Genomic DNA, 143,646 nt, shown 5'->3' with positions numbered 1-143,646 from the left:
AAAACTTACTGCAGTTTATAAATTCACATAAATACAGAAACAGATGCAATTAAACAACTTCAGGATCTTATTTTTAAAATTCTTGGATTATAATTTTTTCTGCAGGCTATAATTACCTGCTCCAGTCACCAATGGTTATTGTTCAATTTAACTACATCAATTATAAACCTCTTATATCCTTAAAGAAAATTTTAAGTGAAAATTACAATTTCTTACCAAAAGGTTTAGGGTTTTCCAAATTTCAAATATTTGCTTCCCCCTCCCCCCTTTCCAGTCGAACATTTCAAATAAACTAAAAATAACCACATCTCACCTGCAACATTCAATAATAGCAATCACTTGATGTATAAAATTTTAACTATGCCCCCAGTTATTTTAAGACACAAAAAAATGGCCGCCTACCAATCTGTCTTCACAAGTTAGAAATACTACATTTAAGATTTAACATGAGGGTTTCAAGTTTCCTCCAGTTTAGGCATTTATACCTTTGTGCTTGTTTTGTTTCAGGATGTTACTATAGCATTGATATTGGATAACCCATATTTATATACTTTAAAATGCAATCATTTAAAACACTAAGAATTACATTTATGGTGGAGCTTTGGAAATTTTAGAAAGCAACCAGTGTTCTTAGATGTGTTTATCAGCCTCATTTCTAGAGCTTTTTCTACTAAAGTGAAACTGAGAACTTCATACTTTAGCTGTATCTTGAAATCAAAAAATCCCTCTGCACCAACAGGAGCCTACATGAGAATACCCTTTTGCATCTGCTTTAAGTAAAATGTTTGTCAAGAGTTTTATTTTGAATAGTTCTTTTTTTATAGTCTTACACTTCTCATACATCTTTGGTAAAAGCTCCATTATACAATATGGCCAAAGCGTGAAGGACCAATACTGTCCAACTATACCATGATACCCCGCTCAATTTTAGTTTTCAGACACCCTCATAAACAAAACCCACTCCACCTTTTCCTGTATACTGCCTTTGCAGTCTACATTTCTGAAATTCCCTATTTAATTCCTTGAGGATCACTAAAATTAATCCTTAAGGCTATATAGGAACCAGATGCTGCTTTACAATTCTGCATCAAGCATTAACATTTGGTTCAAAATATTATCATAGTGGTCGCAATCCAGTTACTGGTCCTAACCAGCTAACCAAGTAATCTTGTTAGGATCTGGATATCACCAGCGAACACACTGCTTACACATGAAAAAAAATAAGTTTACATTCATTGTCATCTGTAGGTTCTTTCTCTTCATCCTACGTCCCCTTTAATAGTCATCCCTCAAGTCTACACATCATTCATTCATCACGCTTCCTTCCTTAAAGGAGACAGTGTACTATTGAACCAACAGGATATCTTTTTTATTATTTGCATGAGTTAATCCTACAAACAAAATTAAATACCTCTTTTATAAAACATCTTTTCCAGTGTTCTAATTGATGGAGATGCGGATCACTCATCTATAAAAAATGACTTATAGCTTCAGCTTAATCAGTTGCTATAATGTGAAAACAGGAATGTGTATTTTTTTCAACTAGGTAAAAGGTGCATATAATTTGAATTGTTAAATGCTTTATTAATGAACAAAGTAAACCTTTTAGTAATTTTTAAATTACTGGTCTTAGGCGTTTGAAACAAGGTAAAAGTATTCATTCCAGTTTTTCCCAAAAGTCACTTAAAATATCTACAAATTATTTAATCTGTGTGTGGTAACACCATTATTGCTCCAATTTCTGGAAAGAGTCTATTTTCAAAGTTTAAAAAAGAGGAAAAACAGCAAAGTGGCTAACTTTGCAGTGGAAAGAAAAAGTGTCCTTCATGGGTTACACTTTCGTATTTTTATGCAGCGTTAAATTAGCTACGTTATGGGGAACTTGGGTTTTATTCCTACTCATGCATGATGTATGTTTCAGAACTTACTTGCTGTCATTTCAGAGAACTTCTTACATTACCTGTTTAACATACTGAGGTGCAACTGGAACATATTACAATATTACTCATTATTTGCCACTGTGGGCTAAGTTTACTATACTGATCTTAGATATAAAAGGTCACATTTGAAATTACTAAGTTAGAACTCATAGGGAAGGAGGGGGGGAAGGCCTTAAATATAAAAGACAAACGGCAGTTTGATTAAGCAATAATTTTCAGTTTACTAGATGAAACAGACTTGCAACATAGTCTGCATGAATGCAAAATAAGCCATCTACAGCAAGTGATAAGGAAACTGGGCAAAAAAGCAAAAAAGCATACATAGGAAAATGAAAGATTCTCTCGAAATAAAAAAAATCAAACTATTATTACAAAGGACTTTACCAAGAACTGCTGTGTTTCCCCCATCCCATCTGCTGGAAGTCAACAAGAGCGTCTAGCAACTTTGTGTTCATGTCAAATCTCAGATCAGAGCATCCTAACGCAAAGCCAAAAAAAAAAAAAGGAAAAAGAAAGGGAAACAAACAAAAGAGAAAACCCCCAAGCCCCCTCCCCACCAAACTGTAGAACAGTAACTCCAGAGTTCAAATTCAAAAGAAGAGAAAGTGGCGATTGAAAGAGGTGATGGTGGCGATAATCCTATGAATGGGTTTTTGATTTCTCTCCTTCCAGGGGATGGGTGGAGAATGCTCATTAAGATTTGTAGTTAGAGGTTAACCATGTGAGCCCCTCATAGAGTCCGTCCCCTGAGGTGGCACAGGAGGGCTGCACATACCAGTTCCTGTCCCGAATCCGGGTCAGGCCCAGTTTCTCCTGGATCTCGTGGGGTTTCATGGCATCGGGCAGGTCCTGCTTGTTGGCGAAGATGAGGATTATGGCGTCCCTCATCTCCCGGTCATTGATAATGCGGTGCAGCTCCTGGCGAGCCTCATCGATGCGGTCGCGGTCGGCGCAGTCCACTACGAAGATGAGACCTTGCGTCCCAGTGTAGTAATGCCGCCAGAGCGGCCGGATCTTGTCCTGGCCGCCCACATCCCATACGTTGAACTTGACATTTTTGTAAGTCACCGTCTCCACGTTGAAACCCACAGTGGGAATGGTGGTCACCGACTGGCCCAGCTTCAACTTGTAAAGGATTGTTGTCTTGCCGGCCGCGTCCAGGCCCAACATGAGGATCCGCATTTCCTTGTTCCCGAAGATTTTGGATAGCACCTTCCCCATCGCGTCGGAGGAGCCGGGGCCGGGGGCATTCAGGTGTCCCGGGTCCCCTCAGCCAACAACGCCGCCGCCGCCGCGAAACCGAAAGGAAGCCTCCCGGCCGCGAGGGCGCCTTTGCGGCCTGCGTGGGAGTTGCCTCCTAAGGGCAGAAGCCCAGGCCCGCCGCTCACTCGGGCATCACCGACCGCACAACTTGATTCCTCCAGTCGCCGCCGCCACCCGGGCCCTGAGTCTGCGCCGGGAGCCGCCGCCCTGCTGAGGCGCGGCCCGGCCCGGAACTGCCCTTCCCCCCGCAGGCGCCGCGCGAGCGCCGCCGCGGTTCCCGCTCCTCCGCCTTCCTCTCACCGCGAGGGAGACTGCAGCTCTCCGGCCCGCCCGCCGGCCTGCGAGCACTGGGCTCACCACCGACCCAGGACACCCGAGAGGCAGCGCGGCTCCGGGGCCCCGTCAGGTCAGGGATCCTCGCGGGAACTCGGTGCGCTGCCTGCAGAGAAACACAGAGGGAGAAGGGAGTTACCGCCAGAGCTCCACAGAGGAGCGAAGACCGAGGTGGCCCGCCTTTCCAGCTCGGCCCAGGGGGTTACCTCCAGCCGCCGCCCCGAGCGCGGGCTCCCTCCGGCCTCCAACTCCTCCTCCCAGTTCTGCCGCCGCCGCTGCCGGAAAAGGCGCCGAGGAAACCGCCTCACTTCCCCTCCCGACCACGCAGGCGCAGTAGAGGCCGACCGTTCGGACAAGAGCGACCTCTGTAAGGAAAGCGGCCCGCGCGCCTAGCGTCATGGGCGCCACGCGCCGGAGGGGCGGGGCTACGGGGGCCTCGGAGGGCTCGCAGGTCCGGCCGGCCCAGAGCCTTCGAACCTCGGGCTCTGACCCGCGCCCACCTGTGGCTCTTCTAGAGTTTCCTTCCCTGCTTTTCTCTTCTGCGCTCTGCCCTCCCCTGCCCACCCGAACCAGGGGAGCAGATCTACTGGGGGGCTCCACAGGGTGGGGCCCACGGGCAGCCTGCTCTCTCCACGACCCGAGCTGCCTCCAGGCCTGTTGCCAGACCTCGGTGCCCGCCAGATGCTCTGCGAGTTCCCTCCGCCCGCCCCAGCCTTCCCGCACCCTCCGCGCACCCTGAACGTCCCCGGGAGGCTCTGTTCGTTTTTTTTGTTTGTTTGTTTGTTTTTCCTTTATCGCAGCCCCTTCTTGGCTTCCTTTATCCCTTGAATTTTGTATGTTTCCTGAAAGACACGTGGGAGGCCAGTGTCTCGTGTGGAATCTGCCAGTCAGTGCAGCGCTTTCCCGGAGTTGAGTTTACTCTGCAGCTCTTTTGAATGTTTGAGCCCTGTCTGCCTATAGGTCTCGTCAAGAGCAGCCCATGTTTCTTAAAAACTGCAGTATTATCAAGAGTTCCTGTGCCTTGCCGCGTTTTCACCTTTTTAGACTGCGACATCTGTTCATCTTTAAAATATAATTTTATCTTATATGGTTAGTAGTAGTTTCTCACCCACTACTCATTCTTAACTTTAAGAAGCCTAGATGGTAAAGCATGGAATTTAGAATATAGAACGACCGCTTGTATGGCCTGGATCTGGGCACTTAACCTTACTAAGTTTATCTCGTGTAAACTGACCTTGCTAACTCACGTGAGGCTTAAATAATACAACGTGGAAGACCTCAGGGCACATTTTTGGTTTTTTTGGTTTTTGTTTGTTTTTTGAGACGGAGTTTCACTCTATCGCCCAGGCTGGAGTCCAGTTGCACAATCTCGGCTCACTGCAGCCTCCTCATCCCGGGTTCAAGCAGTTCTCCTGCCTTAGCCTCCGGAGCAGCTGTAATTAGGGCGCCCACCACCACGCCCGGCTAATTTTTGTATTTTTAGTAGAGACGGGGCTTCACCATGTTGGCCAGGCTGGTCTCAAAGTCCTGACCTCAGGTGATCCACCCGCCTTGGCCTCCCAAAGTGCTGGGATTACAGGCGTGAGCCACTGCGCCCTGCCGAGGACACATTTTTGTATCAAATGGTTAATGATAAAATTAGACTTAAATAACGTGAAGCCTTCAAATATCAAGGGGAAAAAAACAGGAAATGGGTATCTTTGTTTAAAAAGCAAGATGCTATAAACAGCATATGGTAACATACTGTTTTTATTAAACAAATTTAAAAAATTAGATAATGGTAGATAAGTTATGATAACCTTATAAACGTCATTTCAGCCGGAAATAAACTTATTAAACATTAATATTCTAACAACTATTTCATTTACTTTCCATTTACCGTAAGATGAAGCACTGTCATAAAACTGAAAAGCTTAGGAGTCTGAAGATTGGGGTTCAAGCGTCATCCCCAACCCCACCTCTCTATTTTTGGGACAAGGTCTCGCTCTGTCACCAAGGCTGCAGTGCAGTGGTGCGATGTCAGCTCACTGCAGCTTCAGCCTCCTAGGCTCAAGAGATCCTCCCACCTCAGCCTCACGGGTATCTGGGACTAAAGGCGTGCACCACCACGCCTGACTAATTTCTCTATTTTTTGTAGAGACAGGTTTTGCCATGTTGGCCAGACTGGTCTGGAACTCCTGGCCCCAAGTGATCTGCCCGCCTTGGCCTCCCAAAGTGCTGGGATTACAGGCATGAGCCACCGCGCCCAGCCCTTTTTAAATTTTTATCTAGGCACCTGGGTTATGTTTCTGTGTTTTGTGTTTTTGTTTTTTGTTTTTGAGACAGAGCCTTGCTGTGTTGCCCAGGTTGAAGTGCAGTGGCTCGGTCTCGGTCTCGGCTCACTGCAACCTCTGCCTCCTGGTTCAAGCAATTCTCCTGCCTCAGCCTCCCGAGTACCTGGGACTACAGACATGCACCACCACACCCGGCCAATTTTTGTATTTTTAGTAGAGACAGGGTTTCACTGTATTGGCCAGGCTGGTCTCAAACTCAACGTCAAGCCTCAAGTGATCCGCAGGCCTCGGTCTCCCAAAGTGCTGGGATTAGAAGCGTGAGCCACCAGACCTGGCCTGGGTTATGTCTTAAATTTTAAACAGATGAATGCTCCAACAGCTAAGTATAGAAAAATCTTCCCTACTTTTCGACTCAAAGCCTGTAAATGAAGAGATTTCTGGAATTTACATGCAAACCAGGCTTCCCTAGAGAATGCCATTTCATAATTTTTTAATCTCTTCAACAACCACATATGTTTATGATATTCCTGACTAAAATAGTATAAATAAAATACTATAATTTTTATTCATTTATTTATCATTATTTTTTGTAGACACAAGACTTCACTATAACCCAGGCTGGTCTCAAACTCCTGGACTCAAGCAGTCCTCCTGCTTCAGCCTCCAAAAGTGCTGGAATTACAGGCCTAAGCCACTGTACCCAGCGAATACTATATCTCATAAGAAATACGTTTACTTGTAAAAAAATGGCTTAGACCTAATTTTTGTTGTTGTTGTTGTTTTTCTTTGAGATGGAGTCTTGCTTGGTCGCCCAGGCTGGAGTTCAGTGGCGCAATCTCGACCCACTGCAACCTCCATCTCCTGGGCTCACGTGATTCTCCTGCTTCAGCCTCCTGAGCAGCTGGGGCTACAGGCATGTGCCACCAAGCCCAGCTAATTTTTGTATTTTTAGCAGAGGGTTTCACCATATTGGCCACGCTGGTCTCGAACTCCTGACCTCGTGATCCACCCGCCTTGGCCTCCCAAAGTGCTGGGATCACAGGCGTGAGCCACCGCGCCTGGCCCTCTGTTTTTAAATTGGAATTAATGTATTCTCTAACAATAGTACCACACACTGTTTACCCTAATTTCTGAATTCTTATAGCTCTTAAAAATCACTCATTCCATAAGACCCTGTCAGGTATTTCTTTTTATCCCATCAAGTACCAAGGATGACTCTGACCACATGACAAAGGTGGTCTGACCATGCACTTGTTTGATGATGATTTTATCCCATTTATCATTTCAAACCCTTAGGTCAGACTTACCCAGAGTTGAACACTATTTTAAAGAAGGGATAAATCCTGGGAAATCTATTAGCAGTAGAAATAAAGTGTAAATAAAAAGTTATAAGAAAGTGTATCTTTAGAAAAATTGCTAACCCTGCCAGACATAGTGATTCATGTCTGTAATCCCAGCTATGCAGGAAGCTGAGGCAGGAGGATCCCTTGAGGCCAGTACTTCAAGGTCAGCCTGGGCAACATAGCGAGACCCAATCTCTACCAAAAAAAAAAATTTTAATTAGGTCTCAAAAATAAATAAATAAATATAAATAAATAAAAACAGAGCCGGGTGTGGTGGCTCACGCCTGTAATCCCAGCACTTTGGGAGGCCAAGGTGGGCGGATCACGAGGTCAGGAGATCGAGACCATCCTGGCTAACACGGTGAAACTCCATCTCTACTAAAAATACAAAAAAAAAAAGAAATTAGCCGGGCGTGGTTGCAGGCTCCTGTAATCCTAGCTACTCAGGAGGCTGAGGCAGGAGAATGGCGTGAACCCGGGAGGCGGAGCTTGCAGTGAGCCGAGATCGCGCCATTGTACTCCAGCCTGGGTGACAGACCAACACTCCATCTCAAAAAATAATAATAGGCCAGGCGTGGTGGCTCACTCCTCTAATCCCAGCACTTTGGGAGGCCGAGGTGGGCGGATCACCTGAGGTCAGGAGTTCGAGACCATCCTGACCAACATAGAGGAACCCCATCTCTCCTAAAAATACAAAATTAGCCGAGCGTCGTGGCACATGCCTGTAATCCCAGCTACTCGGGAAGCTGAGGCAGGAGAATCACTGGAACCCAGGAGGCGGAGGTTGCAGTGAGCCAAGATCACAACACTGCACTCCACCCTGGGCAACAAGAGCGAAACTCCGTCTCAAAAATAATAATAATAATAACTTTAGATGCTACATAGTGCTGTTTCAAAGAGAGAATAAATGAATTAATAAAAAATGAATGGGGAAGAGAAAGAAAAGAAACAAGAAGAAAGGAAAAGAAGGAAGGAAAAGAAGAGAGTTGTATTGAAAAGTAGAGCTTGGCAGTGTTGTAAACGATATCTTAATCCAAAACCCAGATTTAGGTTGGAAAGGTAAAATTCCTTAGAAAATTATAACCAGGTAGGTTCATGTGAAATTTCCTGCTCCATATCCTCTGTTTAAATTTTACTTTATAAACACACATTATATATATACCAAGAACAAACAATGGAGCAGCTTCTATGGTGTTCGGAACCTTTGAACCATCAGCATATAATTGTCTGTAGTAGCTCCTACTTTAAGATACAGTTCTGAGCATAATGACCAAGATTTATGAGTGTGGAAATGGTTGTAAAATCCTAAGTAAATGTTACAACAATTTTACAAGAACTAAGCCGGACACAATTTATGAGTTTGTTTCCATTTCAAGTAAGAAAGATTTATCTTCCAGTAGAGTTAGAAAGAGACTCTGTCTCAAAAATAAAAATAAAATCGATTATATGTCCACAAATAATAGTCAAATAGCATAACCTGCTGAGTTAAAGACTGGCTTCAGGCCTGGTGTGGTGGCTCACACCTGTAATCCCAGCACTTTGGGAGGCCATGGCAGGTGGATCACCTGAGGTCAGAAGTTCCAGACCAGCCTGGCCAACATGGTGAAACCCTGTCTCTACTAAAAATACAAAAATTAGCTGGGTGTGGTGGTGCGTGCCTGTAATCCTAGCTACACAGGAGGCTGAGGCAGGAGAATCACTTGAACCCAGGAGGTGGAGATTGCAGTGAGCTGAAATCACGCCGCTGCACTCCACTCCAGCCTGGGCGACAGAGTAAGACTCCTCTCAAAAAAAAAAAAGACTGGCTTCAGAGGTAACATTACAGTTTCTTAAACCTGGGTCATTGGGGGCTATGCCCCTCTCTGGTGAATTAGGGCAAGAGTTCCTCTGCTGTCTCACTATGGGATGAAGGTCAGCTACCCTGTGTACCGACTTTCCAAATTAACTGAATTAATGCCAGAAAAGGAAAGTCTAGAGCCTTTGAAGCAGTTTCATTTCCAAATGTAAAAATGGGTCTTTCTGCTGCTTATTATATCTTTTTAACATTACAGGAAAAACAAATCATGAATTCAATGTACTTACATAGTTACGTTAGAAGGCTGACCTGGAACATCATAACAATTTTGATGTGGATAAATCTTTAACAGTATATCAAAGATTCTAGGTGTAGAGCAAGTTACTCAATGTGTTTAACACTCTTAGGATGTCTTTAGAAACTGCCACCCCCACCCACAGGAATACAGGAGTAGACTCCTAGCAGTCCTGGATTTTCTGTGGGATTCCTCAGCATGTACATCTCTGGCCATACCAACTGGACCACAGGTAGACTCATTATCCTAATTGGCTAAATGGATTTTTTTTTTTTTTTGAGACAGGGTTTTACTCTGTTGCCCAGGCTGGAGTGCAGTGGCACAGTCTCGGCTCTCTGCAGCCTCCACCTCCCGGATTCGAGCAATTCTCATGCCTCAACCTCCCGAGTAAGTGGGATTACAGGCACGTGTCACCACACCTGGCTAATTTTTGTAATTTTAGTAAAGATGGGGTTTCACCATGTTAGCCAGGATGGTCTCGAACTCCTGGCCTCCAGTGATCCACCTGCGTTGGCCTCCCAAAGTGCTGGGATTACAGGTGTGAGCCACCATGCCCAGTCTGGATTTTTATTCCTAAGAATTTAGAATCAGATCTGAAGAAATACTGTGCCAGTCCGTCTTTTCCCAGTGGATGCATCTTACTAACTAGAGACTGTGTAACAGCCATATTTCTGTTTTGAGTACTGGCAGGCAGACAGAGGTTAGTTTTCAGGGAGAAAGAAAGAAGCAGATGTGTGGAGAAAGCAGAGATGAAGCAGAGACTATTCCTGACACTCCAGACCCTTACTAGGGTCTGTCTGCATACCAATCACTGAGTTTCATGAAACACCCTAGTTTTGGGGGGGTTTTTTGTTTTGTTTTGTTTTGTTTTTTGAGACAGTCTTACTTTGTGGCCCAATTGGAGTGCAGTGGAGCGATCTTGGTTCCACTGCAACCTCCGCCTCCCGTGGTTCAAGCAAATTCTCGTGGTTCAAGAGATTCTTGTGCCTCAGCCTCCCGAGTAGCTGGGACTACAGACGCGTGCCACCACACCCGGCTAATTTTTGTATTTTTAGCAGAGATGGATTTTTGTCATGTTGGCCAGGTTGGTCTTGAATTCCTGCCCTCAAGTGATCTACCCACCTCTGCCTCCCGAAGTGCTAGGATTACAGGCATGGACCACCGTGCCCGGCCACATTACTTTTCTTTTTGCTAAAGCAAGCTCTAATTGGCTTCTGTTACATATAAACAAAGGCAATAGTTTTACAAAACATGTCAAGAAGAAGCAATGTGCAAGCAAAACAAAATTTTAAAGTAAATGCATCAAAGTCATAGATGTTAATACTTCAAGAGAATTATATGTATATGACCACCATTAGAATTAAAGGGGTAGGGTGGGCTATTGATAAATCTAATTCAGTTTATAAAGAGCACTGAAGTCCTGGATTTTTTTTTTTTTTTTTTTTGAGACAGTGTCTGGCTTTGTCATCCCGGCTGGAGTGCAGTGGCACAGTCGGCTCACTGCAGCCTCTGCTTCCCAGGCTCAAAAGCTCAAGAGATCCTCCCACCTCAGCCTCCCAAGTAGCTTGGAGTACAGAAGTGAGCTGCCACATCTGGCTAATCTTTGTGTTTTTTGCAGAGACGGGGTTTCACCATGTTGCCCAGGCTGGTCTGGAACTCCTGAGCTCAAGCAATCCACCCACCTTGGCCTCCCAAATTGCTAGGATTACAGGGGGATTACAGGTGTGAGCCACTACTCCCAGCCTGACCTGGCCTTTTGACCTGTGCTTGAATTGCTTTATAGAGCGCTTAGAATAATTTAATGTATTCCTCATACCATAACAATAGTTGTCTTAATGTGGGAATAGAAAAAAAAATCACAGAGTCACTGGAGTTTTTCAGCCAGTATTATTTGCCCTAAACAAAAGGTAAGCATAAAAATTAATACAATAGAATTCACTTCTAGGGAGATAGAGTAGGCATACTTTTTCCAATTCTTTTTCTAAGTACAACTAAAAACCCGAGGCATTACAAATAAAAGAAGCATAAGAAGACTTTGACAGCTGGAGAGAAGGAGGCAGGCTGGCTAGCGACCTGGAGACCCAAGGAATGACTTAGTGGTAAGTTTCTTGCTGCTCTTTTGTCCTCATATCTTCCAAACCTGGAACTTAAGAAGTTGAAACCTTGAAATATGAAAGAAGCTCCAAGAAAGCCTTCTCTCTTTAGCCAAATGATGAGGAAAGGTCAGGAAGACAGACAGCCAAAGGACCAGAAGAAAGCCTAGAAAGGCAGAAAACTTTTAGAAAATAACCATGTCAGCCAAACACCAAAGAAAAATCTGTAGCCCCACTTCCACCAATGGTAATAAAAGGCCAGGTGGAGAGCTATCAACCTAAAGGGAAAAAACTGAGGCAATCTTAATATAAGTAGAGAGTTTACTTGGGCCAAGTCTGAGGACTGCAAACCAGGAGTATAGATCCAAGTTGCTCTGAATATACTCTAATTAGCGGTCATTACAAATGTGTTTCTTTTTCTTTCTTTCTTTTCTTTTTTTTTTTTTTTTCCTGAGACGGAGTCTCACTCTGTCGCTCAGGCTGGAGTGCAGTGGCTCGATCTCGGCCCACTGCAACCTCTGCCTCCTGCCTCAGCCTGCCGTGTAGCTGAGACTACAGGCATGCACCACCACACCTGGCGTCTTTTTTTGTATTTTTAGTTGAGATGGGGTTTCACTATGTTGGCCAGACTGGTATCAAACTCCTGATCTCCAGCGATCCACCTACCTAGGCCTCCCAAAGCGCTGGGATTACAGGTATGAGCCACCGTTCCCCGGCCACAAGTGTATTTCTAAAGGAAATAAAAGAGGCAGTTCCTAGATTGTTTACCAAGAATTTACATTAAAATAATTTAAACTATTGATTGGCTATACATTGTTCATTGTATCACAAGTTCCAGGAACATGAAGACAATGGGTGAGGCAGCTAGTCCGGAACAAAATACTAGTCAGGAACAATTGCCCCCAGCCTGGAGTGATGGCTCGCTTGAGCTCAGGAGTTCGAGACTTGGGCAACATGGTGAAACCCCGTCTCTACAAAATACAAAAATTTAGCTGGGTGTGGTGGCGCATGCCTGTAGTCCCAGCTCCTCAGGAGGCTAAAGTGGGAGGATTGCTTGAGCCCAGGAAGTTGAGGCTGCAGTGAACAGATATTGTGCCACTGCTCTCCAGCCTGAGCAACACTAAAAAAAGCCCCCAGACATGAGTGGGGAGGTGCCTGAAGGCCCATACTCCTGTCTCTGGGCCTGAGAAGTTTCACATACCTCACAGAACTTAGGCTGTTCGTAGCTGTCTTTCTTTTCTTAGAACCTAGGCATCCGTACTTGCCAGGCTCTTAATGAGGTGCCCCAATCTCTTGTCTCCTCACCAAGTTGAGTAGGGAACAGGGTTGTCCATCCCCACCAGGTGATAATGAGCCCCACCTAAATTCTTGGTGTCAATGGAGATGACTTGGGGAACCTGGATTTCCACCTTCCTTTGGCAGTAGGAGGCATCGTACCCCGCCCTGCTGGGGTGGATCAGAGGAGGCCTACTGGAAAGTCAGGATTTTCACTATAAGGAATCCAGTTCCCTCTCCCACCACTGCTTCCTTCTGATATTGTGATATATTAATAAGAGATCTATATTTGATTTTTAGTCCCAGTTTCTTGCACAAAACTTCTGAGACCCTTGGAATTTCCTGACTGATAGATGTGAGGGGAACATCTTTTGTTATTCATCACGTTAACTAAAAATGAAATCCTAAGCCCCGCAACTGACTGAATGAACCACCTCTTGGCCAAGAGGACTCCAAAGAAACCTTAAAAACTGAGTTCCCGGCTATAATGAGATAGGAGGTCAGACATGCCTCTTTGTACCCCCTCCCTGTTGCAATTTAGACACAACTGACCAGCATTGATGTTAAAATAGAGAGCGTAAGATTGACAAAAAAGGTTGGGCACAGAGCCTCGTGTCTGTAATCCCAACACTTTGAGAGCCTGAGGCGAAGGATTGCTTGAGCCCAGGAGTTAGAGACCACCCTGTGTAACTGCCCAATGGGTTCGTTCACCTTGCCCACTGTTTAGGCAGAGCCGATTTATCAAGACAGGGGAATGGCAATAGAGAAAGTTATTCATGCAGAGCCAGCTGTGCCGGAGACCAGAGTTTTATTGTTATTCAAATCAGTCTCCCGGAGCATTCAGGGATCAGAGTAGGATTTTTGTTGTTGTTTTGTTTTTCATTTATTTTGAGAGGTGGTCTCACTCTGTTGCCCAGGCTGGAGTGCAGTGGTGCGATCTCACTGCAACCTCCGCCTCCCAGCAAGGGAGGCAAGCGATTCTCCTGCCTTAGCCTCTCGAGTAACTGGGATTACAGGCGCGCCATCATGCCAGACTAATTTTTGTATTTTTAGTAGAGATGGGTTTTTGCCATGTTGGCCAGGCTGGTCTCAAACTCCTGACCTCAAGTGATCCGCCCGCCTCTGCCTCCCAAAGTGCTGGGATTACAGGCGTGAGCCACCCCACTGAGCCCAGGATCGGAGTTTTTAAGGACAACTTGGTGGGTGAGGGGGCAGCCAGTGAGGCAAGAGTGCTGATTGGTCAGGTAGGAGATGAAATGGAAGGGAGTTGAAGCTTTCCTCTTGGGCTGAGTCAGTTCCTGGGTGGGGGCAACAAGATCACATGAGTCAGTTTATCAGTCTGGGTGGTGCCAGTTGATCCATCAAGTTCAGAGTTTGCAAAATATCTCAAACACTGATCTGAATCTTTACAATAGTGATATTAGCCCCAGGAGCAATTTGGGAAGGGTCAGAATCTTATCGCCTCCAGCTGCATGACTCCTAAACCATAATTTTTAATCTTTTGGCTAGTTTGTTAGTCCCACAAAGGCAGCCTAGTCTCCAGGCAAGAAAGGGGTTTGTTTTGGGAAAGGGCTGTTATCATCTTTGCTTTAAACCATAAACTAAAAACTAAGTGCCTCCCAAAGTTACTTTGGCCTACGCCCAGGAATGAACAAGGACAGACAGGAGATTAGAAGCAAGTTGGAGTTGGTTAGGTTCAGATCTCTTCCCCTGTGTCAGTTCCAATTTTGCAATGGCGGTTTTACCTGAACACCACAGGGAGACCACCCTCCCACCCTCTGCATCTATAAAAGTAAAATAAAATGAAATTAGGTGGTCATGGTGGTGCACACCTGTGATACCAACTACTTGGAAGGGTGAGGTGGAGGATCGCATGAGCCTGGAGTTCGAGACTGCAGTGAGCCATGATTGTGCCCTGGCACTCCAGCCTGGGTGACAGAGCAAGACCCTGTCTCAAAAAGACTGACAGAAGGGCACAGTAGCTCACGGCTATAATCCCAACACTTTGGGAGGCCGAGGCGGGCAGATCACCTGAGGTCGGGAGTTCGAGACCAGCCTGACCAATATGGAGAAAGCCCGTCTCTACTAAAAATACAAAATTAGCCAGGTGTGGTGGCGCATGCCTGTAATCTCAGCTACACAGGTGGCTGAGGCAGGAGAATGACTTGAACCTGGGAGGCGGAGGTTGTGGTGAGCCGAGATCGCGCCATTGCACTCCAGCCTGGGCAAAAGAGCGAAGCTCCATCTCAAAAAAAAAAAAAGACTGACAGAACAGATTATGTTTATGGTAATAAGATACAAATTATAAACAGGATCTAAGGCCATGCCAGGCAAGTATTAAGCCATGCACTCCTACACTAAGAATAACCTATGTCCTAACCACCACAAGGTTTTTCTTTTTCTCTAGCAGCTAAATAAGCACTGGCCTTGAGATAAACAATGTTGAAGCAGTTGCAGCTTACAACCACCAGATGCTGACCAACTGACTTTGTTCCTTAAGCCATAACTACAGCTGTGATTGGACAAGAGATTGATTTCAGTAACTCTCCTGATAAGAAGACCACTGACCAAGGACTGGGTCTGGCCAGTTTACGTAGACTGCACGCTTAAAAGTCCTTTTGTGTCCTGAAAAGACCTTTGATGAATAGGGCCTAACCGTAATACATTTAAATGTTAAGTCTGCACCCCAAGGTGAACATAGTTCATATGTAACATGCATGTTTATTCAACATGCATGCACCAGGACCACCTTCATGAATATTCATAGCTCCTCCTCTAGCCTGTTAAATATGTATGTTTAGCCAACTCCTTCAGCATAAAGCTCCTACCCCAGCCCCTCCTCTTTTGAAATGCCTGTTTCCAGGTCTCTACTGGAGGCTGCGCTTCCCAGCCTCTGGGATGGCCACCTTACAGGCTGTAACACTTTACAAGAAATAAAGTCTCCACTTCTAAATTTATAAATCTTGTGATTTTTTTTTAAGTTAACAGTAATAAGCCCATTTAACCATTCCTGAATTTATGCTAATGAGGTAACTCTTAGAGGATAGGGGTTAGTTGCCAGAGGAACCAACCCTGGATAGAATGTTCAGTCCCACACCTTGAACTCCAGGGAAGGGAGAGGATCTTAGTCACCAATGGCCACTCAATTAATCATGCCTATGTAATAGAACCTCCATAAAATCCCTAACCGACAAGGTTTGGAGAGGTTCTGGGTTGGTGAACACACTGAGGTGCTAGAAGGGTGGCACCTCTAGCAAGGGCCTGGAACCCTCATACAACCCATCCATTCCTATACCTTGCCCAATGCATCTCTTTCTTTGTTTTTGTTTTTGTTTTTGAGACAGTCTCACTGTGTTGCCCAGGCTGGTCTCAAACTCCTGGACTCAAGCAATCCACCCACTACCACTTCTCAAAGTGCTGGAATTACAAACGTGAGCCACTGTGCCTGGCCCCAATCCATCTCTTTCATTTTGCTCTTCCTGAATTGTATTCTTTATAATAAATGGGTAATTGCAAGTAAAGTGCTTTCCCGAGTTCCTCGAGCCATCCAGCAAATTATCAAGCCCCAGGAGGGAGTCATGGGAGCCCCTGATTTATAGCCAGTGGGTCAGAAGTACAAGTCACAACTTGGAATTTGAGACTGACTTCTGAACTGGGATAGTCTTGTGAGACTGAACCCTTAACCTGTGTGGTCTGTGCTAATTCTGGGTAGTTACTGTCATAATTGTAGTACACCCGACTGGGATCTAGAGAGCTGGAGAATTGCTTACTGTGAGGGAAAACTCCACACATTTGGTGTCAGAAGTTTCATGAGTGTGCAGGAAAACAGTTTTTTTCTTCTTCTTTTCTTTTCTTTTTTTTGAGACAGAGTTTCATTCTTTTGCGCAGGCTGGAGTGAAGTGGTGCCACCTAGGTTTACTGCAACCTCCACTGCCCTCCAGGTTCAAGTGATTCTCCTGCCTCACCCTGCCTAGTAGCTGGGATTATAGGCGACTGCCACCACACCCGGCTAATTTTTTGTATTTTTTGTAGAGACAGAGGTTTCGCCATGTTGGCCAGGCTGGTCTCAAACTCCCGACCTCAGGTGATCCACCCACCTCGGCCTCCCAAAGTGCTAGTATTACAGGTGTGAGCCACCATGCCCCGCTGGAAAACAGGTTTTTTTCTTTTACTCCCTCACCCCCGATACCAGCCTCCCTTGTGGTATAGAGTCAGTGAAAACCCCATGGGAAGCATTAATGTATTCCTACGCTTTCCAGCCAGGGAGCTATCACTGGAGGCCTAGTGGGGAGCGAGTACTCCCACCCTCACCTTGTAGTAACAAGCAGCCACTCCTAGGTTGTCAACAGAGGCCAAATGAGGAACCTGGACATCTGCCCCCATCTGGCAGTAACAAGGTAGTGCTCCTCTTTCTTTGCTGGTGTTGAGAGGAGGCCAGCTAAAACAGAAGTTTAAGTAAGATCCAGCTGGGTGCAGAGGCCGGGTGGGGTGGGTCACACCTGTAATCGCAGCACTTTGGGAGGCTGAGGCCCTGCAGATCACCTGAGGTCAGGAGTTCAAGATCAACCTGGCCAACATGGTGAAACCCCATCTCTACAAAAAATACAAAAAATTAGCTGGGCATGGTGGCATGCACCTGTAGTCGTAGCTACTCCAGAGGCTGCGGCGGGAAAATCACATGAACCCAGGAGGCAGAGGTTGCACTGAGCCGAGATCATGCCACTGCACTCCAGACTGGGCAACAGAGCGAGACTCTGTCTCAAAAAAAAAAAAAAAAAGAGAAAAAGAAAAAAGCTGGGTATGGTAGTACAGGTTTGTGATCCCAGCTATTTGGGAGGCTGAGGCATGAGCATGAGGATCGCTTGACCCCAGGAGGCAGAGGTTGAAGTGAGCTGAGATGGCGACACAGTGAGACTCCATCTCAATAAATAAATAAATAAGATTCATTGCTTAACAATGGGGAATCTTAATTAAAAATTAAAATTAGGCCAGGCAGGATGGCTCACACCTATAATCCCAGCAGTTTGGGAGGCCAATTCGGGTGGATCCCTTGAGGTCAGGTGGTTGAGACCAGCCTGGCCAACATGGTGAAACCCTATCTCTGCTAAAAACATAAAAATTAGTTGGGCGTAGTGGCATGAACCTGTAATCCCAGCTATTTGGGAGGCTGAGGCAGGATAATAGCTTGAACCCGGGAGGCAGAGGTTGTAGTGAGCCGAGATCCTGCCACTGCACTCCAGCCTGGGCAACAGAGGGAGACTCCATCTCAAAATAAATAAATAAATAAATAATTAATTAAATAATTAAATAATTAAATTAAAAATAAATAAGATACAGAGTCTTATAACATAATACTCAAAATATTCAGGTCACCACCAAAAATCACTTGTCATAACAATATCTCAAATTGAATGAAAAAAGACAATAAATGTCAACATCAAGATGAAAAAGATGTTAGAATAATATGACAAAGTTTTTACTGCAGCCAGCATAAAAAATGCTTTAATTAGCAATTATGAACACACTTGAAACAATTAAAAAAATAGTCTCAGCAAAGAAATAGAAAGTCTCAGCAGAGATAAAGAAGATATAAAGAAGGGCTGGGCACAGTGACTCACACCTGTAATCCCAGCACTTTGGGAGGCCGAGGCAGGAGGATCATTTGAGGCAAGGAGTTTGAGACCAGCCCGGACAACATAGTGAGACCCCCATCTCCACAGTTTTTTTTAATTTTTAAATTCTTCTTGAGACAGAGTCTTGCTCTGTTGCCCAGGCTGGAGTGCAGTGGCATAATCTCGGCTCACTGCAGCCTCCACCTCCTGGGTTCAAGCGATTCTCCTGCCTTAGCCTCCTGAGTAACTGGAATTACAGGCATGCGCCACCAGGCCCGACTAATTTTTGTATTTTTAGTAGAGATGGGGTTTCACCATATTGGCCAGGCTGGTCTTGAACTCCTGACCTCAGGTAATCCACCCGTCTCGGCCTCCCAAAGTGCTGGGATTACAGGCGTGAGCCACTGCACCTGGCTCCATCTCTACAATTTTTAAAAAAATAGCTAAAAGAAGTCGGAATTTCTCTAAACAGAAAGGAAAGGATTTTTTTTAAAAAAAGGAACGTTGGTACATCAGGAAGCAAGAAAGAACATGGTAAGCAAAAATATGGGTAAATGCAATCGATTTTTCTTCTCTTGAGTTTTCTAAGTTATGTTTGATGATTGAAGCAAAAGTTATAACTCTCCAATGTAGTTCTAAATGTATGTAGAGGGCATAGTAAAGACAATTATTGCTCAAGTCCTTGCTCATAAAGAAAAAAGAAAAGGGCTGTGTGCGGTGACTCATGCCTATAACCCCAGCACTTCGGGAGGCCGAGGCGGGTGGATCACCTGAGGTCAGGAGTTCGAGACCAGCCAGACCAACATGGAGAAACCCCGTCTCTACTAAAAATACAAAATTAGCCAGTTGTGGTGGCGCGTGCCTGTAATCCCAGCTACTTGGGAGGCTGAGGCAGGAGAATTGCTTGAACCCAGGAGGCGGAGGTTGTGGTGAGCTGAGATTGCACCATTGCACTTCAGCCTGGGCAACAAGAGCGAAACTCTTGTAATAATAAATAAAATAAATAAAATAAAATAAATAAATAAGACAATTATAAGCAGAGAAGAATAAAAGAACATAAATATCAGCAAAAACTGAGGACTGAAAGACAACATATCACATATCTTATTATCAAGTGCCCATGGAACGTATACCAAAATAGACCATACCCTGGGCCATAAAACAAACCTCAACAAATATATAAAGAATTGAAGTGGAGCCGGGCACGGTGGCTCACACCTGTAATCTCAATGCTTTGGGAGGCTGAGGCGGGTGGATTTCCTGAGGTCAGGAATTCGAGACCAGCCTGGCCAACATAGTGAATCCCTGTCTCTACTAAAAATACAAGAAATTCGCTGGGCGTAGCGGCAGGTGCCTGCCTGTAATCCCAGCTACTAGGGAGGCTGAGGCAGGAGAATTGCTTGAACCCAGGAGGCAGATGTTGCAGTGAGCTGAGATTATGCCATTGCACTCCAGCCTGGGCAACAAGAGTGAAACTCCATCTCAAAAAAAAAAAAAAAAGAAAAAGAAATGATACAGAGTATGTTCTCCAGCTACAATGGACTCCAAGTAGAAATCAATAACAGAAAGGTAGGAGGGAAGTCTCTAAACAGTTGGAAAATAAACAACGTGCTTCTGAATAATCCATGGGCCAAAAAGTAAGTCTCAGGGAAATGAAAATACTTGAAATAAATGAAAACGAAAATGAAAATGCAGGCCAGGTGTGGTGGCTCATGCCTGTAATCCCAGCACTTTGGGAGGCCAAGGCAGGAGGATCTGTTGAGCCCAGGAGTTCAAGACCAGCCTGGGCAACATAGTAAGACCCCATCTCTTAAAAAAAAAAAAAAAAAAAAAGCCAGGCTTGGTGGTGCTTGCCTATAGTCCCAGCTACTCAGGAGGCTGAGGCAGGAGGGTCACTTCAGCCCTGGGGGTGACAGGTGGCAGCTAGCCTTGATCACATCACTAAACTTCAGCCTGGGCAACAGGTCAAGACCTTGTCTCAAAAAATAGAAGAAGAAAAAAAAAAAAAAGAAAAAGATGAAAATACAACATATCAGGCTGAGGCAGGAGGATTGCTTGAAGCTAGGAGTTTGAGACCAACCTGGGTGACAAGGTGAGACCCTACCTCTATGAAAAAAAAAAAAAGAAAAGAAAAAGAAAATACAGCACATCATAATTATAGGGACACAGCTAATGTACTGCTTAGAGAGAAATTTATAGCACTAAATGCACACATTAGAAGAGGAAAACTCATAAACGAATATTCTAAATTCCCATCTCAAGAACCTACTTTAAAAAGAGCAAAATAAATCCAAAGCAATAAAAGGAAAGAAATAATAAGAATAAGAGCAGAAATCAATAAAATTGAGAAGAGAAAAACAATAGAGAAAATCAATGAGACAAAGAGCTTGTTCTTTGGAAATATCAGTTAAAGCAACAACTGCTATCATGACTAACAAAGAAAAAAAGAAGGAAGACATAAATTACCAATAACAGAAATGAAACATAAGATATCACTATAGACCCTGCAGATATCAAAATAATAACAGAATGCTACAAACAACTGTGTACACATACACTTGACAACGCACATGAAAAGACCAATTTCTGAAAAGCGCAAAGTATCCCAACTCACCCAATATAAAATAGATAATTTTAGTAGCCTATTATTATTATTAATTTTTTTCTTTTTTTGAGACACAGTCTCACTCTGTGGCCCAGGCTGGAGTGCAGTGACGCGATCTCGGCTCACTGCAACCTTCGCCTCCCGAATTTAAGCGATTCTCGTGCCTCACCCTCCCAAGTAGCTGGGATTATAGTCACCCGTCACCACACCCGGCTAATTTTTGTATTTTTAGTAGAGACGGGGTTTTGTCATATTAGCCAGGCTGGTCTCAAATTCTTGACTTCACGTGATCCTCCTGCCTCGGCCTCCCAAATTGCTGGGATTACAGGCATTACGGGTGTGAGCCACTGCGCCCAACCTAGTAGCCTGTAATTATTAAGGAAACTGAATTTATAATTTTAAAACTGCCAAAAAAGAAATCTCATGACCCAGATGGTTATAGGATGCATCTTTATGTTCCAGGAGATTGCTACCCAACATTTTAATAGTTTCAGGAGATGTAAGAGGAAGGAATACTTCTCAGTTATTTTGTGAAGTTAATGCTAAAACCAGATAATTCAGTACAAATAAGTGCACACACACACAAAGAATATAAAACTACAGACCTATATTTCTTTTCTTTTCTTTTTTTTTTTTTTTTTCCAGACAGAGTCTCACTCTGTTGCGCAGAATGGAATGCAGTCATGGGATCTCGGCTCACTGCAAGCTCCGCCTCCCGGGTTCAAGCGATTCTCCTGCCTCAGCCCCCCTGAGTAGCTGGGACTACAGGAGTGTGCCACCACGCCCAGCTAATTTTTGTATTTTTAGTAGAGACGGGGTTTCACTATGTTGGCCAGGCTGGTCTCAAACTCCTGACCCTCATGATCTGCCTGCCTCGGCTTCCCAAAGTGCTGGGATTACAGGCTTGAGCCACCCCGCCCAGCTGGACCTATATTTCTTTTTTCTTGTTTTTTTTGAGACAGAGTCTCCCTCTGTTGTGATCCTGCTCACTGCAACCTCCACCTCCCAGGTTCAAGCAATTCTCCTATCTTAGCCTCCCAAGGAGTTGGGACTACAGGTGTGTGATACCATGCTTGGTTAATTTTTGTATTTGTATTTTATTATTATTATTATTAATTTATTTATTGAGATGGAGTCTTGCTCTGTCACCCAGGTTGAAATGCAGTGGCATGATCTCTACTCCCTGCAACCTCCGCCTCCTGGGCTCAAGCAGTTCTCTTACCCCAGCCTCCCGAGTAGCTGGGATTGTAGGCACCCCCATCACTCCCAGCTAATTTTTGTATTTTTAGTAGAGATGGGGTTTCACTATGTTGGCCAGGCTGGTTTCGAACTCCTGACCTCAAATGACCTCCCAAAGTGCTGGGATTACAAGTGTGAGCCATCTATATTAATAATTCATACAGATACAAAAATCTTAACAAAATATTAGCAAATAAAATTTAGCAATATATAAATATAATCATATACCACCATGAAATGGAGTTTATTTCAGGGATGCAAGAATGTTTGAATATTTGGAAATCATGTAATCCAATCAATGGGATAAAGAAGAAAATTTGCCTATAATCCCAGCACTTTGGGAGGCTGAGGTGGGCGGATCACTTGAGGTCAGGAGTTTGAGACCAGCCTGGCCAACATTGCGAAACCCTGTCTCTAATAAAAATACAGAAATTAGCTGAGCTTGGTGACACGCGCCTGTAGTCCCAACTACTCCAGAGGCTGAGGCAGTAGAATTGCTTGAACCTGGGAGGCAGAGGTCGCAGTGAGCCGAGATCATGCCACTACCGTGCTCCAGCCTGGGCGACAGAGTGAGACTCTGTCAAAAAAAAAAAAAAAAAAGAAAGAGAGAGAGACAGAGGGGGAGAGAGAGAGAGAGAAAGACAGACAGAAAGAAAGAAAAAGAAAGAAAGAAAGAAAAGAAAGAAAGAAAGATCACTTGATCATTTCTATTAAGGCAGAAAAAGTATTTGACAAAATTTAGCACCTACTCATAGTATAAAATTTTATGAAAAATAGGAATAGACAAGAACTTCCCCAATTTGATTTTTTTTAATCTTGAAAGAAAGAAGGAAGGAAGGAAAGAAAGAAAGAAAGAAAATAAAAGAAAAGAGGAAAGAAAGGAAAAGAATATCCCTACAGTTAACATACTTAATGGTAAAAAACTGAATGCTCTCCCACTAAGATCAGAACAAGGGAAGATGTTCAACCTCACTGGTTTCGTTCAACATGGTGCTGAAAGTTCTAGCCATGCATTAGGGCTAGAAAGTGAAATATTAATAAAGGCATATAGATAGGGAAGGAAAAAATAAAACTGTTGCTGCTTGTAGAAGATGTTATTTCCTACATAGAAAATCCCAAGAAATGTGAAAACACAAACCTCCCACAATAATGAACTGTATTTCAGCCAGGTATGGTGGCTCACGCCTATAATCCCAGCACTTTGAGAGGCCGAGGTGGGTGGATCATGAGGTCAGGCATTCGAGACCAGCCTGGCCAACATAGTGAAACCCTGTCTCTACTAAAAATACAAAAAATTAGCCGGGCCTGGTGTCAGGCACCTGTAATCCCAGCTACTCAGGAGGCTGAGGCAGGAGAATCACTTGAACCTGGGAGGCGGAGGTTGCAGTGAGCCGAGATTGTGCCACTGCACTCCAGCCTGGGGGACAGAGTGAGACTACATCTCAAAAAAACAAATAATAATAATAATAATCAACTGTATTTTATATACTGGCAATAAACACATGGACACTAAAATTTTAAATACAATATTTGTATTCACTCAAAAAATTGAAATATACAGAATGTATATATCAAAAACTACAAAACACAAAAGAAATAAAATAAAATCTAAACATATGGGAAGATACATTATGTTCATGGATTGGAAGATTCAGCATGGTAAAAATGTTAATTTCCTCCAGGTTTAGTGCAATTCCTATTAGAATCCTAGCAAGATTTATTTTGTAGATATAGACAAGATTATTCTAAAATTTATATGGAAATGCAAAGGAACTAAAATAGCTAAAACAGTTTTCAAAAAGAAAAGTGGGAGGAATCAGTCTATCCAATTTTAAGATTTATTACATAGCTAGTAATCAAGACTGTGTCATCTTGATGGAGGTTTAAGCAGATCAGTAACACACAATGGAGAACCCAGGAATGAACCCAGACAAACATGCCCAACTGTTAAAATGTATGTAACATAAAATTTGCCATTTTAACAATTTCTTTTTTTCTTTTTTTTCTTTCTTTTCTTTTCTTTTTTTTTTTTCTTTTTTTGAGACGAAGTCTCGATCTGTTGCCCAGGCTGGAATGCGGTGGCATGATCTCAGCTCACTGCAAGCTCCACCTCCTGGGTTCATGCCATTCTCCTGGCTCAGCCTCCCAAGTAACTGGGACTACAGGTGCCCACCACCAGGCCTGGCTAATTTTTTGTATTTTTAGTAGAGACGGGGTTTCACCATGTTAGCCAGGATGGTCTCGATCTCCTGACCTCGTGATCCGCCTGCTTCAGCCTCCCAAAGTGCTGGGATTATAGGCGTGAGCCACTGCGCCCAGCCAACCATTTCAAGTGTATAATTCAGGAGCATCAATTATGCTCACAATATTGTACATCCTTCACTACTATTTCCAAAACTTTTTCAACACCTCAAACAGAAATTCTATACCAATTAAGTAATAACTCCAGCCTGGGAAACATGGTGAAACACCATCTCTATTAAAAAAAATGCAAAAAGTAGCCAGATGTGGTGGCACACAGCTGTAGCCCCAGCTATCTGGGAGGCTGGAGGTGGGAGGATCACCTGAGCCAAGGGAGTTCAATGCTGCAGTGAGCCACTTCCCTCCAGCCTGGGTGACAGAGTAGGACCCTGTCTCAAAAAAATGAAAAGTAAGATAAGATAAAAATTCCTAATTCCCTACCCTAATTCCCAACCTCTGTCTACTTTCTATCTCTACATATTTGCCTGTTCTACAGATTTCACATAAATGGATTTATTTGTCCTTTAGTGTCTGGCTTATTTCACTTTACATGTTTTCAAGGCTCATTTATGTTGTAGCATGCATCAGAACCTTATTCTTTTTTATGGCTGAATATGAATATGAATCACATTTTGTTTACTTATTCATCTGTTGATGGACAGTTGAGTTGTTTCCACCTTTTGACTATTGTGAATAATGCTGTGACAAACATTAATGTGAGTATCTGTTTGAGTGCCTGCTTTCAGTTCTTTGCCGGTTCTATACCTAGGAGTGGAATCACTCAATCATATGGTGATTGTATGTTTAACTTTTTGAGGAACTGTCAGACTGTTTTTCACAGCATCTGCACTATTTTACATTCCCACCAGCAATGTATGAGAGTTCCAGTTTCTCCACATCCTTGCCAACACTTGTTATTCTTTTCTTTGTTGTTTTTGTTTGTTCGATTGTTTGTTTTCAGACGAGGTCTTGCTATGTTGCCCAGGCCGGCCTGGAACTCCTCGGCTCAACAGATCCTCCCATCTCAGCCTCCTGAGTAGCTGGGACTACAGACATGCACCACCTGCCCAGTTCAACCCTTGTTATTTTCTGTTTTGCTGTTGTTATTTTAGTGATCCTAGTAGGTATGAAATTGTATCTCTTGTGGTTTTGATTGCATTTCCGTAATGACTAATGATGTAGAGTTAATGAATGAATGAATGCAGAAAGGGACCTACTATTTTAATAAATCTTATGCTCAAAAGGGGATAAATCACTCTTCTAGTTTATATTATTATTATAATGTACAAGAATATTAATATTTGTTTTTATAATGATAATAAATCATAATAGCATTTGTATATAATGGTTTTGATTATACAAATACTCTTGTAATATGCAATATTGTTTATCCATACATTGCAATGACTATAGACTGTCTCTTTTAACAATATTGTAACTGATGTGTAGTGGTTTTGCCTTTATTTGTTTCTTGCCACACCCCAGGCTATACTCCCCCTTGGAAAATGAGCTGTGTCACAAAATGAATTAGAACCTTGTCAGCAAGGAGTTTCAGTTGAACAGACACAGGCAGCATGTGCCTTCAGTATTCTCTGTATAAATTGGACTGCTTTTCCAGTTCATTAGCCCTAAAAGCCCTAAAAGCCTGGCCAACATAGTGAAACCCTGTCTCTACTAAAAATACAAAAAATTAGCCGGGCCTGGTGTCAGGCACCTGTAATCCCAGCTACTCAGGAGGCTGAGGCAGGAGAATCACTTGAACCTGGGAGGCGGAGGTTGCAGTGAGCCGAGATTGTGCCACTGCACTCCAGCCTGGGGGACAGAGTGAGACTACATCTCAAAAAAACAAATAATAATAATAATAATCAACTGTATTTTATATACTGGCAATAAACACATGGACACTAAAATTTTAAATACAATATTTGTATTCACTCAAAAAATTGAGTGAATTTTTTGAGAAAAGTGTGAATTCCTTTGGTCATAAAATATCATACATATAGGCCTGGCGCAGTGGCTCATGCCTGTAATCCCAGCACTTTGAAAGGCCTAGGCGGATGGATCACCTGAGGTCGGGAGTTTGAGACTAGCCTGACCAACATGGAGAAACCCCGTCTCTACTAAAAATACAAAAAAAAAAAAAAAATTACCCAGGCGTGGTGGCGCATGCCTGTAATCCCAGCTACTTGGGAGGCTGAGGCAGGAGAATCGCTTGAACCCAGGAGGCGGAGGTTGCGTTGAGCCAAGATCGCACCACTGCACTCCAGCCTGGGCAACAAGAGCGAAACTCCATCTCAAAAAAGAAATGTATCATACACATAAACCGCCTGGGCACGGTGCGTCACGCCTGTAATCCCAGCACTTTGGGAGGCCGAGGCAGGCGGTTCACTTGAGGGTAGGAGTTTGAGACCAGCCTGACTGACATAGTGAAACCCCATCTCTACTGAAAAAAAAAAAATTAGCCAGGCGTAGTGGTGCACATCTGTAGTCCCAGGTACTCGGGAGGCTGAGGCAGGAGAATCGCTTGAACCCAGGAGGCAGAGGTTGCAGTGAGCTGAGATCGCGCCACTGCACTCCAGCCTAGGCAACAGAGTGAGACTCCATCTCAGGAAAAAAAAAAAAATCATATACATAAACCATAGTGTAACAGAATATATTTTTAATTATTAACAATGTGAATTGTGATGACATACTGTATGTGTAATGCATCCCCTAGCAAGTACCTATGGTGCTATTTGTTCAACCACCGCATCATAAACTGTCAACAAAGTAATATTTAAAAACTGTCTAAACCACATGCATGAAAGCTTAAAATCTCCCCCTCCAAAATAAAAGAAGTGAAAGTAGACTGCCATATGAACCTCAAAAGGCCATTTATAGCCTCAATGTTCTTCCATTTGTTCATAAGGGGAGGAGGTCTAGGGGAAGATATTACTCTATGTGGAGGTGGTGAGGAGAGTAATATCTTCCCCTAGACCTAGGGAAACCCTAGGATTTTTATACTAATCATGGCTGGGGCCAGAGGACATGCAAAATTAGACATTAACCCCATCATTCTTCTACTCAGAAATTATGTCCTGTCTTCCAGGTCCAAGATGGATAGACATAAACCTATATATGATTAAACTGTCTGCATCACGTCAAGCAAATTGTTTCATTTTTTACACTTTTATTCTCAAAACTATTATTTTCCCCCCATATTAACTAATAGTTGACACACTGGGACACCTAGCACATAGCAGATCTCAATACTTATTTGTTGAATGAGTAAATGAGTGGTTTAGGCAAATAATGTTATCGTGATCCTCTCTTACCTTAGTCAGTGAAAGCTGTATGCAATTTAAAGTATTTGTTTTCTTACCACAATCTAGGCACGTTTAAATGTATATAAACACACACACACACATATATATACATACATATATACATTTTGAGACAGAGTTTCGCTCTTATTGCCCAGGCTGGAGTGCAATGGCACGACCTCGGCTCACTTCAACCTCTGTCTCCCGGGTAGCTGGGATTACAGGCGCCCGCCACCACGCCCAGTTAATTTTTTGTATTTTTAGTAGAGACGGGGTTTCACCATGTTGGCAAGGCTGGTCTCGAACTCCTCACCTCAGGAGATCCACCCACCTCTGCCTCCCAGAGTGCTGGCATTACAGGCATGAGCCACCGCGCCCGGCTGGCCAGTTCAAATGTATTAACCTCAGCATATAGTCAGCTTGGAGAATAGAAAGTCAAAGAAAGGCAAATCAATTTGCCAATTATTCTGAATGTGTGACATTAGCCTAAATCTACAGAGTCCCCAAACAAAAGAAGCACTCTTCAAAGTTAGCTAATGAAAATGAAGCATTTTAAATATTTTCAAAATGAATAAATTATATACAACATAAAGCTTTTACCACATTGGTGTGAACAGATAGAATCAATAGTTGGATAAAGTGTGTTAAATATCAGGATATTAATGTATAGAGTTTTGGTTTGGGGACATGATTTATTACCCGTCAGATCAGAATCAACGTAATAAATAGTCTTGCTGTAATGGAGTTCTACTAAGATCTAAAATGTCAAAACATTTCGGCAGAACTGTCATATGGAAATCAAAGCATATTCAAATGGGAGAAAATAGACCCCGCAAGTTTATTTATAGGCCTAGCAGTGTAACATTGGATAAGGAACTTCAACTGTTCTCTCTTAGGATTTATTCTGATATTTAAAAGCCTGTCACAAGAAATGTGTTTCTGGATCGATTAAATATTGTGTATCAACCATATTAAAGGTTCTTCCTACACGCAGGGTGTTGTCCAGAAGAAAACGTGTTTTCTGTCAAACTGTAATTCCGGTTAATCCACTGCTTGTTTATTAAATGTAATGGAATCAGGGACAACCCACGGGGTATGTCCTAAAATGCACATAATAACCCGTCGCAATGAAAATCCTGCCAGCAGCAGTAGACGACTCCGCTGCAGCGAGCTGAGAACAGGAACCGTGTCAAGGGTGGGGGAACTGTCGGCGCCGTGGGAGGACGCAGCCCAGGGCTGAACCGCCACACCCAGGTGACCGAGCTCAGGCTGGGTAATTTGTCAGCCGGGCCCTCTGGCGGCCCTGCCTCTTCACCGCGCCCCGCCGGCGGCCCTGCCTCCCTCCCCCTCCCAGTTGCTGGCGGCCCCACCTCTTCTACACCCCGCCTGCGGCCCCGCCTTCCGCCCGCCCACTTGCTGGTGGCCCCGCCTCTCCCACACCCCCGCCGCCAGCCCCGCTTCTCCCCAACGCTTCCGCCGGCGGCCCAGTCCCTTGCCCTGGGACCCCAGCCTGTAGTGTTTGGAGACCCCGGCTCCTCATCTATTTCTCTTGATCTGGGGTCCGACTGGCGATAGTGTCCGCAGTGCGCCCCTTTCTCTTGGTCGTCCATGACCTCCACGTCGTCTTTTCTTCAGCTGCGTTGGGCCCCCTCCTCGGGTGTTCTGTCACGGCCCAGAAATCAGGGCCTGAGCGGCTCAGGTTCAGCCTCAGCCTTGTCTGGTACCCCTTCCCTGGGGAAAGCTGAGAAGAAGGACCAGACTCAACCTGCCCACAAGGCTTCTTCCCTTACCAGGACAGAAAGCCTTTTCATATGACTCCATGCTCTTTGTTTAACGTCTCTAAAGGACTAATTTACAAACTTTTGAGCTCCATGGCATGGAGTTTTTTGTAGACAGATTGAGACATCCCATTTGAGATGAGGTTATTATCCAATGTTTAATGCCACAAAAATAACTTTCATACAGGTTACTTTTTTTTTTTGAGACAGATTCTTGCTCTGTTGCCCAGACTAAAATGCAGTTGCACGTCTCGGCTTACTACAACTTCTTCAAGCGATTCTCCTGCCTTAGCTTCCTGAATAACTGGGACTACAGGCGCGCACCACCAGGCCAGGCTAATTTTTGTATTTTTAGTAGAGATGGGGTTTCACCATGTTGGCCAGGCTGGCCTCGAACTCCTGCCCTGAAGTGATCCGCCTGCCGGGGCCTCACAAAGTGCTAGGATTACAGGCGTGAGCCACTGCGCGCGGCCGTATAGAGGTTACATTTTGAACAAGCAAAGCCCCATACAGCCAGACACGGCCTTGTTTTTTGCACTGTTAAAAAGCAAATGGCTGGCCGGGCGCGGTGGCTCATGCCTGTAATCCCAGCACTTTGGGAGGCCGAGGCAGGCGGATCACGAGGTCAGGAGATCGAGACCATCCTGGCTAACACGGTGAAACCCAGTCTCTACTAAAAATACAAAAAAAAAAAAAAATTATCTGGGCGTGGTGGTGGGCGCCTGCAGTCCCAGCTACTCAGGAGGATGAGGCAGCAGAATGGCGTGAACCCGGGAGCCAAAGCGTGCAGTGAGCTGAGATCGTGTCACTGCACTCCGGCTTGGGCGACAGAGCAAGACTCTGTCTCAAAAAAAAGCAAACGGCCAATTTGAGGTTGTGCATAGCTGACTTAGCACTGGATACTATGCCAATCACTAATTCATAAAACAATACAGGTGAAATATATAGAATAGTAAAGTGGTGATTAGTGTGACTGATGGTGGTTCAATTTAAATAGTGATAAATTATGATGCATCAAGTCAAAAGATTATAGGGCCACCTGGTCGGGAGCAGTGGCTCACACCTGTAATTCCGGCATTTTGGGAGGCCGAGGCAGGCAGATCACCTGAGGCCAGGAGTTCGAGACTAGCCTGGCCAACATGGTGAAACCCCCATCTCTACTAAAAATACAAAAATTAGCTAGATGTGGTGAAGCCTGCCTGTAGTCCCAGTTACTCGGGAGGCTGAGGCAGGAGAATCGTTTGAACTGGGAAGGTGGTGGTTGCAGTGAGCTGAGGTTGCGCTACTGCACGCCAGCCTGGGAGACAGAGCAAGACTCTGTCTCAAATAATAATAATAATAAAAGATTATACTGCCACCAAAAGCATAGTGACATGTGGGAAAGAAAAGCGAGACACAGATGTTTTATTTACAACATAATTTTAATAAAAATAGGTATGCATGGCTGGGCGTGGTGGCTCACGCCTGTAAGCCCAGCACTTTGGGAGGCTGAGGCGGGTGGATCACCTAAGATCAGGAGTTCAAGACCAGCCTGGCTAACATGGTGAAACCCCGTTTCTACTAAAAATACAAAAAATTAGCCGGGCATGGTGGCACGTGCCTGTAATCCCAGCTACTCAGGAGGCTGAGGCAGGAAAATCACTTGAACCCAGGAGGCGGAGGTTGCAGTGAGCCGAGATCACACCATTGCACTCCAGCTTGGGCAACTGGAGCGAAACTCCGTCTCAAAAAATAAATAAATAATAAAAATAAACACAGGTATGAATATAAATACAGATTGTAGAATAATACAGAACTCTAACTGGAAAATCAGACTCTTCTTAGAGGATACTGAGGATGGTTCAGCCCATTGGGGTGCCCTGTAGATACTTGGAGCTCTTTTGGTTCCTGCTCTGAGTTCTGCTTATCTAGGATTTTCTTCTGTGAATCTCCCTCTATTAGTTAGAGTACAGAGTATGCTGTAATAATAAAGAGACCCCAAAATATAGTGATTTAATTGAGATGGAAGCTTATTTCTCATCTAACAGTCCAGAGGTAGGAGTGGTGGAGGTTATAGGGTGGATCAGCTTCATTAATTCATCCATGGACTCTGCTGTTTTGGTTTTATTTTGGTTTGGTTTGTTTTTGTTTTGTTTTTTGTTTTGTTTTGTTTTCCAATCCTGCCCCTTCTGCATTCACTGGTTTCTTTCCTCTTGACCCTAGGTATTTTTCCTAATTTGCATGGTTAAAGGTGGGGCACTGCAGTGGATCTACACTGGCGCCACCTAGTGCTGGAGAAGGCCAAAAGAGCGAAAGTGGAGGGCAACCGATTTCTTTTTAAGCAAGTGATGCAGAGGGCACATACAACTTTCATTCATATTCCATTAGTGAGAACTTGACCACACTTGGTTGTAAGGAAATCCAGGCAATGTGGTCTCTAGCTGGGATTTCATGTGCCCAAGTAGCAATGTATTAGCATTGTAAAAGGGGAGAACCGACTTTGGGGGACAACTAACATTTCATGATCTGCCCATTTTCTTCTGACCAACTTCCTTGAGATAATTTTCTTTCTTCTGAATTTCCTAAAGAGAGGTTCGTTTACTTCAGTTTACAGACAGTCCTTGTTTGCAATCAATGTACCTTAACTGATGCCTCATTCTTCAGGCCCTAATTTAAATGATACCTCCTAAAAGAGGCTTACCTGACTACATTCTCAAAAGCAGGTGCCCCACCTGCTTCCTACCACCATTGTTTATATCTCAGTACTGTGCTTCCTTCACCAGCACTTATCACAGTTTGAAATTATAATTTGTTTTGCTAAGTTTTTGTCTGTCTCTTCCACTGTCTCTTTTCTTCACCACCACATCTCTATCACCTAGTACAGTGCCTGTCATTGGATAAGTAAAAAGTAAATATTTGGTATTGAATGGATGAAATAGTAGTCAAGGATGACTCTGAGAGTTCTGAAGTGAGCAACTAAACATACTGATGAGCCAGGCACGGTGGCTCACGCCTGTAATCCCAGCACTTTGGGAGGCTGAGGCAGGTGGATCATGAGGTCAGGAGTTCAAGACCAGCCTGGCCAACATGGCGAAACCCCATCTTTACTGAAAATACAAAAATTAGCTGGGCGCGGTGGTGGGCACCTGTAATCCCAGCTACTGAGGAGGCTGAGGCAGGAGAATCACTTGAACCAGGAGGCGGAGGTTGCAGTGAGCCGAGATCGTGCCACTGCACTCCAGCCTGGGCAACGGAGCAAGACCCTGTCTCAAAAAATAAATAAATAAACGTACTGATAAAAAGAAAAATTGGTCAAGCTTGGAAGAAGAGGAGAAGATGATCAGTTTTGTTTGCAGATACTGAATTTGAAGTTTTAAATGATTTCAAGGTGACATCCAGAAGGCAACTAAAAATGTGAATCTGAAGCTCTGGAAACAGCATCAGATTGAACTACAGATTTGAGAGCCTTGAGAATTGATTACATCACTCATGAAGAACACGGTAAGAGAACAGAGAACATTTAGGAGGGAACTGTAAGGAACAAAAACATTTGCTGGGTGCGCAGAAGAGAGAGCCTGGGAGGAAATATCAGGGGCTGTGAACAAGAACCAGGGAGAAGAAACGTTCAGGGAGGAAATAGCAGTCACAAGTGACAGAGATTGGTGGTAAATTATGTCACCTATGTCAGAAAGGGTTCCTTAGACCTACCAATAGGAGGCTTGGGTATCGTAGCCTTAGCTAGAATAGTTTCAGTGGATTGGTGGGCTATGAACTGAAGAGAGAAGAAGCAAATGTAGCAATTGTAGAACATGGTTTGAAGAAGTGCAGCCATGAAAACAACAGACAGATTTCATTTAGAAAGACAGGCAAGGTCAAAGGAATTTTTTTGCTTTTTTTTTTTTTAAGAAGAAAGGCAGCTTGGAATTTGTATAAATGAAAGAGAGAGATAGGATGGGTGAAAATGATTGATGGAAGAATTTTGACCTACTGGGTTTGAGGTAGGAGGGGAAAACAGAAGGGTGCTCTTCTCTGAAGGTGTAAAGATAAATTTAGAGCAGGGAGAGCAGCAAAGAGTTGAAAAGTTTTTGTCTGTTGGCCTTCAATTTATCCATGAAGAAAGGAGCAACGTTATCTGTTACAAGGATGGAGGTGAAGGGGAAAGTCTGGACTGGTTTTTAGGAGACAAGGGGTGGGGGGTGAGGGAAAGACTATAGATTAAGACGACAAACAGAAGGTCTGCTTTTGCAGATCTACTATGGTCGAAAATTATTTTTTCTTTCCTCTCCTCTATCCCTTCCTAACCTAAGCTTGTCGCAAAAAAGGCTTCAGGCTGCCAAATCCAAATTTTTCCACCAATATACCCCGATACTAGCTTTTTCTCCAAAAACAATGGGCAACTAACATGCAGGGCAGAGAAAACAAACAGTTGCCCCAGGCTTCCTTCGTTCGAATAGTGAAGACTGAGCTGGCCTCGGCACTGTTCAGACTCCCAACCTCTGCTACTGTGGGTTATTCTCCTTATAGTGCAGTCACCTCCTAAATGCTTGCTGAAAATAATGGAAGACTTCGGGCCAGATGTTTGCCTCTTAAGTAACGTCCTCCAAAAGATGCAGCACATATTTAAGGCCTGCTGAAGCAAGCAACGCTGAGGAACCAGGTTATTGCGTTTTTCTCTCGCTGCGTGTCCGGACGCCACACTATGAGCATTAAGCGCATACTGACCAATTTCTGTTAAGCAGGAACGTGGTGTTCGGATCAAAACACCGGGAGCCGCGGCCGCAACCGCGCCGGTAGGCTTCCGGGTCCCAACTCTGTAAGGCAGAACGGCTGCCCAGCTCGGATGACGCCACACTAACGTAGCCTCCAGACCGCCCAGTGTGGGTGTGTCCAAACCCACGTCGCCCGGCCTGGCCACCCCGCCTCCCCAATGACGTAACTGCACTACAGCTTCTAGTAGCTTTTCGCAGCGTCTCCGACCGCCGGGCGCGGTGGCGCGTGCCTGTAGTCCCAGCTACTCGGGAGGCTGAGGTGGGAGGATCGCTTGAGCCCAGGAGTTCTGGGCTGTAGTGCGCTATGCCGATCGGGTGTCCGCACTAAGTTCGGCATCAATATGGTGACCTCCCGGGAGCGGGGGACCACCAGGTTGCCTAAGGAGGGGTGAACCGGCCCAGGTCGGAAACGGAGCAGGTCAAAACTCCCGTGCTGATCAGTAGTGGGATCGCGCCTGTGAATAGCCACTGCACTCCAGCCTGAGCAACATAGCGAGACCCCGTCTCTTTTGCCCCCCTCCCTCATTGAGGGTACCTTTGTAAGTAGATAGTGTGTCTTTGAAGTTAAGAAGTTTGCCTCCTTTCCGGTTCATACGTATTAAAAAGCATACTAATGTGCGCATTTAAAGACGAGTCCTCTCTTCCTCTAAAGGAAAAAATATATAGAGAGACGTGTTACTGAGGTTTATAATTGGCTTTCTCTCTCCACTCTTATATTTATCCACTGTTTTATGTTTCCTTTAGCGCTAAATCTCACCAATTGACGGGATGCTTAGGGATTTGCAACCGCCTCATCGCTGCCCCCTACCTGCGCATATTCAAAACGTCTCTGCTAAAAGCTGTTATTACCCACAGAGCCAACAGGGGCCGCTCGTTTACCCACAGACAGTCGGAAAAAAATGGCCGCCGGATCACAGAGAGCAAAAAGTACGTTCTCTTCAAGAATTTCCGAGTTCTTCCCGCGGCCGTTCAGGATGCTGCTTGCAGTTACCAACACTATTCCCCTGCACTGAGTTGACCTGAGCTTCCCTGCCTACCTCCTGTCACGGATGTCACCTTCTTTCACCCCTGTCCTGTCAAGGTTTTTGCTTTAAAATGCTATAGACCAAAGACGGGCAAATCAACAGTCTTACACACAAATCCTTTCGTTCTACTTGGCTACAAGCAGGGCTAATCTTCCGAAGAGGAACCCCACTACTGCCTCCTTATAAGGGAAAAACTCCTCTCAGAGGAACCCAGAACGCCCTGTGATGACAGAGGTGAGGGGCCAGCGTGGCAGAATGCATCACCCTGTCTCCCCGCTTGCTTCTCTCTCCGTCGGATTGCCAAAAAGGGAAGGGCACCTAGACTCCGAAAAGTGATTGAAGCAAAGGGAGTTTAAACAACGCGCTCAGCCGCCTGGGTCTTGAACCCAGTGTTAATGAGAGCAAAAACCTCTGCATCCTCCACTGAGCTGTCCTTCAGCATGTCTCATAATCATGCTTCATTTAAAAAAAAATAAGTGAATAAGCTATGAAAGAAGACAACCTTTAAATTTTTCAAAAGTTCTTGGTGGTCTGTGATTAGAAATTTCATCTATATGAAATAACTGTTTTGGAGGGCTTACTGTTAAATTCAGGCATTTTAGGGCCAGTGGAAATTGGTTAAGCATTCACATCAGTCTTAACATTAATCTGATAATCTACTGGGAGTTTAAAGACTCTAAGCACTAAACACAGATTTTCCTCACTATCTATAAAATGAAAGAGGAAAGAAGCATTGTACTAAATTTTTTATAAAGCTAATTGTATTCCCCCCTTTTTTTTTGTAGGTAGTTCATTGCATTTTGAACAAGGATAACTGTCAGAAAAGATCCTCTTTGAATCGAACAGATATCTCCCCCATGGCTGCTTCTGGGTCTGCCCTCTGCAACCACATGGAAGAAGTCTGATTCCAGTTCTTCAGGACAACTTTTCAAGAATTTAAAAAATCACCTGCAAATGAATGCATTTTTACAAAAGGAAAATAGGTAGAGGTGCTATTTAAAAAAAAAATCTTTACCTTCTCACCAACCTTAAAATAAGAAGCAAAATAATTTTGGTATATCTTTTTTTTTTTTTTTTTTTGAGACAGAGTCTTGCTCTGTCACCCAGACTGGAGTTCTGGGGAGCGATCTCTGCTCACTGCAACCTCTGCCTCCCGGGTTCAAGCGCTTCTCCTGCCTCAAGCCTCCCGAGTAGCTGGGATTACAGGCACACACCACCATGCCCGGCTAATTTTTGTATCTCTTTTGTTTTTCACTAAATGGATCCCTGAATTGGACCCAGAATGACTTAGCTATGGATGTAAGAACTGCTTTTGAGTAGCTGCCTCTATTAGCCCTGAGGTTCCTACTTCCTGAATTCCATGACCTCTGGGATAACTCAGCTTTGTGGAACTGAGGTGTGATAGGCAGCATAATGACCACCTCCCCAAAGATATCTATGTGCTAACCAACCAAGGAATGTGGACAGCCCCTGAAGCTGGAAAAGGCAAGGAAAAGGATTCTCTTCAAGAGTTTCCAGAAGAAATTCAGCCCTCTTCACCCATTTGGTACTTCTGATCTCCAGAACTCTTAAATAATAAATTTGGCCGCGTGTAGTGGCTCACACCTGTAATTCCCAGCACTTTGAGAGGCCAAGGCAGGTGGATTGCTTGAGCTCAGGATTTGGAGACCAGCCTGCACAAAATGGTGAAACCCTGTCTCTACAAAAAATATGAAAATTAACCGTGTGTGGTAGTATGTGCCTGCAGTCCCAGCTACCAGGGAGGCTGAGGTGGGAGGATCACCTGAGCCCAGGAGATTGAGGCTGCAGTGAGTTGTTAGTGTCCCACTGCATTCCAGCCAAGGGGACAGAGTGAGACCCCATCTCAATAATAATAATAATAAATTTATGTTGTTTAAGCCTCTAAATTTGTGGTAATTTGATACAGCAAATTATCACAGAATAGGAAAGTAATACATGGGGGGAATCAAGCTCAGTCTGTAACTGACAAAACTCTGAGAGATCAGAAAGGTATCCTTTCAGTAACTGTCTTCTTGAACTCCTGACCTCAAGTGATGCGCCTACCTCAACCGTGCCCAGCCAGTAACTGTCTTCTTTAACATACTTGTACTTTAAAAAAAAAAAAAAACTTTTAAGTTGAACACATTTTCACATTGATATTTTTTTCTGTGTGTGTGTGTGTGTGTGTGTGTGTGTGTGTGTGGACTACACTTTTAAGTTTTTAATTATGTTTAGGGTTAAGATTAGGGTTATGGTGGAATATTTTTGACATATAGTGACTTTAAACTTTTATGGGCTGGGCGCAGTGGCTCACGCCTATAATCCTAACACTTTGGGAGGCTGAGGCGGGCAGATCACCTAAGGTCGGGAGTTCAAGATCAGCCTGACCAACATGGAGAAACCCCCATCTGTAATAAAAATACAAAATTAGCCAGGTGTGGTGGTACATGCCTATAATCCCAGCTACTGGGGAGACTGAGGCAGGAGAATCGCTCAGACTCGGGAGGCAGAGGCTGAAGTGAGCCAAGAGTGAGCCATTGCACTCTCAGCCTGGGCAACAAGAGTGAAACTCGGTCTCAAAAACAAAACAAAACAAAAACAATACCCCTTTAATGTATTCAGATCTGTTAATCTAATCATTTATGTTTTCTGCTTTTGGTGTTTTGCTTTGAAGGGTCTCACCCATGCCAAGAGGATATAAATATTCACATAAATGTTTATGACTTTTATCTTTTAGAGTATGTACTTCACTGACTTAAAAATAACATTCCTAGGCCGGGCGCAGTGGCTCACGCCTGTAATCCCAGCACTTTGGGAAGCTGAGGCAGGCGGATCACGAGGTCAGGAGTTTGAGACCAGCCTGACCAACATGGCGAAACCCCGTCTCTACTAAAAATACAAAAATTAGCTGGGTGTGGTGGTGTGTGCCTGTAATCCCAGCTACTCAGGAGGCTGAGACAGGAGAATTACTTGGACCCAGGAGGTGGAGGTTGCAGTGAGCCAAGATTGTGCCACTGCACCCCAGTCTAGCAGTCTGGGTGACAGAGTGAGACTCTGTCTCAAAAAAAAAATACATAAATAAATAAAATAACCTTCCTTGTCCAAAACAATGTTTTCTTATTCTAAAACTCTAATTTTTTTTTTTTAAGAGATGGAGTCTCGTTCCATCACCAGGCTGGATTGCAGTGGCATGATCATAGATCATAGCTCACTGCAGCCTCACTCCTGGGCTCAAGCCTTTTGCCACACCCTTCCAAGCAATTGGAACTATAGGCACATGCCACCATGCCCAGGTTAAATTTGTTTACTAGTAATATGAGAACTGTTAAAAAAAAAAATTCAGACAAATTAAATTTTTCAGAGTTTTTTTGAGCAAAGAATGATTCATGAACAGGACAGCACTCAGAACCAGAAGAGATTCAGAGAGTTCCACATTATGAGCAGATAATATTCACAGATAGAGAAGGGAAGTGAGATACTGAAACAGCTTGATTGGTTACAGCTCAGTATTTGCCTTATTTGGACATGGTTTGCTTAATTAGCAGCCTGTGATTAGCTGAAGCTTGGCAGCTGTGATGGCTGAGCCTCAGCTATTTGTTACAAGAATATACTCGTAAGCTTTCGATTTGTTTACATACCAAATTGGATTATTGTTCAGTATTGAGGGACTCAAGGTATAGCAGCAGCCTTAGGCCAAATTTAATGTAGCAGAACTCTTACTTTCTTCTTTTTTTTTTTTTTGAGATGGAGTCTTTCTCTGTCACCCAGGCTACAGTGCAGCAATCTTGGCTCACTGCAACCTCCGCCTCCCGGATTCAAGCGATTCTCCTGCCTCAGCCTCCTGAGTAACTGGGATTATAGGTGCCTGCCACCGCGCCTGGCTAATTTTTGTATTTTTTTAAGTAGATAAGGGGGTTTCATCATCTTGGCCAGGCTGGTCTCGAACTCCTGACCTCGTGATCCACCTGCCTCAGCCTCCCAAAGTGCTGAGATTACAGGCGTGAGCCACCTCACCTGGCCCTTACTTCCTTTTTTAATGTATTTGCTTAAATCTGCCTATTTTTGTGTAATTTATTGCGTATAACAAACTACTCCAACATTTAGTAGTTTGAAAATACAATTAGGTTTTATTAGGTTTTATGACTTTGAGGGTCAGGAATTTGGAGCAAAGCTCTGCTGAACAATTCTTCTCCTCCAGGTGAAGTTGACTGTGGTATTCAGCTGGTGGCTGGTCTAATTTGTAGGGCCCAAGATAACTGAATTCACATACCTCTGCCTTGACAGGCTTGGCTGTAAAGACATGCTCCTTTTCCTCTCCCTGTAGTCTCAAGGAGTCTCTACAGTAGGGTATTAGACTTCTAACATTGTAACTCAAGCTTCAAGAGGCCAAACTGGAAGCTACAAGTCTTATTAAAGGCTAGAGCCAAAAATAGCATAGTATCACTTCTGTTTACCGTGCTTTGTTGGTCAAAGGAATCACAGGCTAGCCTGGATTCAAAAATGGGAAGAGAACAGAACCTACTTCATGAGTGTTAAAGAATGTGTGGCCATTTTTAATTTCTATCATACCTACTCTAACTTCTTGGTTTTGTTGTTGTTGTTGTTGTTTTTGAGACAGAGTCTCGCTCGCTGTGTCACCCAGGCTGGAGTATAGTGTTGCGATCTTGACTCACTGCAACCTCCACCTCCCAGGTTCAAGTGATTCTCCTGCCTAAGCTTCCCCAGTAGCAGGTGTTACAGGCCTGTGCCACCACACCTGGCTAATTTTTGTATTTTTAGTAGAGACGGGGTTTCACCATGTTGCCCAGGGTGGTCTTGAACTCCTGATCTCAGGTGATTTGCGCCTGCCTCAGCCTCCCAAATTGCTGGGATTACAGGTGTGAGCCACTGTGCCCAGCCTCTTTAATTTCATTTTAAAATTTATTTTGTTTTGTTTTGTTTGAGACAGGATCTCACTCAGTCACCTAGGCTGGAGTGCAGTGGCACACTCACAGCTCACTGCAGCCTCAACCTCCTGGGCTCAGGTGATCCTCCCACCTCAGCCTCCCTAGTAGCTGGGACTACAGGTGCATGCCACCACATCTGGCTAGTTTCTTATATTTTTTGTAGAGACTGGATTTCAACATGTTGCACAGGCTGGTTTCGAACTCCTGGGCTCAAGTGATCCACCTGCCTCAGTCTCCTAAAGGGCTGGGATTACAGGCGTGAGCCACTGTGCCTGGCTGTGTCGTACATATGAAACTGTGCATAAGACATACACATAATGTAAGTTTAAGGAATTTATAAAGTGAGAAATTATATAATTGGCATCTAGAAATAGAACTTCGCCTGCATCCCAGAAACCCGCACCCAAGTACCTTTCCTTTTAGAAATAACCACTATTCTGACTTCGTGGTATTCTCTTGTTATTCTTAATGGTTTTTAATACCTGAATATATCTCTAAATAATATTTGAACGGTCTTGACTACTAGAAAGTTCTTCCTTATGTTAAGATTTAATCCATTGCCCTAAAATTTTCTCATAAGTACTTTCTTTAACCCTTGGGGTTATAAATAACAAATTTAGCATTATTTTTACCCAGAAGAAATACAACTATTTTTTGCATTGCATGGTTCCAATTGAATTCCACTATTCTGTTTGTTCCATTTGTATGTCTTTCTGGGAAACTATGATTCCCCAGTACACAACAATGTATTCTATCTCTGATTTACTCTCTAAGCATAGGACTGAAAAATCCCATCTCTCATTGTAGATCCCAGACATCTATTGATGAGGCCAAACATAGTGATGGTTAATGCTAAGCTTATAAGAGACTAAAATATCTTATATAAGACAGTGCCTGGGGCTCAGTTTAGGGCTACTGAAAAAATAAATGGGAATGGTTTCCTTATAAAAGGATGAGTTTGGTCCTCTTGTCTCTCTCATTCTCTCGTTGCCCTTCCACCATGGGATGTAACACCAAGAAAGCCCTTTCAAGATGCCAGTCCTTTGATCTTGGACTTCCTAGTCTCCAGAACTGTGAGGCATTAAATGTATGTTCTTTATAAATTACTTAGTTTGTGGTATTCTGTTATAGCCGTGTAAAATGAATTATGGCAACAAATAAAATTTGCATATATTTGAGGTGTATGTGTGTGTGTGTGTGTATATATATATATATTTCTTTTTTTTTTTTTTTTGAGACAGGGTTTCCCTCTTGTTGCCCAGGCTAGAGTACAATGGCACAGTCTCGGCTCTTTGCAACCTCCACCTCCTGGGTTCAAGTGATTCTCCTGCCTCGGCCTCCCAAGTAGCCGTGATTACAGACGCCTGCCACCATGCCTGGCTAATTTTTGTATTTTTAGTAGAGACAGGGTTTCAGCATGTTGACCAGGCTGATCTTGAACTCCCAAGCTCAGGTTATACACCCACCTCGGCCTCCCAAAGTGCTGGGATTACAGGCGTGAGCCACTGCACCCGGCCAATTTTTTTTTTTTTTTTTTTTTTTTATTAGACAGGGTATTACTCTGAAGCTCCTGCTGGAGTGTGGTGGTACAATTATGGCCACCATGCCTTGACCTCCTGGGCTGAAGGGATCCTCCTGCCTCAGCCTCCCATGTAGCTGGAACCATAGGTACACGCCATCACACCTGGCTAATTTTTTAATTTTTTTGTAGAGATTGGTGAGGGGGCCTCATTATGTTGTCTGGGCTGGTCTTCTGTGCTCAAGCCATCTTCCAGCCTTGGCCTCCCAAGGTGTTGGAATTATAGGTGTGAGCCACCCAGCCCAGCCATGTGATGTTTTGATGTATGTATACGCTGTGAGATGATTACTGCAATCAAGCCAATTAACACATCCATAACCTCACAATTTGTATGTGTGTATTTGAGATCCACTTTCTCAGCAAATTTCTGTTTTTTATTTTAATTTAACTTTTATTTTAAGTTCATGGGGTATATGTGCAGGTTTGTTATATAGGTAAATTTGTGTCATGGGGTTTGTTTTACAGGTTATTTCATCACCCAGGTATTAAACCTAGTACCCATTAGTTATTTTTGCTGACCCTCTCCCTCCTCCATTCTCCACCCTCTGATAAGCCCCAGTGTGTGCTCTTCCCCTCCATGGGTCCATGTGTTCTCATCATTCAGCTCCCATTTATAAGTGAGAACATATGGTATTTGGTTTTCTGTTCCCGTGCAAATTTCAAGAATACAATACATTACTATAAACTATAATCAGCATGCTGTACATTAAGTCTCCAGAACTTATTCCACTTATAACCGAAAGTTTGTGCATTTTGACCAGTATCTTCCCATTTCCCCCACTTCCCAAGTCCTGGAAACCACATTTCTACTGTCTGTTTCTATGAGAAACTTCTAGATTCCACATATAAGTGAGATCATGCAGTATTTGTCTTTTTGTGTTTGGCTTATTTCACTTAGCATAATGTCCTCCAGGTTCATCCATGTTGTTAAATCCATGCCAGTTGCAAACAGCAAGATTTATTTCTTTTTTAAAAGCTGAATAATATTCCACTGTATGTATGTATGTGTGTGTGTGTGTGTGTACATATATATTTGCACTCATTATCCGTTCATCCATTGATGAAAAGTAGATTATCCCTATATCTCGGCTATTGTGAATAATGCTGCAATGAACATAAACATATATCTTCAAGATAGTGATTTTGTTGCTAGATCACATGGTAATTCTATTCTTAATTTTGTGAGGAGCCTTTATACTGTTTTGCACAATGGTTCTACTAATTTACATTCCCATCAACAGCATACAAAAGTTCCCTGTTCTCCACATTCTCGCCAATGTTTCCATATTTTGGGCCATTCTGTATGGTTTACTGTACCGTATGAAAGTAATGCTGTGCAGTATGTGCTATAGCCATTTTTGCATCTACTGGTACCAGTTCTGAAATAGCAGCGGCGCCCTTTCTGTTTAGAGTCGCCTTCTGGTGGCAGGAATTCTGGTTGCTACCATGTGTAGCCTGCAAGCCTCTAGCAGCTCTTTGCAGCGACGCCGAGCGCCGGGCGCGGTGGCGCGTGCCTGTAGTCCCAGCTACTCGGGAGGCTGAGGCTGGAGGATCCCTTGAGTTCAGGAGTTCTGGGCTGTACTGCGCTATGCCGATCGGGTGTCCTCACTAAGTTCGGCATCAATATGGTGACCTCCCGGGAGCGGGGGACCATCAGGTTGCCTAAGGAGGGGTGAACCGGCCCAGGTCGGAAACGGAGCAGGTCAAAACTCCCGTGCTGATCAGTAGTGGGATTGCGCCTGTGAATAGCCACTGCACTCCAGCCTGGGCAACATAGTGAGACCCTGCCTCTTTTAAGTTCTCACCTTATAAAGTATCCTTTCTTCCCATGCATCTATCCTAAGACAAAAGAAATGCAGAATTTACATTCTTACAGGACTATTTTCCTCACTACACTGTGAATCCCCCCTCCCACCCCACCCCCGTTGGGAATCTTCTTATTTTTATTTTTATCTTGTTTCACCATTATCTAGCTAAACACTTGCACATTCATGTTGCCAAGTGTTTATGGAGCACCGATTGTACACCAGGAATTGCGGTGAGTCTCAGGGGTATCAAGACCGAGGTTCGATGAGAATCCTGTAATCAACTGCAGAATGCTCCTTCGGAGAGCAGGACCCATCAAAATAGGAACTCCGTTTTGAGAGTTGGCCTTGATCGTTGAGGATAATCTTAGAAGGACCGAAGCAGTTCCGTTTCGTTACATTTCAAAATCTTATGTCAAAGTAAGCGCGCAGAAAGGGGTCCTTGCTCTTCTACACTGAGCCCTACGGCCCCCCGTGGGGAAATACTCCTGATAATCATCTCGAAAATTGTTTCGACCAGCAGGGGTCACTATGAAGGCTGGCCTGAGCCCAAAACACAAGGGGGCACGGTAACCAGACTGGTCCGTAAGGGTTCCAGGAAGGAATGCAGTTTCAAGAGAACAGTTTGAATCTTTATTCGAATTTGAGTTTTGGTACAATGAAGAGAGTCAACTGCAACTTGACAATCGAAATCTTCAGAAAAGCGACACAAATACGTTCGCCTCAAGGAATATTGGGTCTTCTGCGCGGCCGTAGAGCTCCTCCAAGTGCGCCTGCGCGGAAGAGAAGCGGCGTCGAGTCCGGCCGGGCAGTAGAGGAAATTGCGGTAGTGACCCTCGGACCTCGCCATGAAGACCCGCTTTAGCACCATTGACCTCCGCGCCGTACTCGCGGAGCTGAATGCTAGGTACAGTCCCCTAAGTGACCAGGCTCGTGCGGGGAGTGCAGGAGGCAAAGGCCGGGGTCCCATGGCGCAAACAGACCAGCTTGATGTGTTTCCTTATTTCCTTGTGCGTCTGTGGACTTGCCTAGGCCTGAGTGGGCAGGCGTGTGGTGTCTTTCCCGTGGCCCTTAGGATATCCCTGGGGGTCCCAGGCACCTCGTGCCCCATCCCCCGCGTCCTCCCAGCTCTCTGGCTTGCCCCGCTAGCGCGACGCTGTTGCATTGTTGGCCTGGGTTGTCCGGGTCGGGCAGGAAACGTTTGTTAAAACAGGAGACGCCAGAGTGGTCGTTTGCTCCAGAGGTTTCCAGACTGGAGGCTTGGTTTCTTGAACACCTCCCGCCCCTCACCCCAGAGAGGGAGAGCATCGCGGTTTTAGCTGGATTGAGCAGATTTGGACTGAGATCAGAATTCTAGTCTGGATTCTATTATTCAGCCTTGTGAGCTTTGTCATGTTTTCGGGGCCCTCTTTTATCTTTTTTTTTCTCCCTTGTAATAAATTAATTGGATTATATTTTAGTGTATTTCTCCCCCAAAATTGGGTCATTTGGAAGACGCAAGCTATAGTGTGTTGTTCCTAGAGCGGATAGACCACTTCTGTTTTTAAATGGTTACTCTTAAGTTTTGAACTGAATCTCCAAATGGCTTTCGGACTCTTGCTCCCCGGCTGACTGCATATCCTTAGAGACTGAGATCCGCTCTTTCGAAGCTTTTATTAAATTATGTGTAGTTTTATGTTTCAGACAATAGTGTGATATGTTACATGTTTCCTTTATCTTTGCAGCTTGCTAGGAATGAGAGTAAACAATGTTTATGATGTGGATAATAAGACATACCTTATTCGTCTTCAAAAGTAAGAACATTTTATAGGCTTATTTTCTCTTTGACAATTAAGTATGAGATTACTGATTTTTTTTTTAACCTGCATTTTAAGCCTGTTTAACAATTAGCTTTGGCATATACCCTAAAGAAAAATTCGACTTTTTTCTTCTACAGACCAGACTTCAAAGCTACACTTTTACTTGAATCTGGCATACGAATTCATACAACAGAATTTGAGTGGCCTAAGAATATGATGCCGTCTAGTTTTGCCATGAAGGTAAACTTGTTACACTTGAAGCTAAATTTTAAGAGATTGCTCACTAACAATTAAGTTTTTAATTGGGGTTTCTTTCACTGTTATGAATAAAGTGCAGATAAAATGAAGTTAAAGGGAGTGGTTGACAGATAATGGGTTGAATAAAGTGAATATTTATTAATTGACTTCTCCCCATTACCTTTCACATCCTGTTCTGCTCCAGATCTTCTGTTTCCACAGTCACTATTCGAGTTCAAGCTTTTATCACATTCAGCCTTACAGTTCCTTAATTGTAGTTCACTTCTCCACATCAAAACAATTCTAAATTAGACCAATGTTAATTTTTTGTTTGTTTTTGTTTGTTTGTTTGTTTGTTTTTTGAGAAGGAGTCTCGCTCTGTCACCCAGGCTGGAGTGCGGTGGCACAGTCTTAGCTCACTGCAACCTCTGCCTCCCAGGTTCAAGTGATTCTCCTGCCTCAGCCTCCTGAGTAGCTGGGATTACAGGCACGTGCCACCAGGCCTGGCTAATTTCTGTATTTTTAGTAGAGATGGGGTTTCACCATGTTGGCCAGTCTGATCTCAGACGCGTAACCTCAGGTGATCCGCCAACCTCAGCCTCCTGAAGTGCTGGGATTACAGACATGAGCCACCGCGCCTGGCCCAACATTAATTTTTTTAAAGTATAATTTTCATTAGTTACCTCACCTTTTATGATTTCCTAATTTCTAAATCCATATTCTATAGCCTAACATTCTTGGCTTTCTGTGTTCTGTCTCCTCCCTGCCCCACCTTTTTTTCCTAGTCTTGTCTTCCGGAGCTCACTTTTGTGAATCGTATTCCTCTGTATCCAGTCAGTATTTTTTTTTTTTTTGGAATACTCACTGACATTAATATGTTACTAAGTCTTTTTACTTTTCTATTTTGTTTTTAGTATTAAGACACATTTTTACATGGGTGGGCATGCTACCCATTCTTTTATTGATGTAACATATAGATTGAAAATTCATGTGGTACACGAGACTTTCGAGTCACATATACTTAACTTCGAATTAATGGCTTTGTCAGAAAGTAATTTTATAACCTGGAAAAGTTACTTAACCTCTTGGAATTTAGTTTCTTTAAATGTAAAATGTGGATAGTACCTCCCTCATGAAATTATTGGAGTAATTGAAATGACATATAAAACACCTAAAACAGACCGGGTGCGGTGGCTTATGCCTGTAATCCCAGCACTTTGGGAGGCCGAGGCGGGTGGATCACTTGAGGTCAGAAGTTCAAGGCCAGCCCAGCCAACATGGTGAAACCCTGTCTCTACTAGCCAGGCGTGGTGGCACACGCCTGTAATTCCAGCTACTTGGGAGGATGGGGCAGGAAAACCGCTTGAACCTGGGAGATAGAGATTGCAGTGAGCCAAGTTCGCACTGTTTCACTCCAGCCTGGGCGACAGAGCGAGACTCCATCTCAAAAAAAAAAAAAAAAAAAAAAAAAAGGGGCACCTGAAACAATACCTGACACATATTAGAACTCCATACATGTTCATTTCCTTCTTGCTCCGCTCCTTACTTTGGAAATGTATCTGTTATGGCATTGAGTTATTTCATTAGAGGCTTTACAGAGAAGAGCTTTACCCTCCAGCAATTTAGAGTCTGTTTTGGATTACAAATTAGGTAAGTGTTTCCATATCACAAGGGCTTTCACAAAATTCTCAGATTATTAAAGTTTAATTTATTTAATAGTAACCCAAAATAGTTCTTTTGGGGCCTGTCCTTAATAATAATGACAATAATAATGCTGCCTGTTATGTAGCACTTTTTAAGGCAGATGAATAATATGTATTTCATTTAAGTTGTTTAGCAACTCAATGGACTGTGAAGAACAAATACAATTTCAGTTTTATGGATGAGGTAACAGGCCAGTGAAATCGGACACTGGGATTGTGTAAACATCGCCAAATCAGACTACACTAATAGGTCAGTCACTTTAAAAAATACTTAGAATTCTATAGGTTAGGTGTACATGTCAATCTAAATGTATAGAAAGATATCCTCAATGGAGCAGACAATGTTAAGCACTTTATAAATCAAAGAGCTGTTACTGTTGTATGGCACAGGCAGAGTTATGTCTATTATGTGATAAATCACAGTGGTTGTTCCAGTATTCACATTTGGGGATGACAGCTATAGCTTTGTGGCACACAGCAGCAGGTTGATTTCACCAAGCTGTTGATAGGGAAATGAAACAAGCTTTAAATATGTACTATGTGTCCATCTGTACTCTCCATGATAAATAATCCCCTTTTTACTGTTCCTTTGTGTGAACTTCTGTCCTTTCAATGATGCCTTTTGTCTTTATTTTTCTTGAATAAAATTATTACTCTGGGACTCTGGAAGAACTGATTGTGATTTTCCTTTAGGGATTTAAAGATAGCCCTACATGTAGGTTACTGTTTAATCAAATCAGTATAGGTCATTCTTAAAACTACTGAGTTAAGGAGGAGCAGATAGTTTATCCTAGGAAGTTATTCTGCCTAAGTATGTAAGTATATAAAATGCGAATTTCAGTCAGTTTGAGCTGTAAGGTCTGGAGAAGAACTCTTACTTAGTTATGAAAATGTTAGCATTAATTTTTTTTCTTTTTTTTTTTTGAGACAGAGTCTTGCTCTGTCACCCAGGTTGGAGTACAGTGGCCCAGTCTTGGCTCACTGCAACCTCTGCCTCCTGGGTTCACGCCATTCTCCTGCCTCAGCCTCCCGAGTAGCTGAGACTACAGGTGCCTGCCACCATGCCCGGCTAATTTTTTGTATTTTTAGTAGAGACGGGGTTTCAGCATGTTAGCCAGGATGGTCTTGATCTCCTGACCTCGTGATCCGCCCGCCTCGGCCTCCCAAAGTGCTGGGATTACAGGCATGAGCCACCGTGCCCGGCCAGCATTAATTTTAATAATGAATTTATGTGTTTCTTCTTGTTTTTTTTCAACGTTTGTCAAGGAGTGGATTTTTTGTCTTTTTTTTAAAGGTGGTTTTAGATTAACTTCTGTAAAATTTGATTTGTATTTAAGTCTTTTTTTTTTTTTTTTTTTTTGAGACGGAGTCTTGCTCTGTCGCCAGGCTGGAGGGCAGTGGCGCAGTCTTGGCTCACTGCAACCTCAGTCTCCTGGGTTCAAGTGATTCTCCTGCCTCAGCCTCCCAAGTAGCTGGGATTACAGGCATGCGCCACCATGCCCGACTAATTTTTGTGTTTTTAGTAGAGATGGGGTTTCACCGTGTTGGCCAGGCTGGTCTTGAACTCCTGACGTCGTGATCCGCCTGCCTTGGCCTCCCAAAGTGCTGGGATTACAGGCGTGAGCCACCATACTCAGACCGTATTTGAGTCTTGAAGAAAGCGTTGTTCCTTACTGGTCTTAACTAAGGGGTCTTTTATATTAAAAAATTAGAAACAATTGTAAGATATTTTAGAGGCTACAGAGTAGTCTTGTTACCAGTCCATGTCATACTTCAATATTTGTACAAAAAGACGGTACATGTAATCTAAAAGAATATGTATTGCCAAGTAAATTGTATTTGGATTTGACATGCTGATATTATTTTAATTGTTAATAAGAAAAAGAACCTTATGGCCAGGGATAGGAGGAAAGGGATTTAATAAAGAATGAGAGTTATTAACATTGAATTGAAATAGGTTATCAAAAGCTTAGAGATGATACCAGGAAAATTATCTTTGGGTTATACTAGTAAAGTTTGTAGGAATAAGCTGGGCACAGTGGCAGGGCACTTGTAATCCTAGCTACTTGGGAGGCTAAGGTGGGAGGATTGCTTGAGTCCAGGAGTTTGAGCCTTGCGTGGGCAACAGAGAGAGACTCTGTCTCTTTTTTTTTTTTTTGAAACAGATTCTTGCTCTGTTGCCCAGGCTGGATTGCAGTAGTGTCATCTTGGCTCACTGCAACCTCCGCTGCTTGGGTTCAAGCGATTCTTCTGCCTCAGCCTCCTGAGTAGCTGGGATTACAGGCATGTGCCAGCACGCCCAGCTAATTTTTAGTAGAGATGGGGTTTCACCATATTGGCCAGGCTGGTCTTGAACTCCTGACCTCAAGTGATCCACCCACCTCGGCCTCCCAAAGTGTTGGGATTACAGGCCTGAGCCACCGCTCCTGGCAAAGACTCTGTCTCTTTAAAAAAAAAAAAAAAAAAGGAGTAACTGGATATAAGGTGGTGGACTATTTACAGGATACCATAAGCCATAAGCTCATGGTCCATAGTTGATACGTATTAGAAATAGAATATTAGTGGAAACAATTAATTAATTTTGAACATAAATGAAGCACACAAAAGGGAAATTTGGCATACTTAGAAGTGTCATCAAAGAGACTTAAAAAAAATAAAGGGACTGGGCGTGGTGGCTCATACCTGTAATCCTAACACTTTGGGAGGCCGAGGTGGGCAGATTGCCTGAGCTCAGGAGTTCGAGACCAGCCTGGGCAACATGGTGAAACCCCGTCTCTACTAAAATACAAAAAATTAGCCATGCGTGGTAGTGGGCGCCTGTAGTCCCATCTACTCCCGGGAGGGTGAGGCAGGAGGATTGCTTGAACCTGGGAGGCAGAAGTTGCAGTGAGCCAAGATTGTGCTACTGTACTCCAGCATGGGTGACAAAGTGAGACTCCATCTCCAAAAAAAAAAAAAAAAAAAAAAAACAAAAATAAATAAATAAAGGTTGGCTGGGCGCAGTGGCTCACACCTATAATCCCAGCACTTTGGGAGGCTGAGGTGGGCAGATTACAAGGTCAGAACTTTGAGACCAGCTTGACCAACATGGTGAAACCCCGTCTCTACTAAAAATAGAAAAATTAGCCGGGCGTGGTGGCACACACCTGTAGTTTCAGCTACTCGGGAGGCTGAGGCAGGAGAATCACTTGAACCTGGGAGGCGCAGGTTGCAGTGAGCTGAGACTCTACCACTGCATTCCAGCCTGGGCGACAGAGCAAGACTCTGTCTCAAAATAAAATAAATAAATAAAGGTTGTGGCTTTGAGTGAGGTTATTAGGACAACAACAAGGAATTTAGCAGTGGTATAAAGCAACAAAGCAAATTTTGCTATAGGTCCATCATTTTCTACTTAAAAATTGAAAATAAAAGCCTGGCTCAGTGGCTTACCCTTGTAATCCCAGCACTTTGGGAGGCCAAGGCAGGAGGATTGCTTGTGCCCAGGAGTTTGAGATTAGCCTAGGCAACATAGTGAGACCCTGTCTCTACAAATAATGAAACAATTAGCTGGGGATAGTGGCATATGCCTGTGGTCCCAATCCTCAGGAGGCTGATGCAGGAGGATCACCTGAGCCAGGGAAGTTGAGGCTGCAACGAGCCATGATCACACCACTGGGCTGCAGTTTGGGTGACAGAGTGAGACCCTGTCTTAAAAAAATGCAAATAAAACACCGTTTCAGAGTTAGCAGTGTTTATAATAAAATGTTTTACCTCTGATTATCATCTGCAATCTTATACTTTATGACTACACTGTTATTTACAACGTTTTAAATATTCCTGATGATAATGAAAAGAAGCTTATTTATAAACCAATACCAAATGGTTAGGAATTCACTTTTACTAAAAATGAATGCCTTTTTCTTTCTCTTGCTAGTGCCGAAAACATTTGAAGAGTCGGAGATTAGTCAGTGCAAAACAGCTTGGTGTGGATAGAATTGTAGATTTTCAATTTGGAAGTGATGAAGCTGCTTATCATTTAATCATTGAGCTCTATGATAGGGTAAGTTAAATTTGTGGGATATGGTGAAGGAAAATTCATTATTAATCATTTTGTAATAGTGCTATATAACATGAGTGGGGGAACATTTTTTTTCTGTGTCAAAGGCTGTTACTACCCTAGGAAATGGGTGCCACACAAATAAAATAAAATTTTCCAGTAATAACCTTCATTTTATCTGTAGGTCTGAGTTTAGGCAGACTTTAGCCATTTAGAATAGCCTTATGAATATAAGAGATTAAGATCTGAGAAGTAAATTATTTGGTACTTGACATTTCAGGACTAATATCATAGAACCAGAAAATAGTCAAGTATGGTCATGCACTGATGCGCTGTATGTATAGTGATGTTTCAGTCAACAACAGACTGCATATAAACGTTGGTCCTGTAAGATTGTAATGGATCTAATAAATTCTTACTGCTTAGTGACATCTTGATCCTGACCCTGTGTAGGCCTAGGCTGGTGTGTGTGTTTGTGTGTTTGTTTTTAACAAAAACATTAAAAGTAAAAACAAAACAAAACAATTTGAAATGGAAAAAAACTTAGAGAATATGGATCTAAAGAAAGAAAATATTGTACAGCTGTACGATATGTGTTTTAAGCTAAGTGTTATTACAAGAGTCAAAAAGTTAAAAAGCTTAAAGTTTATAAAGTAAAAAATACCAGTAAGCTAAGGTTAATTTATTATTGAAGAAAGAAAAACATCTTAAAAATAAATTTGGCTGAGCGCAGTGACTCAGGCCGGGAGCAGTGGCTCACACCTGTAATCCTAGCATTTTGGGAGGCCGAGGAGGGCGGATCCCCTGAGGTCAGGAGTTCGAGACCAGCCTGCCCAATGTGGCAAAACCGCATCTCTACTAAAAATACAAAAATTAGCCTGGTGTGGTGGTGCTTGCCTGTAGTCCCAGCTACTCGGGAGGCTGAGGCAGGAGAATCACTTGAACCTGGGAGGCAGTGGTTGCAGTGAGCTGAGATCATGCCATTGCATTCCAACTCAGGTGACAGAGTGAGATTCAGTCTCAAAAAAAAAAAATATATATATATATATATATACATAAGCTTAATCTGGTCTGAAGTAAGCATAATTTTTTTAAAAAATAAAAAATTTAGTGTAGCCCAAGTGTGTAGTATTTATCAAGTCTACAGTAGTATACAGTCACCTCCCAGGCCTTCACATTTACTCACTATCACTCACCCAGAGCAGTTTTCAGTCCTGCATGCTCCATTCATGGTAAGTGCCCTATACAGGTGTTCCATTTTTAATCTTTTATACTAGGGATCTTCAACCCCTGTGCCGCAGACTGGAACCGGTCTGTGGAACCAGGCCACACAGCAGGAGGTGAGCAGTAGTCAAGTGAGCATTACTCGCCTGAGCTCTGCCTCCTGTCAGATCAGTGGTGGCATTAGATTCTTATAGGAGCATGAACCCTATTGTGAACTGTGCATGCAGGGGATCTAGGTTGTGTGCTTTTTGTGAGAATCTAATGCCTGATGATCTGAGGTGGAACAGTTTCATCTGGAAACCATACCCCTGCACCCCCCATCCATGGAAAAATTGTCTTCCATGAAACTGGTCCCTAGTGCCAAAGGTTGGGGACTGCGGTTTTTTGTTTTGTTTTGGTTTGGTTTTTTTTTTTTTTGAGACAGAGTCTCACTCTGTTGCCCAGCCTGCAGTGCAAGGGCGTGATCTCAGCTCACTGCAACCTCTGCCTCCCGGGCTCAAGCGATTCTAGTGCCTCAGCCTCCCAAGTAGCTGGGATTACTGGCATGTACTACCATGTCCAGCTAATTTTTGTATTTTTAGTAGAGATGGGGTTTCACCATGTTGGCCAGACTGTTCTCAAACTTGTGACCTTGGGTGATCTGCTTGCCTCGGCCTCCCAAAGTGCTGGGATCACAGGCATGAACCACTGCGCCCGGCCTGGAACTGTTGTTGTAATACCATATTTTTACTGTACTTTTTCTATATAAATATAGAAATTTAGATATACTTAGATACACAAATACTTGCCATTGTGTTACAGTTGACTACAGTATTCAGTAACATGCTATACAGATTCCTAGCCTAGGAGGAATAGGTTATATCATATCTTTGGTGGATGTAGTAGGCTACGCCATCTAGGTTTGTGTAAATATACTCTGTTACGTTCACACGACGTTGAAGTTGCCTAAATGCATTTCTCAGAATGTATCCCCATTGTTAAGCAATGCATGACGTTGAGTCTGCCGCCTTTTATGCAATATTTTTTATTTTTTTGAGATAGAGTTTTACTCTGTTGGCCGGGCTGGAATGCAGTGGCATGATCAGGGCTTACTACAAACTCGGCCTCCTGGGCTCAAGTGACCCTCTTGCCTTAGCCTTTCATGTAGTTGGTACCACAGATGTGCACCACCATACCTGGCCAGTTTTTTGGTTTTTTGTAGAGACGGACTCTCACTCTGTTGCCCAGGCTGACCTTGGACCCCTGGCTCAAGCAATCTTCCCATCTCAGCCTCCTAAAGTGTTGGGATTACAGGGGTGAGCCACCACGCCTGGCTCTTTTATTCAATATATAATGTCTGTGAGATTCATTGATGTTGAGAATTCCCTTAGCTCCACATCCTTAGCAACATTTGGTATGATCTCTTAGAGCTCTTTATCTAATCTGATTATGAGCCCTTTGCTGATTATTTGTGTTGTAAATGTCCTTTTCTACTCTAACCTGAGTTTTTACTCTTTTCTTTTTTTTTATTTTTTAATTTTTTTTGAGAATAAGTCTCGCTCTGTCGCCAGGCTGGAGTGCAGTGGTGTGATCTCGGCTCACTGCAACCTCCGCCTCCTGGGTTCAAGCGATTCTCCTGCCTTAGCTTCCCGAGTAGCTGGGATTACAGGCGCCTGCCACCACGCCCAGCTAGTTTTTGTACTCTTAGTAAGACAGGGATTCACCATGTTGGCCAGTCTGGTCTTGAACTCCTGACCTCAGATAATCTGCCCGCCTTGGCCTCCCAAAGTGCTGGGATTACAGGTGTGAGCCACTGCGCCCGGCCTGGTACTAGTTTTTCAGCACTTAGTAATTTCTGGTTATCTATCTCTCTAACCAAGGTAAATGGTGGCTACATTTACTGAAGCCACTTATGTTGCAACCTGCCATTTCAGATGAATTTGGGATTACTCCCACCGTATTCTGTGACTATCTTGTAAGCAGTTGTAAGGCATTTTTGACTATTTTCATGGATGCTTCTTTGTATTTTAATTACACCTGTAAAGTAACTCTTATCTTCACTGTCAGTAATAAATTTGGAAGGTGGTATTCTTTTGTTAGCTTTATTTTCATTATGTTCCCCCTTCTTTTTTATTGAAAAGGTTATCTAGCAATATTAAATTTTAAAAAGTCTTTAATTCTAAATCTTTAAGAAGTAATTTCATTTTAGCCTACATATGCCTTCCATTTTCTAGGCTACAACTTTTCTGTGTGTCTTTGCTATGTTTTACCTAACATTATTTATATTTTCCTTTTTTTTTTTTTTAACATTGTTTCCATTAGGTAACCTCTTTCTACTATTTTGTTGTGTTGAGCTATCATAATTTAATTTCCCTAACTTTTACATTTAGGCTGTTTGGGCTTTTTTTTCTATTGTAAATAAATTTCAGTGAACATCTTTTTTTTTGAGACGGAGTTTCGCTCTTGTTGCCCAGGCTGGAGTGCAATGGTGTGATCTCGGCTCACAGCAACCTCCGCCTCCCAGGTTCAAGCCATTCTCCTGCCTCAGCCTCCTGAGTAGCTGGGATTACAGGCATGCACCACCACGCCTGGCTAATTTTGTATTTTTAGTAGAGACAGGGTTTCTCCATGTTGGTCAGACTGGTCTTGAACTCCAGACCTCAGGTGATCCGCCCGCCTCAGCCTCCCAAAGTGCTGGGATTACAGGCGTGAGTCCCCACGCCCAGCCATTCAGTGAACATCTTTAAGCATATTGCCTTTGGTTTTACTGGAGTGTTGGAGTTACTTCATTGGGCTACATTACCAAATGTGGAAATATGTGGGCAATTGGTATAACTAACTATATTGCTCTTGCCATGTAACTATTAATATTAAAAGACAAATTGCAGGTGAAAGTGTAATATGTTCCTTGCCTGGCTGGCTTCTGAAATTGACCACATTTTCTTTCTCAATTTTTTTTTTTTTTTTTTTTTAAGACAGAGTTTCGCTCTTGTTGCCCAGGCTGGAGTGCAATGGCGCAGTCTCAGCTCACTGCAACCTCCGCCTCCCAGGTTCAAGCGATTCTCATGCCTCAGTCTCCCAAGTGGCTGGGATTACAGGCATGCACCAACATGCCCAACTAATTTTGTATTTTTAGTAGAGACAGGGTTTCTCCATGTTGGTCAAGCTGGTTTTGAACTCCCGACCTCCGGTGATCCTCCCGCCTCGGCCTCCCAAAGTGCTGGGATTATAGGCGTGAGCCACCACGCCTGGCTTCTTTCTCAATTTTTAAGTAGTTTCAAAAATGATTTGCTTTGTTTTTTTCTGTTTTGTTTTGTTTTTTTATTTCTTTTTTTTTTTTTTGAGACAAGAGTTTGCTCTTGTTGCCCAGCCTGGAATGCAGTGGTGCGATCTTGACTCACTGCAACCTCCACCTCCCAGATACAAGTGATTCTCTTGCCTCAGCCTCCCAAGTAGCTGGGATTATAGGCACTCACCACCACACTTGGCTAACTTTTGTATTTTTAGTAGAGATGGAATTTCACCATGTTGGCCAGGCTGGTCTCAAAGTCCTGACCTCAAGTGATCTGCCCGCCTCGGCCTTCCACAGTGCTGGGGCTACAGGTGTGAGCCACTGTGCCCAGCCTCAAAAATGATTTGAAAGAGCACTAAATTGTATTTTATTCTATTGCAGGGGAACATTGTTCTTACAGATTATGAGTACGTAATTTTAAATATTCTAAGGTTTCGAACTGATGAGGCAGATGATGTTAAATTTGCTGTTCGTGAACGCTATCCACTTGATCATGCTAGAGCTGCTGAACCTTTGCTTACTTTGGAAAGGTAAAGTGTTTTGTTTTTAAACACATTTCATATTGTATTAAAATGTACTGGGCAACATAATGAGACCCTGTCTCTTAAAAAAAAGGTAAAATGGGTCATATGTCAGAACGTGAAAGAACTGAGATAAAATATTTTGTTTTACTTAGATAGCATAATTCAATTTAGACTGTTTGAACTACATAAATGTGCATGTAAGCAATTAAGCCTTATTTGGGAGAGGCAAATGTATGTCTTTAGGTGTTTTTTTTTTTGGAGACGGAGTCTTGCTCTGTTGCTCAGGCTGGAGTGCAGTGGCACAATCTCAGCTCACTGCAACCTCTGCATCCCAGGTTCAAGCGATTCTCCTGCCTCATCCTCCTGAGTAGCTGGGACTACAGGCGTGCGCCACCACGCCCAGCTAATTTTTGTATTTTTAGTAGAGATGGGGTTTCACCATGTTAGCCATACTGGTCTTGATCTCCTGACCTCAGGCAATCTGCCTGCCTCGGCCTCCCAAAGTGCTGGGATTACAGGCATGAGCCACTGCACTAGGTTGTCTTTAGTTTTTTTAGAGGTGGTGTCTCACTCCCCCTTCCCTGAGGCTGGAGTGCAGTTGGCGTGATCATAGCTCACTGCAGTCTTGAACTCCTGGGCTCAAGCAATCCTCCTGCCTCAGCCTCCCAAGTAGGTGGAACTACAGGAGCACACCACAATGCCTGGCTAATTTTTAAATTTTTTTTGTAGACATGGGGTCTTGCTTTGTTGCCCAGGTTGGTCTCGAACTTGTGGCTTTAGCAATCCTCCCACTTCAGCCTTCTAAAGTGTTGGAGTTACAGGTATGAGCGACTGGGCCCAGCCAATGTCTTTCTTTTTCATTTTAATTTTTTAAAATTTAAAATTTAAAATTAAAAAATATGGAACACTTAACAAATTTCATGTCATCCTTATGCAGGGGTCGTGCTAATCTCTGTTTCGTTCTAATTTTAGTATATGTGTTGCCGAAGCGAGCCCAATGTGTTTTTTAGCTAAGTTTTGGGTTACTTCAAATAGTTATGATTTCTTGGTAAATTGAGGAGACTTATTAGCTACTCTGTGAGAAGACAGATGAGTATCTTGTGCAGAGGGCAAAGGGAGAGAAATTCTGGTTTACATAAGAAAAAGGGAAGTGTAGTGTGAGGTAAAGTGATGATTGTAGCTGTATTCATCACTTATTTTGTATTTCAGCTTTATTCCAGCTAGCTGGAAGGCCCTGCTGACTCATATTCTACAGCAGTGGTTCCTAAAGTTTAACATACATCATTTCTTTGTTCCTTCTCCACTCCCACTGCTTCACTTAACTAGCCTACATTAAATAAATAAATAAAGTTGATCAGGCACGGTGGCTCACGCCTGTAATTCCAGCACTTTGGGAGGCCGAGGAGGATGGATCACCTGAGGTCAGGAGTTCAGACCAGCCTGACCAACATGGTGAAACTCCAACTCTACTAAATTTAAAAAAAATAAAATTAGCCGGGCATGGTGGTGCATGCCTGTAATTTCAGCTATTTGGGAGGCTGAGGCAGGAGAATCTCTTGAACCCAGGAGGCAGAGGTTGCAGTGAGACGAGATTGCACCATTGCACTCCAGCCTTGGCAACAGAGCAAAACTCTGTCTCAAAAATAAAAAAAATTAAAAAAATTTACATGCATCAGCATTACCTGGAGGGCTTGTTAAAACATAGATTGCCACCCCCACCGTCTGCTAATTCAGTAGATCTAGTCTAGGACCCAGGAATTTGCATTTCTAACTAGTTCTCAGGTAATGCTGATGCTGGTATGGGGACCACACTGATGTACAGCATTCTTAAAAGTTGTTAGATACTGGCTGGGTGCGGTGGCTCATGCCTGTAATCCCACTGCTTTGGGAGGCTGAGGCGGGCAGATCACAAGGTCAGGAGATTGAGACCATCCTGGCTAACACGGTGAAACCCCGTCTCTACTAAAAATACAAAAAATTAGCTGGGTGTGGTGGCGGGCGCCTGTAGTCCTAGCTACTCGGGAGGCTGAGGCAGGAGAATGGCATGAACCCTGCAGGCGGAGCTTGCAGTGAGCCGAGATCGGGCCACTGCACTCCAGCCTGGGCGACAGAGCAAGACGCCGTCTCAAAAAACAAAACAAAACAAAAACAAACAAACAAAAAGTTGTTCAATGCTTAATTAGGTAAAGCCATTTTGGATATTAAGGTATGGCATGAAAATTTACAAACATTTAACTTTTACAGAAAAATGTCATTTTTATGTCATTTATATGTGGGCACATTGCTGACAATATGCCTTGGTCGAAAAAATACTGGTTTCTCTTAGAAAACTGCCATTCAAGAACCTGTTAATCTTGGATAAATTACTTTTATGATCCATTTTCTTACAACAGGAGGACGAATTCCTGTTATGTTTCAGATTATTGTAAAGACCAGGTGAACTGATACAGATGAAAGTAGTATGAATATGAAGATTGCTGTAAGGTTTATTTAATATATGATAGTAAGAGGCATGTCAATTTTGTTTCACAGGTTGACTGAAATAGTAGCCAGCGCACCTAAGGGTGAACTACTGAAGAGGGTGCTTAACCCATTACTTCGTGAGTATTCCTGCAAATAGCAGTGAAATGTTTGCAAGACAGTGTGGTTTTCAGGAATATATTCAAATCTTTTATGGTTTTATTAGAAAATTTGAACAAGTGATCCTTGGAGTAAGTAGGAGTTTATTGTCAAAGAAAGAGAAGTTAAACCACATGAAGTTTGAGCTTTATCTATTAGGTTTTATTTAAAAGCAATGCAGATTGTGTTATCTAGTACTTCAGTGCTAATGGTAGTATTCTAAGAAATCAGATTTTTTCATTGTGAGTCTTTGATTTAATAACTAGTTAGCTTAGTTTTTTGTTTTGTTTTTTTTAATTGGTGGGTCTCAGGGCATCCCAGCATCTGACAGGTCCTTTTGATCCCAATAAGCATTTTTGATCCCAATACACTTTTGTACTTGAGAAGATCATCACTTAGCCCTATATTAAGGAATCTAGAGAAGACATAGAGGGAGGCACGTACCATTGATTACTGAGCACTAGAGAGTTACTCTTCCTCTCTTATGAAATTAGAATGCATTCAAAAGTTATCTTTAGAACTTTCCAACTGTTAGTAAAGCATGTGTAAAATTTGTATGTTTAAGCCAGTGTCTCCCTGGCAAATGCAAATTTCTTTTCTTTTTTAATTTATTTTTTTGTTTGTTTTAGAAGTAGAGTCTCATTATGTTGCCCAGGCTGGTCTCAAACTCTGAGCTCAAGCAATCCACCCACCTTGGCCACCCAAATTGCTGGGATTATAGACGTGAGCCACCACACTTGGCCTTCCCCTGGCAAATTTCTGTTATGTTTGAAATCAGGTAGTACAGGTTGAACATTACTAATGTGAAAATCTTAAGCCTAAAATTATTAATTATTTTTGAGACAGAGTCTGTCTCTGTCACCAGGCTGGAGTGCAGTGGTGCAGTCTCAGCTCACTGCAACCTCTGCCTCCCGGGTTCAAGCAATTCTCCTGCCTCAGCCTCCTGAGTAGCTGGGACTACAGGCGCATGCCACCACGTTCAGCTAATTTTTTTTGTATTTTTAGTAGAGATGGGGTTTCACCATGTTGGCCAGGATGGTCTTGATCTCTTGACCTCGTGATCCACCTGCCTTGGCCTCCCAAAGTGCTGGGATTACAGGTGTGAGCCACCGTGCCTGGCCTGAAGTCTGAAACTTTTTGAACACAGACATGATGCCACAGGTGGAAAATTCCACACTGACCTTATGTGACAGCTATACAGAATTATTTAAAATATTGTATAAAATCACCTCCAGGCTATATTGTGTAAAGTCATAAATGAATTTTGTGTTTACACTTGGGTTGCATCCCCAAGATATCTCATTATGTATATGCAGATATTCCAAAATGTGAAAAAATCTGAAATCTGAAACACTTCTATCCCAGCACATCACATAAGGGATACTCAACTTACATGTCCTCTAACTGTTCACTTTTTTTTTTCAAAAGAGTTTTGGCATTTGGCATTTCAAAAGATCTTTTGCATTTCCCAAGGGTCTCGCTCTGTTGCCCAGGCTGAAGTGCGGTGCCACGAACACTGCTCACTGCAGCTTCAACCTCCCAGGTTCAGGCCATCCTCCTGCCTCAGCCCCACAAGTAGCTGGGACTACAGGAATGAACTCCTGGCTAATTTTTCTATTTTTTGGTAGAGACAGGGTTTTACTATGTTGTCCAGTTTGGTCTCGAACTCCTGAACTCAAGCAATCTGCCCGCCTCAGCCTCCCAAAGTGCTGAGATTACAGGCATGAGCAACTGCGCTCGGCCAGCATTTCCTTATAAAATTTAGAGTTGACTTGTTACTTTCTACGAAAAAAGCCTCGTAGGATTTTGATAAGGATTACATTATTACTGTTATTTGAGACAATCTCATTCTGTTGCCCAGGCTGGAGTGCAGTGGCATGATCTCAGCTCACTGCAACCTCCACTTCCTGGGTTCAAGTGATTGTCTTGCCTCAGCCTCCCACGTAGCTGGGATTACAAGTGTGTGCCACTACACCCACTAAGTTTTGTGTTTTTAGTAGAGATGGGTTTTCACCTTCTTGGCCAGGCTGGTCTTGATTACAGCTGTGAGCCACTGCCTGGCCTGGTAAGGATTACATTAAGTCTGTGGATCAGTTTGGGGAGAATTGCCGTTTTAACTGCATTGAGTCTTCTATGAAGAGAGAATGTCTGACTGTTTATTTAGATCTTTAATTTCTCTCAGTTAGATTTATTCCTAAACATTCTATTCTTTTTCATGCTATTGTCAGTGGAATTGTTTTCTTAATTTCATTTTTGCATAGAAATACAGTTGATTTCTATATATTGGTTTTTGTATCCTGCAAACCTGATAAACTTGATTATTCATTCTAGTAGGGTTTTTTTGTGGGTTCCTTAGGATTTTTTAACATACAGGATCATGTCATCTGTGAATAAGGATGCTTTATTTCTTCCTTTAGAATCTGAATGCTATTAATTAATTTGCCTTATTGTGCTAGCTACAGCCTCCAGTACAATGTTGAATAGCAGTGTGAGACTGAATATTCTTTCCTTGTTCCTGATCTTAGGGGGATAATATTCAGTCCTTCACCAGTAATTATCATGTTAGCTGTAGGTTTTTCATAGCTGTCCTTATAAGGTTGAGAATGCTCCCTCTATTCCTAGTTTATTGAGAGTTTTTATTAGGAATTAGTGTTTAATTTTGTCAAATGCTTTTTCTGCATCTACTGAAATGATATATATGGCTTTTTTCCTTTATTTTATCAATATGAAGTATTATATTAACCAGTTTTTGGTTGCCAAACCAACCTTGCATTCCAGGGATAAGTCCTCATTGTGGTTGAAGCCCATTAAATTCCTATAACTTGCACTGACTTTTGTAAGTTAATTGTAGTCTCAAATTTCTTTAAGGACTAGAATTGTCATTTCTTTTTTTTTTTGGATCGGGGGGTGGGGTGGGAGACAGAGTTTCACTCTTGTTGCCCAGGCTGCAGTGCAATGGCACGATCTTGCCTCGCCACAGCCTCTGCCTCCTGGGTTCAAGTGATTCTCCTGCCTCAGCCTCCCGAGTAGCTGGGATTACAGGCATGTGCCACCACGCCCGGCTAATTTATTGTATTCTTAGTAGAGACGGGGTTTCTCCATGTTGGTCAGGCTGGTCTCCAGCTCCTGACCTCAGGTGATCCACCTGCCTCGGCCTCCCAAAGTGCTGGGATTATAGGCGTGAGCCACCGCACCCAGTCTAAGAACTAGAATTGTCATTTCTAAGTAACACTTCAAAATAAGTAAACTTATTGTTTTCACCAGCCACTGTTATTGAGTAGATCATTGATATTGGGATATAAATTTGTGCTGTATTTTGAATGTTAAATTTTAGGCTGGGTCATGGTGGCTCACACCTGTAATCTCAGCACTTTTGGAGGTCAAGGTGAGTGGATCACCTGAGGTTAGGAGTTCGAGACCAGCCTGGACAACATGGTGAAACCCTGTCCCTACTAAAAATACAAAAATTAGCTGGGCATGATGGTGGGTGCTTGTGATCCCAGCTACTCAGGAGGCTGAGGCAGGAGGTGGGAGGTGGAGGTTGCAGTGAGCCAAGATTGCACCATTGCACTCCGGCCTGGGCGACGGGTAAAACTCCATCTCAAAAAACAAAAACAAAAAAGAATTTATAGGAAAATACTAAAAGTAATATCCTCTGCATTTATAGCCTATGGACCAGCTCTCATTGAACACTGTCTTATAGAAAATGGATTCTCGGGTAATGTCAAAGTGGATGAAAAACTTGAAACTAAAGGTATGTCTGCATGGTACATTTTTCATTTATTTCGTTTTTTTTTAAACTATGAAAATTTTCTCTGGGAAAGTAATAAGGGAGCAGGTGGTTCTAGAATGAAAAACATTTGACCGGGCACAGTGGCTCATGCCTGCAATCCCAGCACTTTGGGAGGCTAAGGTGGGAGGATCACTTAAGCCTGGGTGTTTGAGGCTGCAGTGGGTGGTGACTGCACCACTGCACTCCAGCCTGAGCAACAGAGTGAGACCCCCATCTCAAAAAAACCCACAAAAACAAATATCACCACTCTCAAAAAAAAAAAATTGAATGAGATTTTAGTGAATGTTTTAGTTTCTGCAATATACTAAATCAGTGCACTCATAAAATGACAACAGGTGCTGGTGGTGGTGTTTTGTTTTTGTTTGTTTTTATAAAGTGATTCTGATGTTTATATGGAGGAAAAGCATGTGAAAATGTTCAGGATAACTCTGGAAAATACTGATTTACTATTATTACTGTCTGTGTAACCCTTCACGGATTAAAATATGAAGCTCTAGTAATTAAAACTATAAGTTTTTGGAGAAGGAATAGCATAAGGATTCCAAAAATAGTTTGAAATAATATGGGAATTTAGATTGTGAACAAAGTTCCTTTCAGGTCATGAAGGGAAAGGTGGATGATTCAATAAAAGCTACTTGGACAACAGGCTGTTCAAAATGTAACCGTATATCCATATATACTGATTATAAACATGAAATCACTATCTCTAATTTTCTTGAATGCTACATTATTTCGTAAGCACTTTCCTGTTTTTCTACATAGTTGTTTAGCCATGGTTAATTGACACTTGATTGGCACTCCTTTTTTCCTTTTTTTCCCCCCACCATTAGATATTGAAAAAGTACTTGTTTCTCTGCAGAAAGCAGAAGACTATATGAAAACAACATCCAACTTCAGTGGGAAGGTAGCACCATGTATACTTACTATATATTGTTGTGATTTATTTGGGTTTTCAGAAATTAAATGTTCATTAAAGGATCATTATATATACATTTTATTTTAATTTGGAAAATTGTTATCTGTAATATGCTTATTCCAGGATAGTTTTTTTGTTTTGTTTTTTGAGACAGTCTTGCTCTGTTATCCAGGCTGGAGTGCAGTGGCATGATCTTGGCTCACTGCAACCTCTACTTCCCTGGTTGAAGTGATTCTCCTGTCTCAGCCTCCCGAGTAGCTGGGACTACAGGCACGTGCCACCATGCCTGGACAGTTTTTATATTTTCAGTAGAGATGAGGTTTCACCGTGTTGGCCAGGCTGGTCTCGAATTCCTGACCTCAAGTGATCTGCCCACCTTGGCCTCCCAAAGTGCTGGAATTATAGACATGGGCCACTGCACCCGGCCCAGGATAGTGTTTTAAAAGTTTTTGTTGGTTTGTAAGTTTTTTTCTGTTCCCTGTCTTTTATAGAAAGTACAATGTCAGGTTAGTATCGGCTCTTCAGAAAAGTTGAGGAATTTACAATTATTTCTTTAGTTGTTTTAGATAGAGAAGCACATTTTCATTTGTCAGCCCTTTTCAAAAATGTTGTGATTTATAGCTCTCAACCATTAAATATTTTTTGAATTACCCCGTAGCTTATGAGTGTTTTTCTTCCCTTTTCAAAGTATAACTCTATTTATAGAAAATTAAAATTAATATCAGTCATAGAAAGTAAACCTTTGGATTAGGTGCAAATTAATATCAGTCACAGAAACTAAATCTTTAGTTGCGGTGGCTCACACCTGTGATCTCAGCACTTTTGGAGGCCAAGGTGGGCAGATCACTTGAGACCAAGAGTTTGACACCACCCTGGCCATCATGGCAAAACCTTTGTCTCTACTAAAAATACAAAAATTAGCCAGCTATGGTGGCACACACCTATAATCCCAGCTACTTGGGAGGCTGAGGCATGAGAATCGCTTGAACCCGGGAGGCAGAGGTTGCAGTGAGCTGAGAATACACCACTGCACTCCAGCCTGGGTGACAGAGCGAGCGAGACTGTATAAAAAAAAAAAAGTAAGTAAATCTTTGTTAATTATGAATAGGAATGATTTTAATATTGCATTTTTGTAGGGATATATCATTCAGAAAAGAGAAATAAAACCAAGCTTGGAAGCAGATAAACCAGTTGAAGATATACTCACGTAAGCATATAGGCATGGGTCAATTTGCTTTGGGTGTTTGTTAATGTTCTCAAATGTGATATAATAAATATGTTTTACAGGTATGAGGAATTTCATCCTTTCTTGTTTTCTCAACATTCACAATGTCCATATATAGAATTTGAATCATTTGACAAGGTGGGTTTTCCGTTCTGTTCCTTTACCAGTTAGTTAGCGTGATATGAGCTGTTAATATCAACTTGCTTCTATTGAGAAATTGAAACTATACTTGCTTTACATTCACTGTGAATCTGGGCGTTAAAGATCAGTGTCGTCACAGATACAGGCTGTTGGAAATAATTGTTGCCACTTTATTTCAGGATGAAGGACTAGAGATTTGAATTTCATTTGATTCTTGATACTGTTTAGCCATATAATACATTTACTGGAAATCTGTTCAAGTTCTTTGAGTGGTGTTATGAAACACAATGGAATCTAAAATTCTGTGTATGCAGCTGGGCATGCTGGCTCATGCCTATAATCTCAGCACTTTGGGAGGCCAAGGCAGGCAGATCACTTGAGGTCAGGAGTTCAAGACCAGCCTGGCAAACACAGTGAAACCCTGTCTCTACGAAAAACTACAAAAATTAGCGGTGTGTGGTGGGGTGCACCTGTAGTCCCAGCTATTTGAGAGGCTGAGGCAGGAGAATCACTGGAACCTGGGAGGTGGAAGTTGCAGTGAGCCAAGATCGCGCCACTGCAATCCAGCCTGGGCAACAGAGCGAGACTCTGTCTCAAAAAAAAAAAGGTAAAATTCTGTGTATGCAAGTTGAAGTAGAGACTGTGCTTTTTTTTCAGCTGGTTGTTTGTCTGTTTTTTTAATAAGGCCGTGGATGAATTTTATTCCAAGATAGAAGGCCAGAAAATTGACTTAAAAGCTTTACAACAGGTATGTATTATTAAAAGCACATATTAAACCAGCTAGTCTTTAGTGGTTTGATGGGTAGATGATACAGGAAAGGGTAGCCTTTTAAAAAGAGTGTAAGAAGTAGTACGGGAACTCTCTGACCTGCCTCTTTATTTATGATAAAGGTTTATGAAGAAGGTCCCTGGGGGATTTTATTGTTGAAAAGTATGTCCTCATTTGTTTCATTGAGTATTTCAGATATTCTGTAAAAAAAGGAAAATACAGTGGGAATGTGAGGCCTATTATTTACACCTTAATGTGGTTTGCTCAGAACAACCCAAAGCTTCTCAAACATTGCTGTTAAGGAGATACTGTTTTAGGGAGATTTTAAATAGGCCAGAGGAGGGGATATTGTTTATCATTAAACTGTTTCTTTTTTAAATGGACTTTAAAGCTAGGTCTTAATATGTTTTCTGTGTATCATGACTCCAAAAGAAGTGATATACAGTATTTTCCCAGCACATTTGACCATGTTTTTAGAGCGTTTGCTGCAGAACAGTTTCATAAATTGTTAATAGTCACTCTTGATTTGAAGGGGATTTGATTTTTTCAAAAATAGTCTTAAAATATGTGTGCAAAAATTTCAAATTATTTGAGGCTGGGCGAGGTGGTGCACCCAGCACTTTGGGAGGCCGAGGCGGGCAGACCACTTGAGGTCAGGAGTTCGAGAACAGCCTGGCCAACATGGTGAAAACCTGTCTCTGCTGGAAATACAAAAATTAACGGGGTGTGGTATGGGTGTCCAGCTACTCAGGAGCCTGAGGCACAAGAATTGTTTGATCCTGGGAGGCGGAGGTTGCAATGAGCTGAGACTGCACTTCAGCCTGGGTGACAGAGTGAGACTCTGTCTTAAAGAAGAAAAAAAAATCAAATTGTTTGAATCCCTGTACCACTTCCCCTTCAGTTTTTAAAAATTAGTTAATCATAGCACAATTTCAAAGCAGGTAGGCCAGTCAAATGAATTATGTACATCACGTAATTACCACATGGTGGCAGCACTTTGGCTAGTAAACTGAACCCCATGGTTTCATGGGTGTCAAAATACTAGTGATTTATTTTGGTGATCATTTTGTGGGTTTTAATAGTCATTGTTCTTATCTAAATTTTAAAAAATATTTCATCTAGCATTTAAATACTCATTAATTGATGATATTACTAGTGTTAGAAATTTTGCCCCCAATTGATAACCTTGAAATGTAAATTATATATGATAAAATGCCATATAGAAGGTCAAATAACTACCATGAGCCTTTGTCTTATTAATTTAGGGGAAAAAGTTTCTGTAAAATACTGGAAATAGTTCTGAGAAAATCAAAAGTAGCAAAAAATACAAAGTCATTTGGTAATTTATGCTCTTTAGGAATGCATTCCCTGCCAGGTGCAGAGGCTCAGGTGTGTAATCCCAGCACTCTGGGAGGCCAAGGTGGGAGGATTGAGCTCAGACATTCCAGAGCAGCCTGGGCAACATAGCGGGACCCGGCCTCTGTTATTAAAAAAAAATAAAGAATTCCTTCTCCCGAACTTTACTTTTGTGCCGTAGGAAAAAATGTCTTGATTTCTGCCTGTTTGAATAATGCCAAGGGTATTAGGGATATATCTTATATACATAGTAACCTGTCATCAAAATCCCTTTCTATATAAGGAGTGGGAGTTAGGGAGACAGGAGAAGTAATTTTGGGGCATGGAACGCATTGTAGTGGGATAGGCCTAGGGTGGTAGACTATGGGAACTTCAGCCAGCTAGATAACAGCATAGATGGGGTAAGGATAGTGAGTGTTGGGAAGTAAGAGAGGGATGTCATGAGGTAGGAGAAATCTAATTTTTAAAAAATCTGTTTTGCCAATAAAAGGAAAAGCAAGCATTGAAGAAATTAGATAATGTTCGAAAGGATCACGAAAACAGATTGGAAGCTCTTCAGCAGGCTCAGGTATTATGTTTGGCTTTCTCAGTGCTTTTTCAAAAATGTTAACTTTAACTGGCAATGTAGTAAATGTGTGTGGTTTGTTTCTTAAGGAAATAGACAAACTGAAAGGAGAGCTCATAGAAATGAACCTACAAATAGTTGACAGAGCCATTCAGGTAGTTCGAAGTGCTTTAGCTAACCAGATAGATTGGACAGAAATTGGGTTAATTGTGAAAGAAGCCCAGGCTCAAGGAGACCCTGTTGCAAGTGCAATCAAAGAATTAAAACTACAAACAAACCATGTTACAATGCTGCTAAGGTAAGTTTGACTCTTAGTCAAGCAGTTAATGCTTGTCTTTATTTTGTTATTTTAATTGTTCACTGTATTAAACATTTTTTCTTCGTATTTTGAAATTCTCAAAAGGAGAAAACTAATTTAGATTAAAATAAATAATGAAACTTTCAGTACTGTAAACCATTTATAATTTTATTGAAGAAGAAAATTGAAAATAAAAGTGATGTCATTGACGTTAGTGAAATGCTATTGAATATTTTTAATAGAAATCCATACTTGTTATCAGAGGAGGAAGATGATGATGTTGATGATGACGTCAATGTTGAGAAAAATGAAACTGAACCACCAAAAGGAAAAAAGAAAAAACAAAAGAGTAAACAGTTGCAGAAGCCTCAGAAAAATAAGCCCTTACTTGTAGATGTTGATCTCAGCTTGTCAGCATATGCCAATGCCAAAAAGTAAGTCATTTAGCTTTACATTTTAGGCCAAGTATTATCTGCAATAAATTAAGGAATTAAGGACATTTAAAAAAATTTAAAATTTCACCTGTATATGCATACTTTTTTTGGGTGAAGATACTTTTTTAAATTTAGTTTTGTTAATTATACAGTTTGTTCTGATTTGTTTGGTATAATTTGAGAATTTGTCAAGTTAGAACTAAGTAGAAAACTGAAGAATAAATATTATACTCAAAATTTAAGAGAAATATGTTTTTCTAGGTATTATGATCACAAGAGATATGCTGCTAAGAAAACACAAAAGACTGTTGAAGCTGCTGAGAAGGTACTGAGTATTTCTTAGAGTGAATGTTAGTTGTTTTTGCCTGCTTAATTTAATGGACATAATTATTTCTTCTGTTTAAATGAGGTTTTCTAATTCAAAAGTATCTTTCAAACTTAACTTTGCTTTAAATATATGTATTTCCAGTATTTTTTCCCCCCCAGGACTGCTCCTCCCCTGTTCTTCCTCATCTCAGTAAATAACACCTTCATTTTTCTGTTCACTCAGGTTAAAAACGTTTGTGATATCCTGGACTCTTTTCCCATAAATCATGCAATCCATCAGTAAATCCTTTGGTTCTTTCTTTAAAGTACAGCCAGAATCTGGCTACTACTCATTATTTCCACTGGTCAGTCCCCTATCACCTCTGTGTTTACATGGACTATGACAGTAGCCTCTTGGATCTCTCTCTTCCTCATCTTTTCCCACTCCAGTCTGTTCTTCACATAGCAGCCATTGTGACCCTTTTTTTTTTTTGAGATGGAGTTTTGCTCTTATTGCTCAGGCTGGAGTGCAATGGCTTGATCTCAGCTCACTGCAACTTCTGCCTCCCAGGTTCAAGCGATTCTCCCACCTCAGCCTCCTGAGTAGCTGGGATTACAGGCGCCCGCCACCACACCCAGCTAATTTTTGTAGTTTTAGTAGAGACGGGGTTTCACCATGTTGGTCAGGTTGGTCTCAAACTGCTGACCTCAGGTGATCCGCCTGCTTCAGGCCTTGACCCTCGACCCCGCAAAGTGCTGGGATTACAGGTGTGAGCCACCACGCCTAGCCCCATTATGATCCTTTTGAATCAAAAGTGAAGACTGGGTGTGGTGGTTGACGCCTGTAATTCCAGCACTTTGGAAGGCCAAGGCTGGTGGATCGCTTGAAGCCAGGAGTTTGAGACCAGCCTGGCCAACATGGTGAAACCCCATATCTACTGAAAATACAAAAATTAGCCTGACATGATGGCGGGTACCTGTAATCTCAGCTACTTGGGCGGCTGAGGTGGGAGAATCTAATGAACCCGGGAGGTGGAGGTTGCAGTGAGCTGAGATCATCCCATTGCACTCTAGCCTGGGAGACAGAGCGAGATTCTGCCTCAAAAAATATATTAAAATAAATAAATCAAAAGTGAAGTCCTTTTTATCTTCCAGTTGCTTCCCATCTTAATACAATTCAGAGCCCTCCTCCTATCCTGCAAGAAGGACAGGAGATCTCCTCCCCTCTGACCTCATCACCTGCATTCCTCCTCTCATACACTCTTTCTGGCTACACTGGGATCTTAGCTGTTCATAAAATAATGACACATGCTCCCCTCTCAGGGTCTTTGCCCTTGCTGTTCTCTCTACCTGGAATTTTCAGTTTGACCCCTCTCTTCATTTACGTATCTACGTAAATGAGATTTAATCAGAGAATCCTTCCTTGACCACACATTACTAACGATAGTACTACCCTGAATCTCTCTCTTTATTTTGCCTTATTTTCTTCTTGAAAAACACTCCCCACAGCCCAACATATGTTTATTTGAATATTTTTTCTTGATTCCCTGTAGAATATAGATTGCATGAAAGTAGAATCTTTGTGTTGTTCGTTGCTGCATCCCAATCCCTGGAATATTGCCTGGAACAGAGTAGGCACTTTAATAGCTGTTAAATGAGTGGCCATCACGACTTGGCCCTCTGTCTACAGCTTCAACCTCATTTCTTGACATTTTGCCCTTGATTACTACTTGCTGGTCTTTTTTTTTTTTTGCTTATAGTACCCTTTTTCCTATTCTTTGCCTGATAACCCCGTTAGTCGTTGAGGATTCAGCTTAAATGTCATCTCCTCAGAGATACTTTCTTTGACCATAATCCAGTGTAAGTCGGGTTTCCTTGTTATATTCCTATAGCATCTTTAGAAGCACTCACCATTATATATTTATTTAAAGGATTATATGATTAATAGTTGTCTCTTCTAGACCTAGTGGGGTGGGAGTGGGGGCTTTGTCCATCTTGTTCACTGTTGTATCTCTAACGGCATCTGGCCTAGAACCTAGCACCTGATAGATACTCAGTATCTAGAAAATGACAAGGTATTTATTAATTTGTAGGTCTTGGGCAAATATTTTCATGTAGTAATTCTTTGGTTTAGATTATTTTAATACTTAAGGCGAAAATATTTTCATTTCTTCATTACTTTCAAGTATGCGTATTTGTGTGTGTGTGTGTGTAGATTGTGCCATTTTGTGACATTTAAAAAATTTCTCGCCCCATTATTTACTTTGGTGTTATTTAAATACATTCTTAACAAATTGTTTTTAAAACTCTTTTCTATAAATAGGCATTCAAATCAGCAGAAAAGAAAACAAAGCAAACATTAAAAGAAGTTCAGACTGTTACCTCTATACAAAAAGCAAGAAAAGTATATTGGTAAGTGTTCTCTTTCAAATATAGTTTTTGTTTTTATTAAAATTATCCATGCACATTGTTTAGAAAAGTCAAACAGTTCTACAAAGCTTGTTACAAAACCAGTAGCTCTGCAATTTTTTGTTGGTTTGTTTGAGACAGGGTCTCCGTCACCCGGGGTGGAATACAGTGGCATGAACATGGCTCACTGTAGCCTTGACCTCCTGGGCTCTAGCAGTTCTCCCACCTCAGCCTCCCAAGTAGCTGAGACTACAGGCACATGCCACTGTGCCCAGCTAATTTTTTAATTTTTTGTAGAGGCAGGGTCTCACTTTGTTGCCCAGGCTGGTCTCAAACTTCTAGGCTCAAGAGATCCTCCTGCCTCAGCCTCAGTGCTGGATTACAGGCGTACGCTTCTGCACTCAGCTAGTTCTCCAGTTCCTTGCCTTTACTGCTATTGCCTGCTCTCCGAAGGAAACTACTTTTAGCTCTTTTAGTTGATTCTTTTGATATTTGCCTTTATTTATCTTAGTAATATGTTTATATTGCTACTTCTTAATTTTTCTGTTTTATATTCTTACTAACTTCCCACTGGGAAAGATGAAGATTTCCCTCTTTCCACTTCCGTTCCATTACATACACACACAGTTACAGCATAATTTTCTCAAGATTAATAGCATTGGCATCATTATAAATATTTAAATTATAGTCATATAATTTATATGTCATAGCTGACCCACATAGAATTCTGTTTTCTTTTTCCTTCCTTGCTCAGTTTTAAAAATCTTCCCTGGAGTTACTAATTGTCATTTCATTTGCTTTTTATTTTTGTTCTTATCACTAATTTATCTAAATATTATCCTCCAAGTGTGTTGAGACATTGGAATTCAATCAGTATCATCTTGCAGAGGTCAGAAGTCTCTCCTGGAGCTTTTTGACTTACTTAATTTTATATTGGTTCTCTCTAAGCATCGTACACTTTCCTTTTATTGTTATCTTGGAAGTTATCTTTACCTTCCTCTGTTTTGGAAACTCTTTTCTGGATCTTATACTTCTTTCTTGGTCGAAAGAGTGTGTGTTCCAGAAGCTTCACAAGAAAGGGTGTATAGAAAGCAAAGTTTTTGAGGTCTCCAACGTATAAAACATTTTACTCTTATAGTTTGAGTGGGCTGGGCACGGTGGCCCATTCCTGTAATCTCAGCACTCTGGGAGGGTGAGGTGGGTGGACCTCTTGACCTCTGGAGTTCGAGACTAGCCTGTGCAACATGCCGAACCCCGTCTCTTAAAAAAAAAAAAATTGAGTGTGGAATTCTGTGAAAATATGTTTTCTTCAGACTTTTTTTTTGAGACGGAGTTTCACTTTTATTGCCCAGGCTGGAGTGCAGTGGCGCAGTCTTGGCTCACTGCAATCTCTGCTTTCCGGTTTCAAGCGATTCTTATGCTTCAGCCTCTGGAGTAGCTGGGATTACAGGCACCCACCACCACACCTGGCTAATTTTTGTATTTTTAGTAGAGATGGGGTTTCGCCTTACTGGCCACCCTGGTCTCAAACTCTTGACCTCGTGTTCCACTGGCCTTGGCCTCCCAAAGTGTTGGGATTATAGGCGTGAGCCACCATGCCCTGCCTCTTCAGAGTTTTAAAGGTATTGCTTCATTGTAGTAACTTGAGAAATCTGGTATTATTTTGATAGTTGATATTTTATTTTTTATTTTATTTTTTTGAGACAGAGTCTCACTTTGTTGCCCAGGCTGGAGTGCAGTGGCGTGATCTTGGCTCACTGCAACCTCCGCTTCCTGGGTTCAAGTGATTCTCCTGTCTCAGTCTCCTGAGTAGCTGGGATTACAGGTGCGCGCCACCACGCCCAACTAATTTTTGTGTGTTTAGTAGAGAAGGGTTTCTGCCATGTTGTCCAGGCTGGTCTCTTAACTCCTGGCCTCAAGTGATCTGCCCGCCTCAGCCTCCCAAAATGCTGGGATTACAGGCTTGAGCCATCACACCTGGCTGATAGTTGATATTTTACATGAAACTTGTTTTTGCCTTTCTACAAGCTTGTAGATATTTCTCCCCTCCCAATGTTTTCTCCAAATTTTTCAAAATTTTACAATTGGGGTTGGTGGTGATGTTTTAATCCATTATGTTGGATACTTTGTGGGCTGTTTTAATTCAGAAACTTTCAATTCTGAGACATTTTCTGGAAATAGTTCTTGAAAAACTGCCTCTGCTTTCTTTTTTCTTTTCCTTCTGGAAATCTTGTTTTTAAGATATGGAACCCCCTAGACCAGTCCTCCAATTTTGTTGTATTTTCTGTTTTCAAGTCTATCATTTTGCTCTACATCCTGGGAGTTTCCTCAGCTTTATCTTCCACCAAATCCTTCCACTGAATTTTTTATTACTTCCTATCATGTTTTTAATTTTAAGAACTCTCTTCTCAACATAGTGTTCCTGGCAAAAAAAGAGAGGACTTTTTTTTTTGGTTCTTGGAATATACCCTTTTTAAAAAAATAAATAAGTTTCTGCTTTAGTTTCTTTTAGCTCTCTGAGAATAGTTTTGATGTATTAAATTTTTTTAGTATTCTTTTTTTGCAAGTCTCTGTCTTCTCCAAGTTGTTTCTTTTTAAATTTTTAAAAATTATATATATTTAGGCTGGGCACGGTGGTGCTCACCTATGTAATCCTAGCACTTTGGGAGACAAAGACAGGTGGATCACTGGGAGTTAGGAGTTCGAGACCAACCTGGCCAACATGGTGAAAACCCATCTCTACTAAAAATACAAAAAAAATTAGCTGAGTGTGGTGGCAGGTGCCTGTAATCCCAGCTACTAGGGAGGCTGAGACACGAGAATCACTTGAACATGGGAGGCAGAGGTTTCAGTACGCCGAGATCGTGCCACTGCACTCCAGCCTGGGTGACAGAGCAAGACTCTGTCTCCAAAAAAAAAAAAAAAAAAATCTCTAAGGGGACTCTGGTAATGCTAGACCTCTCAAAAACAAAAAGTTAAAGTCATGAAGTCCCCCTACCCCACCACACATACTGATTGGAGACCAGAAGTTAATGTGTTCAGCAGACATACTCCCTTTCTTCACTTAACATGGCGGTAGTCTTTCCACAATCTGTTACACACATAGACATTGTCATCCTTTTCATCCCTGCAGTGTGTAAATGAGAGGAAAGGGGCCACCATTACCTTTTTTTTTTTTTTTAAGTAGAGACGGGATCTTTCAGTGTTGCCCAGGCTGATCTCGAACTCCTGGGCTCAAGTGATCCTCCCACTTCAGCCTCCCAAAGTGCTGGGATTACAGATAAAATGGCCCTACCATTATTACTTTTTTTTTCTTTGAGACAGAGTCCTAGCTCTGTTGCCCACGTTGGAGTGCAGTGGCGCGATCTTGGCTCACTGCAGCCTTCACCTCCCAGGCTCAATGGATTCTCCTGCCTCAGCCTCCCAAGTAGCTGGGACTGCAGGTGTGCGCCACCATGCCCGGCTAATTTTTGTACTTTCAGTAGAGATGGATTTCACCATATTGGCCAGGCTAGTCTTGAACCCTGACCTCAAGTGATCCACCCTCCTCATCCTTCCAAAGTACCGGGATTATAGGCATGAGCCACCGCACCCAGCCCATTATTAGCTCTTGATACGATACTTTCAGAATCTGAAACGGAGAGGGTAAGGAACTTAAGCGAAGTTATGCAGTGACCAGAGGACAACGCATAAGTGCTGACAGGTTTGAGGAATGACTCTGTCATGGCACCAAACTCAAAACGTATTCATTAACTTTTCTTTGAGCCATAAAAAGGATCAAATGTGTCATTTCAACAAACACACAAACACTTGCCTGCCGTCAAACAAAAGGAAATGGGGGCCAGCCACAGTGACTTATGCCTGTAATCCCAGCACTTTGGGAGGCTGAGGCGGGCATATGACGAGATAAGGAGTTCGAGACCAGCCTGGCCAATAAGGTGAACCCCCGTTTCTACTAAAAATACAAAAATTAGCCAGGTGTGGTGGCTTGTGCCTGTAGACCAAGCTACTCGGGTGGCTGAGGCAGAAGAATCGCTTGAACCTGGGAGGCGGAGGTTGCAGTGAGCCGAGATGGTGCCACTGCACTCCAGTCTGGGCAACAGAGTGAGACTCTGTCTCAGAAAAAAAAAAAAAAAAAAAAAAAAGGGTGGCTGAAGTGGCACTCTAATCCTCTGAAATCATTTCCCAAAGGTAATTAGCTAATGGGTATCACAACATCCTACACCCTCAGAGCAAGTGAAGGGAGGGCACTGGACCAGATGCTCACAAACAAAAACACAGATTTTGGGTACATGCAATTGCTCTACCTCAGGGACATCAACATTCAGAACTCTCTCCTTTTCAAGATGTTTCTATAAAGACGGGGATAGGCTGGGTGCGGTGGCTCATGCCTGTAATCCCAGCACTTTGGGAGACCATAGGCGGGCAGGTAACTTGAGGTGAGGAGTTCGAGACCACCCTGGGCGACATGGCGAAACCCCGTCTCTACAAAAATACAAAAATTAGCTAGGTGTGGTTGTGCACACCTGTAGTCCCAGCTACTTGAGAGGCTGAGGTGGGAGGATCACTTGAGCCTGGGAGGCAGACGTTGCAGTGAGCCAAGACCGTGCCACTGCACTCCAGCCTGGGCAACAGAGCGAGACTCCATCTCAAAAAAAAATATATATATATATGGGTGTGTGTGTGTATATATATATATATGGGTGTATATATATATATATGGGTGTATATATATATATGGGTGTATATATATATGGGTGTATATATATATATGGGTGTGTATATATATATGGGTGTGTGTATATATATATATTTAAGGTCTATAATATGTTTTTATTATATACATATGCATAATGAAATGAAACAGTCAAGCACATTAATATATCCATCATCTCACGTAGTTACTCTGTTTTTTGTGTGTCTTGTAAGAGCACTTAAAAATCTACTCTCAGCAAATTTCCAATATATAATATGGTATTGTTAACTGTATTCCTCATGACATATATTGGATGTCTAGTTACTCATGTTACTGTAACTTGTTAGTTTTTGACATACCCACATCAGCCCTACCGCACCCTCCTTTTCTTTTTTTCTTTTGGAGACAGAGTTTCGCTCTGTCGCACAGGCTGCTGAGTAGCTGGGACTACAGGCACTTTTTTTTAAATGTTGCTTTTGTCTCCATCTTTCATATTAGTGTCTGGTGCTCCTTGATTGTCTGTTCAACGTTTTACATTTTATGGTAGGGTATTAAAATGCTGATTGGAAGTTCCCTGGGTGGTTGGGCTTGTGAAATGATCTGTGTTGGCCATTTTGTGTAGAATCCTCATTGTTTTTAGCCCTTTTCCCCTTGAGCTAGTTTCATTTCCCGGAAAAGATTCTTTTTTTCTCCTGCTTGTAAGGTGAAGACCTGGCTGCTGCAGCATTTGGGGAGCCCAGTGGAAATAATAGGCTGAGAGTCTTAGGATCCAGTAATTCATTTACTTATTTGCTGCGTTTTACATATATTACTCCTGATTATATAGCTGTGCCACATTTACCCTTGTCCAGAGATCTTCTTTATACCCTTTCTAGAGAAATTAACCTCTGGCCTTCTGTTAGGAAATGGAACAGGAATTAGCTGGAAAGAACATATATGGAACTAACTGCTTCTTGAACAGACTCTCAGCCAGTCCTCCTGTTTTCATTCCCATCTTAAACTCTTATTTCCTTAAGTGTTTGTGCTGCCATTTGTTTAGCCTTTTATGAGTTTTACATTGCAAATTTAGTTATTGCTTTTTTCACCATCAGCTTAGGATTCAGCTTCTTAAGTCTGATCACAGCCGGGCACGGTGGCTCACGCCTGTAATCCCAGCACTTTGGGAGGCCGAGGCGGGCGGATCACGAGGTCAGGAGATCGGGACCATCCTGGCTAACACAGTGAAACCCCGTCTCTACTAAAAATACAAAAAAAATTAGCCGGGCGTGGTGGCGGGCGCCTGTAGTCCCAGCTACTCGGGAGGCTGAGGCAGGAGAATGGCATGAACCCAGGAGGTGGAGCTTGCAGTGAGCCGAGATCGGGCCACTGCACTCCAGCCTGGGCGACAGTGCGAGACTCTGTCTCGAAAAAAAAAAAAAAAGCCTGATCACTTGTCCATTTGTTTTCCAGCTTTCAAAATTTGGTTATATTTGTCTCTTCTCCCTCTCTGTTTTGTTTGACATCTCTGTTGATGAATAGAATTATCCTGTAGTTTTCATTTCTGGTAATGTTCTTGTTGGGTATTGGTATCAAGGTCATATTGCCTCATAAAATAAGTTGGAAAGTGTTCCTTTTTCAATTGTTCTTAAATAGCTGATGAAATTCACCTGTGAAGCTGAGTGAGTAGTCCTGGAGTTTTCTTTGGGAAAGCTTTTCATTGCAGATTCAAATTATTTAGTAAATGTAAGGACTGTTCAAATTTCCTAGTTTTGGTAAGCAGTGTTTTTTTAAAGACTTTGTCTAAAGTTTAAAATATATTGGCAGAAAGTTTATAATATTCTTCTGCGAATTTGTCCATTTCTCCTTTTACTTCTGCCAGTTTTTGCTTTTTATATATGAGACAATGTAATTAGGTGATAAAACTATATAACTGTTATGTCTTCCTAATGAATTGAGTCTTTTATCAACTTTAATGAAATGTCCTTCTAACTTATAACTATTTTTTCCTTCTTTGTCAGGTGTAACTAGATCAGCTTTCTTTTGGTTAGTGTTTACATGGTATATCTTTTTTATTTGTTTGTTTTTTGTTTTTTGAGACATAGTCTTGCTCTGTCACCCAGGCTGAAGTGCAGTGGTGCAGTCTTGGCTCACTGCAACTTCTGCCTCCTGGGTTCAAGCAATTCTGCCTCAGCCCTCTGAGTAGCTGGGATTACAGGCGCCCGCCACCATGCCTGGCTAATTTTTCTATTTTTAGTAGAGATGAGGCTTCATCATGTTGGCCAGGCTGGTCTCAAACTCCAGACCTCAAGTGATGCACCTGCCTTGGCCTCCCAAAGTGCTGGGATTACAGGCATAAGCCACCATGCCTGGACTATCTTTTTTCATCATTATATTTCAACCTTTCCATCCATACATTTTAAAGGAGCATCATATATATCATTGTCATTGTTTTCCAGTCTGACAGTCTTTGCCTTTTACCTGGGCATTTAATGCATTTATATTTAATGTAATCTCTGATATATTTGGGTTTAAATCCACCCACTTACTGTTTGTTTTTTGCTTATCCCATTTGTTCTGTGTCCTCTTTTGTCTTCATTATTGCCTTCTTTTGATTGACTACTTTTTATTGACTTGTTGGCTATACATTCCTTTACTAGGATGATTACAAAATACATCTTTGATTTTTCTCTCCCATTCTTTTTGTATGTCTTTGTCTTTTTACAAACCTCTTTACTATCAGTAGGGGAATGGTTAAGTAAGTGTAGTGCATCCATTCAGCAATGAAGAAAATGTACTTTTAGGTGAAAAAAGCAATATGCAGAACAGTTTGTGCTATGTCTAAAAATGTATCGGGGAAACCCACCCCCAGTGTTTCAACATAGGTTCTTTCTATTTTCCGTGTCAGCCAGCTGAGAAATAAAGAGAAAGAGTACAAAGAGAGGAATTTTACAGCTGGGCTGCCAGGGGTGACATCACGTATCGGTAGGACCATGATGCCCACCTGAGCCTTAAAGCCAGCAAGTTTTATTAAGGATTTCAAAAGGGGAGGGGGGTGCGAGAACAGGGAGTAGGTCACAAAGATCACATGCTTCAAAGGGCAAAAAGGAGAACAAAGATCACATGCTTCTGAGGAAACAGGACAAGGGCAAAATCAGAAACTCCTGATAAGGGTCCAACAAAGATCACAAGGCAAAGGGCAAAAGCAAAGATCACAAGGCAAAGGGCAAAAGCAGAATTACTGATAAGGGTCTATGTTCAGCGGTGCGCATATTGTCTTGATAAACATCTTAACAGAAAACAGGGTTCGAGAGCAGAGAACCCTGACCGCAAATTTACCAGGGTGGAGTTTTTTCCCCACCCTAATAAGCCTGAGGGTACTGCAGGATACCAGGGTGTATTTCAGTCCTTATCTCAACTGCGTAAGACAGACACTCCCAGAGTGGCCTTTTGTATAGACTTCCCCCCCCCACCCCCCCAATGCATTCCTTCCCCCAGGGTATTAATTATTAATATTCCTTGCTAGGAAAAGAATTTAGTGATATCTTCCCTACTTGCATGTCCGTTTGTAGGCTCTTTGCAGGAAGAAATACATGGCTCTATTTTGTCCAACCCTGCAGGCAGTCAGACCTTATGGTTGTCTTCCCTTGTTCCCTGAAAATCGCTGTTATTCTGTTCTTTTTCAAGGTGCACTGATTTCATACTGTTCAAACACATGCTTTACAATCAATTTGTACAGTTAGCACAATTATCACAGTGGTCCTGAGGTGACCTACGTCCTCAGCTTATGAAGATAACAGGATTAAGAGATTAAAGTGAGACAGGCATAAGAAATTGTGAAAGTATTGTTTGGGAACTGGTAAATGTCCATGAAATCTTCACAATTTATGTTCCTCTGCCGCAGCTCCAGCTGGTCCCTCTGTTCAGGGTCCCTGACTTCCTACAACAAAAAAGAGAAGATTAGGATAAATATTTTAGCTTTTCTATGTATAAAGAATCTTGAGATGGATACTCAGGAAGCCAGTCACAATGGCTCCCTCTTTGGTGTAGTGACAGGAACTGAAGGGGGGATGCAGGATCTCTCACTATCTTTTTTATATATATATATATATATTTTTTTTTTTTTTTTTTTGAGATGGAGTCTCACTCTGTTGTCTAGGCTGGAGTGCAGGGGCGCGATCTCAGCTCACTGCAAGCTGCGCCTCCCAGGTTCACGCCATTCTTCTGCCTTAGCCTCCCGAGTAGCTGAGACTACAGGCACCCGCCATCACGCCCAGCTAATTTTTCATATTTTCAGTAGAGATGGAGTTTCACCATGTTAACCGGGATGGTCTCGATCTCCTGAGCTCGTGATCTGCCCACCTCGGCCTCCCGAAGTGCTGGGATTACAGGCGTGAGCCAACGCGTCCAGCTGACCTTTTTTATATGAGTAAAAGATTTTATTCAACCATGAGTATGTGTTACCCAATCAAAAAGTCAGATTAGAAAATAGTAAAGTCCTTTCACTATTATATTAGGGAGTTTAAGTATCTGTGCTTAGTCTACCATTTTTAACCAAAAGTTTTAAAAACTGTGAATTAAATCATACAGAAGATAATCTCTGTAGTCATATATAATGTAGCAAGTATTTATGTTCATCTGTCTTGCATGTCATTTTCTAAATGTCATACAGATAATATACTCCATACTTTTTATCTTGCAGGTATTAATCATGAAAACCCAAGTTATTTTGTCTTTTGAGAAAAGTTGTAATTTTACCCTCCTAAAGACAATTTTTGGTCTTTTGTGTTTAAAAAAATGTAAAGAATATCATATATAAAGATTAATTACGTTCATTTATTGAGAGCAGAGTGGGAAAACAACATTTCTTTCTTATTAGTGGTCTAAAGCCTATTCAGTGGTCTAAAGCCTATTCAGTGCCTCACTAAAAGAAAGCTAAACCTAAGGACCATATGACATTTTATACTTTTGCTTTATGAAATTTATTGTTAGAAGTTGAGTTTAAGAAGGCTATATGGAGTAAGGAGATAACTTTTTTAAACATAGAATTTAATTTCTTTTTTCTAAGACTGTCTTAAGAATATCCTAGGGCAATTTGTATTATAGGTTTTTAGTAAAATTCAGCTTGATGCCTTAAAAAAATTAAACCATCAACTTGTCTTAAACTACACAGGCAGGATAGCTTCCTGTTTTGTTTTGTTTGCAAAAAGGGTATGAATTCAGGCAGCTATAAAGAAAAGTTAACTTTTTTTCTTTCATTTTGATAGGTTTGAGAAATTTCTATGGTTCATTAGCTCAGAGAACTATCTAATTATAGGTGGACGAGATCAGCAACAGAATGAAATAATTGTGAAAAGATACTTGACACCAGGTAGGTAAGATTAAAATTCGGAAAAATTTTCTCTTAAATGTTTGAATCATTTATCTCAATATTAGGCATTGATTTTCTTGTTATACTCTTTTGTTTGATAGATTTAACTAGTAGAAAGATTTGATGCATGATGCTTCATGGTTTGTTGCATATGTGTTTTGATGCTTTTAGTTCTTAAGTGAATATTCCTAAAATGGTATTGCTGAGCTAATCTGCATTGTTGGACTTTCAGTACTCTATTACATTAACAGAATAACTTTCAGTCTTCAAAGTTATTGTAGGTCAAATTTTTAAAAGCTTACTGTTGCGGTGTTAAAGTTTGCAATCATTTTTCACACTTAGAAGTAGGACTTGGCCGGGCGTGGTGGCTCACGCCTGTAATCTCAGCCACTCTGGGAGGCTGAGGCAGGTGGATCACCTGAGGTCAGGAGTTCAAGAACAGCCTGGCCAACATGGTGAAACCCTGTCTCCACTAAAAGTACCAAAAAAATTAGCTGGACGTGGTGGTGCACGCCTGTAATCCCAGCTACTTGGGAGGCTGAGGTGGGAGAATTGCCTGAACCTCAGGGGCAGAAGTTGCAGTGAGCCGAACTCGCGCCACTGCACTCCAGCGTGGGTGACAGAGCAAGACGCCATCTGAAAAAAAAAAAAAAGGAAAAAAAGAATTAGGACTTAAAGTGTCATTTTTTATTTGTATTTAAGGAGACATTTATGTACATGCTGATCTTCATGGAGCTACTAGCTGTGTAATTAAGAATCCAACAGGTAATATATTTCTTTCTATTCAGAACTCGTGTTCCTTTCTTTAAAATATTTCTAGTGTGACTGTAAGACAAAAATTTAATAGAGGGCCAGATGTGGTGGCTCATGCCTGTAATCCCAGCACTTTGGGAGGCTGAAGTGTGAGGATTATTTGAGGCCAGGAGTTTGAGACCAGACTGGGCAAGAAAGTGACACCTCATCTCTAGAAAAATTTTTTTAAAACGCTGGGTGCAGTGGCATGCACCTGTAGTCCCAGCTACAGAAAGTTGAAGTGGGAGGATCAGCTTGGGTGACAGACTGAGACTTTGTCTCTAAAACACACACACACACACACACACACAGACACACGTAATAAAAAAAGATGTAATGATAAAAGGATCAGTCTATCAGGAAGATGTAACAATTATAAACATATGTGCCGCTAATAACAGAGTCCTAGAATGCATAAAGCAAACCTGATGGAATTGAAGGGAGAGAGAGATAGTTCTACAGTAATAGTTGAGGACTTTAATACCCAACTTTCAGTCATAGTTAGAATAACTGGACACAGAATCAGCAAGGAAATGGAAGACTTGTACAACACTATAAACTAAATCTAACAGACATCTCTAGAATACTCTACTTAACAGCAGCACCATACAGGTTGAGTATCCTATCTGAAATGCTTGGGACCAGAGTGTTTTTATATTTGAAGTATTTGCATTATACTTACCAGTTGAGCATCCCAAATCTAAAAATCACAGGTTCAAAATGCTGCAAAACGTTTCTAGCAAACTCCAGTGGGCATTTTCTTTGAGTCATCATGCTGCACTCAGAAAGTTTTAGATTTTGGAGCATTTTGGATTTTCAGATTTGGGGTGTTCACCCTGTATTCTTAAGTGCACATGAAATATTCTCTGGGGTAGACCATAGGATAGTCTATAAAACAAGCCTCGGCCAGATGCAGTGGCTCACACCTGTAATCCCAGCACTTTGGGAGGCTGAGGCAAGCAGATTATGAGGTCAGGAGGTCAAGACCAACCTGGCTAACATGGTGAAACCCTGTCTCTACTAAAAATACAAAAAATTAGCTGGGCGTGGTGGCACACACCTGTAGTCCCAGCTACTCGGGAGGCTGAGGCAGGAGAATCGCTTGAACCCAGGAGGCAGAGGTTACAGTGAGCTGAGACGGTGCCATTGCACTTCAGCCTGGGCAACAGGGCGAGACTCCATCTAAAAAACAAAAACAAGCCTCAATACATTTAAAACTATTGTAAAACTATTGAAATTAGACAAAGTAAGTTTTCTGACTATAATGGGGTGAAATTAGAAACCAGGAGTAGAAGAAAATGTTTTAAATTCATAAGTATGTGGAAATTAAATACCACAGTTATAAATAAGCAGTGGAACAAAGAGGAAATCATAAAAGATGCCACAAAACACTTTGAGATGAATGAAATGAAAATACAGTGTATCAAAACTTATGAGATGCAAGAAGAGCAGCCCTTGGGGGTAATTTATAGCTGTAAATGCCTATATTTAAAAAGAGGAAAGATCTCAAATCAGTAACCTAACTTTGCACCTTAAGAACTAGAAAAACAACCCAAAGCAAGGAGAAGAAAGAAAATAGTAAATATTAGAGTAGAAATGAATAAAACAGAGAATAGGAAAAAAATAGAGAAAATGAACAAAACCCAAGTTGGTTCTTTGAAAAGATAAACAAAATTGATAAACCCTTGGCTAGACTGACCAAGAAAATAGAGGACTCAAATCCCTAAAATCAGGAATGAAATAGGGAACATTACTACAGACTTTACAGATATTGAAAGGATTATAAGGGAATACCATGAACAATTATATGCCAACAGATTATGTAACCTAGATGAAATGGACAAATTCCTAGAAAGATATAAATACTAAAACTGACTCAAGAAGAAATAGAGAATTGAAATAAACCTGTAAGTACAGAGATAGATTAATAATAAAGAAAAATATAAAAAAAATACTCATCAAAGAAAACCTTAGGCCAGATGGCTTCACTGGTGAATTATAAAGAAGGTTGAATGCCAGTTCTTCACAAACTCTTCCAAAAAATAGGATCAATGGGAACACTTCCTAACTCATTCTACAAGGCCAGTATTACAAAACCAAAGATAACACAAGAAAACTACAGACCAATGCTGGTTATAAATATAGACAAAAATCTTTGACAAAATATTAGCAAACTGAATCTAGCAGCATATTAAAATGACTATATACCATGACAAAGTGTAATTTATCTCAGGAATGAAAGGTTGGTTCAGTATATGGAAATTAATGTAATACAATCTACTAATAAAGGACAAAAAGCACACATGGATTATCTCAACTTATGAAGAAAAACCATTTGACAGAATTCAACATTTGTTTGTGATAAAAACACTCAGCAAACTAGAAATAGAAGGGATATTCCTCAACTTGGTAAACAAGCATTTATGAAAAACCCACAGCTAACAATCATACTTAATGCTGAAAGATTGGGTACCTTCCTCCTCCCATCAGTAATAAGACAAATGTCTGTTCTTGCCGTTTCTATTTAACATTATACCTGTGGTTCTATATAGGTCATTAGGCAACAAAAAGAAAAAAAATCCAAATTAGGCAAAAGTAAAACTACCTATGTTTACAGTTGATATGATCTCACACATTTAAAAAACCTAAAGGATCCACCAGTAATTATCAGAGCTAATAAACAAGTTCAGCAATGTCCAGGATATGAGATCAGTAAACAAAAATCAGTTGTATTTCTATACACTAACAATGAACAATCTGAAAAGGAAATTAATAAAACAATTCAATTTATAATTAGCATTAAAGAGAATAAAATACTTAGGAATCAATTTACCAAAAGACCTACAACACTTATAGATAACAAACTATAAAATTATTTTAAGGAATTAAAGACCTAAATTGGACATCCCATGTATATGTATTGGAAGTCTTAATATTGTTTTGATAGCAGTACTCCCCAGCAATCTAGGAATTCAATGTAATCCCTCTCAAAATTGCAGCTGCTTTTTTTTTTTGTTTTGAAACAGGGTCTGCTGTCACCCAGGCTGTAATAAAGTGGTGCGATTGGCTCACTGCAGCCTTGAACTTTCAGGCTCAAGCGATCCTCCCATCTCAACGTCCTGAGTAGTTGGGACCATAGACACATGCCACTGTGCCCAACTTATTTTTGTGTTTTTTGTAGAGACGAGGTTTTGCCATGTTGCCCAGACTGGTCTCGAGCTCCTGAGCTCGAGCAGTCCATCCACTTTGACCTCCTGAAGTACTGGGATTACAGGCATGAGCCACGGCCCCTGGCCCTGCATTTTATTTTGTTTTATTTTTTCAGAGATGGAGAAGCTGATTCTAAAATTCATGTGGTAATGCAAGGAGACTCAGATTATCCAAAGCAGTATTGAAAATGAAGAGCAAATTTTGAAGGACTCATGTTTCCTGACTTTAAAGCTTTCTACAGAGTAACAGTAATCAGGACACTGTGGTACTGGCATGAGGATGGACAAATAGATCAAGGGATAGAATTGAGATTCCAGAAATAAACCTGTAGTTTATGGTCAGTTTTCAGCAGGGGTGCCAAGACCAATGGGGATAGAATTTCCTCTTTCTTTTTTTCTTTTTTTTTTTTTAATTTTTTGTTTTTGGTTTTTTGAGACGGAGTCTTGCACTGTCACCCAGGCTGGAGTGCAGTGGTGCGATCTTGGCTCACTGCAAGCTCCGTCTCCTGGGTTCACACCATTCTCCTGCCTCAGCCTCCCGAGTAGCTGGGACTACAGGCGCCCGCCACCACGCCCAGCTAATTTTTTGTATTTTTAGTAGCGACCAGGTTTCACCATGTTAGCCAGGATGGTCTTGATCTCTTGACCTTGTGATCCGCCCGCCTCAGCCTCCCAAAGTGCTGGGATTACAGGCATGAGCCACCACACCCAGCCTCTTTTTTTAAATAGACATTTTTTTCAACCAGTTTTAGGTTCACAACAAAATTGAGCAGAATGTGTGTGATTTCCCACATACCCCCTGCTGCATACATGCGTAGCCTCCCCTGCTATCAATATCCCCCACCAGAACGGTACATTTGTTACAACTAATGAACCTACATTGACACATCCTCATGGCCCAGAGTCCATAGTTTGCATTAGGGTTCACTCTTTTTTTTTTTTTTTTTTTTTGAGACAGAGTCTTGCTCTGTTGCCTAGCCTGGAGTGCAGTTGTGTAATCTCAGCTCACTGCAACCTCTGCCTCCCGGGTTCAAGCGATTCTCCTGCCTCAGCCTCCAGAGTAGCTGGAATTAACAGGCATATGCCACCACACCCGGCTAGTTTCTGTATTTTTAGAAGAAACAGGGTTTTACTATGTTGGCCAGGCTGGTCTCGAACTCCTGACCTCAAGTGTTCTGCCCACCTCGGCCTCCCAAAGTGCTGGGATTACAGGCATGAGTCACCGAGCCCAGCCCGGGTTCACTCTTGATGATGTATATAGTCTTTGAGTTTGGACAAATGTATAAAACATGTATCTGCCATTATCATACAGATTTAGTTTGGCTCTGCTAAAAAAATCCTCTGTGCCCTGCCTGTTCATCCCTCTCTTCCCCCAACCCCCGACAACCACTGATCTTTAAAGGCTGGCTTCTTCACTTAGTAGTATGCTTTTATCTTTCCTCCATGTCTCTTCATGACTTGGTAGCTCATTTCTTTTTATCCCTGAATAATATTCAGTTGTCTGGATGAACCACAGTTTATCCATTAATCTACTGAATTTGGTTGCTTCCATGTTTTGGCAATATGAATAAAGCTACTATAAACATCTCTGCAGGTTTTTGTACTGATATAAGTTTTCAGTTCATTTTGGTAAATACCAAACATCAAGATTGTTGAATCACATGGTAAGAGTATTTTTAGTTTTATAAGAAACCACTAGACTGTCTTCTAAAGTGGCTATACTCTTTAACATCACCACCAGCAATGGGAGTTCCTGTTGTTCCACTGCCACCAGAATTTAATGTTGTCAGCGTTTTGGATTTTGGCCATTATCATTGATGCATAGTGTATTTCAGTGTTGTAATTTGCATTTCCTTGATGACATATGATGCAGAGCATCTTTTCATATGCTTATTAGATATTCATATGTATATCTTTGATGCAGTATCTGTTAAAAGTCTTTGGCCCATTTTTTAATTGAGCTGTTTGTGTTTTTACTGTTGAGTTCTAAGAGTTTTTTTATATTTTAAATAACAATCTTTTATCTGCTATGTCTTTTGCAAGTATTTTCTGCCAGTCAGTGGCTTAACTTTTTAACAGTAGTATGGCACTACTAGATATCCATATGCAAAAAATTGAAGTTAGACCTCTTAATCACACCATTTATAAAAATTAACTTAAAGTGCATCCAAGACCTAAACTTAAAAGCCAGAAGTATAAAGCTGCTAGAAGAAAACAAGGCATAAATTTTCATGATCTTGTATCATGCAGTAATTTCTTAGATATGATACCAAAATCATAAGTAATCAAACAAAAAACAGGTAAGTTAGACATAAAATTAAAAACCTTAATTCAGCCCGGGCACAGTGGCTCATGCCTGTAATCCCAACACTTTGGGAGGCTGAGGCAGGTGGATCACCTGAGGTCAAGAGTTCGAGACCAGCCTGGCCAACATGGTGAAACCCTGTCTTAACTGAAAAATATGAAAAATTAGCCTGGTATGGTGGCGGGCATACCAAGCTACTTGGGATCCAAGCTACTTGGGAGGCTGAGTCAGGAGAATCGCTTGGACCCTAGAGGTGAAGGTTGCAGTGAGCTGAGATGGCATCATTGCACTCCAGCCTGGGCGATGAGTGAAATTCTGTCTCAAAAAATAAAATAAATAAATAAAACCTTAATCCAAAGAACATTATCAAGAAAGTAAAAAGACAACCCACAGAATAAGAGAAAATATTTGCAAATCATTTATCTGATGAGACTAGTGTCCAAAGAATTCCTAAGTTTCAACAATAGAAAGGGAAGTAACCCAGCTGAAAAATGAGCAAGAGATTTGAATGGATATTTCTGCAAAGATACGTGAATGGCCAACAATCACATGAAACGATTCTCAGTATCATCAGTCATTAGGAAAATTGAAATCAAAACCACAAGATACCAGTCAGGCGCTGTGGCTCATGCATGTAATCCCAGCACTTTGGGAGGCAGAGGCAGGTGGATCACTTGAGGTCAGGAGTTTGAGACCAGCCTGGCCAGTATAGTGAAACCCCATCTCTAGTAAAAAAAAATATATATATATAAAAATTAGCCGGGCGTAGTGGTGCATGCCTGTAATCCCAGCTACTCAGGAGGCTGAGGCAGGAGAATTACTTGAACCCAGGTGGTGGAGGTTGCAGTGAGCCAAGATCGTGCCACTGCACTCCAGCCGGGGCGAAAAGAGCGAGACTCCGGCTCAAAAAAAAAAAAAAAAATAATCACAAGATACCACTTTATACCCACTAACACGTGTTGGTGATGATTCTGGAGAAAACAATAACACGTGTTGGTGATGATGGTGGAGAAAATAGAATACTGCTCGTAGGAGTGGACAATGATACAGCTGCTGTGGGAAGTGGTTTGGCAGTTCCAAAAAATGTTAAACATAATTGACCCAGCAATTCCTCTCTTAGGTATATACCCAAGATAAGCAACGGTATGTGTCCACACAAAACTTGTTTGCAGATATTGATAGCAGCATTATTTATAATAGCCAAGAAATGGAAACAATCCATATGTCATTCAATTAATGAATAAACAAAATGTGGTATATCCATATAACGGAATATTATTCAGACTTACAAAGAACAGAAATACTTATATGTGCTTTTAACATGGATGAACCTTGAAAAACATTAAGCTAAGTGAAAGAAGCCAAACCTAAAATGCTGTGTATGATTATATTTGTATAAAACGTCCAAAATAGGCAAAACCATAGAGACAGAAAATAGATTAGTAATTGCCAGGGGCTGGGTACAGAGGAGAAAATGGGGAGTGGCTGCTAATGAATATAGGGTTTCTTTTCTTGGATGATGAAAATATTCTGGAATTAAATAGTATTGATGGTCATGGTCACACAGCATTATGAATATACAAAAAGCCATTGAATTGTGTACTTTAAAGGGGTGAATTTTATGGCATGTGAATTGTACCCCAATTTAAAAATATTTGAAATCTAACCATAAGGGACATGTTATTGATATATGCTCTTCATGTTCATTATTCAGCCAATCTATTTTAATTTTGGAAGTCTTCAAACTTTAAATGGATTTCTCTAAATTATCTTTTCTGGAGTGAAGTTAGAATTATTGATGTGAGAGGATATTTCTTCTCTGACATGTTTTATTTATGTAGGTCATTTAAAAGCTTTCTCTGTAAATAGCAATATTAAAAATACATTTTTAATTAAAATAGTAACTTTTTATAATGGTGAAGTAAAAATGTATTAGTATTTAAGATATATGATTGACCAGCTGGGCTCGGTGGCTCATGGCTGTAATTCCAGCATTCTGGGAGGCTGAGGCGGGTGGATCACGAGGTCAGGAGTTCAAGACCAGCCTGGCCAAGATGGTGAAACCCCATCTCTACTAAAGATACAAAAATTTAGCCGGGCCTGGTGGCGGGCGCTGGTAATTGCAGCTACTTGGGAGGCTGAGGCAGAGAATTGCTTGAACCCGGGAGGCGGAGACTGCAGTGAGCTGAGATTGCGCCACTGCACTCCAGCCAGAACAACAGAGCGAGACTCCGTCTCAAAAAAAAAAAAAAAAAAAAAAAGAGATATCATTGACCCTGTCATGCGGCAGGTGATTTTCATATCTTGCTCTGGAGAAAGTCCATACTTTGGTATTGAAACATTATGCATTGTTATTCCAGGAGAACCCATCCCCCCACGGACCTTGACTGAAGCTGGCACAATGGCACTTTGCTACAGTGCTGCTTGGGATGCACGAGTTATCACTAGTGCTTGGTGGGTGTACCATCATCAGGTAATAAGGGCTCTTGTCCTTTTTCTTAATTTGCTAAGAGCTACTGTGTGCCAAATTTTGAGAGTATAGAAGTAAATAAAGCAGACAAGGCTCAATAGAGCTAACATTTTTTTGGTAGAGGAAAATATGTACATAATGTCAGGTAATAAGTGCTATGAAATAGTATTTTTTAAAGCATGGAAGGGGATAGAGAGTGATAGGGGATACCGTTTTGGATGAAGTATTGGGGGAACCTTTCTAGGAAGGTAGGATTTGAGCAGAGAGGTAAATGAAGAGAGAGTGATCCACACAGTTATACAGGATAAAGAGTGTTCCAGTTATTATTGATTATTATTGGCATACTGACCTAAAAGGCCTTTCTCGTGTTCATCTTTGTTGGAATATTCTGAATTCTCTTGGGCCCTTCCAGAAAAGTAGGCATATCCTGTTCGTTTGTTTTTTAAATTCACTTGTTTTTATTAATTGCCCTTCTTTGTGGTTAATGATGTTGTTGGGTTTTTTTTGCATTTTTTTTTTTCTTTGTAGAAATGAGGTTTCACCATGTTGGCCAGGCTGGTCTTGAATTCTGACCTTAAGTGATCCTCTTGCCTCAGCCTCCCAAAGTGCTGAGATTACAGGCGTGAGCCATGGTGCCTGGCCAGTGCTGTTTTGTTTGGTGATACTTCATTCCATATTTGACCTCACATTGCTATTGATTTCTTATCATACTTTTGAGAATTATAATTGATGATGATGTACTTTTATAAGTTCCTAAAGCTGTACAGTAGGATAAAAAGAGTTCAGTTTCATTATACTCCCTTAGATTTAGTTTCATTTTTATATCTTTTTATATTTATTATATGCTGTGCTGTGCTGTTGTCATATAGGGGGATTATAAATTGCTACCACCCTTCCTTCCTTCCTTCCTTTCGACGGTCTCCCTCTGTTGCCGAGGCTGGACTGTACTGCCTTGATCTTGGCTCGCTGCAACCTCCCTGCCTTGGGCTCCCGTGATTCTCCTGCCTCGGCCTGCCGAGTGCCTGGTATTGCAGGCATGCGCCGCCACGCCTGACTGGTTTGTGTATTTTTGGTGGAGACGGGGTTTCGCCGTGTTGGCTGGGCTGGTCTCCAGCTCCTGACCTCGAGTGATCTGCCCGCCTCGGCCTCCAGAGGTGCTGAGATTGCAGACGGAGTCTCGCTTACTCAATGCTCAATGTTGCCCAGGCTGGAGTGCAGTGGTGTGATCTCGGCTCGCTACAACCTCCACCTCCCAGCCGCCTGCCTTGGCCTCCCAAAGTGCTAAGATTACAGCCTCTGCCCGGCCGCCACCCGGTCTAGGAAGTGAGGAGCATCTCTGCCTGGCCGCCCATCATCTGGGATGTGAGGAGCCCCTCTGCCCGGCCGCCCCGTATGGGAAATGAGGAGCGCCTCTGCCCGGCCGCCACCCCGTCTAGGAAGTGAGGAGCGTCTCTGCCTGGCCGCCCATCGTCTGGGATGTGAGGAGCGCCTCTGCCTGGCCACCACCCCGTCTGGGATGTGAGGAGCGTCTCTACCTGGCCGTCCCGTCTAGGAAGTGAGGAGCGCCTCTGCCGGGCTGCCCCATCTGGGAAGTGAGGAGCGCCTCTGCCCGGCTGCCCCGTCTGGGAAGTGGGGAGCGCCTCTGCCCGGCTGCCCCGTCTGGGAAGTGAGGAGCGCCTCTGCCTGGCCGCCCCGTCTGGGAAGTGAGGAGCGCCTCTGCCGGGCCGCCCATTGTCTGGGATGTGAGGAGCACCTCTGCCCGGCTGCCCTTTGTCTGGGAGGTGAGGAGCGCCTCTGCCCGGCTGCCCCATCTAGGAAGTGAGGAGCGCCTCTGCCTGGCCACCCTGTCTGGGAGGTGAGGAGCGTCTCTGCCCGGCCGCCCCGTCTGGGAAGTGAGGAGCTCCTCTGCCCGGCTGCCCATCATCGGGGAAGTGAGGAGCGCCTCTGCCCGGCCGCCCCATCTGGGATGTGAGGAGCGCTTCTGCCTGGCCGCCACCCCGTCTGGGAAATGAGGAGTGCCTCTGCCTGGCCGCTGTGCAATCTTCCAAGTGTAAAGTGACAGCCTTTCTGCAGGTGTACCCAACAGCTTCGAAGAGACAGCGACCATCGAGAGCGGGCCATGATGACGATGGCGGTTTTGTCGAAAAGAAAAGGGGGAAATGTGGGGAAAAGAAAGAGAGATCAGATTGTTACTGTGTTTGTGTAGAAAGAAGTAGACATAGGAGACTCCATTTTGTTCTGTACTAAGAAAAATTCTTCTGCCTTGGGATGCTGTTAATCTATAACCTTACCCCCAACCCCGTGCTCTCGGAAACATGTCCTGTGTCAACTCAGGGTTAAATGGATTAAGGGCGGTGCAAGATGTGCTTTGTTAAACAGATGCTTGAAGGCAGCATGCTCCTTAAGAGTCATCACCACTCCCTAATCTCAAGTACTCAGGGACACAAACACTGCGGAAGGCCGCAGGGACCTCTGCCTAGGAAAACCAGAGACCTTTGTTCACGTTGACCTTCTCTCCACTATTATCCTATGACCCTGCCACATCCCCCTCTCCGAGAAACACCCAAGAATGATCAATAAATACTAAAAAAAAAATAAAAATAAAAAATAAATTGCTACCTCAGTGCTGTTATAAAAGTGATTTTAATTCTTTTATTAAGAAATTTTTAGAATGAAATTTAGTGTGTTTTTAATCCCTTGTTGGTTTTTTGTGTTTGTTTGTTCGTTTTGAGATGGAGTCTTGCTCTGTTGCCCAGGCTGGAGTGTAGTGGCGCAGTCTTAGCTCACTGCAGCCTCCACCTCCTGAGTTCAAGTGATTCTCCTGCCTCTGCCTCCTGAGTAGCTGGGACTACAGGAGTGTCCCACCATACCTGGCTACTTTTTCTATTTTTGTAGAGATGGGGTTTTGCCATGTTGGCCAGGCTGGTCTCAAACTCCTGGCCTCAAGTGATCCTCCTGCTTTTGCCTCCCAAAATGCTGGGATTACAGGCGTGAGCTAGCACACTCAGCCCCTTGCTATTTTAATAACTATGACTAATAAAGATACTCTCAAGATTTGGGGGTTTCACAGATGTATAATTTTTTTTTTTTTTTTTTTTTTAAATGAGATGGAGTGTTGTTCTGTTACCCAGGCTAGAATGCAGTGGCGTGATCTCGGCTCACTGCAATCTCCGCCTCCTGGGTTCAAGCAATTCTCTGCCTCAACCTCCTGAGTAGCTGGGATTATAGGCACCCACCACCACGCCTGGCTAATTTTAGTAGAGACAGGGTTTCACCATCTTAGCCAGGCTGGTCTTGAACTCCTCACCTCACGATCCACCTGCCTCAGCCTCCCAGAGTGCTGGGATTACAGGTGTGAGCCACTGTACCTGGCCCCAAATTTTTTTTAATTATGGGATAAGTTTACTCACTTTCTGTTTTGCCAAAATAGGATATATTTTTAAAAATCTGCTATTTCATATAGAGAAAGGTTACTTTTGCCTCATGCCTGTAATCCCAGCACTTTAGGAGGCCAAGGTGGGCAGATCATGAAGTCAGGAGTTCAAGGCCAGCCTGGCCAATATGGTGAAACCCCTTCTCTACTAAAAAATACAAAAATTAGCCGGGCGTGGTGGTGCACACCTTTAATCCCAGCTATTTGGGAGGCTGAGGCAGGAGAATCTCTGGAACCTGGGAGGTGGAGATTGCAGTGAGCCAAGATTGGGCCACTGCACTCCAGCCTGGGTGACAGTGCGAGACTCTGTCTCAAAAAAAAAAAAAAAAAAGCAAAACTTTATTATCAAAAACAGTATCTTAGACAAGGATTTTATTTAATAAATAGAGCTTTGTTTTAGTAAACATAGCTTTATGATAAGCTCATTAACCTATCCTTAGTTTTCTCATTACATGTCATGCTGGAAGAGATGAGTGGACCAGTTCTGGCTGTCATCCATGGCATTTGAAAATTATTGCTGGGCATGGTGGCTCACGCCTGTAATCCCAGCATTTTGGGAGGCCAAGGCAGGCGGATCACGAGGTTAGGAGTTCAAGACCAGCCTGGCCAACATAGTGAAACCCCGTCTCTACTAAAAATACAAAAATCAGCCGGGCATGGTGGTGCGTGCCTGTAGTCCCATCTACTCAGGAGGCTGAGGCAGGAGAATTGCTTGAACCCAGGAGGTGGAGGTTGCAGTGAGCCGAGATTGTGCCACTGTACTTCAGCTTGGGCAACAGAGTGAGACTTCATCTCAAAAAAAAAAAAAGAAAATTATTGATGTAGTGGATTCTTTGTTTTTTCCTTTGTTACTTCCAAAGGCTTATCTGTCATTAAAGGGGTATCTTTCCCTTTAGTATTGAGAATTTATACGAAATTATAAACTTTTCAGAAGACAGTGTGGCTTACTTGACTCTGACTTTACTTTCTCCTCAAGTGGAAAAAGAAAACCAGAGTATTTTTTTAAATAAGAATATAATGTATTATTGTATTCTTCAGGTATCTAAAACAGCACCAACTGGAGAATATTTGACAACAGGAAGCTTCATGATAAGAGGTAATGTCTTGACAGGAAAAATATCGCTAGACTTGTCAATGGATTATGGAGACAGGTTTGAGGACAGTTTACAAATACTCTTAGAACAGAAACGAATTACTCGGATTTCCTATATGAAGTCTGCTATGAAGTAAAGAAATTTTTGCCTTGGTGTGACAAGTTTAGTGTTTGTCATATCTTCTTCGTGTATATTTTTATTGAGGGCAGTGCACTTTCACATAGTTTAGTTATAAGGGTAAGAAAGTATAGCCTGAACTTATTTCTGAAAATAGAATATTCAGGGTCTGACTGACCCAGAGTGTCAGAGCAAGTGTGTATATTTTTTTCTTCTTAATAACTGTTCCTATACATACTGCCCAGTTCTATAAATGGGAAATGTTATTCTTGACATGGTAAAAGACAAAATGGATATGACCATTAGTGTCATCTGACACTAATTTTTTTTTGGTTTACAAGCAAAAAGTGGAGAAAACTGATTTTTAAAGCATTAATGTACATTATCTTTTGTAGGAAAAAAGAATTTTCTTCCTCCCTCATATCTAATGATGGGGTTTAGCTTCCTTTTTAAGGTACTCTTCAGCTTCTTGGTTGTTTGTTTATTTTTTTCCTGATTTTCATTAGTCTTGTCTGAAGCTCCGTCACTGAAAAATAACTATTTCTTTAGGTAGATGAGTCTTGTGTTTGGAGACATCGGGGTGAACGAAAAGTCAGAGTACAGGATGAAGACATGGAGACACTGGCAAGTTGCACAAGTGAACTCATATCAGAGGAAATGGAACAATTAGGTAGTTTATAGATTTTAAGAAATTAGCTTGTGATGTTTTCTGTTACCTAGTTTTGCTTCTAAATCCTTAGAAGATCATGTCTCTTTTGGGATACTCTAAATTTCAAAAAAAACCCCAAAAACCCAAAGTACGTGCTGTTTTACTGAATTTTTTTTTTTTTGGAAATGCTAAATATACTTATTCTAGTGAATTTAAAAGTATTTATCAGGCCGGGCATTGTGACTCATGCCTGTAATCCCAGCACTTTTGGGAGTCCGAGGCAGGTGGATTGCTTGAGCTCAGGAGTTTGAGACCAGCCTGGGCAACGTGGCAAAACCCCATCTCTACCAAAAAAATCAGCCAGGCATTGTGAGCGCCTGTAGTCCCAGCTACTGAAGAGGCTGAGGTGGAAGGATTGCTTGAACCTGGGAGGCAGAGGTTACAGTGAGCCTAGATCACGCCACTGCCACTGCACTCCAGCCTGGGCCACAGAATGAGACCCTGTCTCCGAAAAAAAAAAAAAAGTATTTAATTGGATCCATACTAACATACTTTAATGTATGTTTATATAGTGAGACTTCAGTATTTAATGGGTAATGCATAAATGTGTTTAACAAAGATAGACTTAGGTAAATGTGGATTAGCATTTAGTTTTGGGTTTAGGAATTACAAGTGATAGATGAATTTATAAAGTGCAGTGTCTCATGAAATTTGGCTTGATTTAATAAAATATTTGTTTCAAGTAGAGAGCAATTATAGTTGCTGGAATAAATTCACCTGCTACCTGAGGGAACTAGGGAAAATATTCCCACTAAACAAACTACTTTTGTAGTTATTCTCTCTGCTAAGGTCATTCCTTTTTACAGGTAATATTGCATTGTTTCATTTACTATTACTGTTGTGCTGCAAGATTCTGTTGATTGAGGCTCACTATTTCCCTGGGACTGTATAAAGTGCCTTATTTACATTCTTTTCTTTTTTTTTCTCCCCCCCGAGACGGAGCCTCAGTCTGTCACCAGGCTGGAGTGCAGTGGCGTGATCTTGGCTCACTGCAACCTCTGCCGCCCAGGTTCAAGCAATTCTTCTGCCGCAGCCTCCCAAGTAGCTAGGATTACAGGCGCCTGCCACCACCCCTGGCTAATTTTTGTATTTTTAGTAGAGACGGGGTTTCACCATCTTGGCCAGGCTGGTCTTGTACTCCTGACCTCGTGATCCACCTGCCTCGGCCTCCCAGAGTGCTGGGATTACAGGCATGAGCCACTGCGCCTGGCCTATTTACATTATTTTCTATTCTCACAACCATCCTTGTCAGATGAGTGGTGGCGTCTCATTTTGCAGGTGAGGCAGTAGACCCTGTTACTACTATTAGACAGTGTTCCTTTTGCAGAAGAATGAGCACCTGCTATGTGGGCGTTATATAATATGTATTTAAGTTTTTATGTGCAAATTATAATAAAAGCAGCAAAAGTTATGCAACTAATTTTGCTGTCTTGCTTTTTGGAAATACCCAACTAAGGCAGGGTTGTGGTTTTCATTGTTGAAAGGGTAGCAATGTCCAAGAAATTTATTGTGGTAAAGGATTGTGGAGATCATTTAGTTCAACCTATTCATGATACAGGTTATTCTTTTGTCTAAGAGTACCCTTTGGGAATGATCAGGCACTTTTCTGTTGATTTTTTGGAGAAATATGGGAGAAACAGTGGAATATTTTTATGACATTTTTAGGAAATCACCTGGCTTGGTTGGTAGTCCCACACTGACTTTCCTTATGAAAATTCTACAGATGGAGGTGACACTAGCAGTGATGAGGATAAAGAAGAACATGAAACTCCTCCTGTGGAAGTAGAACTCGTGACTCAGGTTGACCAAGAGGATATCACTCTTCAGAGTGGTAGAGATGAACTAAATGAGGAGCTCATTCAGGAAGAAAGCTCTGAAGATGAAGGAGAATATGAAGAGGTTAGAAAAGATCAGGATTCTGTTGGTGAAATGAAGGATGAAGGGGAAGAGACATTAAATTATCCTGATACTACCATTGACTTGTCTCACCTTCAACCCCAAAGGTAATTAAAAAATAAAATGTTACATATTATTGTGTAAGCTGAGAATGATGATGAGGTAATCCTTACAAAGATATACCAAGATTGACATCAGTACTTTTACCCTCCATTGTCTTAATACTTTTTCAACATTTGATTGGGTCTCTCTGCAAAGAAATTCCCAGGACCAGGGTAGAAAAATACAGTGCATATAGAGTGGCCAAACTAGATCCAAATAGAAACAAGTAAATGGTTATAAATGCTAAAAACATAACAAAGGCAATTCCATCAAAGAAATGTGTTTTAGTCTATATAATGTTTTGCAGATCATCAGGTGAATAGTCCATAGTTATAAATGCATAATTAACGTAGGGGTAATTCAGAACAGTCTAGGAGTCAGACGGACCAGTATTGGGTCTTAGGGTGTGTCCTTGGGAAAATTACTTTGTGTTTAAGCTTTAGTTTCCTTCTTGGTGAAAACAGAATGGTATCCCTTTCATAGGGATTTGGTGAAGGTTTTATGCGTGTATACCATCTGGCAGTGCCTGACACACAGTAAGTTTTCAATACACGTTACCTATTTAAAAATGTATATGGAAGTGTGGAGAGAGGAGCAATTTGGTTGTATGTTTTTCTCACTTTCCACATTTGAAAATTTGTTGGATTGCCAGTACTTAAGAGTATGATATGGGAATGTTTTGGGACTTTGTAAATGAATGTCTTTTACAGGATAGTAGAGACTCCCTTCTGTTTATTTTCATAGGTCCATCCAGAAATTGGCTTCAAAAGAGGAATCTTCTAATTCTGTAAGCTATTTTCAGTTTTATGAAGAACATCCTATTCTCAGTGAATAATTTTCTACTTTTTAATACTACTTTTCAAAAAAGTTAATAGCAGTGATATTTGCATTTGCTTGTTTTTTTGTTTTAATAGAGTGACAGTAAATCACAGAGCCGGAGACATTTGTCAGCCAAGGAAAGAAGGTAAACACATCTGTGTTAATTAACTAAAAAGCATGTTTTTCTTTCTTTTTTAATTGATAGCTCAGCTACCACAGATTACTTAGCTGTTTAAAGACTTCCTTCATTGAATTTACCAAGATTTAGCACAAATTTTTAGTTTTTAATATTAAGCTCTAATACATTTTTCTGTTTAAGGGCCCTAATCTGTAACTATAATCAATGAAATAGACCTAGTAGAGTAAGTCCTCACTTAACATTTTTTCTTTTTTTTTTTTGAAACAGAGTCTCGCTTTGTTGCTCAGGCTGGAGTGCTATGGCGCAGTCATGGCTCACTGCAGCCTCAAACTCCCAGGCTCAGGCAGTCTCCTGCTTCAGCCTCCCGAGTAGCTGGGACTACAGGCGCATGCCACTACAAAAATTTTTATATTTTTTGTAGAGACAGGGTTTCATCATGTTGCCCAGGCTGGTCTTGAACTCCTGGGCTCAAGTGATCCTCCCACCTTGGCTGCCCAAAGTGCTGGGATTACAGACATGAGCCATTGTGCCCGGCCTTCACTTAACATTTTCTTTTTTTTTTGAGATGGAGTCTCGCTCTGTCGCCCAGGCTGGAGTGCAGTGGCATGATCTCGGCTCACTGCAAGCCCCACCTCCTGGGTTTACGCCATTCTCCTGCCTCAGCCTCCCGAGTAGCTGGGACGAGAGGCGCCCACCATCATGCCCGGCTAATTTTTTGTATTTTTAGTAGAGACGGGGTTTCACCGTGTTAGCCAGGATGGTCTTGATCTTCTGACCTCGTGATCACCCGCTTTGGCCTCCCAAAGTGCTGGGATTATAGGCTTGAGCCACCGCGCCTGGCCCACTTAACATTTTCAATAGGTTCTTGGAAACTTGGACTTAAGGGAAACAGTGTGTAATGAAACCAGTTTTGCCATGGGCTAATTGATATAAACAAGAATTAAGTTCCTCTGGCATATTTTTGGTCACAAAACCATCACCAAGCTTCTAAATAAAGACCGAAAACTCTTCTAATATTAAACATTAAAATAAATGTAAACTGTACATATATTTAAGAAAGATTAATGAAAGTGAGCAAGATAATTATTTACCCAATTTTTGGTAAATCAATGAGTGATGGCAGTTGTAGTGGTAGTGGGTTAAATCAAGGACTATTTGCAAAGTGAAAATTGTAGAGTACCTCCTACTACCATGAGGTTCAAAACCAAAAATGTGGCACATTCATTCAGCACTTTCATACTACATGGTTGATTGTTGTACATTTGTATGACTATAGTTTATGAATTTTTGACAATCATTTTTATTAAGTCATTCATTCATTCATTCATTTTTCAACCGCTTATTCCAGTTAAGGGTCATTGGTGGCTAGAGCCTATCCTGGCAGGTCAGGGCAAAAGGCCAGAACCAACCCAGAACAGGATGTCATTCCATTGCAGGGCACACGTACCTGCACTCACTCATGCTGGGATAATTTACACACGCCAGTTAACCTGACATGCGCATTTTGGGATGTGAGAGAAAACCTGAGTACCTGGTGAAAACCCACACAGACATGGGGAAAACATGTAAACTCTGCACAGATGGTAGCCGTGGCCAGGAATCAATTTTGTTCTCATTAAAGTTATAACAACGATGTTGAATGAAATGATGTTGTTTGAGGACTTGCTCTAATAAGACCTTTTATTACATAAATGTGTACAATAATGATTTCAGTGTATTACATAGACTAGTTCTAGGGTGATATTGTCAGGAATAAATATGAATACCTGAAATTAAGTAAGTTTTATGTAAGGTAGAAGACTTGATTTTTTGTTTTTTGTTTTTTTTGAGACAGAGTCTTGCTCTGTGGCCCAGGCTGGAGTGCAGTGGCCGCGATCTTGGCTCACTGCAAGCTCTGCCTCCCAGATTCATGCTATTCTCCTGCCTTAGCGTCCCCGGTAGCTGGGACTACAGGCACCCGTCACCACGCCCGGCTAATTTTGTTTTCGTGTTTTTAGTAGAGATGGGGTTTCACTGTGTTAGCCAGGATTGTCTCGATCTTCTGACCTCGTGATCCACCCACCTTGGCCTCCCAAAGTGCTGGATTACAGGTGTGAGCCACCGGGCCTGGCCAATTTTTTTTTTTTTTTTTTTTTTAATAGCAGGTCTCAGGAAGCAAGTAGAAGCAAGGGAAGGGTGGAAGGGAAGGGAACAACTACTGTAGGGTGGGAAAGACTAAGAAAACTAAAGCACTCCAGGAAGAGGCCCTAGAACGGAATGGACAATAAAGCCTTTTCATTTGAGAAAGATAATGATTAAACAATTACAGAGACTGAGCACATAGCCCTGTGCTAGATACTTACTGAGTATACAAAGAGGTAAAGTATAAAGCTCATGCCTTCAAGAGGCTTTTGAGTCCTGGATTCAGGAAGTAGTCATAAATATGTAAATAGTGTCTGAAAGTGATAAAGTAGTTCAAGAGTAAGAGATTGCTGTGAGTTCAGATGTTTGGGGAAATAACATCAGAAGTACACCTTAAAAGATATGTTAGCAGTTAAGTAAATGAAGGAGGGAGACTCCAAGAAGAATTAGCATTAACAAAGGGGAGTGCTTCTTTGGGATAATATGCATAGTGCTTTGGGGAAATGATAAATAGACTGAGTTGGAAGGAAGAGAAAGTTTGTGTATTAAATGGTAGATGATATGATTGGAGAAGTAAATTTGGACTAAAAGTGGAGTACTTAAAAGCTAAGGATTTTGGACTGTACCCTTTAAAGTGATACGAAGACAATGTGACATAGGCAAATGATTAAGGAAGATTAATATAGAAGTTAATGGCCGGGTGTGGTGGCTCACGCCTGTAATCCCAGCACTTTGGGAGGCCGAGGCGAATAGATCACCTGAGGTCAGAAGTTCGAGACCCGCCTGACCAACATGGTGGAACCACACATCTACTAAAAATACAAAGTTAACTGGGTGTGGTGGCACAAACTCCGTTTTAAAAAAAAAAAAATTCAGAGTATGTAGACTCTGGAGGAAGTCTGGGTGGGATGTAATGAGGACCTGAACTAAGACGTTGGCATTGGGAACAGAAAGAAGAATACCACAGTAATAAAATTTACCCTTCCTTCTTAACCTGTGTGTTTTTTAATCCATTTAGTCAACCAACCAGTCAACAGATGTTTTATTGAATGCCTAAGACCTGCCAACGCTATGTTGGTACAAAGACTACAGATCCCAGTGCCTGGCCATCAAGGTGTTCAGGGGCAAAATGTGCCTAGTGAGTAAGGATGAGTCAGGGGTGACAATATGTTGAGCTTGGATGATGGAAAGAAGGATAAATCCATGAGAGATGAAAAACTTTCATCTTTTTCCCACATGATGATTTTGAGCATCTTTGTATTTTCTAACTTGGTGATTATCAAGTGAAGCAGAAGCCATGACCATTTATATACTGTATATGTGCCTTTCCCATGGAACTTTTTTAGGGCACTAAGAATTTCAAATTGTAAGAATGAAATGTTTCCATATCTTTTTTATTCAGGGAAATGAAAAAGAAAAAACTTCCAAGTGACTCAGGAGATTTGGAAGTGTTAGAGGGAAAGGATAAAGAAAAAGAAAGTACTATACACATTGAAACTCATCAGAACACAAGCAAAAATGTTGCAGCTGTGCAGCCAATAAAACGAGGACAAAAGGTAAACTTCAGGATGATCTATATGGTTCACAGTTAAGTTGTGAGGTTCTTTAATTTTTTAAAGTTGAAGTGAAATAGAAAATGTAGGCCAAAAAATAATCCTGTGTAATTTCCTTTGACTAAAAATTAGTTGAGTAGATACAGCATTTAGGGAACATAGAGATCACTATTAGAAGTTCTTTAGACTTTGAAGATCATCTGCACAGAAGCTCTCATTTTATCTGGAACAGTAATAGGAGATTATGGCTTGCCAAAGTCACCCAGCTGGTTAAGTAGCAGAGCTGATATTTATTGAGAATTTAGCTCAGTAATTTTTCAATTTTGGTTAGAGTTCTTAGATATTTTGCTAAAAGCGGACGATGAAGAAAGAAGTACTTATGATAGAACATACTCTTTCCACACCGCCCCCGCCCCCACCCGCCTGCTGCCAGCTCCCCCAGGATAGTCTTGCCCTGTCACCCACGCTGGAATGCAGTGGTGCAATCAGGGCTCGCTGCAGTAGCCTTAACTCCTTGGCTCAAGTGATCCTCCCATCTCAGTCTTCCAAGTAGCTGGGGCCACACAGGTGCATGCCACCATGCTCAGCTAAATTTTTTTTTATTTTTTGTAGCGATGGGGTCTAACTATATTGTCCGGGCTGGTCTCAAACTCCCAGGCTCAAGTGATCTTCCTGCCTCACCCTCCCAAAGTGCTTGTAACTAGAGGTGTGTTAGCCACCATGTCTGGTTATGATATAATACACTCTTCAAAATGCTGTAGCAGCCAGGCGCAGTGGCTCATGCCTGTAATCTTAGCACTTTGGGAGGCTGAGGCAGGTGGATCACTTGAGACCAGGAGTTCAAGACCAGCCTATCCAACATGGTGAACCCGATCTCTACTAAATATAGAAAAATTAGCCAGGCATGGTGGTACATGCCTATAGTCCCAGCTACTCGAGAGGCTGAGGCAGAAGAATTGCTTGAACCCAGGAGGCGGAGGTTGCAGTGAGCCAAGATCACGCCACTGCACTGCAGCCTGGGTGACATGGTGAGACTCACCTGTCTCAAAAAAAAAAAATGCTGTAGCAGTATAAAAATGAGGGAATTATGGGCTAATTTATCAGTGTACCCCTTTTAAAAGTTGAATTTCTTTTCAATGTTTTTTTTTTTTTTTTTTTAGAGACAGGGTCTTGCTCTGTTGCCCAGGCTGGAGTGTAGTGGCTATTTACAGGCATGTTTGTAGCATACTACAGCTTTGAACTCCTGGGCTCACGCATTCCTCCTACCTCAGCCTCCTAAGTAACTGGGACCACAAGTGCATGCCACCACACTAGGCTATAATCTTTATAAAGATGTTTTATGATCTTTCCTTCTTCCATAGAGGTCAGATTTTCCTATGCTTTTTTCCAGTGAGCTGCAAATGACATGTGCATAAGGAAGGGAAGACTCAACATAATAAAAATATAAATTCCCCTCATATATAAATTCAACATGACTTTAATCAGAATTGAGATTTTAATGCTTGATAAAATAATTCTAAATTTATTTTGAAAGGAGTAAATGCTTGAGAATAGCTAAGGAAATAAGGAGGGATTTCCCTATGAGGTAGTAAAATATTTAATGCTAGAATTTTTACAACAGCACATTATTAACGTAGGAATAGCTAGACAGAAAAAAGTGAGACAGAATAAAATCTAGACACAGGACCACTACCTGATATTTAGCATTTTAGTATGTGATAAAATAATATGCAGATCATTTGAGAAGATATGAAATATTCAAAATGATGGCTAACCATGTGAAAATGGTATCAGTGAATTGCAGGTGGAGAAAGTAAAGAACCACCAATAAAATTAAAAAACAAATGGCAAATCTGGAAAAAAAAAGTGATGAAAGAGATGCTGTGTAAACCTAGAGAATTTTTTTTACCCATCACATTAATAGATACTACATTGTCAATCGTTCAGTAAATGTTTGAGTGTACAACATGGGAATTCCAGTCAAAAGTCTTAACAGTGCTTCTGCCCTTTGACTCAGCAATTCTTCTTATAGGAATTTATCCTAAAAAAAAATTATGGGTATGCACTGAGGACGTTGAAGTTTACAAAAACTGCAATTAATCTTAAGTGTACAACAATATGAAATAACAATAAATGATGCATTTTTACAATGAAATATTCTGCAGATAGGTTAAGTTTCAAGGCAAATCCTGATAGAATGCTTATTAAAATACACTAAATTTTTAGATTATTTTCTGGGGAATTGTCATTTTTACCACTTTGAGTCTTCCTGTGGAAAACTATAATTGTGCAATTATAAAACTATAATTGAGCAATCTGCCCGCCGCAGCCTCCCAAAGTGTTGGGATTACAGACGTGAGCCACTGCGCCCTACCTATTTTTAAAACTTTCATTTCCTAGCTGCTACTTGCTGGTACATGGGAAGACAACTTTCATGTTGATCAAGTAATGGGCAGTCTTAATAGAGCACTTACTAATTTTAATACTTCATCTGTAGGCAGTCATATCGTCTGCAAATTATGGCTTTTCTTCTAGTCTTAGTATCTTTATTTTCCCCATTTTTTTTTGCAGTGACTGAAAAGCAAAAATATAGTGTTTCATAGAAGTAGTAATCGTGTATATATTTGTTAATTCCATTAAAGGAACTGTTTCTAAGATTTTATTATTGCGGGATGTTTCCTTTGGGTTGTTGGAGGACACCTTTTTGAAAGTTATTTTTAATAACGATGAGTTAAATGTTACTGAATGGTTTTTCTGTATCTATTGCATTCTTTTTGTTTGTTTTTTTGTTTTTGAGACAGGGTCTCACTCTGTTGCCCAGGCTGGACTGCAGTGGTATATGGTTATGGCTCACTGCAGCTTCGATCTCCTGGGCCCAAACCATCTTAATACCTCAGCTTCCCAAACAGCTGGGACCACAGGCATGTGCCACCATGTCTGGCTAATTTTTATTTTTATTATTTTTAGAGACAGGCTCTTCCTATTTGCCCAGCCTGGTCTAACTCCTAGGCTCAAGTTATCCTCCTGCTTGGTCTCCGAAAGTGCTAAAATTACAGGCATGGGCCACCATGCCCAGCCTATTGCATTATTTTCTCTGTTAATCAGTCAGTATGGTATATTAGTTGAGAAAAATCTATTAATTGGCCTCCAATTTCTCATACTGTCCCTGCCTGGTTTTTGTGTTTACATTATACCAGTTTCATAAAATAAGTTTAGGACCTTTCCCTGTTTTTCTGCTCTCTAGAACTTTGTATAAAATGGAGATTGTGGCTGGGCACGGTGGCTCATGCCTGTAATCCCAGCACTTTGGGAGGCTGATGGAGTTGGGTCACCTGAGGTCAGGAGTTCAAGACCCGCCTGGCTAACATGGTAAAACCCCATCTGTATTAAAAATACAAAAATTAGCCGTGTGTGGTGGGACCTGTAGGTCCCAGCTTCTTGGAGGCTGAGGCAGAATTGCTTGAGCCTGGGAGGCAGAGGTTGCAGTGAGCCAAGGTCATGCACTGCACTCCAGCCTGGGTGACAGAGCAAGACTCTGTCAAAAAATGGAGATTGTTCCTTGAAATTGGATAGCATTTCCTTATAAAACTAGACCTAATGTTTTGGGTTTTGTGAGGAGATTTTTTTTTTTAGACTGGGTCTTACTTCGTTGCCCAGGCTGGGATGTAGTGTTGCAATCTTGGCTCACTGCAGCCTCGACCTCCTGGGCTCAAGCAATCCTCCCACCTCAGCTTCCCTAGTAGCTGAGACCACAGGTGTGTGCCACCATGCCCGGCTATTTTGAGGAGGTTTTTAAGAACTAATTTCAATTTCTTTAATGATTTGAGGTTTATTCGGGTTTTCTGGGATTTTTTTTGAAGTTGGTTTTCCGAAGTTGTATTTTCTAAGAAACTCTGTTGTCATCAGGTTTTCCATTCCTCAGTCCTGTTTATTGGTAACAATATTCTTTCTCAGTTTTTTTTGAGGTACAGTGTACATAGTAGTAAAATGCACAAATCTTTGGCTCAGTGATTTTTTTTTTTTTTTTTTTTTTTGGAGATGGAGTCTCGCTCTGTTGCCCAGGCTGGAGTGTGGTGGCACGATCTCGGCTCACTGCAACCTCCGCCTCCCGGGTTCAAGCAATTCTCCTGCCTCAGCCTCCTGAGTAGCTGGGACTATAGGCGTGCGCCACTACGCCCAGCTACTTTTTGTATTTTTAGTAGCGACAGAGTTTCACCATGTTGGTCAGGATGGTCTCGATCTCTTGACCTTGTGATCCGCCTGCCTCGGCCTCCCAAAGGGCTGGGATTACAGGCGTGAGCCACCGTGCCTGGCCTCAGTGAATTTTTATAAGCACACACATCTGTGAAACCACCACTGAGATCCAGATACTTTACTTGGAATGTTTCCAGCATCCCAGAAGGCTCATGCTTGCTTGCCAATTTCTTTTTCTCTTTTTTGAGACGGGTTCTCACTGTGTTGCCAGGCTGGATGGAGTACAGTGGTGTGATCTCAGCTCACTGCAACCTCTGCCTCCTGGGTTCAAGCGATTCTCCTGCTTCAGCCTCCTGAGTAGCTGGCACTACAGGCACACACCACCACACCCAGCTAATTTTTGTATTTTTAGTAGAGACAGGGTCACTTATGTTGGCCAGGATGGTCTCGATCTCCTGACCTTGTGATCCACCCGCCTCGGCCACCCAAAGTGCTGGGATTACAGGCGTGAGCCACCCGCGCCCAGCCAGAAGGCTCATGCTTGCCACTTTCTAAGAATATCCCCACATGACTTTTTTTTTGTTTTTTGAGACAGAGTTTTACTCTTGTTGCCCAGGTTGGAGTGCAATAGCATGATCTCGGCTCACCGCAACCTCTGTCTCCCAGGTTCAAGCAATTCTCCTGCCTCAGCCTCCCAAGTAGCTGGGATTACAGGCATGCACCACCACGCCTGGCTAATTTTTTTTGTATTTTTGGTAGAGACAGTGTTTCACCATGTTGGTCAGGCTGGTCTTGAACTCCTGACCTCAGGTGATCCACCCACCCAGACCTCCCAAAGTGTTGGGATTACAGGTATGAGCCACCGTGCCAGACCCTCACATGACTTTTGGATCCATAAGTATGCATTTCTGTTCATATACATATGAGTGGAATTTTCTGGGTTGTGGCATACATGTTGTTTGCCTTTGTTAGATCCTGTCAATCAGTTTTCCAGAGTACCTGTATCAATTTCCCACCAAGCAGCGTATGAGAGTTCCAGTTGTCCCCCATCCGTAGTAACACTTGGTATTGTTAAGTTTTCTTTTTTCAGTCATTTAAGTGTGTATATGCTGATAGCTCATTTGGCTTTTATTTCATGTCCCTGATGACTAATGATATTGAACACTTTCTCATGTTTTTTGGACCTTTGTATATCCTCTTCCAAAGCGCCTATTTAAAAAATTGGTTTGTCCTGTCTTTCTAGTTGATGTATAAGGGTTTTCTGCAATCCTGAATACAAGTCCTTTCTCGGATATATGTATTGCAAGTGCTTTTCACACTTTGGGGCTTGCTGTTTTTCACTTTTTAATAGTCTTTTTTGATGAGTAGCATTTTTAAATTCTAAATGAGTCTGATTTATCAGTCTTTTACGGTGTTTGTGTCCTGTTTAGGGAAGTCTTTACAATTTTCAAAATGTGTTATTTCGGTCCCAGTTAACACAGTTAATCAAGACAAAAATCTCTAGGGTGGGGCTTAGATGTTTATAGTTTAAAACCCCTAGAGTGATTTGGGGATGTAATCAGGGTAAAGAATCATTGGTTTATTTAATAAAATACAGTCTTGAAAGCCTCTAGAATAAGTGCCTAGCCTAGCTTTGCTGCTTTATTTCCTGTTCTTCCTCCATGTGTTCCCTGACTCAAACCAAATGTGATGACTTGCTATTACTGTTCTCTTCCTTTTTAGACTTGCTTTTCCAATACTGTTTTACTTTATTTCTTCCTCACAGTTCTTTATGTTTTGTTAATGTATTCTTACTTCTCTGTGTATCTTCTCTCCACCCTATGGTAAATTCCTTGAGGATGAGGACTTCGGTTATCCAACTTTGTAGCCTTCATATTGTTTATTATAATGGTGCCTTATTCAGTAAGCATTTTTGACAGAGAATATAAAGTAACACCATTTCTTTGCAAGTATTTGTTGACATTTTTTTGCTGCTGAATATTTCCAACCAAAATCTTCTGATTTTGTAGAGTAAAATGAAAAAAATGAAAGAAAAATACAAAGACCAGGATGAAGAAGACCGTGAACTTATCATGAAATTGCTGGGGGTAAATAACATCTAAAAACATTTTTTCTTTTGTTTTTCAAATGGGCATCTAGCCCACTGCCTAGCGTATGACAGGCATTCAATACATTTTTGTTAAAATATTCACAGTATTGAAAATACAACACTGACTGATGTTTCCTCTATGAATTAAAGTCTGCAGGTTCAAACAAAGAAGAAAAAGGGAAGAAGGGGAAGAAAGGAAAAACAAAGGACGAACCTGTGAAGAAACAGCCCCAGAAACCCAGAGGTGGACAGAGGGTCTCTGACAACATTAAGAAAGAAACTCCGTTCCTTGAGGTTATAACTCATGAGTTACAAGACTTTGCTGTAGATGATCCACATGATGACAAGGTAAGTCTACTATACATGTGGGCTTCTGCTTCTTAATTAGGGTGATTACCCATCCTGGGGTTCTCAGGACATGGGACTTTCAGTGCTAAAACCAAGACAAGTGAGTAACCCTATTCTTAATGGAATGTCATCCAGAAATACAACCTGAAAGACTAAAATTGCAGTATCTTATCTAAGCATGATAATGGTAGTACTGATAGCTGATAACAATTTTGTTACAAGCCTTTAGGAAGTAATCAGTTTTACAGAGAGAAAAACTGATGGGAACTGAGTTAAATTAAGACAGAGAGGCCTGGCACGGTGGCTCACGCCTGTAATCCCAGCACTTTGAGAGGCCAAGGCAGGCAGATCACAAGGTCAGGAGATTGAGACCATGCTGGCTAACGTGGTGAAACCCTGTCTCTGCTAAAAAAAAAAAAATACAAAAAAATTAGCCAGGTGTGGTGGTGAGCGCCTGTAGTCTCAGCTACTTGGGAGGCTGAGGCAGAATAGCGTGAACGCGGGAGGCAGAGCTTGCAGTGAGCCGAGATCGCGCCACTGCACTCCAGCCTGGGCAACAGAGCGAGACTCCATCTCAAAAAAAAAAAAAAGAGAGAGAATTGGGATTGTCTTGAAGATGAGTAGAAAATAAATTTTTACTTTCTCTAAGCTTTTCTATAGGAATCTATGCCATATGGTCGTACATAATGTTGAAAATGGGTACACCATTTAAGAGCCAAGTACTTTGCTTACAAAACCAGTGAGTTCGTATTTTTCCAGCTAAGATGATTGCCTAATTGTTTTATTAACAGTACAGCAAGCCCAGCCTTCTGTATATCTTCTTACATGAATATGTACATCTTGAATTTTTTTTTTTTTTTTGAGGCAGTCTTGCTCTGTTGCCCAGGCTGAAGTGCAGTGGCACAATCTCGGCTCACTGCAACCTCCGCCTCCCGGATTCAAGCAATTATCCTGCCTCAGCCTTCCGAGTAGCTGGGATTACAAGCATGCACCATCACGCCTGGCTAATTTTTTTGTATTTTTTTTTTTTTGTATTTTTTTTTTAGTGGAGATGGGGCTTCACCATGTTAGCCAGGCTGGTCTTGAACTCCTGATCTCAGGTGATCTGCCTGCCTTGGCCTCCCAAAGTGTGGGATTACAGGCATGAGCCACGTGCCCAGCCTGTTTATTTTTTAATAACTTGGTTTAAAATACAGGCCAGATAAAAAATTTTTACTTTTGTCACCAGCATTTTTTTTTTATGTAAAGCTTGAGTTATAATTGTGTGCTCAGTTTAGTGCAGGTAATGCTTACAGGGATTCTGTATTACTATTTTCTTTTTTTTTCCTGCTGAACAGTTGTTGTTTAGTAATACTAAAACTCATTTTGGCTCTTAAAATTTGTACATTATTCTTATGTTCTATAAATCCTAGACTCACAAATACTTACTAGAGGTGTTAATTATTAATGTTCTTTCATGAGTAGGTGCTATGGTCTAAATGTTAATATCCCCCCACAATTCATATATGGGAAGCTAAATACCCAGTGTGATGGTATTAAGAGGTTGGGCCTTTAGGAAGTAGTCACGAGGGCTCTTCTGTCATGAATGAGTGCCCTTTTGCCATGTGAGGACACTGCAGTAAGGTGCCATCTTTTTTTAAGATGAAGTCTCCCTATGTTGCCCAGGCTGGTGTCGAACTCCTGGGCTCAAGAGATCCCCTGAGCTTGGCCTCCCAAAGTGCTGGGATTACAGGTATGAGCCACCACACCCAGCCTAAGGTGCCATCTTTGAGGCAAGCCCTTATCAGACATTGAATCTGCTGGTGCCTTGACGCTGGACTTCCCAGCCTCCAGAACTGTAAGAAGTAAAATTTCTGTTGTTTATAAATTATACAGTCTAAGGTATTTTGTAACAGCAGCCTGAACAGACTGAGACAGTCGGTTATCTCCAGATAGATTTTTCTTAAGCAAACAAAATTAAGCATATTTTATGGGATATGGAGAAAATTTATCCAAAACTGTTGAACAGATATTTAAAAATAAAAGTTCTGTTGACCAGAATTCTCCATTTGCTTTTCTCCTGGCAAACTTATCAACCTTAGTTGTCATTTTAAATTGTCCTTTTAACTTTTGCTGCTTTAAGATATACTTTATATGAAAGTTTCAGTTCCCACCTCCTCTACTTCAGAGAACTACCCTTCTTCTCTTGAATGACACTACTTGCTTAAGTAATAAACACAGACACACACAAACACACATACGAATCCACTTCAGTCTTAGGTAGAATATAACCTTGAGGCCCCCTATCCTGTGGGTCAGAAATGACAGTCTGGTTATATCACTGTTTCTTTCTCCTTATGGTTTAATGGTGTGGAATTTCATTTTACATTATAGCTGACATTTTTATTTTTATATGTTTGGAACAGGAAGAGCAAGATCTGGATCAACAGGGAAATGAGGTATGATTTTATGTTGGGGTTCCTACTGCAACACTGTGATTACAATTCAGTTCCCAGAATGTTTGAAACACAACTTATTAAAACTTAAAAACCTAAGACAAGACTGCAGGCTACGAAGTCAAACTTTCGGGGTCTTAATCCCAATTCTGCTATATGTAACCGTACAAACTTGGAAACATTCTTTGTGCCTCAGTTTCCTCATCTGAAGAATGGGGATAATGTCCCTACCCAGGAGAGGGTTGTTTTGATAACTAATGTATGTAAAGGGCATTTAGAAAAGTTTATGGCACATAGCAAACACTCAAATATCAATTATACTTCAGCACCAAGCATTCTGTCCTAAATCTAAGTTTATTCATATTGTAAAATAAATGGGGGCAATCTCACAGGCAGCACAGCAAATAAGAACTCTGGGATTTCTCCTTAATAATGGGTAAGAGAGAAGGCTGTTCTAGTCCAGGGTTTCTCAACTTTGGCACTATTAACATTAGGGGTTGGTTAATTCTTTGTTGTGGGGTCTGTCCCATTCATTATAAAATGTTTAGCGACATCCTTGGCCTTTACCCACTAGATCCCAGTAGCAGCCCCTACCTCTTCCTTCTCACCCCTCATCGTGTCAACCAAAACTATCTCTAGACATTGCCCATTGTCTTCTGAGGGCAGAATCTCCCCAGGACGAGAAATAGTGGTATAGCCAAGGTATTAGTCCCATTTCCATGTGATAGGACTTAAATCTATTTGTGGTTATTATTGCATCATTTTAATCCACAACAGGTTTCTGCAACTCAGGTAATATCCAATAGTTTTTTTCCTTTTCTTGAGACAGGGTCTCTGTCACCCAGGCTGGCGTTACCCAGTGCAGTGACAGGATCATGGCTCTCCACAACGTCTACCTCCTGGGCTCAGGTGATCCTCCCCCACTCAGCCTCTTGAGTAGCTGGGACTACAGGCACCCACTATACCCAGCTAACTTTTGTATTTTTTGTAGAGATGGTGTTTCTCCATGTTGCTCAGGCTGGTCTTGAACTCCTGGGCTCAAGCGATCCACCCACCTCAGCCTGAGCCTTCCAGAGTCCTAGGATTACAGGTGTGAACCACTGCTCCTGGGCCTTCCTTCTCTTAAATGTAACTGTAGGTAGGATTTTGAAAATTATTGTTCTTATTACTTATTATGCTAGGCAAAAATTAAGTAGTAAAGAATATATTTAAACATTGGTCTTCAACTCTTTGGAACTATGAAGCAGAGTTTAAGTACCGCTGTTCCAGCTTAGATGGTATGTGTATCAGGAAAAGATAAAAAATATGTTGAGATATTAATTCAAGTGTTTTAGCATTTTTTTTAAAGGGCGTATAAATTGCCTTTGTAACTGTGATTTTCCCTTTTTAGGAAAACCTGTTTGATTCTTTGACAGGCCAGCCACATCCTGAAGATGTACTACTGTTTGCCATTCCAATATGCGCCCCTTACACCACCATGACAAACTACAAGTAAGTTACCATTAGTTGACAGAACGGCTTTTGTGGATTGTTTTGTAACATCTATTTAGTAACACATGTAATTCCTTTTTAAAGATACAAAGTGAAACTTACTCCTGGAGTGCAGAAAAAGGGAAAAGGTATTTAAATTTGTTTTTTTGAATTATGATTTTAAACAGTTCAGTGACTTAACAGTAGATTATTCTTACTCTTTTTTGTATTTACAGCTGCAAAAACAGCCTTGAATAGTTTCATGCATTCCAAAGAAGCAACAGCAAGAGAAAAAGACTTATTCCGCAGTGTAAAGGTAAAGTTCTCCTTCAGAAAAGGAATGTGGAGACTGACAGTACAATTTAAACTGTTAGCAGTTTTTTGTTATTTTAGTAGAAAATGCTGTCTTATTAGAAGCAGTAAAACCATTTCATCTAAAAGTTTGGAAATGTTTTTCTTTTTTGTCATAAAAGAAACATGATTGACCATACAGGATGTGAAGATATTCAGCAATTTTCTTTTTTTAGGACACAGATTTATCAAGAAACATTCCTGGCAAAGTGAAAGTGTCTGCACCCAATCTTCTGAATGTAAAAAGGAAATAGCTGAAATGAAATTCTAAAATATTTGAGAAGAACCAATTTTATAGCCTTTTGGAAGTTCAAAGATGAAAGCACCACGTATCAGGACTTCCACATTATAAAAATGAACTAAACATTGCCTTGCTATATTCACCAAAAGGACTTAATTCTTGTTTTTTTCCCAGTTTTATATAGAGGAAACACTGTCTATGATAGGATTTCCTAAAGTATTTGTGGACAGTTAAATGCTAATTATATACATCTGTAGTTATTCTACATTTTCTTGAAATTTGGGAGGTTAATACCAAGTATTCTTTTCATGATGTAAAGAAACTGAACAGTGAAGTGGCTTGACTGCTTAAACTATTGGCTTGGTAAGTCTACTGTATATAACATCTAAATATATAATACAGGCCAGCCACAAGGGGTTTAAATATTTAGGATTGTGTCTTGAAAACTAAGTATTGGAGTAGATTTTCTTCTGCTTTCATCGATACTTGTCAAAAAATATATTAGACCAAAATGTAAAATATAAGTAATAATTCTCATGACTCAGCTTAATAACTCCTAGAAGAAATTGGTGTTAATCATTTCTATTCATTTGTAGACCTTCAGGTTTGATCTTAATTTTTTTCCTTGTAGTCTGATTCAGTTCTGTACCATTTTAATTTCCACCTTTAGTAAGTAATTACCAATACAGCATGTTACAGAGTATCTTAACCTATAATACCAGAAGTGCATTTTAGGCTTACCACTAAAGACTCTGACCCACTTTTCCTCTGTCTCTTAACAGAATGGAAAATGAAGTCATCATTATTTCCATTCCTTCATGAGCTATAAAACTTATTAATTAATTAAAAAAAGACTTTTTAATTGACTGGACAACACTTGCCTGTATTCAGCATGACCACTTGCTCCAGCCCCTACACTGAAGCATTAAGGTCAAAGTACTAAACAGTTGTTGATCCCTCCACACTTTGTTTTCCCAGCTTCGTCATAATGTGAATATTAATGTTTAAAAAAAAAAAAAAAAAAAACCTTTATTATATTAACACTAGGTTACATAACTATAGACTACTCTTGCCATTAAAAAAAAAAATCTGTAATGTTTTTAAAATAACTATAGACTACTCTTGCCATTAAAAAAAAAAATCTATAATGTTTTTAAAAAATGACTTTCAGCATTTTGATGATGGTAAGACTATAATGTTTCTACAGATATATATCCTGAAGTTACCGAAAAGGAAACGTAGCAGCCATTCTTCAGGGTAAAAAGCTCAACCATTACTTTTCTTTTACTTTAATAGAGGACAGCTACTGGTGTTAAATACATTTATTGTAAACTTTAGACACAAAAATAGGTTCTCTAGGCCATTCACATGCACATTAAAACCAACAGGTGCAAACTACAACAATGCATATAATTATACAAATGATGCCACTCTGTGATGTTTACAGGATTGCTGTCCATGCAAGGTGATCATAGGCATTATTTATGAAGCCTTAAGATCCAGAAGTGTTGTTACTACCAAACCTCTGATTAACACTGTGAAGTAAGTGTTTTGGAAGGCAGTTCCATGAGTTGGCTAACATTTCTTTAAAGCAAATGACTGCTTCTAAGCTTAGCCTGAAAGTGGACAAGGAAAGAGAAAAGTAATTTCAGTTTACTGTTTGGAAGTACATTCACTTGAAAAACTACATAAAACATCCCTCTTTCTTTCTTCAAAGATTTTCTTAGGAACTGGTTAAAGCAATGAAGTTTTATTGCCCTTAAATAATCCATAAACCTAGTTTTTTGAGAGTGCTAAGTCTTAGGAAACACAATTTTAAATAATCTAAGTGCCAAGTACAAAGTTACTTACCGTACAAGAGATTTTGGTTGAACTGAAAATATTAGTATTTCATTACTGTGTGCCTGAAAAATAAATAGGAAGAACACATTTAAAAGCAAATGCTTTGCAAGTAAGTTTCAGTAATAATATGAAGGTAGTATACTTACAGCTCTGTGATGGACAAGCAAGTTGTTGGCACATCCACCAAAAACAATCACTTCTCCTTCATCGCTGGCACAAGCTGTGTGCCATAACCTGCATTTAAAACAAAAACTTGAGTTTGAAGTCACCCAGAACACCAGTTGGCCATTTTATACTACCACACAGAGCTATGAAATAAACACTAGCGCTCTTAAGGTAGTTCAGACCAAAACATCATGGCGAGAAGTAAAATCTTAAAGGAAAGTAGCAAAAGCAGATCATTCAATATCTATTTTATCTGGATATTATTTTCTCTCTCTGATCGTTCTCATTTATGCAATGAGGAGTTTGAACTGAACGATCTGTTCTCTAGGTCTTTGTTAACAATAAAAATCGTATGGGAGCTGAGTGGTATATGCCTTCTTCTTCCATAGGTAGGGCCAACTGGCCTTACACAGAACATCTGAGGGATGGTGAAAGCCCTGCTTGAGTAAACTATAAAGTCTCAGAAAGCCTGGTAGTTTTATGGAGAGATCATTTGTGCAAACTGAAGTCTTACTGGCATGACTATACTTGGTTTAGAGGCTTGGGGAAAAAATGCAGGCTTTGAACATGAATTTTGACTGTATCATTTCCTTTAGCATTTTGTTTTGAGATTAACGAGAAAATTATCGGTGTTTAATAACTTCTTTTTTTTGGATGATTTGATTTCTTCATCTTTGTTATACAGTGCTACTGCAAATCTAATTGACAGTTCTTGTTTTTTCCCCATGTATTTTTTTTTTTTTTTCTAAGAGACAGAGTCTTGCTCTGTCACCCAGGCTGGAGTGCAGTGGTGCAATCTCAGCTCACTACATCCTCTGCCTCCTGAATAGCTGGGACTACAGGCATACGCTACCACACCTAGCTAATTTTTCTATTATTTGTAGAGATGGGGTTTTGCCAAGTTGCCCAAGCTGGTCTTGAACTCCTGGGTTAAAGCACTCTGCCTGCCTCAGCCTCCAAAAGTGCTGGGATTACAGCTGTAATCCTGTAATACCACTGCACCTCACCTCCCATGTGATTAAGGTTTAAACATTTTACCCATTCCAGCACCTCTACCCTTTTTTTTTTTGGAGACAGAGTTTCACTCTTGTTGCCCAAGCTGGAGTGCAATGGCACGATCTCAGCTCACTGCAACCTCTGCCTTCCTGGTTCAGGCAATTCTCCTGCCTCAGCCTCTCAAGTAGCTGGGATTACAGGCATACGCCACCACGCCCAGCTAATTTTGTATTTTTACTACAGACGGGGTTTCACCATGTTGGCCAGGCTGAACTCCTGACCTCAGGTGATCCACCTGCCTCAGCCTCCCAAAGTGCTGGGAATACCGGCATGAGCCACCACGCCTGGCCGACCCTCATTTTTAATAAACTTAGATGCAGTTCAGCTCATTGAAGTGAAAAGCTTGATTGTATATTTTAACTATGTGTCAGTTTTATAATGGAAGGAAGAAGCCAAAATAAAAATCCAGCCCTATTCTTCATACACAGATGATGGAAAGGAGATCATTCGATACTAGGATAACATTGGTTTTCTTTTCTTTGAGAAGTAATTCAAACCTTAGTGAATGCTGAGATTTTTATAAATAAGAATGCTGGATATAATGCAGCCAAAACCTCAATTCTTATGTCTTATGCATATTCAGTACATGAATTGCCTTTAAATACCTTGGTTTTTCAGTATATGGATGATTAAATTGTATCCATTCATTTTTACTGATGCAGTAAGTCCAGGCATCACCTGAGTCAAGCAAAGAAATGAAGTATGTTAGTCTGTCAATATGCCATTGACATTTAAAGGGCACAGCTTTGGCAAGAAAGGTAATAGATCATGAGCAGATACAGAGAGTATATTTTCTTTTTTTTTTTTCCCCTGCAATTAGCCAAGTAAGCCCTTTGCATGTTATAGCTCTTCAGCAGGGCTCTTAAGTGCTCCAGGTTCTTTATTGAACAGAAGTATGCCATATAGTACAATTACAGCTATGTTACAGGATGAAAATTAATTTCAAACCTTCCAACCAACCCTATAAGCCGTCTCATCAGTCTCTCTAATAGACTCATTTTCAGCTATTAGATATGGACGATATATGATGATTTCATTATCATATTTTTCAAGGACTTACTTAGTGGCTGTTTATCAGTGGTAAATCCTCCAAAGAGAAAAAGATGATCTGAAGAAACTGGTGTTAGTGAGTGCCAAGATCGACCAACTGGGCATATGCCTTGTGGAATTCTGAAAATAATAGCTAAGTTACAATATCTGCATTTAGAAGCAGCTACTGTATTTTTAAGTTTTCTTTTAAAATTTATATGTACATGTTATGAAAAAAGAGACCTTAAGTTTAAAAAGGCTTCTTGGTATAAACTACATGCTTTATACTGAAATATTTTCTTTGAAGTTAGGATCAACTTCAGACCTTTTCTTTTCAACAAACACTGAGCACATGCTGGAAACACAAAAATAAAATTCATTCCTTAAGGACCTAGTAATTATGTTTATTTAATTTCATAGTTAAAGAAAAGTTAAACAAGGACATTATATACCAATAGTAGGGAATATAGGGTAAAAACAATCTGAATTTTGGAGAAATTTATCTAAAGTGATACCTACAATTCATTCCACTCCCATGTATCCAGATTAAGATAGTGAAGATCATTCATTCTAGCATCCTAAAAAAGGATAATTAAGTTACCATTTTGAAGAATTCAAAAGCAAGTCATTGAAGTTCTTTGAATACTTACTCGATATCTGCCTCCAAACACAAAGCCTCTATTTCCGACAGTTGCACAGGCATGGGCAGCACGAGGTGAAGGTGCTTTACCCTATTAGAGTCACATAAGCAAGTTAGTGAACTTTTTATAAACAGGTAAAATACCAATGTCTACTCTGGATATGGCATAAGAATATGTAAGGCACTTGAGCTTTTAAAAGTTGGAGTGTAGACTTCTAGACAACAGTCATACTACAAGCTGACTACCAAAACTGGGCATTTTAATTTTCTCTTTTTGAAATGTGTTACTGAATGGGCTGGCTAACATAATAGGCTGCTTTATTTTTTCTCTTTTAAAATAAAGGCTGGCATATTATATCTGTCAGAGGGAAAAGAAATATAATTATCTGTGTCAGAGGGAAAAGAAATCTAATATTTAAGTAATACAAGTTGCAATCTAGTACAGAGTTATTTAATTACAGGTTGAGTATCTGTAATCGGAAAATCCAAAATATGAAATGCTCCAAATCTGAAAATTTGAGTGCCAACATGATGCTGAAAGGAAATGCTCATTGGAGCATTTCGGATCTTTGGATTAGAGATAGTTGACTGTTAAGTATATAATGCAAATATTCCAAAATCTGAAACACTTCTACCACGTAAAATGTATTAGATAGGTTGGGCACGGTGGCTCATGCCTGTAATCCCAACACTTTGAGAGGCCGAGGTGGGCGAATCACAAGGTCAGGAGTTCAAGACCAGCCTGGCCAATGTGGTGAAACCCGTCTCTACTAAAAATACAAAAAAATAGCTGGGCGTGGTGGCGGGCACCTGTAATCCCAGGTACTCCGGGAGGCTGAGGCAGGAGAATCGCTTGAACCTGGGAGGTGGAGGTTGCAGTAAGCAGAGATCCCACCACTGCACTCCAGCCCAGGCAACAGTGCGAGACTCTGTCTCAAAAAGAAAAAAAAAGTATTAGATAATAGATGCTGGGTTAGTCATTTCATACATTCATTAAACTTCTGAGTTCTAGATTTCTTGGAAATCATTAAAGTTATGGATCTTCTCCCCAGAAAACAAGAATGAACTGTCACTTTTACAGTATCTTCCAACTGTGGTGCACCCCTCTCCCCTACCCCACCCCTCCCTGCTGCCTCTAAGTATCCTTAACAATTCATTATTCTTTAGTAACTCACAGTAGTTATAGGCTGGCTCCAGGTAAATGTTTCAGTATCTAAAATATGTACATGATCATTCCATCCTCTTGGATGACTTGAATTCTACAGAAAATAAGAATCTGCGTTATTTTAGAAATGATATTTATAAAATTAGATAGCCTGCCTGATTAACAAAGAAAAATGCATAAAACTTATAAAATGTATTATTTCAATATATTAAGGAGGCCATATGCAAATACGAAACTTCACTTACCCAAAAAGATGTTTCATCGAATTCAAAAGTTCCCAATACTTTATCTTCAGGCAAATATCCATACCCTCCAAAAAATATTAACCTGTTGGGTGAAAAACCAAGACACTAAAAATTCAAATACCCATAGGATAGGATACAAGCAATTTATCTTAGGTGCTGTGTTAAATGCTTTCATGTGTTAATTCAGTTAATCTTCATATGGGCCCTATGAGGTATGTTCTGTGCAAATGTTTACTGGCTAAGGATACCTGAATGGTAAACCACTTTACACATAAAAACCCAAACCTGTAATGCTGCCAACTCACTTGTTTTTATATACCCAGACACCAAGTTTGTCCTTTGATGATGGAGGAATTCCTTGGCAATCAATTCTTTCCCACTGTAACACTCTGTCTGTAGACCTTGAATCCAGCATGTAGAACTGTCAGAAACAATGATTTCAGTTAGATTTGGTTATATGAAAGAAATTCAAGTTTAGCATTTAATTTTACTATACTTTATGATAAGAGTGCCATCTAATTCAGTGCTACTGAAATTGTGACTGCAGACTGGCTGCCAGACTGCTCAGAGTCCAGATGAGGATTCTGTGACTGAATACCAATTTCCTAAGTCACTAAGCACACTGTTAGCTCAACTAATTTTTTTTTCATAGTCACACTTTATTTTTTTTAAGAGACAGGGTCTCTCTTGCCCAGGCTGGAGTGCAGTGGCACAATCATAGATTACTGTAACCTAAACTCCTGGGCTTAAGTCATCTTCCCACCTTAGCTTCCCACATAGATGGACTACAGGCATGTACCACCATACCTGGCTAAGACAGCCATACATTTTCTTTTCCCATTTTTATTTTTTTATTTTTTATCTCAGTAGGTTTTGGGGGAACAGGTGGTGGTTGGTTACATGGATGAGTTCTTTTGTGGTGATTTCTGAGATTTTGGTGCACTCATCACCCAAGCAGTGTACACTGTACCCAATGTGTAGTCTTTTATCCCTCACCCATCTATCACCCTTTCCCCCTGAGTCCCCAAAGTCCACTGTATCACACTTATGCCTTTGCATCTTGATAGCTTAGCTCCCACTTATGAGTGAGAACATATGGTGTTTGGTTTTCCATTCCTGAGTTACCTTCACTTAGAATAATGGTCTCCAGTTCCATCCAGGTTGCTGCAAGTGCCATTATTTTGTTCCTTCTTATGGCGGAGTAGTATTCCCCGGTATATATATGCACCACATTTTCTTTATCCACTTGTTGACTGGTGGGCATTTGGTCTGGTTCCATATTTTTGCAATTGCAAAATTGTGCTGATAGCCATATATATATATATATATATTTCTTCTTTTTTTTTTTTGGTGGGGACAGAATCTCACTCTGTCACCCAGGCTGGAGGGCAGTGGCATGATCTCGGCTCACTGCAATTTCTGCCTCCTGGGTTCAAGCGATTCTTGTACCTCAGCCACCCTACTAGCTAGGATTACAGGCATGCACCAACATGCCCAGCTAATTTTTGTATTTTTAGTACAGACGAGTTTTTGTCATGTTGGCTAGGCTGGTCTCAAACTCCTGGCCTCAAGTGATGTGCCCACTTGGGCCTCCCAAAGTGCTGGGATTATAAGCATAAGCCACCACACCCGGCCCTGATATAGGGACTCTGAATTGTAGTTATTTATTTTATGGGTATCAGAATGGTATTACCCAAAAAAATTAGGTTTAGTAATTTTACCTTTAAATTCAATTTAACAAATATGTGTTTGGTGTCTATTTAACTCTAAGATTAAAGAGTTAATTGAGTTAATCCTTAATTAATCTCTTTAATCTTAAAAGATCAATACTTAAAAGATTAAATATTCATCTTTCCTTTAAAGGAAAGATGCAATTGAATATATCTGACCACTATATATTTTTTACTTCTCTGAGACACCCAAGCTTCCATTCAGTCAAACTTAAAACACACAACCCTAGCCACTCGACAAACTACTACTGTTTCTGTAACTACCTCCATAAAACCACAGCTTGTCTCCTCCCCCAAGCTTTTAAGTTGTGTCAGTTATTATTCTCCCCTTTGGCTCTGAAATACATATGGCTCAATGATAGCCTATAGATGTGCCTCACAGAATCTTTCAGGCATAGAACTCTTTCTTCAAGCAAAATACTAAGCAAAAGCCCAACGTATACAAACAAAAGTGGAGCTACACTTGTTAAAATGGAGGAGGAAAGGGCAGCTTGGAGCCTACCTAACACTATATGCTCCTCCCACGGGTGTCCCAAGGCATCTCAAACCCCTGAAGTTTCTAGGAACATAGTTTGAAACCATCTCAGCCACATGTTCCATCCACTTGGAATTTCCATAATTAAGACATTTGCTGCCGGGTGCGGTGGCTCACGCCTGTAATCCCAGCACTTTGGGAGGCTGAAGCAGGTGGATCACCTGAGGTCAGGAGTTTAAGACCAGCCTGGCCAACGTGGCAAAACCCTGTCTCTACTAAAAATACAAAAAATTAGCTGGGCGTAGTGATGCATGCCTGTAATCCCAGCTACTCAGGAGGCTGAGGTACGAGAATCACTTGAACCTGGGAGGCGGAGGTTGCAGTGAGCCAAGATTGCGCCACTGCACTCCAGCCTGGGCAACAGAGCGAGACTCTGTCCCTGTCCCCCCCCCCAAAAAAAAAAAAAAAAAAAAAAAAAGACATTTGCTTGTATCTCTGTTATCTTGGCTACTCCTTCCAATTTTATTATTCAGTTCAAGCATCACCTCTTCGGTCAAGATTTTCCTTGTTCTGTTCCCTCATCCCACCAAACACAATGTCAAAGTTTTCAGATTCAACAATACTTACTGAGTTATTTTCTATATGCCAGGTGCTGTGTATCTCTCTAGCAGGTGCTACTGCAGTGGTTTACTTACTACATGTGTCCCTTCTAGAATGTGAGTTCCAAGAAGTGAGAACTATATCATTCTTTCTGTCTCCAGTGTCCAGCCAAGTGCTCAGCACATAAAGTGCTTACTAAGTTGCCAACTTAATAGACTCCTATGGATTCATTTATTTGGCAACTCAGTAAGCGCTAATGTATGTCATATGTATCATTTCTGATTGACTTAATCTGTCTCTTATTGGTCTGAAAGAGAGGAAGTGATATATTTTTTCCTACTTGGAACAAAATACGGCAAAGTCTGAACAGCAGTGTCTTTGGGCACCACTTTATAGGAATGTTAACATGTAAAGTTTTTTCAGTTTTACTTTATCCTTACAGCTTTCTGACTGGTTGCCTGCTCATTTTTACCCTTCCCTCCATTACATCTTGTCTTCATTTTGTCTGCAATTTTATTACTAATGTTCATCTAACATTTAAGGTTCTAAGAGAACAAGTAGCTGCAAAAAGCACAAAGAAAAACCACCCAGGAAGTTACTGCACACAGGTTACCAACAAAAGTTGATTTTACATAATGCCTAGGTAAATATAGATTGGCACACAAAATACTAAAATGCACATTCATATCATAATCAAGTACACATCATTTTTAACTATGACACAAATAAGTCTGGGCTAACCTTAGAAATTTGCAGTTGTTTGAAAGATAATAAGAATAAAAATGCCTCAAGCCATAATCCTTAGAAACACTAACCTTATTGGTATTGCCTCTTGAATGGTGTCCTCCAAACAAGTACAGCACCCTGTCTACACACACAGCACAGCTTCCTGACATAGAAGGAGGAACATCACCTTCAGTGTTGATTTTTTTCCTGAGGAGGAATAAATTAAATGTATGTAAGTTAAAGGGAAGAAATGCAAAAGTCTATTAATTTTTCTTCTTCTACTTATATCCTCACAATAAAGGAATAAAACGAGAAGGCGAGTAGACAGTGCCGCTAGGCTCTCTCCTAGGTCTAAACTTAATTCAAGGAATGTGCTTTTCCCTCTTTACCCATTCCACAAACAGTGCCAGCTGGCCCCATGTGTACAGGCATGAGAGATTCTGAAAGCCTAAGTCATATTTTATTATTCTAGGAGCATACCATTTTATGTTTCTCAGACTAAATTGTTTGCTATTTATTTACATAGCCATAAGTTGTTTTGTTTTTGAGTGGGCCAGGGGCCCAGAAGGAAAACCTCAACATTCCCAGTCCTGATAGATTAATTCAGTGTTCTTTCTTCAGTCACCTTTTAGCCATTCATATGCATCAGATTCAGTCCTTTATGTAACACTACAAACAGGTAGTGCCATGTGCCAGGGATTCCTGAGTGCTTTGTATGTATGTATTAACTCATTCTGAATCTAAAAATTGATCTGAATCAACCTAAGGAATCTAAGATTTAAAATTCTAATAGTATACTCAAGGTCTTCTGCTAAAACTGTCAGATATAATAATATTTATCTTTGCTAAAAAAAAGTTTTAGAAGGCTCATTTTTAAAAAAGTTACTATTTTTGGCTGGGCACAGTGGCTCACACCTGTAATCCCAGCACTTTGGGAGACCGAGGCAGGTGGATCACAAGGTCAAGAAATCGAGACCATATTGTTTAACATGGTGAAACCCTATCTCTACTAAAAATACAAAAAATTAGCCGGGCGTGGTGGCGGGCGCCTGTAGTCCCAGCTACTCGGGGCTGAGGCAACAGAATGGTGTGAACCCAGGAGGCAGAGCTTGCAGCGAGCCCAGATTGCGCCACTGCACTCCAGCCTGGGTGACAGAGCGAGACTCCCTCTCATTTAAAAAAAAAAAAAAAAAAAAAAAAGTTATTATTTTAAAATAGAAACAGGGTCTCACTGTGTTGCTCAGGCTGGTCTTGAACTCCTGGGCTCAAGTGATCCTCCCACCTCGGCCTCCCAAAGTGCTAGGATTACAGGTGTGAGCCACCATACCTGGCCTTAAAAATTTTTTTTTTTTTTTTTTTTTGAGACGGAGTCTTGCTCTTTTGCCCAGTCTGGAGTGCAGTGGCGTGATCTCTGCTCACTGCAAGCTCCGCCTTCTGGGTTCATGCCATTCTCCTGCCTCAGCCTCCCGAGTAGCTGGGACTACAGGCGTGTGCCACCACGCCCAGCTAATTTTTTTTGTATTTTTTAGTAGAGACAGGGTTTCACCATCTTAGCCAGGATGGTCTGGATCTCCTGACCTCGTGATCCACCCGCCTCAGCCTCCCAAAGTGCTGGGACTACAGACATGAGCCACTGCGCCCGGCCCCTTAAAAATTATCTTTAAAAATATGTAGCATTCCGCTTTTAAGAGAATACAATTATAAATTTCCAATTCTCTAGAAAAGATTGAGAAACAGCTTCATATTAACACCAATTTGTTACATACAGAAATAATCATGACTTATTTTTAGTTTGTAACTCTTAAATGTTTTTGTTTTTTGAGATGGAATCTCACTGTATCACCCAGGCTGGAGTGCAATGGCATGATCTCGATTCACTGCAGCCTCTGCCTCCCGGGTTCAGGTGATTCTCCTGCCTCAGCCTCCCTAGTAGCTGGGATTACAGGCACCTGCCATCATGCCTGGCTAATTTTTGTATTTTTGTAGAGATGGGGTTTCACCATGTTGGCCAGGCTGGTCTTGAACTCCTCACCTAAGGTGATCCACTTGCCTCGGCCTCCCAAAAGTGCTGGGATTACAGGCGTGAGCCACAGCATCTGGCCTAACTCTTAAGTGGGACTACTATGCTAATTCTGAGATCTACAGTAAGTAAAATATTTAAAGCACAAAGTTCTCACAAAGCACACCATGGGGAAAACTACTTTGTAAATCCCCAACCATGGCTAACCCAGCATTTTGAGAAACACCTTGATTCTACCAGGGACATGCTCTTGACTACTACTGTTATGAAACTGCAAAAGATCATTTCAGATTATCTCCAGTTTACAAAAATGGCAAACTGGAGGTCATTTTGGTTTTTAAACAGAACAACACTATTTTTAAAAAGATTTGCATGCAAATTTTGAGAGCTTATTAAAATAGAATACCACCTTTATTTTTAGCAGATAAAATTCTATACAATCTAAAATCTAACAATTTAACCATTTAAATTCCTTTCCTTATTCAAGATATCATATAACAGAAGACTTAACATCTTGAAAAAAATGGAACATTTATTATCTTTCCATTATGGATCTGAAGCCTCTACATCTATTTTAAATATTACTATGATACTTGAGATAGAAATTTATTCTAAGTTCATAAAGTATCTAGTAACTACAGAACAGGTGCTAAATTAAGCTTAGCAGCTAAGCTAAAGTAGCAGAACAGTGTTTTTAGAATATATAAGTAGCTTAGAAAGGGTTTTACATTTTTTTCTTTGCAGCCATATCTGATTTGTTTGTTTGTTTTTGGAGACAGTTTTGCTCTGTCACCCAGACTGGAGTGCAGTGGCTCAATCTCGGCTCACTGCAACCTCCACCTCCCGGATTCAAGCGATTCTCCCACCTCGGCCTCCCAAGTAGCTGGAATTACATGTGCACGCCACCACACCCGGCTAATTTTTGTATTTTTAGTAGAGATGGTGTTTCACCCCAGCCTGGTGCCCAGGCTGGTGTTGAACTCTTGACCTCAAGTGATCTGCCCGCGTCAGCCTCCCAAAGTGCTGGGATTATAGGCATGAGCCAGCCACCGTGCCCAGCCCTTATCTGAATTTTTTAGTCCCCCTTATAATATCCACATTTACCATCTTCCAGTCTCCATGTTGTAGATCCATAGTTCTTCTCTAGGCAGATAAAAGTCATATAATCCTCTGACTTGATTACTCTAAGAATAAAAAAAATTGTAAATATAAAAACTGATATTTTAAAGAGGCACTACTGTATTTTTTAAATCGATCTTGAGATACTAATTTCATAATTAGTATGAAAATAGGTATTACAGTGCACAATCCTCCCCCACCTATGCCACACACTCAAGGCAAAGCTCAACATAGATAGCTCTTAATTCAGAATTTTGATACAGCAGTTGCAATAGTACAAGAAGGGATCTCTGGGAACTTTTTTTTTTTTTTTGAGTCCAAGTCTCTATTGCTCAGAATGGAGTGCAGTGGTGCGATCTTGGCTGGCTCACTGCAACGTCCACCTCCTGGGTTCAAGCGATTCTCCTGCCTCAGCCTCCTAAGTAGCTGGGACTGCACGCACTCGCCATCATGCCTGGCTAATTTTTGTATTTTTAGTAGAGACAGGGTTTCACCATGTTGGCCAGGCTGGTCTCAAACTCCCAACCTCAAGCAATCCACCCACCTCAGCCTCCCAAAGTGCTGGGATTAGAGGCTGTGAGCCATTGTGCCCAGCCGAGAGATCTCTGGGAACTCTAAGGCAGCTTTATCCTGAACAGAACCATGCACCAAATTTCAGCTGCAAGACTTCAGGAGACTGCCTGTGCCATGGTCAGCAGGCTGTTACTGAAAGTGCCTGATCCACGCTAACACGATGCGTGGTTTTCCAGCCATGCCTTCCTTTCACCTATTCATTCTCTAAGCAGCAATAGAGAGGGCAGAACTGCAAATATGCAAAATATTAAATCCTTATGCAGAATTTTAAGTTCTTTGTTCTGCTCCATTTCCCTTCAGCTATTAATTCCTAACACAGACTGAGCCTACCATATGCCAGAGCTGAAAGCTATCCATGGATTGCTTTATTTAATCCTCACAACAACCCTAAAAAGTAGCTGATGTTATGAGAAAACAAGTTTAGGGTTTAAGTAATTTGCCCAAGGTTATTTATGAAGTAATGGTGGAGCCAGGATTCTATCCTTTCCCTGAACTTCAACAACTGCCTGACATTCCCAGCCTTTGACCCTAGCCACTTTCTGAACAATGTTGACACACTAAACGACTGCGGTTAGCCAAAAATGGGTGTCAAAGTCCAGCAAGCTTGAATATTAAACATACAGAAACAGAACAGTTGACCACGTATAACACTTCTTTTTCCACCCCACCAGTGATGAAGGGAAAAGGCTGGAAGCGGGCTGACCCACAGGGGACCAGCCTGTCCTGGGGAGGAAAACTGCCTACTATGTAGGAAGCCGAGGTTTATTGCCTTTGAAACAATCTCCAAGGACTTCTGTGCCTACGCTCAGGGTTCCAGCCACCAGCCATAAATGGGGAGGGCAGTCTGTTTCAGAACCATCCAATTCAGTGATTGTGCTGCTCCTCCCTGAATCGGCCCCAATCATCCAGGCCCTTTTAAATCCACAAGAAATATTCCACACTAAGAATCCTCCCCTGCCCCACTCCCAAAGTCTCATCCTCTCATGCTGTCATTTAAAATACAATTATGAATCAGGTAGCTTAGACAGAAGTGTGATTGACAGGTTTCTCCAGGGGAATTAATTTACATTTTTATAAGGCTGACTACATTCTTGCCCCCCATCGCCCCCCTTCTTGCAATTCTCTAACCCTTTCTAAAGTATTTCTGAGACAGTTTCCTTCTTGTTGCCCAGGCTGGAGTGCAATGGCGCCGTCTCAGCTCACTGCAAACTCCGCCTTTCGGGTTCAAGTGATTCTCCTGCCTTAGCCTCTCAAGTAGCCGGGATTAGGGCACCCGTCACCACGCCAGGCTAATTTTTTTGTATTTTTAGTAGAGATGGAGTTTCACTATGTTGGCCACGCTGGTCTCGAGCCCCTGACTTCAGCTGATCCACCTACCTTGGCCTCCCGAAGTGCTAGGATTACGAGCCACCGCGCCCGGCCCCCTATTTTCTAACCACATTCATTGGAAACGGGGGAAAACACTGCAGATTAGTTAGGATTGGCAAAAAATTACTTTTGCAGTTAAACCAAATTAAAGTATCAGGACAGCTATCTTTGAAAGCTATCTCAAAAATGGTCAACTATGATCAAGTCAGCTGTACCATAAGCTAAAAACAATCACAAAGCAAGTCATCCAAGGCACGGGCGTGGGGAGGGCGGAGAACATTTTCAAGACCAAAGAGGAATTTTGTGGTAGGACTGGCTCAGAGCCATCCTAGCAAATAAAATTCTAGATTTCCGAGGTAGCAGGGTAAAGAAAGGCAACTGGCTTTAAACTGCTAACTAATCACGTTGTTTATAACCAGGGGATCGGAGAGTCAAAGAGCTGCACTCTGAAGTTCCTTTGCTGCTGGGGATTTTTTGGTTACTGGTGGAGCTTTTCCATTATCTTAATAGGGGTGTCTGCTGAAAAACTTCAACCCAGCTGAAGCCAGAAGGAAAATAGTCCTGATGGCCATTTGCACAGGCGGGAAGGCTGAATAAGGTGGTTCCTGTAACTTTTTGGAATTCCAGTTTTCCTACACCTCGGCCTCCCCGTAAGTGGGCAGCGGTTCCCAGCTCCAGAGGGTAAAGTCCTCGTAGGCCGTCCTGATAACGCGTCTGAGTGATATCACACACCGTCACCTTTCACACCCCAACCCTTCCGAATGCACCGCCCAAGCAACATTAACAGGGCCTTCCCCGGAATAACGCTCCAATGGCAACAACGGGGGTAGGAGTGAGTTGGCTTTGTGAGCACCAGGTTGACGTGACAGCAGCCCTGGAGGTTCCAGACGGGTTGGGGGACTCGAGAGAAGGAAGATTCCCGCGCGCAAGAAAAAAACAACCAACGGGCAGTGTCTGAGGTGGGGCGCGCGACGCAGGCGGGGAGCGCCCTCGGCGGCCCGCTCTGGCCTCCCCGCCTGGCTGCGAACTCAGAGCCGAGTCACAGCCGAGCGACGTCCGCCGCGGCCCGGCCACTCACTGACCTTGTAGCCGCCCCAGACGAACATGTGGCGCCCGTCGCTGACGGCTACGTGGCCGCTGCGCTCGGCGGGGCAGGCGAGCTCCATGGACTCATAGCTCTCGAAGGCTGGCCCAGGCAAGTCGTCAGCCCGCAGATCCTCGTTGCCATCAGCCATCTTGAGGCTGCACTTTTGCTAACCAACAATGCCCACACCCGCGAGGGGCCAAAGAAACAAAGGAAAAGGAGAGAAATGCACAGCGGCGCGAGGCAAGGAGAAGGCGGCGGCGAAAGGGACGGCGTTGAGGCCTCTCTGCCGCCTGCGCTCGCGTTTCCCAGCCTCCTCGGCCGAGGACGGCTCTCCGCCGCCGCCGGGGCACGCCTGCAGACAGCGGGGCCGCGAGCGGAGCCAGGCGGCGGCGGCGCGGGCCCGGGACTCGGGGCACTGCAGGGAAGCGGTCCGGGTCGGGCCGGCTCCCTCTTGCAGCCCGTCCGCCCCGCCTCCTGCAGTCCACGGCCTTGTTTACGCCGCGGCCGGAAGCCGCCAGTTCAGCTGACGCCGCCCGCCGAGCTCCGGAAGCGAGGCTGCAGCTCAGCGCCCCCAGCGCCGGGTCCTCCAGCCGCCGCTGCCTCTTCCCGCGCCTCCGCCTACGGCCTGGGCACCGCAGCTCTATGGGGCCCGGCGACTTCCAGTCGCGCTTCGAGTCTCCTTTCACTGAGGGAACCACCAGGATAATGTCCTGAATCGGTCCCTGAAAGCTGCTGAATTTTAGCCGGATTGCTGCAAATTTTTTTTTCTTCCCAAGAATTTCTATTCGTTTGATTGAGGGATGATCTCAGAGGGTTCACAGCCCGGGCAGGGGCACCAGAATTGCTCCACTAGCAAGTTTCTGGTCTCGCCTTAGAGTCGATGCAGGCCCTGTTGTTCTGCGGGCGCGAGGGCAGTCGCTCAGCTCTCACGCGGGGCCCAGCCCGATCCCCGGCGGCCTCTCCCGAGCTCCTGCAGCCCCTGCCGGGCGCCGCCTCTGCAGGAATCTGACGTTGCCGCCGCCGCCGCCGCGGCCGGCAGCCTGGCTGCAGAGTTGGCTTGAAAAGCGTTTCCGAAGCCGTAACCACCCCTTTTCTTCAGAAAGGGAGGCGGATCCTTTTCACGCACACACAGCTTTCTCTTATTTTATATGATACCTTTCAATTGGGCCAAAAGAAAATTACGAGTTACTGTACTTGATACCTCACCTGTAAAATAGGGTGGGACAAAAATAACCTTAAATTCTTGATCTTACAGTGCCTCTAGAATTTATGGTGTTTGGTAGGAGGGGCGTGCTTCATTATCTCCATTTCCCTCATCTTCTGGTTGGGAGCACTCCATAGAAAAGGAATACTTTGAACAATAAAAGGCGCTTTTTAAAAAATTATTAAAATGCTTATAGCCTGCCACTCCTCCCCTAGTGTGCCAGTGTGTTTACTTGAACTCAAGAACTTAAGAGGATTAATTAAAGCCTTCAACAAGGAAGCAAATCACCTTGAGGCTGTTAAGACCTTATCTGCCATCCACCCTGGTTGGTGCCCTCAAATCTGTCTGGCTCACAGAATTCCTTGCAGCAGTGTCTTCTCCCAGTCGAATTATGCTCACTAGACTTTGGGGTTATCGAAGTTCCTTGTGAACCAACCTTGTGAATCTGATCGAGTCACTTAAAAACCTTGAGCTGGCTCCCGTCGTCCTTAGTAGAATCCAAAATTAATATCTCGGCTGGGCGCGGTGGCTCACGCCTGTAATCCCAACGCTTTGGGAGGCCGAGGCAGGCGGATCACCTGAGGTCAGGAGTTCGAGACCAGCCTGGCCAAAATGGCGAAACCCTGTCTCTACTAAAAATACAAAAAAATTACACAGGCGTGGTGGCCGGCTCCTGTAATCCCAGCTACTTGGGAGGCTCGGGCAGGAGAAACTGTTGAAGCTGGGAGGCGGAGGTTACAGTGAGCCAAAAGGGCACCATTGCACTCCAGCCTGGGCAACAAGAACGAAACTCCATCTCAAAAAAAAAAAAAAAAAAAAAAATTCATATCACAGTGCTGTGCAAGAAGACCCAGAATGGTCCAGACCCAGCTTGCCTTTCCAGCTTCAATTCCTGGCTGTGTCCTCCTTCTAGCTACGTTACTCTTCTATCATCGTTTTTGTTTTTTGTTTGTTTGTTTGTTCGAGAGAAGTCTCGCTCTTGTCCCCCAGGCTTGAGCGCACTGGCTCGATCTCGGCTCGCTGCAACCTCCGCCTCCCGAATCCAAACGATTCTCCTGCCTCTGCCTCCCAAGTAAATGGGACTAAGGCACCTGCCACCACGCCAGGCTTTTTGTATTTTTTAGTAGAGATGGGATTTCACCACGTTGGCCAGGCTGGTCTCGAACTCCTGACCTCAGGTGATCCACCCGCCTCGGCCTCCCAAAGTGCTGGGATCACAGGCATGAGGCAGCGCACCCAGCCTGTATTTCGTATATATATGCCATTTAAAAAAATACTATAATATCCACTTTGATTTACTTATGTTTCAAACCATACTTTTATCCTACTTAGAGCAGTAACAACAAAAAGAGTCTCTGAAACACATTAATTAGTTGTACTATAAGCAGAGTTTCTCATTGTATCAAAGTATAGTTCCAAGCCCCGTGGGTACCTGGAGACCTTTTCAGGGGCTCCTTAAGGAACTCTCTTTTCTAACTATGTATCTGTGTGAGGCCAGATTTTCTTCACTTACGTCGGCCTGGCGCAGTGTCTCATGCCTATAATCCCAGTATTTTGGGAGGCTGAGGTGGGCGGATCACTTGAGGTCAGGAGTTCGAGACCAGCCTGATCGACATGGTGAAACCCCGTCTCTAGTAAAAAAATAGAAAAATTAGCCAGGCGTGGTGGTGGGCGCCTGTAATTCCAGCTACTTGGGAGGCTGAGGCAGAAGAATTGCTTGAACCTGGGAGGTGGAGGTTGCAGTGAGCCGAGATCATGCCGCTGCACTCCAGCCTGGGTGAGAAAGCAAGACTCTGTCTCAAAAATAAAAATAAAAATGCAAAACAATGTCATTCTTTTCAAAATTCTTTTGATTGGGAAAATAAAGTTATTTTTCATTTAAAATGTTATTTATGTTAACAATTTTGTTATTTTGTAATAAATTAAAAAATTTAAACATTAAACTAAATTAAAATTAGTGTTAATTTCTAATATGGCAGATATCAATAGATAAAATCCTCATAAACAAAAGCTCTTGGAGGAACTCAATAATTCTTAAGAGTGTAAAGGGCTCCTAAACTAAACAGTTCTCAAACTAACAGCCATCTCTGGTCATGGCTGGCATACAATCAGCAACTTAATTTTAAAAAGCAAAAGCACATTGTGGCCAGGCGCGGTGGCTCATGCCTGTAATCCCAGCACTTTAGGAGGTGAGGCGGGCAGATCAAGAGGTCAGGAGATCGATACCATCCTGGCCAACATGGTGAAACCCTGTCTCTACTTAAAATACAAAAAATTAGCTGGGCGTGGTGGCCTGCACCTGTAGTCCCAGCTACTCGGGAGGCTGAGGCAGGAGAATCGCTTGAACCCGGAAGGCTGAGGTTGCAGTGAGCTGAGATCATACCACTGCACTCTAGCCAGCGATACAGCGAGACTCCATCTCAAAAAAAAAAAAAAAAAAAAAGCAAAAGCATATTGTTTTCAGAATCACTTTGTTTTGAGGAAAATTTTCTAATTTTGACCTAAATGGCATAGAATCAAAAAAATTTCAAGGCCTTTCACAACTTTAGAGTACATTACTTATCCTACTTTGTATGTGTATCTATATTGATACTCAGACATTTTCACTTCCTTCATTTTAATATCCCTCAATTATCTTAACAAAAACAACAAAAGACCTCCAACCTTTTAATCACTGCTTATAAATTGTACATCTTATCAAATAAAAATAGAAGAGACAATTGAAGTTAGTTTAAGAATAAAAGTCTCTTTATAAAGATAATAAGATTTTTTAAAATCCACTATAGGTCATTTGAAATTCAATGACTGATAATGCTATCATTATAATCATAATCCAGAATGTGTGCAAAAAAATCTTTTGCTGAAAAAAATACTCTTGTAAGACTTCCAATTTCTTTTTTTTCTTCCTTTTGATGTGGGATCTCACTGTGTTACCCAGGTTGGAGTACAGTGGCGTGATCTTGGCTCACTGCAACCTCCACCTCCCAGGCTCAAACGATCCTCTCACCTCAGCCTCCCAAGTAGGTGGGACTACAGGCGTGTGCCACCACACCGGCTAACTTTTCTGTATTTTTGGTAGAGATGGGGGATTTCACCATGTTGCCCAGGCTGGTCTCAAACTCTTGAACTCAAGTGATCCACCCACCTCGGCCTCCCAAAGTGCTGGGATTACAGGCATGAACCACTGTGCCCTGCCCAAGACTTCCAGTTTTTAGTCTGGCATGTAAACAGCTTAGAAGCTGCCACTCCATCCTAACAACAGACAAAAAGCTGAGCAAACTGAAAAATCAACAACTGTTCTTAGATCAATCAGAAAAGTGAGGTCACAGTGCAAACCACTGCCTGTCAAACTGCAGAGACACATGGGTGAATACAGAGAAGAATCACAACTTACCAAAGCAGAAACCATGAGCAAAAACCTTCTGAGCAACCAGTTCGGGAGCATAAAAACTTTACAGTAATCGATGACTTGTTGGAGGCTCAGTGTGAACACGTTTTAGACTTAAAAACTCCAGGGGGCTGGGTGTGGTGGCTCATGCCTGTAATCCCAGCACTTTAGGAGGCCGAGGCGGGCAGATCACTTGAGGTCAGGCGTTCGGGATCAGCCTGACCAACATAGTGAAATCCCATCTCTATTAAAAATATAAAAAATAGCCGGGTTTGGTGACACTTGCCTGCAGTCCCAGCTACTAGGGAGGGTGAGGCACAAGAATTGCTTATATCCAGGAAGCTGCAGTGAGCTGAGATCATACCACTGCACTCCAGCCTGGGCAACAGAGTAAGACCCTGTATCAAAAAAACAAACAAATAAACAAAACCACAACTCCGGGGGACCCAGTCATAGGACGATCCTCACACTTTTTTGAGTTTTATCTCCAGGAGGTCTCTTAGGTCCTTACAGTAAATATCAGAGAAAAATTATCTCATGCTTCCAGCAAGGGTAAGGAAAAAGGAACCATTTTGAAATATGCTAGTTCTTCTTAACAAGGGCTGCCTCAGGAGAAACTATTTTATCAAAGCCTACTCTACCTGGCAAAAGGAAAATACCTAATTCCAGCCGCCTCTAGCCATTCTGTTCCACCTAAGTGGGGGAAAAACTGAGAACTGGGGTGAAGTTGACAGTCTAGGGGCACAGGCTTCTAAAAAGACAGATGATTATAGGACTACAGAATGCTTTCCCTCCCCACACTTCTTACCACCACACCACGGAAGGCCTATTTACTAGAGTTTCTTTCACCCAGCTCATCATGTTTAGGTTTCAACAAAAAATTGCAAGGCATAATAGTCAAAACATCGTGGGCTGGGTGTGGAGGCTCATGCCTGAAATCGCAGCAGTTTGGGAAGCTGAGGCGGGTGGATCACCTAAGGTCAGGAGTTTGAGACCAGCCTGGCCAACATGGCAAAACCCTGTCTCTACTAAAAATACAAAAATTAGCCAGGAGTGGTGGCACATACCTGTAATCCCAGCTATTCCAGAGGCTGAGGCAGGAAAATCACTTGAACTTGGGAGGCAGAGGTTGCAGTGAGCCAAGATCACACCACTGCACTCCAGCCTGGGCAACAGAGTGAGACTCTCTCAAAAAAAACAATGACAACAAAAAACACAGTGTGAAGAAATGAGCAAGCATCTGAAACAGACTCCGATAAGACAAGAATGTTGAAGTTATCAGACTAGGAATTTAAAACAACTATGATTAATATGCTAAAGCCTCTAATGGAAAAAGTAGTCAAATCCAAGAACAGATGGGTAATGGCCAGGCACAGTGGCTCACGCCTATAATCCCAGCAATTTAGGAGGCCTAGGCAGGCAGATCGCTTGAGTCCAAGAGTTCAAGACTAGCCTGGGCAACAGGGCAAAACACTGTTATCTACAAAAAATACAAAAATTAGCCAGCCATGGTGGCATGCGCCTGTGGAACCAGCCAGCTACTCAGGAGGCTGAGGTGGAAGGATTGCTTAAGTCAGATGGGTAAGGTAAATAGAGAAGATATGGAAATTCTAAGAAAGAACCAAACAGAAATGCTAGAGATCAAATAAACTGTAACGAAGATGAAGAATGCCTTTGATGAACTAATTAGTAGGCTGGACATAGCTGAGGAAAGAATCTCTGAGTTTGAGGGTATGTCAATAAAACTTCCAAAACTGAAACGCAAAGAGAAAAAAGATTTAAAAAAAAAAAAAAAAAGGCACTTCAGACTCCCCTAGAATATCCAATAACTGTGGCACAATCACAAAAGGTGTAACCTAAGTGTAATGGGTTAGAAAGAGAGAAAGGTCCACTGTGAAGAGAAGGACAAAAGCCTGGCTGACTATGCCACCTGGGCCCTTGGGCCTTCAGGAAACCTATGCAGTAGCCACATAGGGGTTACAGTAGGCCTTGGGTGACACCCAGTGCTGTGCTGGCTCCATGTCTGACCCAGCAGTCCCCGTGGTGGTGGCCACAGGAGTGCTTGCATCACCATACCCCCAGTTCCAGGTAGCTCAGAACAGAGAGACTCAATTTGTTTGGAGAAAGTAAGGGAAGAGAACAAGAGTCTCTATCTGTTAATCCAAAGAATTCTTCCAGATCTTATCCAAGAGAACCAAGGTGGCACCTCTATTAGTCTGCTAGAACCACAGTTTACAGAGCACGGAATCCCCCCTAATGCAGATAACAGCTTAGATCACAACACCCACATCCTTTTGAATACCTACAAAGCCTTTCCAAGGAGGACAGATACAAACAAGCCCAGACTGTGAAGACTACAATAAATGCCTAACTCTTCAATGCCCAGACACTGATGAACATCCACAAGTATCAAGACCATCAAGGAAAACATGACCACACCAAATGAACTTAATAAGGCACCAGGGACCAATCCTGAAGACACAGAGATATGTGAACTATCAGATAGACAATTCAAAATAGCTGTTTTGAAGAAACTCAACGAAATTCAAGAAATTCAGGATAATGCAGAAGAGGAATTTATAATAATATTAGATAAATTAACAAAGAAACGGAAATAATTAAAAAGAATCAGGCGGAAATTCCAGAGCTCAAAAATGCAACTGACATACTGAAGAATGCATCAGAGTCTCTTACTAGCAGAATTGATCAAGCAGAAGAAATAAACGCTGAGCTTGAAGACAGGCTATTTGAAAATACACAGAGGAAACAGAAGAAGAAATTTTCTTTTTTTTTTTGAGAGATGGAGTCTCGCTCTGTCACCCAGGCTAGAGTGCAGTAGCGTAATCTCAGCTCATTGCAACCTTCACCTCCGGGGTTCAAGTGATTCTCCTGCTTCAGCCTTCTGAGTAGCTAGGACTACAAGTGTGTGCCACCATGCCTAATTTTTGTATTTTTAGTAGGGACGGGGTTTTGCCATGTTGGCAGGCTGGTCTCAAACTCCTGACCTCAGGTGATCCACCCACCTGGGCCTCCCACAGTGCTGGGATTACAGGCATGAGCCACCACGCCCTACCGAAAGAAAGAATTATTAAAAATGAACCATGAGTACAAAATCTAGAAAGTAACAACAAAAGGCAAATCTAAGAGTTATTGGCCTTAAAAAGGAGGTAGAGAAACAGATGGGGTATAAAGCTTAGTCAAAGGGATAACAGAAATCAACATCGAAGTACAAGAAGGTTATAGAATACCAAGCAGATTTAACCCAAAGAAGACTGCCTCAAGGCATTTAATAATCAAGCATAAAAAAAGGACCCTAAAAGCAGCAAGAGAAAAGAAACAACATAAAATGAAGCTCCAATATGTCTGGCTGCAGACTTTTCACTGGAAACCTTACAGGCCAGAAGAGAGTGTCATGACATATTTAAAGTTCTGAAGGAGGTCAGGTGTGGTGGCTTACGTCTGTAATCCCAGCACGTTGGGAGGCTGAGGGGGATGGATCATGAGATCAGGAGTTCAAGACCAGCCTGGCCAACATGGTGAAACCCCATCTCTACTAAAAAGTACAAAAATTAGACGGGCATGGTGGCGCATGCCTGTAATCACAGCTACTCCGGGAGCTAAGACAGGAGTATCGCTTGAACCCGGGAGGTGGAGGTGGCAGTGAGCCAAGATTACACCACTGCACTCCAGCCTGGGTGACAGAGTGAGACTCTGTTTCCAAAAAAAAAAAAAAAATAGGTTGTTACAGGAAAGCTTCAAAGATGGCCGAATAGAAACAGCTCCAGTCTGCAGCTCCCAGCTAGATCAACGCAGAAGGCAGGTGATTTCTGCATTTCCAACTGAGGTTCCCAGTCCATCTCACTGGGACTGCTTGGACATTGGGTGCAGTCCATGGAGGGCAAGCCGAAGCAGGGTGGGGCATTGCCTCACCCAGGAAGCACAAGGGGTCGGGGAATTCCCTGCCCTAGCCAAGGGAAGCCATGAGGGACTGTGAATGGTGCACTCCGGCCCAGATACTGTGCTTTCCCCATGGTCTTCGCAACCTGCAGACCGGGAGATTCCCTCTGGTGCCTACACTACCAGGGTCCTGGGTTTCAAGCACAAAACTGGGCAGCCATTTGGGCAGACACTGAGCTAGCTGTAGTTTTTTTTTTTTTCATACCCCAGTGGCACCTGGAACGCCAGGAACGCCAGGAAGACAGAACCGTTCACTCCCCTGGAAAGGGGGCTGAAGCCAGGGAGCCAAGTGATCTGGCTCAGTGGGTCCCACCCCCACGGAGCCCAGCAAGCTAAGATCCACTAGCTTGAAATTCTTGCTGCCAGCATAGCAGTCTGAGGTGGACCTGGGATGCTTTAGCGTGGTAGGGGGAGGGGCACCCAACATTGCTGACGGTTGTGTAGGCAGTTTTACTATCACAGTGTAAACAAAGCCAATAAAGCCACCGGGAAATTCAAACTGGGTGGAGCCCAACACAGCTCAGCAAGACTGCTGTGGCCAGACTGCCTCTCTAGATTCCTCCTCTCTGGGCAGGGCATTTCTGAAAAAAAGGCAGCAGCCCCAGTCAGGGGCTCATAGATAAAACCCCCCTCTCCCTGGGACAGAGCACCTGGGAAGGGGCGGCTATGGACGCAGCTTCAGCAGACTTAAACGTCCCTGTCTCGCAGCTCTGAAGAGAGCAGCGGATTTCCCAGCACAGCATTTGAGCTCTGCTAGGGGACAGACTGCCTCCTCAAGTGAGTTCCTGACCCCCGTGTCTCCTGACTGGGAGACACCTCCCATTAGGGGCCGATAGACACCTCATACAGGAGAGCTCTGGCTGGCATCTGGTGGGTGCCCCTCTGGGATGAAGCTTCCAGAGGAAGGAACAGGCAGCAATCTTTGCGGTTCTGCAGCCTCTGCTGGTAATACCCAGGCAAACAGGGTCTGGAGTGGACCTCCAGCAGACTTCAGCAGACCTGCAGCAGAGGGGCCTGTTAGGAGGAAAACTAACAAACAGAAAGGAATAGCATCAACATCAACAAAAAGGACATCCACTCAGAGACCCCTTCCAAAGGTCACCAACATCAAAGACCAAAGGTAGATAAATCCACAAAGATGGGGAGAAACCAGCGCAAAAAGGCTGAAAATTCAAAAAACCAGAACGCCTCTTCTCCTCCAAAGGATCACAACTCCTTGCCAGAAAGGGAACAAAACTGGATGGAGAATGAGTTTGACGAGTTGACAGAAGTAGGCTTCAGAAAGTGGGTAATAACAAACTCCTCTGAGCTAAAGGGGCATGTTCTAGCCCAATGCAAGGAAGCTAAGAACTTTGAAAAAAGGTTAGATGAATTGCTAACTAGAATAACCGGTTTAGAGAAGAACATAAACGACCTGATGGAGCTGAAAAACACAGCACAAGAACTTCGTGAAGCATACACAAGTATCAATAGCAGAATCTATCAAGCAGAAGAAAGGCTATCAGAGATTGAAGATCACCTTAATGAAATAAAGCAAGAAGACAAGATCAGAGAAAAAAGAATGAAAATGAATGAACAAAGCCTCCAAGAAATATGGGACCAAATCTACGTTTGATGACGTACCTGAAAGTGACAGGGAGAATGGAACCAAGTTGGAAAATACTCTTCAGGATATTATCCAGGAGAACTTCCCCAACCTAGCAAGACAGGACAACATTCAAATTCAGGAAATACAGAGAACACCACAAAGATAAACCTTGAAAAGAGCAACCCCAAGACACATATTCATCAGATTCACAAAGATTGAAATGAAGGAAAAAAATGTTAAGGGCAGCCAGAGAGAAAGGTTGGGTTACCCACAAAGGGAAGCCCATCAGACTAACAGCAGATCTCTCTACAGAAACCCTACAAGCCAGAAGAGAGTAGGGGCCAATATTCAACATTCTTAAAGAAAAGAATTTTCAACCCAGAATTTCATATCCTGCCAAACTAAGCATCATAAGTGAGGGAGAAATAAAATACTTTACAGACAAACAAATGCTGAGAGATTTTGTCACCACCAGGCCTGCCCTACAAGAGCTCCTGAAGGAAGCACTAAACATGGAAAGGAACAACCAGTACCAGCTACTGCAAAAACATGCCAAGTTGTAAAGACCATCGAGGCTAGGAAGAAACTGCATCAACTAACGAGCAAAATAACCAGCTAACATCATAATGACAGGATCAAATTCACACATAACAATATTAACCTTAAATGTAAATGGGCTAAATGCTACAATTAAAAGACACAGACTGGCAAATTGGATAAAGAGTCAAGACCCATCAGTGTGCTGTATTCAGGAGACCTATCTCACGTGCAAAGATGCACATAGGCTCAAAATAAAGGGATGGAGGAATATTTACCAAGCAAATGGAAAGCAAAAAAAGCAGGGTTGCAATCCTAGTCTCTGATAAAACAGACTTTAAACCAACAAAGATCAAAAGAGACAAAGGCGGCCATTACATAATGGTAAAGGGGTCAATGCAACAAGAAGAGCTAACTATTCTAAATATATATGCACCCAATACAGGAGCACCCAGATTCATAAAGCAAGTTTCTAGAGACCTACAAAGAGACTTAGACTCCCACACAATAATAGTGGGAGACATGAACACCCCACTGTCAGTATTAGACAGATCAATGAGACGGAAAATTAACAAGAATATTCAGGACTTGAACTCAGCTCTGGACCAAGCAAACCTAATAGACATCTACAGAACTCTCCACCCCTAATCAACAGAATATACATTCTTCTCAGCACCACATCACACTTATTCTAAAACTGACCACATAACTGAAAGTAAAACACTCCTCAGCAAATGCAAAAGAATGGAAATCATAACAGTCTTTCAGACCACAGTGCAATCAAATTAGAACTCAGTATTAAGAAACTCACTCAAGGCTGGGTGCAGTGGCTCATGCCTGTAATCCCAGCACGTTTGGAGGCCAAGGTGGGTGGATCATGAGGTCAGGAGTTTGAGACCATCCTGGCCAACATGGTGAAAATCAGTCTCTCCTAAAACTACAAAAATTAGCTGGGCATGGTGGTGGGCACCTGTAATCTGTTACTTGGGAGGCTGAGGCAGGAGAATCACTTGAACCCGGGAGGTGGAGGTTGTAGTGAGCCAAGATCATGCCACTGCACTCCAGCCTAGGCAACAGAGCGAGACTTTGTCTCCAAAAAAAAAAAAAAAAGAAACTCACTCAAAACCACACAACTACATGGAAACTGAACAATCTGCTCCTGAATAACTACTGGGTAAATAATGAAATGAAGGCAGAAATAAAGATGCTCTTTGAAACTAATGAGAACAAAGACACAACGTACCAGAATCTCTGAAACACATTTAAAGCAGTGTTTAGAGGGAAATTTATAGCACTAAATGCCCACAAGAGAAAGCAGGAAAGATCTAAAATTGACACTCTAACATCACAATTGAAAGAACTAGAGAAGCAAGAGCAAACACATTCAAAAGCTAGCAGAAGGCAAGAAATAACTAAGATCAGAGCAGAACTGAAGGAGACACACAAAAAACCCTTCAAAAAATCAATGAATCCAGGAGCTGTTTTTTTTGAAAAGATCAACAAAATAGATAGACCACTAGCTAGAAGAATAAAGAAGAAAAGAGAGAAGAATCAAATAGATGCAATAAAAAAATGATAAAGGGGATATCACCACTGATCCCACAGAAATACAAACTACCATCAGAGAATACTATAAACACCTCTACGTAAATAAACTAGAAAATCTAGAAGAAATGGATAAATTTCTGGACACATACACCCTCCCAAGACTAAACCAGGAAGAAGTCAAATCCCTGAATAGACCAATAGCCAGTTCTAAAATTGAGGCAGTAATTAACAGCCTACCAACCAAAAAAAGGCCAGCACAAGATGGATTCACAGCTGAATTCTACCAGAGGTACAAAGAGGAGCTGGTACCATTCCTTCTGAAACTATTCCAAAGAATACAAAAACAGGGAATTCTCCCTAACTCATTTTATGAGGCCAGCATCATCCTGATACCAAAACCTGGCAGAGACACAACAACAACAAAAAAAGAAAATTTCAGGCCAATATCCCTGATGAACATCGATGTGAAAATCCTCAATAAAATACTGGCAAACCGAATCCAGCAGCACATCTAAAAGCTTATCCACCATGACCAAGTGGGCTTCATCCCTGGGATGCAAGGCTGGTTCAACATATGCAAATCAATAAATGTAATCCATCACATAAACAGAACCAGTGACAAAAACCACATAATTATCTCAATAGATGCAGAAAAGGCCTTTGATAAAATTCAACACCGCTTCATGCTAAAAACTCTCAATAAACTAGGTATTGATGGAAAGTATCTCAAAATAATAAGAGCTATTTATGACAAACCCACAGCCAATATCATACTGAATGGACAAAAACTGGAAGTATTCCCTTTGAAAACTGGCACAAGACAAGGATGCCCTCTCTCACCACTTCTATTCAACATAGTATTGGAAGTTCTGGCCAGGGCAATCAGGCAAGAGAAAGAAATAAGGGGCATTCAAATAGGAAAAGAGGAAGTCAAATTGTCTCTGTTTGCAGATGACATGATTGTATATTTAGAAAACCCCATCATCAGCCAGGTGCAGTGGCTCACGCCTGTAATCCCAGCACTTTGGGAGGCTGAGGCGGGCAGATCACCTGAAGTCGGGAGTTCAAGACCAGCCTGACCAACATGGAGAAACGCTATCTCTACTAAAAATACAAAATTAGCCGGGCATGGAGGCGCATGCCTGTAATCCCAGTTACTCGGGAGGCTGAGGCAGGAGAATCGCTTGAACCTGGGAGGTGGAAGTTGCGGTGAGCCAAGATTATGCCATTGCACTCCAGCCTGGGCAACAAGAGCAAAAACTCCGTCTCAAAAAACAGAAAAAAAAAAAAGAAAACTCCATTGTCTCAGTCCAAATCCTCCTTAAGCTGATAAGCAACTTCAGCAAAGTCTCAGGATACAAAATCAATATGTAAAAATCACAAGCATTCCTATACACCAATAACAGACAAATAGAGCCAAATTATGAGTGAACTCCCATTCACAATTGCTACAAAGAGAATAAAATACCTAGGAATACAGCTTACAAGGGATGTGAAGGACCTCTTCAAGGAGAATTACAAACCACTGCTCAAGGAAATAATTGAGGACACAAATAAATGGAAAAACATTCCATGATCATGGATAGGAAGAATCAATATCATGAAAATGGCCATACTGCCCAAAGTAATTTATAGGTTCAATGCTATCTCCATCAAGCTATTATTGACTTTCTTCACAGAATTAGAAAAAACTATTTTAAATTTCATATGGAACCAAAAAAGAGCCCATATAGCCAAGACAATCCTGAGCAAAAACAACAAAACTGGAAGCATCATGCTACCTGACTTCAAAATATACTACAAGGCTACAGTAACCAAAACAGCATGGTACTGGTACGAAAACAGATATACAGACCAAAGGAACAGAATAGAGGCCTCAGAAATAACACCACACATCTACAACCATCTGATCTTTGACAAACCTGACAAAAACAAGCAATGGAGAAAGGATTCCCTATTTAATAAATGGTGTTGGGAAAACTGGCTAGCCATATGCAGAAAACTGAAACTGGACCCCTTCCTTACACATTATACAAAAACTAACTCAAGGTGGATTAAAGACTTAAACATAAGACCTAAAACCATAAAAACCCTAGAAGAAAACCGAGGCAATTCAGGACATAGGCATGGGCAAAGACTTCATGACTAAAACACCAAAAGCAATGGCAACAAAAGCCAAAATTGACAAATGGGATCTAATTAAACTAAAGAGCTTCTGCACAGCAAAGCAAACTATCATCACAGTGAACAGGCAACCTGTAGAATGGGAGAAAATTTTTGCAATCTACTCATTTGACAAAGGGCTAACATCCAGAATCTACAAAGAACTTAAAACAAATTTACAAGAAGAAAACAAACCACCTCATCAAAAAGTGGGCAAAGAATATGAACAGACATTTCTCAAAAGAAGACATTTATGTGGCCAAAAAGCTCATCATCACTGGTCATTAGAGAAATGCAAATCAAAACCACAATGAGATACCATCCTCACACCAGTTAGAATGGTGATCATTAAAAAGTCAGGAAACAACAGATGCTG

General features: G+C 42.0%; 3 protein-coding genes, 1 long non-coding RNA gene and 1 other non-coding gene across 10 annotated transcripts in view; 2 read left to right on the top strand and 3 right to left on the bottom strand.

Moving 5' to 3' along the window:
* The window catches only part of ARF6 (ADP ribosylation factor 6), a 4,051-nt gene extending 151 nt beyond the window's left edge, over positions 1–3,900 (bottom strand). The window contains exons 1-2 of the mRNA XM_054447606.2: positions 3,743–3,900; positions 1–3,642 (exon numbers count right to left, since the gene is read on the bottom strand). The exon at positions 1–3,642 is cut by the window's left edge and continues 151 nt beyond it. Of these exons, the coding sequence (XP_054303581.1) occupies positions 2,634–3,161 (528 nt within the window). The 5' untranslated portion in view covers positions 3,162–3,642; positions 3,743–3,900 and the 3' untranslated portion in view covers positions 1–2,633. The remainder of the gene's footprint in view (positions 3,643–3,742) is intronic.
* Positions 3,901–34,321: 30,421 nt separating this feature from the next.
* Positions 34,322–37,783, top strand: LOC134738085 (uncharacterized). Its single transcript, XR_010123629.1, has 3 exons — positions 34,322–34,674; positions 34,880–35,394; positions 35,946–37,783. It is a non-coding gene; the product is annotated as an uncharacterized LOC134738085 (long non-coding RNA).
* A 6,238-nt stretch (positions 37,784–44,021) lies between these two features.
* Positions 44,022–117,568, top strand: NEMF (nuclear export mediator factor). 4 transcript variants are annotated; one of them, XM_054447602.2, is made up of 33 exons: positions 44,039–44,397; positions 45,215–45,283; positions 45,427–45,529; positions 51,143–51,268; positions 56,142–56,290; positions 58,817–58,884; positions 62,571–62,657; positions 63,527–63,600; positions 64,749–64,819; positions 64,900–64,975; positions 65,664–65,726; positions 67,594–67,671; positions 67,758–67,966; positions 68,209–68,400; positions 68,662–68,725; positions 71,030–71,118; positions 81,055–81,158; positions 81,861–81,923; positions 89,825–89,937; positions 94,406–94,463; positions 94,974–95,032; positions 95,128–95,248; positions 97,011–97,290; positions 98,030–98,072; positions 98,200–98,249; positions 101,767–101,920; positions 108,121–108,198; positions 108,351–108,548; positions 110,954–110,986; positions 112,374–112,474; positions 112,559–112,602; positions 112,690–112,769; positions 112,981–117,568. In XM_054447602.2, the coding sequence occupies exons 1-33, from the start codon at positions 44,339–44,341 to the stop codon at positions 113,056–113,058; spliced, it is 3,234 nt and encodes a 1,077-aa protein (XP_054303577.2). In that variant the 5' UTR covers positions 44,039–44,338; the 3' UTR covers positions 113,059–117,568. The 4 variants fall into 4 exon arrangements, with proteins under 4 accessions (XP_063507265.1, XP_054303577.2, XP_054303578.2 ...); XM_063651195.1 differs by having other exon boundaries at positions 44,022–44,397; positions 112,690–117,568; XM_054447603.2 differs by lacking the exon at positions 81,861–81,923 and having other exon boundaries at positions 44,071–44,397.
* Positions 57,178–57,280, bottom strand: LOC129013354 (U6 spliceosomal RNA). The gene has a single exon (XR_008493845.1). It is a non-coding gene; the product is annotated as a U6 spliceosomal RNA (small nuclear RNA).
* On the bottom strand, positions 78,138–129,951 carry KLHDC2 (kelch domain containing 2). Of its 3 annotated transcripts, none has more exons than XM_054447604.2 (14): positions 128,881–129,033; positions 125,843–125,922; positions 122,808–122,925; positions 119,493–119,608; positions 119,188–119,269; positions 118,953–119,036; positions 117,788–117,868; positions 117,657–117,715; positions 117,169–117,278; positions 116,714–116,786; positions 115,034–115,121; positions 114,897–114,949; positions 83,011–83,132; positions 78,138–79,727 (listed from the first exon to the last, which is right to left on the bottom strand). In XM_054447604.2, the coding sequence occupies exons 1-14, from the start codon at positions 129,031–129,033 to the stop codon at positions 79,711–79,713; spliced, it is 1,236 nt and encodes a 411-aa protein (XP_054303579.1). In that variant the 3' UTR covers positions 78,138–79,710. The 3 variants fall into 3 exon arrangements, with proteins under 3 accessions (XP_054303579.1, XP_063507267.1, XP_054303580.1); XM_063651197.1 differs by lacking the exon at positions 78,138–79,727 and adding an exon at positions 80,604–81,794; XM_054447605.2 differs by lacking the exons at positions 78,138–79,727; positions 83,011–83,132 and adding an exon at positions 114,353–114,661 and having other exon boundaries at positions 128,881–129,951.
* Positions 129,952–143,646: the final 13,695 nt, after the last annotated feature.

This window comes from Pongo pygmaeus, chromosome 15 (assembly GCF_028885625.2).
Source record: "Pongo pygmaeus isolate AG05252 chromosome 15, NHGRI_mPonPyg2-v2.0_pri, whole genome shotgun sequence".
In the NCBI taxonomy this organism is placed as follows: domain Eukaryota; kingdom Metazoa; phylum Chordata; class Mammalia; order Primates; family Hominidae; genus Pongo; species Pongo pygmaeus.
Note: the sequence above shows the minus strand (reverse complement) of the source record. Positions and strands in the feature narration are given on the sequence as shown.

What these genes read in the sequence shown, in the direction of transcription:
- KLHDC2 (XM_063651197.1), bottom strand. Translation starts at nt 129,033, where the DNA reads ATGGCTGATGGCAACGAGGATCTGCGGGCTGACGACTTGCCTGGGCCA. An exon ending in GTCTGGGTATATAAAAACAA is followed by an intron (nt 119,270 to 119,492) that starts GTGAGTTGGCAG and finishes TTCACCCAACAG; the next exon opens with GTTAATATTTTTTGGAGGGT. An exon ending in TGTTTGGAGGCAGATATCGA is followed by an intron (nt 117,716 to 117,787) that starts GTAAGTATTCAA and finishes ATCCTTTTTTAG; the next exon opens with GATGCTAGAATGAATGATCT.
- NEMF (XM_063651195.1), top strand. Translation starts at nt 44,339, where the DNA reads ATGAAGACCCGCTTTAGCACCATTGACCTCCGCGCCGTACTCGCGGAG. An exon ending in AATTTGAATCATTTGACAAG is followed by an intron (nt 64,976 to 65,663) that starts GTGGGTTTTCCG and finishes TTTTTTAATAAG; the next exon opens with GCCGTGGATGAATTTTATTC. An exon ending in ACTTAAAAGCTTTACAACAG is followed by an intron (nt 65,727 to 67,593) that starts GTATGTATTATT and finishes TGCCAATAAAAG; the next exon opens with GAAAAGCAAGCATTGAAGAA.